The following is a 144,179-nucleotide window of genomic DNA, read 5'->3' on the forward strand; positions in this document are numbered from 1 at the left end:
ATCTGATGTCCGTCCATCGTCACGGTGGAATTTTAAAAAAGCTGACTGGCAATTCTATGCCACTCTTTGTGCTAACAAATTGAAACCAGAGCTGTTCTTGGGCACTCCTGATCCCATAAAATGTTTCTCGGTTGAAATGAATATAATTGCTGATAAATGTATCCCTAAGTCCTTTGCTGTTCCTCACATACGAAAACCATGGTTTGATGATCACTGCAAACAAGCAAGGAAGGCACGGAAAAATGCTGAGCACTATTTCCGTCGCCATCCTATGGTCCATAATCTCAATAAATTTAAGATTTTAAATGCAAAAGCTCGGCGTACTTTTAAGCAAAGTAAACGTCAATCTTGGAAAAAGTATGTATCAAACATCAATTCACGTACGCCCATGTCCAAGGTATGGAATATGGTCCAAAAAATCAAAGGTAAAGGCTCTCAACCTGGCATCCACCACCTTAAGAAGGAAAATGAAGTATTAACAGCTCCTTTAGATATTGCTAATAAATTAGGTGAAACTTTGGCTAAGCACTCTTCCTCCTCTAACTATGTACCTAAATTTAAAAAATATCAACAAGAGGAAGAAAGGAAACCTATTCATTTCAACGCGGATAATGGGGAAGACTATAATGAGTTATTTTCTATTCACGAGCTTCATGAAGCTCTTGACCAAGCTCACGATACTGCTACAGGAGCTGATAACATACATTATCAACTCCTCAAACACTTGCCAGAATTCTGTTTAGAGACACTTTTAAATACCTTCGATACTATTTGAACATCTGGTGAATTTCCTTCTTCATGGCGTGAGGCTAAAATTATTCCAATTCCTAAACCCGGACGTGATCATACCGATCCTTCAAATTATCGACCAATTTCACTCACTAGCTGTGTTTGCAAAACCATGGAACGCATGATCAATAACCGATTAGTTTGGTACTTGGAAACCAATAATCTTATAACTGATATACAATGTGGTTTCCGTAAAAACAGAAGTACCATTGATCATTTAGTACGTTTAGAATCTTTTGTTAAAAATGCCATCATTAATAAACAACATGCAGTGTCGATCTTTTTCGATCTGGAAAAAGCATACGATACTACGTGGAAATATGGCATTTTAAGAGACTTACATGATTTTGGATTAAGGGGCCGTTTGCCTCAATTTATATCAAACTTTTTAAACGATAGACAATTTCAAGTCCGAGTGGGTTCAACCTTGTCGGACCATTATAATCAGGATCAGGGTGTCCCACAAGGCAGTATTTTGTCTGTCACACTGTTTAGTATTAAGATCAACAGTTTATCCAAGGTTTTAAATGATTCAATAGATGGATCACTTTTCGTGGATGATTTTAATATTTCTTGTCGTGGTAAGAATATGCACACTATTGAACGACAGCTACAGTTATGTTTAAACAAAATAAACAAATGGTGTCTCGAAAATGGTTTTAAATTTTCTCAGTCAAAAACTAACTGTCTACACTTCTGTAGAAAATATAAGCCACATAAGGACCCAGAACTGTTTCTAAATGGCACTCCCATCAAAGTGGTCAAGGAGGCTAAGTTCTTGGGTATAATTTTCGATTCCCATTTAACTTTTCTTCCGCATATTAAATATCTAAAAAATAAATGCTTGAAGGCGCTGGATTTAATAAAAGTTGTTTCCAACTCAAAATGGGGAGGGGACCAAGCTACCCTCCTTCACCTCTACAGATCACCGGTCCGTTCAAAGCTTGATTATGGCTCCATTGTATATAGTGGAGCCTGTAAAAGCAACCTTAAACGTCTTGATTCTGTCCATCACCAAGGTTTAAGACTTTGTCTTGGGTCTTTTCGAACTTCACCTGTTGAAAGCCTTTACGTTGAGGCTGATGAACCATCTCTTGAGCAGCGCCGTATAAAATTAGCTTTACAATACACTACTAAATTATACTCTAATGAATCTAACCCTGTCTATAACTGTGTTTTCAATCCCCTTTATGAGGATTCATACAAGAAGAAATCTTCCCTTGTCCCGCCTCTAGGACATAGAATTAAACCATTTCTTTCTTTGGCCGGCATTAAGCTGGAGAACATAGCTCCCTCCCGTCTTCTTTCTTCTCCTCCTTGGCAGTTGGTCAGGCCTCAAGTGGACCTAACATTGACCACATTTAAAAAATCAGAAACTAATGAATTACAATACAAACAAGAATATAATCAACTGAAACACAAATACAGCAATTATAAATCCTTATTTACAGATGGGTCCAAGGACGGTGGCGCAGTGGCTTGTACCACTGTCATTGGATCCAGAACCATATCTTCTAGATTACCAGATAACAGTTTTATTTTTACAGCTGAAGCAAGCGCCATACTAACAGCTCTGAAATATATTCAAAGACACCCTAAACATAAACAGTATATAATCTTTTCAGACTCTCTATCTTGCCTTCAGGCTATTAAAAATATTTCGTGTAAACATCCACTTTTAATTGAAATTATTGAATTGTATAACACTCTTGCTACTGGCCAATACGACATCGTCTTCTGTTAGTTACCAAGCCACGTGGGCATTTCCGGTAACGCAATGGCCGCTCTTGCTGCCAAGGCAGCACTCAACAAATCTGTGACACCACTTCTTATTCCATGCAGTGATTATAAAGCTAACATTAGATCTTACATCCGTGACCTGATGCAAAAGAAGTGGGACACCCAGGTAGGCATCAATAAATTACATGAAATAAAACCCTATATTGGTTATTCCTACTTGGGTTGTCAGTCCAGATTTGAAGAGGTGATCATGCGGCGATGTCGTATTGGCCATGCCAGATATACTCATGAATACCTATTGAAAGCTGAGGATCCTCCGTTTTGTATCCCTTATGATGAGAGAACCACGGTCAAGCATATCCTGCTTGACTGTGTTGAATTCTCCATCATAAGGGATAAATATTTCAATGTAAAAACAATGAAGGACCTTTTTAACACCGTCAGTTCTCATTTAATACTTTGATTTTTAAAAGAAATTGATTTCATTATTGAATTGTGATTATTATGTTCTGTAGATAGCTGCATTTTAATTTATGGTAGTTAAGATTAGTAACTTGAATTGTTACTGGCTGTACCCTCAAAGGGGGTTGAAGTACCGTAAAATTATTGTCCTCCTGAGAGGGTACGTAAGTCCCAAAACATTTCATGTACGTTCAGACTTCCACTGTTTTTAATCATAGTATATGTGTATTTTTAATTTTTGGCTAGATGTGACTAAATTGCTAACAGCTGAGGGGATGATGTAAATCCAACTAGGGCCCATGCAGGTAGCAAAAGTACTGTAAGTCCCCATGGTCCCTAGTATGGTGATCCACCTTCAGTTGTTGGCAATCTATAGCCTGATTTTATGTTGTATTGTCCGAATAATGCTATTAGTTTTAACTTTACACACTAGTTTTAATTCACATTGTGATATTCTAGTTGTTTTACTGTCCTTCGCCGACAGATTTTATAATATACATAGAGTCCTTTTCTTTGTTACATGTTCTCGTCACGATATGGCTGAGATAATGCCGATGTGACGTTAAATATTAACTCACTCACTCACTCACTCACTCAATTGAACCAACGTTTACAAAAATGCCATTGTATTCAACTGGTGTTTTGCCAGTGCTCATGTGATTATAGACCATAAAAGACGACTGTGCTTGTCGTAAGAGGCGACTAACGAGATCGGGTGGTCAGGCTCGCTGACTTGGTTGACAAAGGTCATCGGTTCCCATTTGCGCAGATCGATGCCCAAGTTGTTAATCATTGGATTGTCTGGTCTAGAGTCGATTATTTACAGACCGATGCCATAGAACTGGAATATTGCTGAGTGCGGCGTAAAATTAAACTCTCCCACTCACATATATGTGCGAGCCAACTACCTGACCTCATTAACATCTCTGTTGTTGAAGTGACAGTATGCCAGTGTGAGTTATCTGGTTGACATGAAGGTTGTCCTGTGTCTGTGTCACCTTGAAAATGTCAGATCAAGTAGCGCGTTTAACGCGAGCCCTGGGGTTAACGTTATAGAGCAATTACTGTAGGTTCTCCATCAGCGTTCTACACTGTCAGTTCACACAGTCTGGACAGCTAGACTACTTACATTAGGACAGATCCATAGACTAGAGCGGGCGTGAGTGGGTTGGGGCTGGTTTTCTGTGCTGCGCTACCAAAGTTTATTAAAACACTCGTGAAAACGGGTGTAAATGAACTGCACACGCACACACGCACATACGCACGCACGCACATACGCACGCAATCACAGACACACACATACACAGCATTGAGTTTTACTAAAAATGCTATATCCGTCCCTGAGATCGTCGTACACGTATCTAAACCGTCCTAACATGCTGAAGGGCAAAGGAAAGTGCGCCGTATCTTTCAAGTATTAGTTTTGTTTGTTTTTGGATTCGTTCGAGTAATTAAGCTATCATTCATTCCTGCTTAAGTTTGTAAAATGTGGTGTGTAACTGGGTAGGTTTCTGCTATATTAGTTTATACATAAATTAAGAAATTAATTTGTAACCGCATGACTGCGACAATACCGAAAAGTACCGGTAATCATACAGTTGTGTCCAACGTTTTTTTCATATTGAAGGTTTTGAGTGAAGACAAGTTTTTAGAAATGTAGAAGAACCCACAGAAACACTCTTTAAGACCTTCAAAAAAACTCCTTCGAGGGATCGAACGTGAGTCTCATGGGTGGGTGTTTGGGTTGAACAGTCCCAGATTCTACTACCGGGGACCCGATGAATATGTTCAAAATACTGTTCAATGTACAGCGCCTCAGTTCATTACAGTTTCATAACACAATCTGAGTCTGCCCAGCGTTTGTACATTATGCTTGGTAGATGCCTAGTAATATTGTGGATTAAAGTGTTGGGGAACAGTAAAATGATTATGAAGTAGCGAAATCAACAACAAGATAACGGACTATTGAAAGCAAACACCAGCCTTAATGGTTAATATTAATAACAAACACGATTACGTATAAAACGGTTTGTGAACTGTCGTGGAACAATAATATTGTTATTGTTAAAGTTATTGATCACAATGATCAAATCACTCTTTAAGATACATTGGGTATAATTACCCACAACTGTGTTCACATGGAAACAACAGTGCGTATCATCTAGACAGGGGTTTGAAAAGATACAATAACATAAATAGGAAAACCGTAGGTATGTAATTTCCGTTCAGGTTAGAACTGTTGCAGCTAAAAATACCTTTACTGAACCATCACGGACAAACACTGGATTTTACGAGCGTTTCATTGATTTCTTTCAGGCCTGGATGGTTTGTTGGTTTGTTGTTTAACCCAGCTCAGCAATATTCCAGCTACAGGCGACAGTCTGTAAATAATCTATTCGTGACCAAACAGTCCAGTGATCAACACCACACTCAGCAATATTCCAGCTATATGGCGACAGTCTGTAAATAATCGATTTGTGACCAGACAATCCAGTGATCAACACCACACTCAGTAATATTCCAGCTATATGGTGACAGTTTTTTCAAAGGCATTTAGAAGTCGGTGAAATCAAACTAAAAATGCTTTATGGTTCAACTTCTTTATCATACAAGGTCACGACGTTTGGAGACAGTTCCTAGTCTCTTCTTCAGGTGAAGTGAGGGTAAAACTAAAGGGTTGTAGTATATATACACATAACAGTAGACAGATAATGGGTAACAAGATATACAGGTTTCTATTAACTGATGTACAGGCTTCGATTGATTGATGTACAGACTTCAACTTATGTACAGGCTTCAACTCATTGGCGTGCAGGCTTGTATTGATAAGGTTAACGAGTTACAGGTAAAGGTGTTTGGATAAAGGTTAGTCACTGAGGATAAGGTGGTTCCATGCATTGGGTAGATAAACACCACCGTCTCTGTTGATTGAGGGCTTGTTCCCCTCGATTGCACTGGCTACCAGGAGCTTCCGTTTTTTGAAGTCATTGGCGTTCCTAACTAATGTCCTGGTGTTGTCTGTAAATAATCGATTCGTGACCAGACAATCCAGTGATCAACACCACACTCAGCAATATTCCAGCTATATGGCGAAAGTCTGTAAATAATCGATTTGTGACCAGACAATCCAGTGATCAACACCGCACTCAGTAATATTCCAGCTATATGGTGACAGTCTGTAAATAATTGATTCGTGACCAGACAGTCCAGTGATCAACAGCATGAGCATCGATCTACGCAGTTGGGATGCGATGTCAGGTATCAACCAAGCGAGCGTGTTTGACGCCTTGATCACATTTACCAGTTTTTTAGTTTATATCTGATACTAAACCATGTCAGTGACAATACATACTTTGATGTTCGTTCTTTTTACTTCGCCATGAGTTTTAGTTTAGTTTAGTTTTCCGCCACACTCAGCAATAATTCCAGCTATATGGCGGCGGCCTGTGTATAATCGAGTGTGAACTAGACAATCCAGTGATTAACAGCATGAGTATCGATCTGCGCAATTGTGAACCGATGACATGTGCCAACCAAGTCAGCAAGCCTGACCACCCAGTTCGTAGTCGCCCCTTACGACAACCATAGGTTACTGAAGGCCAGTATTCTAACCCGGACCTTCACGGGTGATTAGTTTGTGAATGGGCGAGAGATTGAAAGTTGCCTAACGTCGCATCAGTATGTCTGCAGACATTCAACACCATCAACATGACACTACATGAACATCAACATGACACTACATGAACATCAACATGACACTACATGAACATCAACATGACACTACATACACCCACTTGAATATTTCTCTATCACACAAGTCTCAATATTTTAAACGCGGAATAGATAACTACTGATTAAAGTTCACAAATAGGGAAAGTCCCCCATTGTACTTTTACCAGTTGAATTCAGATAGTTTTATAAATTTTATATTATTTTAAATATTCATGGACACGTCGTAGAGATGTATATCGGACTTACGTACCCAATATTCCGATGTTAGAAGATTCGAAACACCACCAGCCGTCGCACATATTGGGACTATCGAACGAACAACACACACAACGTGCGAATTCTCTCTCGCCATTTTGAATGACTGAGGAGCCCATGGGAGTGATGAGGATGTGCCGAGGAGTCACTCCGTGGTACAGGAAGAAAACCTGTCTAGTATGGACACTGATAGTTGTAGGAGCTGTTGCGTACATCATCTACACCCAGAGACAAAACATGGCTTTGAGACAGACGATAATGGAACACATTTCGGTAAGCGTACCTCGGGTTAACGCGACCGTCAATGTCCATATGATTAATATTTGATATACGCTGTTCAATAAAATTAATATTATGGCTTAATTTTGTGATAGACATGAAGAAACAATGTTTTATTACAATTGTGTTACTCAGTTTGATATTGACGGGTTGTTTGAATCTATTCTGATAACCAGAAATTATACAAGTATATAATACATTACCGTAGATTTAAACCATGCCATCGTTAATAATATTACTATTTTAAGTCCATAACTCTTTCAAAATGTATATATGAGTGTGAATACAAACATAATATTAAATACATAACTACAGAAGTTAACACCAATTCATAATCATAGTCAAACATACAGAAAAATGATTGAAGGTCTTCCCGTTATTTCAAATAACACAAGGTTATATACATACAAATATACATGCAAGTTAAATTTTTGTTTCACGATGTCTGCTTTCATGAACGCTGATAGCTGAGAACACACACTTCCTTGATCATGAATTCTCTAACAGTAATCCATAATTTCGCCTTTCAACAATGGTGACATCTGCTGCCTAAAGCTCCACACAATGTCGATACTTAGGCACGCAGTGTTGAAGATACATCATTCCAAAAGCCGTGGTGGGTGACAGCAGGCTGATATCAAAACACCTGGAACAATGGTTCAATTCTTTCACCTGGGTTAGAGTCAGTATCAAAGATGTTTACAACTTTATTTAAAGCACAGTTATAGCGCAATCAGGGTTGCACAACAAAGACCTTGTAAAGGGACCATAGACTACCAGCTCGCTTATTTAAGACTGGGAACATTCCCTCTGTTGCTCAATCCTATTTTCGAACGAGTAAATGGTTTTGTACTAACAGTACAGACAGTCAGACAAATCTACCCTGTTATTGTATTGTTTTAAACGTACCTTTGTTTTTCAGGATTGCTAGTTGCACTGAACTGAACCAACTATATGGTTCATATTTTGTTTTACACTTAAGGGAATGATTTTAAACTGGAGGAACACCTGTCGCCAGTTGTCGAATCGGCGCAGTATGTTTTGAGGACCTGTAAAATAGACCTCAGCTCTGGCGACATATGTTAAAATGGTTTGAGACAAACATTTAAGTACTTTTGAATGTTATTATATGTTTGTTACAGTTTAGAAAATAACGTTTAACGCATTATGAAAATTAAGGCATGCTAGGCGTGTTACCCAAATTTGATTCATGTCAAACGACAAGATGAAAAAACCCCAACCAAAACAAACATTAAAAAAGTTATCTTTTGTTCTATATTAATTTTAAAACGAGCGTAGTTTCAAAATGAGGGCCAGTGAGGTACATCATTGGTTTAACCGTCTAATGCCAGGTCTATTCCAAATATTAGTAAACTGCGTGAACGGTTCGTGTGAACCCCGTTTCTGGTGTCCCCCTCCGTGGTATTGAGCGGATTATATCTTAAAGTATCATAATAATTGATAGAATACTTTTCAGGACCCCAAGAAATTATAAATGATGGTAAATATTGCATTTCATGGACCGTTTTGGATCGAACTTGGGTCATGTGTAACAACAGCAGCGGAAGACATTCATCGAGCAGCTCTCGGGGGTGACTCCTTCAAAATAGATGCAGAATACAAGCAGCTATTGCTTACATTTTTAAACAATATTTCACAAAAAAGATATTATGTCAAATCTCATAACTCAGACAAATCCCTCAGGGTGGATCTCCATTTCCATATAGGAATGGACTGACACCTACATTTTCACCAATACAGAATAATATTCACAGTGAATCGAGATTAGAACGGAGGATCGTCGGATCAACTCAAGGGTATTGCTGTGACTCGGATCTGGGAAGTCTGTACTCCAGTGGATTATACCTGCTCCATCTAACGCTAGTAATAACTACGTCATATTATATGATAGTGTGTGTATATTTACATGATAGGAATGTCTTTGGGAAATAAGCACTGATGCCAAGATCAATACAAAAAGACCCCAGGCGAATCTTCGCGTACTTGAGTTGTCTGAGTAAGACATGTTTAGTTTGGACCCCGTTAATCCATACTCCTAACATTGAGGACAGTTACTACACGGCTCCATCTACAAATACACATACCCACTGCCTAGTATGGGGAAGTGTGGTAACCTAGTGGTTAAAGCGTTCGCTGGAAGGCCCAGGTTCGATTCCCCACATGAGTACAATGTGTGAAGCCAGTGTGTGTAGACTCCACAGGGAAATATTGCTAAAAGCGGCGTAAAAGTCACGCGTGTGCTATCTCCAGTAATATGTGTCAGTGAGGAGTAGGACTGACCCACGTATATGCAGGAGACTTTCCATTATGTTCAACTGTCAGTTGGACGTTTATATGGATGCTTTGAAGGTGATCACGTTGCGGCCATTATTCATAAGCGCTTTTATAAGTGATTGGGGCGACATATAACTAAACGTTGAAACAACTGATCTTCTGCAACGCACCAGGCTTGTTGTATGAAGTCATTCTCTCCCAAATAATTGATAGATGCTTAGGACATCAGGCACTGAATAACCCTAATGAGTAAGTGAGAGAGGTTACTTTTATAATATGACCTTTTACGCCGCACACAGTAATATTCCAGCTACATGGCGGCGATCTGTAAACAATCGAATCTCGACCAGACAATCCTGTGATGAACGACACAATCGATCTATCTATATAAATGGGATATGGTAACGTGTCAACCAAGCCAGCGAGCTTGTCCACTCGATCCCGTGACTTCTTGCGGCAAGCATGGGTTACTAAGACAAATTCTAACCCGGATCTTCAAAGCCGAATCACCCTACAGACTTGTCCGGACCAAATTATAAACAGTCTGCCCCTATATATACATGGCATGTTCCTGCGTACGGTGTTAAACAAACAAATAAGAAGTATTCCTGTATGCGATGTTAAATAACACATACACGCAAACGCAAACGCAAACGCAAACGCAAACGCACGCACCTTTGCATAATTCTGCGCACGGTGTTAAACAAAATATACACTTGGATATGAACCTATTTTGAATGAGTAACAAAGACTAATGCTGGGAAGTCGTTTTCACATTGAGTTTGAGACAGAGAGACTGGTTTAACGCCGCTGAGAAAAGCATTTCTTCGCGATAAGAACCCGCATTACAAGCAAATCTCAGACGTTAACGTGTTTGCCAAATATGGATTGTGCTGATATTGAGTGGATATAGTTTTACGTCGTAAGTGATATTCAAGTAACATCGCAGCAGGGACTCACGTGAGTCAATTAATCCAGTCCCTCAGTGAGCCAAGCGAACGCTTTAACCCATATGCCCTGGCTTGTGTTGATCCTGGTACAAGCGCACATGGAGCTGAACAAAGTGGAGACGTCTTTTCTAAAGCGTGCACTTTCGTCGTGAGGAGTTGCGTCCCTTGTGCGTGCCGGAAATCCATGCTCGTGAGTTCGAATACCAGATTCCAGTATACCAGTGAATATATTTCTAGGTTTGTCCAAACGTACTGTCACCATTGCATCGGTTCAGATTTTTTTTGTTTTTATTGTTCCCAAGGGTACATCATTAAACATCAGTTCCCTTACCGCTGCCTTTCTGTAGCTGAAACTGTCGAGTTGCTGGTTTGTTGTTTGTGTTGTATAACAGTTGCAAATTACCAATAATCATCACTTGTGTCTAATTAACCGAAAAGGTGTGTCAACACAAAGCTGTATGAGTATATTCCAGTGTAGTCTTTCCTTTCTTACAGCAAATTGGCACCGGTGGAGTTAGTTCAGAGGTCATCAAGCAGGGTGGTGGATTCTGGGATACACACGGAGGAAATGAACTGTCTGTTGGCAATGGAAAGATCCGTGTAAGGCGACCATTTCGTGAGCCTGAAGACTTTGGAGAACTCAATCAGGACAGAGAGCCCCCTGTGAATAATGCGGAGGAGGTGAAGGTCGAAGCACATATTGATACAAATAAACATCTAGGGAATGTTGTCAAAGTGGATGACGTTATTGACATAGATCACCAGGAACAGGACATTCAAGATGTACCCAAACCAGTGCACCCTGGTAATATTCCCGAAATCATTGAGAACAAGGATGAAAACAAAGTTCCTGAGGTCAAAGTCGAAAACAAAGTTCCTGAGGTCAAGGACGAAGTTAAGGATGTGAAAAATAACTTTGAGTTTGAAAAGGAGAAGCAACCAGTGAAAGAAATTAATCGAGAGCCCGAGATGCATAAAAATGAAGTTGCAAGGATAATCAGTGATGACAAAGAAAAGATTGCCGCTCTGAAGAGAAAACAAGAATTTGCCCCGAAGGTTAACAACGTTGTTCCGCCTGGAGCTGCCGGGATAGTGGACGCAGCGCTCCCCGATAGAGCCACCCTCAACACGTGGAGTCACGCGCGAATAGAGTCCACGTTTCACAAGTAAGAATTAAAAAAATCGTTTATATTAAATTATTTTATCGGAATGAAAGTAACGACGAACGTATTACAAACTGCAACATAGGAATTGAATTATATCATTATGATAAATATATTTCTACATACGTACAGGAAGCGCTTGACAGGAGAAGCATGAGTACTCTGCCGGAAGCCTTTGTAGAAAGGCATTTTCACAAATAAAACAGGAACCAGAAATAACTTTATTAAGCCGTTGACTTTCCGAGTTATGTATTAGATAATCTTAGTTGAGAAAAATGGACACAGACATATTATAATGTGTTCACCTGTTTGTGGTAGTCGGGAGGACTGCCCGTCAAGGTAACATAACAAAAGAAAAAAATCAAATCAAAAGGTCGCACAAACAAACAAACAAACAAACAAACAAACAAACCCTGTAGAAAATTAGAGGTTTCTACAAAAAGAACTAAAATTATGACGTTGAATATCTTTCTTCGAAGCCGTCCATACGTGAATGAATAATTCTGTGTCGCCCAACTGCAGACGGGGCATCCACCCCGAAGAACGACTGGAAACCCCATTGGGGATATGAGATCAATTTAATTTGAATCTAAAAGAATGATCAAATCGTGGGGCTACGGTGCTTCAAGGTTATTTCCCCAATATATCATATGTAAAGAGATGTTGTTACAGAGCATGGCTGAGTTCATACTCTGTGTCTTCAATATGTATTTAGAGACTAGCTGCCTGTGAACTTAGAAAACAATTCTGAAGGGTTCTTTTACCGAATTACTTCAAGTCGTAAGCTGAGCTAGGCGTTAAACTAAAGCTAGACTGAAATGATTGGTTTGTCAGTTTATGCGAAGGCGATGAATAGATAAATACTTAAAAGTGTAATAGGTGTTCGGGCAACAGGACACTTTTAAACCTTGTCCGTCATAAAAGGTTTGGTTAGTTATTATAAACTTTTATAACGTAGTAAATTAAAGCTGCCACACGATTTAATTTAAACAAGAATGATAATATGAACGCCATTGCTTGTGATATTCCATGAGCAAAACAGCCCAGCCAGTGAGGTGTCAATATTGAGAGATGTACTGCTTGACAAGTATTAGACGAGCCAGCGTAGCGAACGCGTTTGTGACAAGCAGGCGGGGCTAGTTATCTGGACGAATACACTTGATTGTTATCCTGCAGTAAACAAACATTCTAAAATCCGTAGGCGTTGCCGCAGAGATGAAGTTGTTTTAACTCGCCTCAGGCTAGGACACTGTGGATTAAAGGCATATAAAAGCATTTTAGATAAAGACATCTCTCCTATGTGTGAAAGCTGTAGCTTACACTGCCCAGAAACAGTTCAGCACTACCTCATTGAATGTCCAGCTCATGAAAACCCACGCAAGGCTCTTAGAGACATTGTGCTTAATAAAACCAAAACTATTTTTACGCTGAACGCAATACTTGGCGATAATTTAATGTATGGTTGCATACAAAGAGCTGTATTAGACTTCCTCGTCAAAACGGATAAGTACGACGTAATTTAACTGGACAAGAATGTAACTGTTTGTTAAGTGTTGGGCGCATATAGGTCTTTTAAGGACCAAGGTCGCCCTAAAACCTTACCTACCTACCTACCTACCTACACTTGATTGATACAGGTAGATTGGCGATTAAGCACGTGCAATACATGCTGACCGTGGCGTGAAATCAATACCTCTACTGTTTAACACGTGTCTTGTAGAGAGATTTCAGCAAGACACCATCACGACACGATTCGCACGAGGAAATTGATTTTTTCAATATTTAGACGACAACCTGTTTTCCACTTGTTTCAAATAGAATGTTCTGGAGGGCGTTCCCATATATGCAAATTGGGGTCATTTGTCAGGTCGTGGCTCATCTGATAGAGATTCCACCATCGCCTGATTCACATAGTTTTGACAGTGCATAGAATAGTGAACCACCTAATCTAGCCGATTGCACACTGTGCAATTTGCAGAAACATCCTTATTAATAATATTTGAATATGTACCAAGGCCACAATACCCAAGACGAAGTCAGCTTTAAAGAATATCTCCTCTAAGGGTGCTTCTGTATAATTTGGGTTTAGGTACAAAAGGCATGATGTCACAGATATTCCGACCTTATTAGGATGAGGACCATCTCTTGCCATTTCGTTTTGAGCATGGATCTTACTTTCGGTGCATAATTCTGCAGGAGAGGGCAGTATTGTCCCATCCTGTACTGAAGTATGAAAACCTAATTATCAGCTTTTCCATTTCCAAATTGACCAAAATGAGTTGGTACCCATGAAAATTTAACATCTAAGAGATTTTTACTTAATTCATCCAAAATGTCGAGCATAATAGTGTTCAAGTCTTGCCTTGTTGAGAAGTCCGAATTTCTTTTAAAGCACTGACAGAATCACAGAAAATGGGCTCAAAATCGAATCCAAAGCAAAGCTGAAGACAAAATTACAAGTTTCTGTACAAGGGGCGTAACTCTGTAAATCATCATTGTAATCACCATCCGAGTAAAGCCCATGGTCAGCGTGTTTCGTCAGAACAGAGTCATTGACGTGATCGTAAAATCTAAAGTGGATGAACAGGCCTGGAAAACAAGATTTGTTACAGAATAATATATATATCCTCTGAAACATTAAAGGTCACATGCAACGTAAAACACAACTTTGCAGATTCTGGTACCTTTCGGTTTGCACTTACCGAAACAAATCATAAAAAATGCCAATTCAACCTATAAAGTTGAAAAAAACGCGATGAAAAAAAGCCCGCGAAATCGGAGTTCAACGTTTCACTAAATTCCCCCCAGCGCTGGGGGGAAAACTGGTTTCAACAGCTGTGCTGCGCTGCGTCCATAACGCATGCGCAGTGAATAGGTTCGCGGAGCTTGAAACAGTATGCATGCCCAGCGTCTGAGGTCGTGAGCAGTAGTCTAATGTTGGTTGTGTACACAAACAAGTAAATGATCTACTCGTTACGTAAAAAAAGCTGGTTGATTGTGGTAAGCAGTCTCTGTCACAGAGCTCAGTGTCTGGTTTATTCACACCTATATGTCTGTCTGCCTGTCTGCTAAAGACAACATGCAGTACACAGCTTCAATCATTGACCACGTGTAATTTGAACTTAACACCTGTCAGACTATACGACATAAAGAAAATAAGTTGATTTATGGCTCGTGCACCCGAGTACCGTCTCTGCCACATTATGTAATTAGGCACGTGTGATACACATGACATGTTTTTATGTCTAGGGGTTGCAAACAAACTACATTCACTTTTTTCGGATGACTGGATCTGACGGAAACTGGTGCAAACTCTTGTCACTTTCAAGTCCTGCCTTGTACTTGGACGAATGACAGATTCCAGCCACGCAGTAGTTTACCATCTCTACTGATCTCATTTTTGATTGGATCGAGCGCAAATTCGGAGAACATGTATTTTCAAAACCCAACATCTCTATATACATTCTTCATGGATAACGACTTGTTTTAGTGGGTATGATTTTGTTTGACAACAGTATATGAATCCATACTGAAACGACGCATCAAGTCAAAAAGAAGTTGTTATCCATAAAGAATCTTACTTTCTTGTGAATCGCTATACTTCTGAAATGCCCATCAAACAGATAATCTGTCTGTACACACAATGAACCCTCAGCAGATCAGCAAATGAAACAGCCAATCAGAATCCGTCGTTACACTTGAGTGCACATCCAGGTGCTAAGACTGGGTTCGGTCTCTCGAGGGCTTCGTTTCGGGGGAAGTAAGCCCAAATACAAAATATTGCACTTTTGAATCGCGATTGTACGCTTATAATTTTGTTTATTTGTTTTTTCAAAAGCAGCAATGTATATTATATGTCATGAATAAGTGATAAATGTATTTTAATTATGTTTGATTTTTTGGTTGCATGTGACCTTTAAACTTTAAGCTGGTTTATTGATGATTATTTATGCGATGCCAGGTGATTGTGAATTTCAGTCTCCCACGTGTTGTTTTCAGCTATGTCATCGTGCTACAGACGAAGTGTGCTATAATCGCCCACATGGGGAGGAGGGGGCATGGCGGGTGGGACGTGTGTCATGCAGACGGGTACCGCACAGAACGACCCTGTTTGATGTACTCGTTTGGGTAAGTGTACATACTCTCTATGCAAGAGTGTTAGGTATTTAATAACAGACATCATCAACAACTGGTACTTTGTCTACTACCTACGCCATCACCACTACAGATACGACTAGATACTGCTTGCTCCTCCTCATATTACTACTACTACCATCACCACTACAGATACGACTAGATACTGCTTGCTCCTCCTCATATTACTACTACTACCATCACCACTAGAGATACGACTAGATACTGCTTGCTCCTCCTCATATTACTACTACTACCATCACCACTACAGATACGACTAGATACTGCTTGCTCCTCCTCATATTACTACTACTACCATCACCACTACAGATACGACTAGATACTGCTTGCTCCTCCTCATATTACTTCTACTACCATCACCACTACAGATACGACTAGATACTGCTTGCTCCTCCTCATATTACTACTACTACCATCACCACTACAGATACGACTAGATACTGCTTGCTCCTCCTCATATTACTACTACTACCATCACCACTATAGATACGACTAGATACTGCTTGCTCCTCCTCATATTACTACTACTACCATCACCACTACAGATACGACTAGATACTGCTTGCTCCTCCTCATATTACTACTACTACCATCACCACTACAGATACGACTAGATACTGCTTCCTCATCCTCATATTACTACTACTACCATCACCACTAGACATACGACTAGATACTGCCTGCTCCTCCTCATATTACTACTACTACCATCACCACTACAGATTCGACTAGATACTGCTTGCTCCTCCTCATATTACTACTACTACCATCACCACTACAGATACCACTAGATACTGCTTGCTCCTCCTCATATTACTACTACTACCATCACCACTACAGATACGACTAGATACTGCTTCCTCATCCTCATACTACAACTACTACATCACCACTACAGATACGACTAGATACTGCTTGCTCCTCCTCATATTACTACTACTACCATCACCACTACAGATACGACTAGATACTGCTTGCTCCTCCTCATATTACTTCTACTACCATCACCACTACAGATACGACTAGATACTGCTTGCTCCTCCTCATATTACTACTACTACCATCACCACTACAGATACGACTAGATACTGCTTGCTCCTCCTCATATTACTACTACTACCATCACCACTATAGATACGACTAGATACTGCTTGCTCCTCCTCATATTACTACTACTACCATCACCACTACAGATACGACTAGATACTGCTTGCTCCTCCTCATATTACTACTACTACCATCACCACTACAGATACGACTAGATACTGCTTCCTCATCCTCATATTACTACTACTACCATCACCACTAGACATACGACTAGATACTGCCTGCTCCTCCTCATATTACTACTACTACCATCACCACTACAGATTCGACTAGATACTGCTTGCTCCTCCTCATATTACTACTACTACCATCACCACTACAGATACCACTAGATACTGCTTGCTCCTCCTCATATTACTACTACTACCATCACCACTACAGATACGACTAGATACTGCTTCCTCATCCTCATACTACAACTACTACATCACCACTACAGATACGACTAGATACTGCTTGCTCCTCCTCATATTACTACTACTACCATCACCACTACAGATACGACTAGATACTGCTTGCTCCTCCTCATATTACTACTACTACCATCACCACTACAGATACGACTAGATACTGCTTGCTCCTCCTCATATTACTACTACTACCATCACCACTATAGATACGACTAGATACTGCTTGCTCCTCCTCATATTACTACTACTACCATCACCACTACAGATACGACTAGATACTGCTTCCTCATCCTCATATTACTACTACTACCATCACCACTATAGATACGACTAGATACTGCTTGCTCCTCCTCATATCACTACTACTACCATCACCACTACAGATACGACTAGATACTGCTTGCTCCTCCTCATATTACAACTACTACCATCACCACTACAGATACGACTAGATACTGCTTCCTCATCCTCATATTACTACTACTACCATCACCACTACAGATACGACTAGATACTGCTTGCTCCTCCTCATATTACTACTACTACCATCACCACTACAGATACCACTAGATACTGCTTCCTCATCCTCATATTACTACTACTACCATCACCACTACAGATACCACTAGATACTGCTTCCTCATCCTCATATTACTACTACTACCATCACCACTACAGATACGACTAGATACTGCTTCCTCATCCTCATATTACTACTACTGCCATCACCACTACAGATACGACTAGATACTGCTTGCTCCTCCTCATATTACTACTACTACCATCACCACTACAGATACCACTAGATACTGCTTCCTCATCCTCATATTACTACTACTACCATCACCACTACAGATACGACTAGATACTGCTTGCTCCTCCTCATATTACTACTACTACCATCACCACTACAGATACGACTAGATACTGCTTGCTCCTCCTCATATTACTACTACTACCATCACCACTACAGATACGACTAGATACTGCTTGCTCCTCCTCATATTACTACTACTACCATCACCACTACAGATACGACTAGATACTGCTTCCTCATCCTCATATTACTACTACTACCATCACCACTACAGATACCACTAGATACTGCTTCCTCATCCTCATATTACTACTACTACCATCACCACTACAGATACCACTAGATACTGCTTCCTCATCCTCATATTACTACTACTACCATCACCACTACAGATACGACTAGATACTGCTTCCTCATCCTCATATTACTACTACTACCATCACCACTACAGATACAACTAGATACTGCTTGCTCCTCCTCATATTACAACTACTACCATCACCACTACAGATACGACTAGATACTGCTTGCTCCTCCTCATATTACTACTACTACCATCACCACTACAGATACGACTAGATACTGCTTCCTCATCCTCATACTACTACTACTACATCACCACTACAGATACGACTAGATACTGCTTGCTCCTCCTCATATTACTACTACTACCATCACCACTACAGATACGACTAGATACTGCTTGCTCCTCCTCATATTACTACTACTACCATCACCACTAGAGATACGACTAGATACTGCTTGCTCCTCCTCATACTACTACTACTACCATCACCACTACAGATACGACTAGATACTGCTTGCTCCTCCTCATATTACTACTACTACCATCACCACTATAGATACGACTAGATACTGCTTGCTCCTCCTCATATTACTACTACTACCATCACCACTAGAGATACGACTAGATACTGCTTGCTCCTCCTCATATTACTACTACTACCATCACCACTACAGATACGACTAGATACTGCTTGCTCCTCCTCATATTACTACTACTACCATCACCACTACAGATACGACTAGATACTGCTTGCTCCTCCTCATATTACTACTACTACCATCACCACTACAGATACGACTAGATACTGCTTGCTCCTCCTCATATTACTACTACTACCATCACCACTACAGATACGACTAGATACTGCTTCCTCATCCTCATATTACTACTACTACCATCACCACTACAGATACCACTAGATACTGCTTCCTCATCCTCATATTACTACTACTACCATCACCACTACAGATACCACTAGATACTGCTTCCTCATCCTCATATTACTACTACTACCATCACCACTACAGATACGACTAGATACTGCTTCCTCATCCTCATATTACTACTACTACCATCACCACTACAGATACAACTAGATACTGCTTGCTCCTCCTCATATTACAACTACTACCATCACCACTACAGATACGACTAGATACTGCTTGCTCCTCCTCATATTACTACTACTACCATCACCACTACAGATACGACTAGATACTGCTTCCTCATCCTCATACTACTACTACTACATCACCACTACAGATACGACTAGATACTGCTTGCTCCTCCTCATATTACTACTACTACCATCACCACTACAGATACGACTAGATACTGCTTGCTCCTCCTCATATTACTACTACTACCATCACCACTAGAGATACGACTAGATACTGCTTGCTCCTCCTCATATTACTACTACTACCATCACCACTACAGATACGACTAGATACTGCTTGCTCCTCCTCATATTACTACTACTACCATCACCACTATAGATACGACTAGATACTGCTTGCTCCTCCTCATATTACTACTACTACCATCACCACTAGAGATACGACTAGATACTGCTTGCTCCTCCTCATATTACTACTACTACCATCACCACTACAGATACGACTAGATACTGCTTGCTCCTCCTCATATTACTACTACTACCATCACCACTACAGATACCACTAGATACTGCTTCCTCATCCTCATATTACTACTACTACCATCACCACTACAGATACGACTAGATACTGCTTCCTCATCCTCATATTACTACTACTACCATCACCACTACAGATACGACTAGATACTGCTTGCTCCTCCTCATATTACTACTACTACCATCACCACTACAGATACGACTAGATACTGCTTGCTCCTCCTCATATTACTACTACTACCATCACCACTATAGATACGACTAGATACTGCTTGCTCCTCCTCATATTACTACTACTACCATCACCACTACAGATACGACTAGATACTGCTTCCTCATCCTCATATTACTACTACTACCATCACCACTATAGATACGACTAGATACTGCTTGCTCCTCCTCATATCACTACTACTACCATCACCACTACAGATACGACTAGATACTGCTTGCTCCTCCTCATATTACAACTACTACCATCACCACTACAGATACGACTAGATACTGCTTCCTCATCCTCATATTACTACTACTACCATCACCACTACAGATACCACTAGATACTGCTTCCTCATCCTCATATTACTACTACTACCATCACCACTACAGATACGACTAGATACTGCTTCCTCATCCTCATATTACTACTACTACCATCACCACTACAGATACGACTAGATACTGCTTGCTCCTCCTCATATTACTACTACTACCATCACCACTACAGATACCACTAGATACTGCTTCCTCATCCTCATATTACTACTACTACCATCACCACTACAGATACGACTAGATACTGCTTGCTCCTCCTCATATTACTACTACTACCATCACCACTACAGATACGACTAGATACTGCTTGCTCCTCCTCATATTACTACTACTACCATCACCACTACAGATACGACTAGATACTGCTTGCTCCTCCTCATATTACTACTACTACCATCACCACTACAGATACGACTAGATACTGCTTCCTCATCCTCATATTACTACTACTACCATCACCACTACAGATACCACTAGATACTGCTTCCTCATCCTCATATTACTACTACTACCATCACCACTACAGATACGACTAGATACTGCTTCCTCATCCTCATATTACTACTACTACCATCACCACTACAGATACGACTAGATACTGCTTCCTCATCCTCATATTACTACTACTACCATCACCACTACAGATACAACTAGATACTGCTTGCTCCTCCTCATATTACAACTACTACCATCACCACTACAGATACGACTAGATACTGCTTGCTCCTCCTCATATTACTACTACTACCATCACCACTACAGATACGACTAGATACTGCTTCCTCATCCTCATACTACTACTACTACATCACCACTACAGATACGACTAGATACTGCTTGCTCCTCCTCATATTACTACTACTACCATCACCACTACAGATACGACTAGATACTGCTTGCTCCTCCTCATATTACTACTACTACCATCACCACTAGAGATACGACTAGATACTGCTTGCTCCTCCTCATATTACTACTACTACCATCACCACTACAGATACGACTAGATACTGCTTGCTCCTCCTCATATTACTACTACTACCATCACCACTATAGATACGACTAGATACTGCTTCCTCCTCCTCATATTACTACTACTACCATCACCACTACAGATACCACTAGATACTGCTTCCTCATCCTCATATTACTACTACTACCATCACCACTACAGATACGACTAGATACTGCTTCCTCATCCTCATATTACTACTACTACCATCACCACTACAGATACGACTAGATACTGCTTGCTCCTCCTCATATTACTACTACTACCATCACCACAACAGATGCCACTAGATACTGCTTCCTCCTCCTCATATTACTACTACTACCATCACCACTACAGATACGACTAGATACTGCTTCCTCCTCCTCATATTACTACTACTACCATCACCACTACAGATACGACTAGATACTGCTTGCTCCTCCTCATATTACTACTACTACCATCACCACTACAGATACGACTAGATACTGCTTCCTCATCCTCATATTACTACTACTACCATCACCACTACAGATACGACTAGATGCTGCTTGCTCCTCCTCATATTACTACTACTACCATCACCACTACAGATACCACTAGATACTGCTTCCTCATCCTCATATTACTACTACCATCACCACTACAGATACCACTAGATACTGCTTCCTCATCCTCATATTACTACTACTACCATCACCACTACAGATACGACTAGATACTGCTTCCTCATCCTCATATTACTACTACTACCATCACCACTACAGATACCACTAGATACTGCCTGCTCCTCCTCATATTACTACTACTACCATCACCACTACAGATACGACTAGATACTGCTTCCTCCTCCTCATACTACTACTACTACATCACCACTACAGATACGACTAGATACTGCTTGCTCCTCCTCATATTACTACTACTACCATCACCACTACAGATACGACTAGATACTGCTTGCTCCTCCTCATATTACTACTACTACCATCACCACTACAGATACGACTAGATACTGCTTGCTCCTCCTCATATTACTACTACTACCATCACCACTACAGATACGACTAGATACTGCTTGCTCCTCCTCATATTACTACTACTACCATCACCACTACAGATACGACTAGATACTGCTTCCTCATCCTCATATTACTACTACTACCATCACCACTACAGATACCACTAGATACTGCTTGCTCCTCCTCATATTACTACTACTACCATCACCACTACATATACCACTAGATACTGCTTCCTCATCCTCATATTACTACTACTACCATCACCACTACAGATACGACTAGATACTGCTTGCTCCTCCTCATATTACTACTACTACCATCACCACTACAGATACGACTAGATACTGCTTGCTCCTACTCATATTACTACTACTACCATCACCACTACAGATACGACTAGATACTGCTTCCTCATCCTCATATTACTACTACTACCATCACCACTACAGATACGACTAGATACTGCTTGCTCCTCCTCATATTACTACTACTACCATCACCACTACAGATACCACTAGATACTGCTTCCTCATCCTCATATTACTACTACTACCATCACCACTACAGATACCACTAGATACTGCTTCCTCATCCTCATATTACTACTACTACCATCACCACTACAGATACGACTAGATACTGCTTCCTCATCCTCATATTACTACTACTACCATCACCACTACAGATACGACTAGACACTGCTTGCTCCTCCTCATATTACTACTACTACCATCACCACTACAGATACCACTAGATACTGCTTGCTCCTCCTCATATTACTACTACTACCATCACCACTACAGATACGACTAGATACTGCTTCCTCATCCTCATACTACTACTACTACATCACCACTACAGATACGACTAGATACTGCTTGCTCCTCCTCATATTACTACTACTACCATCACCACTACAGATACGACTAGATACTGCTTGCTCCTCCTCATATTACTACTACTACCATCACCACTACAGATACGACTAGATACTGCTTGCTCCTCCTCATATTACTACTACTACCATCACCACTACAGATACGACTAGATACTGCTTGCTCCTCCTCATATTACTACTACTACCATCACCACTATAGATACGACTAGATACTGCTTGCTCCTCCTCATATTACTACTACTACATCACCACTACAGATACGACTAGATACTGCTTGCTCCTCCTCATATTACTACTACTACCATCACCACTACAGATACGACTAGATACTGCTTCCTCATCCTCATATTACTACTACTACCATCACCACTATAGATTCGACTAGATACTGCTTGCTCCTCCTCATATTACTACTACTACCATCACCACTACAGATACGACTAGATACTGCTTGCTCCTCCTCATATTACTACTACTACCATCACCACTACAGATACCACTAGATACTGCTTCCTCATCCTCATATTACTACTACTACCATCACCACTACAGATACGACTAGATACTGCTTCCTCATCCTCATATTACTACTACTACCATCACCTTTACAGATACGACTAGATACTGCTTGCTCCTCCTCATATTACTACTACTACCATCACCACTACAGATACCACTAGATACTGCTTCCTCATCCTCATATTACTACTACTACCATCACCACTACAGATACGACTAGATACTGCTTGCTCCTCCTCATATTTCTACTACTACCATCACCACTACAGATACGACTAGATACTGCTTCCTCATCCTCATATTACTACTACTACCATCACCACTACAGATACGACTAGATACTGCTTCCTCATCCTCATATTACTACTACTACCATCACCACTACAGATACGACTAGATACTGCTTGCTCCTCCTGATATTACTACTACTACCATCACCACTACAGATACCACTAGATACTGCTTCCTCATCCTCATATTACTACTACTACCATCACCACTACAGATACCACTAGATACTGCTTCCTCATCCTCATATTACTACTACTACCATCACCACTACAGATACGACTAGATACTGCTTCCTCCTCCTCATATTACTACTACTACCATCACCACTACAGATACGACTAGATACTGCTTGCTCCTCCTCATATTACTACTACTACCATCACCACTACAGATACCACTAGATACTGCTTCCTCATCCTCATATTACTACTACTACCATCACCACTACAGATACGACTAGATACTGCTTGCTCCTCCTCATATTACTACTACTACCATCACCACTATAGATACGACTAGATACTGCTTCCTCATCCTCATATTACTACTACTACCATCACCACTATAGATACGAGTAGATACTGCTTCCTCATCCTCATATTACTACTACTACCATCACCACTACAGATACGACTAGATACTGCTTGCTCCTCCTCATATTACTACTACTACCATCACCACTATAGATACGACTAGATACTGCTTGCTCCTCCTCATATTACTACTACTACCATCACCACTATAGATACGACCAGATACTGCTTGCTCCTCCTCATATTACCACCACCACTACTACTACATACGTATTTCGTAGTCTGAAAGAAACACTGTGATTGAATAAGTACTTTTGAGTCAGTAACTTCGGTATAACCAGTTTGAACAGTATTACCAGCTGGATAATGGGAACTGCCACTGGGAAACCAGGAAATGCTTTTCCATATGATCCACTTGACATACAGAAGCCTCGAAGCTGCCGGGCTGACAACAGAGTTCATACAAACCAGTTTGAGACGAAAAAGTCTCTGTTCATAGTTGGTTCACAAGATAAAGATAAAAGTGAATTTTGTTGCTTTTTCCAGATTCGACTCAGACTTTTCATTTGAGGACGACGTTGCTAAGAGATATGGATGTGAAACTCACTATTTTGACCCGAAGTGAGTATTACTACATGCGTTACAAGATATGCTGTCAAGATGATGATTGGCCTCATACAATCAGTTGGAAAATATGTTTGTTAGCGGCGACTAACGGAATTGGGATCACAAATGTCACAAATCCTCAATGGTCATTTGCCCCTCAAAGAACATGAGTTGCCGTAACTGGTTTTTAATCAAATGCTGTTAAGAGTTTCTTTGACGAAACTAAATCTGTCACAGCAATCAGTGACCAGATCTCTAGGAAACCGATCATAAACCATTATATGAAATTAATATAGGATGGCTATGAACCTTTGCTTGCTATCACCTGGTGATTTTAAAGAGGTTGGACATCGCATGTGACGGGATGTGACAGTAGGACAATATATATTATTGCCTTTTATCTTGCTTCTAACCATACTAACCATACATACTACCATTACCATTACATACTACCATTATATTTTAGATAATGTTTATACCCTCTTGTAACATATTTGAATTTTAATTAACTATTTATAATAGTGGGAAATTACTTTACAAAAACTTCATTTTAGAATAAAATCTTGATATTATAAAAAAATATTCTTTTCATTGATGAATCAATATTTTTCTAACTTCTTAGGTTTTTTAAGTTAGTTAATGTGCCAAATCCAACAATAGTAAAATAGCTTAAGTTTATTAAAAACACACATTGAATAATAGAAGTAAACACTTTGGTTTTAAGAAAACGTTTATTGGTATATTACGTTTTACACATGCTGTCAAACAAACGCCCTGGTGACTTGCTGTCTTTTAAAATGACTTTTGTGACTTTTAAAATTAGAGTCGAGGCACGTTCCTCAACAAAATTTGATGCAAAATAGTTTCTTAATGTTTTGATATTTTGTATCCAACCTCCTTAATGGTAAAATTGTTTAGCGGGGATGTTTCATAATGAACGTAATGTAGCATGCATGCAACAAGGATGAATGAAGACATTTTAGATGATTCAGGAATTTGAAAGATGGTAACTTGACCAAAGTGGATTAGGGGTCATGGGTATAATCTTTCGATTATATCCTTATTAGTTTCTGGGATTTATTTCAAAATAGTAGGTAGTAATAATCAGCGTGTTTAGATCTTCGAATATACACGTTTCCTTATTGCTTTTCTCTTCGTGGGAAACATGTTGCGTCTGAAATGATAAACAAACGTGTTTATGTTCCGAATGATAACATTACTTCACAAATCATTGAAACATCCCATAATGTATTATGCATTATCATCTATTTGGTCTAAGGTCAAAAGCATCAATGGCACTCTTTTCATTTGCCCTAAGCCTGCCACTGAAATACTGTGGCCAATTTTCGAAAGACTACTGCACTTTTAAGGCAACATGTTCAAATGGAGTTGGTAGTTTAACTGTTCAAATTTACATTGGTCAAGACTTTTCTTCTAGGCGTTGGTTCAAACTGATATGACATATTAGATCTATATATATCTCGTGTGTTCAGGCTAAGTGACTATTTCTCAGTATTTGTTACTGAACTTTAGGCTAAAACTCATGTTCATGAATATGATTACGAGACAGTCACATTTACTGCTAGGATCTGTTATCATCTTTCTGTGCACACAATGAGCCCTCAGCATATCAGCAAATGAACCATCCAACCGGAAGTCGTCGTTACACTTGAGTGCACATCTAGGACTGGGTTCGGTCTCCCGAGGGCTTCATTTCGAGGGAAGTAAGCCCAAGTTCAAAATATTGCACTTTTGAATCAAGAGTGGACGCTTATAATTTTGATATTTTTTTTTTGTCAAGCAGCAATGTATATTATATGTCATGAATAAGTGATAGTTGTGTTTTAATTACGTTTGATTTTTTGGTTGTATGTGACCTTTAAGAAAGTAACATTGTTTATGCTGGATACAAATATAAACCCAAGTAACCAGTGAAGGTCAGGATTAGGATTGGTCTTTATCGACCCATGCCCATCGAACAATGCAACTAACGCCTAACGGGATTGGGTGGTCAGGCTCACTGACTTGGTTGACCATGTCATCGTGTCCCAGTTACGTAGATCGATGTTCATATTTTTAAGACCTGTGAAGGTCCCGGGATAGAATAGGCCTTCAGCATCCCATGCTTACCATAAAAGGCGACTATGCTTGTCGTAAGAGGCGACTAACGGGATCGGGTGGTCAGCGTCGCTGACTTGGTTGACACTTGTCATCGGTTCCCAAGTGCGCAGATCGATGCCCATGTTGTTGGTCACTGGATTGTCTGGTCCAGACTCGATTATTTACAGACCGCCGCCATATAGCTTGAATATTGCTGAGTGCGGCGTAAAACTAAACTCACTCGCTCACTCACTCACACTCATATTTTTTATCACTGGATTGTCTGGTCCAGTCTCAATTATTTATGGACCGCCGACATATAGCTGGAATATAGCGTAAAACGCACTCACCCACGAAACACAAAGTATGTAGAGTGGCTTCCTGCTCATGTCGGACTGTAAGGAAATGAGAGCTACAGACTACAGATCCCAGCTAAAGGGTTTGGTCTCAATTCCAGTTGAATATGTCACCTCAAACTGACCACAGTTGTGAATGCTGGGACAGCTGGCAGACACATTAGCACAGTCTGCTCTTCTGTAAAAATCAGTTGGAATGTTCGTCGTCGTAAAAAACGCGAGGAAGTCATAATTACTAGACGTCATCAAGAACACTCAGTCACCGTGGATTAAACGCTTATCGCAGTATGATACAAATGCCTCCTAGTATGTATTATCTCTCAAGACAATTGTCTAATTGAGTGCCCAGTCAAACCAGCGTAAATATGTGAAGACCAGTAATAGAGAAACATAAAATAGCTATTTTTCTTAATTATATTCTCGAGACTAAACTTATTTTATGGATCAGCTCAGCAATATTAGACTTCGTGACTGCATGAAGAAATTCCATTTGTAACGACGCAGAAGCCTTTTTAACGGTTTAACATTTTGTTTGATCAGCTTTTTATGGGCTGTGTTCTTATTTCTTATTATTTATTTATTAGAATCATTTCATTGCCATTCCTCACCGTGCTCTTGTTTAGGTCAGTTGACGTGTGTGAGTATCTTTTCACATCGCCTTTAGAACTAATCCAACACTGTCACGGCAGGGGACAACAGAAATGGGCATCACACATTGAACACAAGTGTGGAGAATGAGATCCGGGTCTTCGCCCTGACGACTGATCTTTTAGATTACCGTACCGCATGGGGGCGGGTACAGCGTTTTGAGATGGGGCTTGGGGGGAGGGTATGTGGGGTCTGCGTGCACACTCTTGAGAATATACAGTATCTTACCATGCATAGATGCTGTAAGCAAGGCAAAGCGGTGGGGTACCCTAGTAGTAGAACCGTTCGGTCGTGACGCCGAAGACCCGGGTTCGATTCCCAACATGGGTACAGTGTTTGATGTCCATTTCTTGTGTGCCTCGCCGTGATTTTGCAGAAATGGATATTGCTAAGGGCAACGTGACACTAAACTCACTTACACACTGACAAGGGTCCTGACCCGCGTCTCTTGACTGAATGACGGCGGCAGATCCGCCTAAGAGTTTTCGTGTCTGATATTTATTCAGCTACACTGTCTCAGAGTCCTTGGACCATATATTATTTTCCCTTTTTAACAGCCCTTTCTGAATTGCGAAAGCCTCCAATGAAGCACACTTAGATTTTCCTTAGGTTCTTAATGCTCCTATTGTAAACAAAACAGTAATTGGATTCCTTCAGTATTACATATTATCAGAGACCAAGTGTTGGCCTGATGTTTATATCGGAATGAAGATTAGCCTAGATATAGAGTGATGGTATCGATTAATGAATTTATAGCAATATTTCGTTTCATACGTTTGGGTGAGTGCGCAATAACATGTGAGTGAGTGAGTAAACAGTATACCATCTTCAAGATGGGGTAGCTTAAAGTGGGAGTAAAACCCGAGGTTTACCTCTGTGTTGAACCTACAGGCATAGACACGCTGCTGACCTACGCTCCTTAATCATAAGTTAGTCAGCCTTGTCACTCCAAGGACGCTTCTCTGTCTGAGACTACCATGCCAACCACATCTTCGTTTACAGTGAACGCATTTATATGTGAAGCGTTTTATTCTTAAGCCTTGATAAAGTCAAGCTAAACATGTTGCTCAATGACCACAGAAGAAGTAAGTTCCTTGAGAGAAAACTGAGAGGACTTCAGAGAAGACAATGTCTCTAGGCGACCGGCGGTATAACCGGATGTAGTAACCAAAAGGTTTCTTTACAAAGGAAACACCCGGATATCAAAACTAAATCCACATCAAGTGTTGAAGGGGTATGTGTCAAAATGTAGCACAGAACACAAGCTACCTTACAATCAGTACCTCAAAAGAATTACATTCTGCCATGATTAATAACTGAGACAACGAAAATTACCATTATAAATGATAGTTATAAGCGCTTACATAATTCAGCTTTCCTATTCCCAGGATGAAGGTAATGGATGGGCTGAAGCGCCAGTCGGGCGTGACCATCCATGCTCTCACGCTGTCGTCGGACAATGGCCGAACACCGAGTGGCTGGAAGGTTCGAACTCTGGCCACTGTCAAGAACGAATTGTTCCATACTGAGGTGGGTGATCGATATATGAATAGGCCATTCGTGTAATTAGGTATACGATGTAGCTAAAGTGTGAATTCGGAGACTTTTGGTAACTTACTTTCTGCCTTTCTTTCAAAACTAAACCCTCGTACATCATGGAATCACTTCCTCTTCCCCCTACCAGCCAGTACAGGACCCGGTCCATCTGCTCATCTTTCAAAAGACCACCCCGTCAATCAGACCATCCGCAAACACAGTATTTCATTCTTACTCCAGCACGGCAACCCTTTCTCTGCAAATCCTCATACTATCTCATCCATCTCCATCTCCATCTCCAGAATCCATCAAGACAGCGCGCCATACGAAACATTAACCTGTTAAGACAATGACCTATTGTTAAGCCGCTCCAAATTTCCGCGTGTGAAAATGAAAACAGACACCACAAACAACTCTGGTTACACTGAATTCCAATTTCTTGTTTCATAAGACAATGGTATTTACAAATGAATTTTAGGCTTATGCTTTAATAATACCGTATTCCTATGTTTTGTGTAGGCAGCAAGACTTTAACTAGGACGTCACACGCTGTCCCTGTTTGATGATGCCGTAAAATGATTCACAATTCATCTGGCTCACTGGTTACACCTGTTATATGTTTTTTACGCATATTCAGTTAAGTTCTGTAACGCACAATGAGATTGATATAATAGCATTTCCGTACCAGACCGCCAAACGTTTCTAGCGGCAGAGCCTCGATTTGAGATTTCCACGATTTCCAGGTCTCCATGTCATACAGCTCGCTGTACGACAGAGCACACTGTGTTTGAGCACGTGTTTGCAATGTTTTGACTACACACCAACCATCATCCTACACACCAACCCATCCATCTGCCATTCTCCAACACACCATCCTTCCATCTACCCATTCTGCAACACACCACCCCGTACATCGATAACAAATGATACCAAAATAAGGAACATCTGTACACTTTATGTAGCCCTGTGATAAGTGTTAATTGGTACAGCGTCCATGGCTTAGAGCTATCGTTACACACTACCAGTGGGGTACACAAAGTCCGCAGTCTAGACTACGTTTTGCACGACTTTCATTTTTGTGCAACTCGAGGTGGCTTAGCGAGTTAGGCGGCTGATTTGTGTGTTAGCGATTAGGTGCCTGACTCTGAGGGTGTGGGTTCCAATCTAGGATGGGACGCAACCCTAAAAAGTACTAGTATCTATACTTTACAAGGAAAGTGTAACCCCAAATATGACGTGTTACATTGGACTACTTTCTAGATGGCATTATGCAATCACTTCATAGTTATCCTTTCTGAGATTCAGATCCCGTTTCTCCTTTTCCAGATAAAACACTAATTAATCAGTTCTTCTTCATGTCTCAGGTTATCAATATACTGAAAGTGGATATTGAGGACAACGAATGGCGGGCGATACCGGAAATGTTCCAGAGCGGAGTTATGGACAAAGTGAATCAGTTTCTTCTCGAGATTCACGTCTTGTCACAAAGCAGGACAGAACCGACCAAGGACGAATACATAAACTATCTGATGTTGATGCGAGATATATACATAGGCGGCTTCAGAATTGCACGTTCGAATGCTGATAACATCAAAATCAAATCCAAATTTGGAGAACAAAGACCTCAGACTTATGAAATACTGTTTTTGAGGGTTTGAGAGATGGGGGAAGTCTTGGATGGATGGATCTTCGGAAAGAGTACGAAGAGGCATCGCGATTCACGGTCTGCATTTAGAATATGAACTTTTAAGCCTGTGGTATATAGTTGAAGTCATAGGATTCAATACAAAGTGTCCTGTGTTAGACTTTGAGTGGGCGTAGACTGTCGATCGCAGAGGAATCCATTGATATTTAGCTGAAGCACTTAACTCTAGCGTGGATAGAATCGGAATCATCGCAAATGTCCGGAGAAGAGAGTCTTGAATGATGAATTTGAAATACAACATAATACAACATAGCGGTTTGTATGTCGCAGATGTGTCGCAAACAGGTCTATGGTCAGGGCACGGAATATGAGGAATGTAACTATTACATGCTAGCGGGGTACACTGAAAGCGCTAGAATGGGTCCTAGTCAAACAGAATCAGACATTCATGTGTTAGTTGATACAATCTGGATTAATCGTTCGTACCTGACTCAGGAGATAGGATTCAATTTTCGTGATGTATACAATCCATGTAAATTATTTATTGCTAAGATACTGGTACTTAATTATAAGGCGGCATATTTATTTGGGGTATAGTTATATACCACTGTCCCTCTAAAGTGCAGGGCAAAAGACTGTATAAACTTGAAATTTTGAATTAACCTTCATTTCATTTTTCGAGATGTAGCTCTATGCTACACGACAGCTGAGCACATCGGTGCTGGAGGATGAGGAGATGGAGATAGTATGTGTTGTGTGTGGTGGTGTGTTGTAGAATGGACATTATATGGTGTGTTGGAGGATGGGCTGAAGGAGAGCAGGGTGGTGTGTTGGAGAATGGGCTGATGGTCAGGCAGTGTGGTGTGTTGTAGAATCTGCAGATGGTCAGGAAGGGTGGTGTTTTGGAGGATGGACAAATGGACAGGCAGGATGGTGTGTTGGGGGATGGGCAGATGGACAAGCAGGGTGGTGTGTTGGAGGATGGGCAGAAGGAAACAGGGTGGTGTGTAGGAAAATGTACAGATGGACATGGTGGTGTGTTGTAGAATGAGCAGACGGACAGTCAGGGTGGCGTGTTGGAGGATGGGCAGATGGTCAGGCAGGGTGGCGTGTTTGAGAATGGGCAGGTGGAGTGGGTGATGTATTGGCGGTGCGTGTATGTTTGTACGGGAGGGCGTGGGGGCGACAGTGGACACGAGATTGCTGGCTGTTGGTGTGGGATGGTGTGAGACACACCTGCCTCACATACATCTGTCGTCTACAACTGCATAAATCAATAATAAGGAAACATGAACCTGTCACGACGTAAACTGTAATAAAACAACGCAACAGCCAAACTGGCTGGGAATCCGAGTTGGATGAAAGTCATAAAGCAACAGATGACTGTGGTAGTAAGATCGGAATATTACGGGGATTGCATCTGACCATATCCCAATACATTATCTACATACATGATAACGATCGTTGCATTGTTTGGCTAGACATGATGATCTACAGATGTCACAGCGGGTGAGTGCACCATTAAACACACACGTACGCACGCTTCATCGCAAGTCCGCACTGCAACAGACATGACGTCTCAGTAATGTATTGCCCTGAGGATTATCCTCGAAATACGCTCTGTGGCGCAGAATTCCACCATTCGTAACACAACAGGGGAAATTCCATCTCTGTGCATTATTAATTAAAATTATATTATAATCAAATCGGTGCTTCATTAAAATCTATTACTCAATTAATCATAATTACATTTAGCCCAACAATCAACATAGGAAAGGTATCGTGGTAGTGTCGTAGTAAGCTTCGAGCTTTAAAAGATACTATTGATCACTTGATAACTTACGGATACTCTAGCACTCTTCAACCTGTCTTTCCTTTTTATTTTGCATTATTATATCATCCTGCCGGGAAAAGGCCACTGGAATAAACAAACTAAAAATTCCAGTAGCCAAATTTGTAACAATGGTAAGAGAATTATAAGACTTAATGAGAATGATGAGACTTGCAACTTACATGTTTTTCCACGTGTTGTATGGATGTGATCTGAATACTGGAGTATTTTTGTGGGTGACAGTGTCAACACAGTGTAATGTTTGTGTTCTGATGTTGACATTTCTGTTTATATATTTGCTAAGTGCCACGCGGGTTATAAAATTTGGGTCCCCTGTTTACTCTCCAGCCCTCGATTATATAATAAGCATATAGTTGGGTGGCTGGAGAGTAAACCACGGCATGATGTACGTGGATAGTAAGGAGAGGATCTCTCGTACATTTTTCTGTCCATTGTGTAGTTGTGTCATATGACATGGAACAAAAGTGTTATTAGACAGAGCTGTTTATTGGTACTGCTTTCACACAGGGTTTGATTCAGATTAGCTGGGGACAACATATAGGTGAGTCTTTCATGACAGAGGGTTAAACCCATGCCGATCTATGCTGGAACTGGTCTTCGGCGACCAGTGCTCGTGAAGAAGAGAGTCCGACTGCTTCCTAGAGAGGCCGTTAAAAGCAGAAGTCAACGGAAGTCAGGTGTGATAAGTCGAAGACGACGGTAGCCATGTTTATTATGACCGTGGAATAATGGTCGAAATCGTACAAGCTGATTGTAAACACGTGACAGAACACATACCAGGACCGAGTAGCTAATGTTCCCAATCACTCTGTCACTTACACACAGGCAGAAGTCGGACAGCGATTCTTCATCGTCAACGTTGTCGTTTGGTGAGACGACCAGCCACGTAATCTGTCCGCTTCTGTTCATTGATCTGGGCCCGTCTTCTAGACTGGATACCGTCTTCATGACTGATGACGTCAGTCATGTATTATGCATAGGGATCATTACGTCACATCGTGCAAAGTCACTGACTGTGATCTGAACTAATTCTACGCACATGTCCACGCCTAATTGCCTTAGGTCTGTAAATACTCGAATCTACTGATATCAGTCTACACAATTTGCAAGCGGTGACATGTATCAACCAAAACATCGAGCTAGACTATGCGGCGATCCTGTTGGGTTGCTGAAGATCCTTTTCACTCTCTCAGAGTTTATTATTCAAAATGGAACCACGCCTGGTGGTACATGAGTGCATAAAATGGAATGTACAATATACAAAGTATGCAAAAAGGTGCATGGCATCATACACAAACCCGATCAACACGGCATTTCATACTCTCGTGTGGTTTCAACGAGTAGTGCTGGGAGTATGGTTGGGATTGAGGTTGTGATGTACACAGGTTATGTGGGTTTTGTTAAACCATAAAATTTAATACTGCACACATAAATCAAAACGATACACAATGTAGAAACTCGCCATAGTATGGAATCACAGAAGGGGCATTGTCGTGCTCTCAAAACACAAGCAAAATGAGGCAAAATTAACCAAAACGGGACACTCGACAATGCGACATTTCGAACATATTTGTCGCATTATCGCTGAGGCGCATTGTCGCGTTTTGACAAAAAAAAATTCTGTTCGTCCAAAGGTCAAGGTCAACCCGACAACCCGAATATGCAATATAATGACTATGCTGTATTGTCGCCCATTTCGATTACCGGTGCGCATGTGTAGAACGTCAAACAGTCTACGCATGCGCAGAAAATGTTATACTCAATTTCAGACTGCACTGGTCTTTTGTTAACAATGGTTTCAAAAGTGAAGTGGCACTCGTAATAGCAATGGGGGCTGTTTTACCTAAGGTAAATGCAATTATTCTATATATTGTCAATGTATTTGGCCAATCAATCGTGCTTTAGCAATAAACAAATTATTACCGCTACTATTCATTGTAATGACGGCAAACAGTCATTCTAGGCGTTTCAAGCAATTCTCTGTGTAGTGTTTCGTCTCTTAGTCGCACCAGAAAACTATTCTCATAGGTTCGAATCCGAGCACCATACACATTCATCACTTTACCAATATCAAGCTGACAGGTTGTGAAAAACTGAAATGTTGTTACATTTCGGGTCACAAAGGCATAAACATCCGTCGAAGTCCTCGAATGAGTGACTCTGTTCGACAGTCTGGCTCGTGGCAGAGTTTCTTTGCAGTCTTGTCCCAGACGTACCTCCGTTCAGCCAGCAGTGGGTGGATATCAGGAAGAATGAAATGGTAATATGATTTAATCCGCCCGCACACCAAAGACAGTTTAAGTCGACTTGAGCCTTGATATTTGTCTGTGAAAAACGCCATAAGAGAAACGATGAAATCGCTTGGCAGAGTTGCATACACTAGGAGAGCCGGAAACCTATACTCACTAACTCACTCGCTCGCGGCTTAGGTTTGGTAAAGTAGCAAGGTATTTCATCACAACGACCCTTAATCCACAGTCTTCATGCTTGCCATAGTGGTTAAATTATGTCGGGTTTGATAACATGTTTAGTAAAGTATGCATTATAACCTATTGGCTACAAACGCGTTAATGCGACACTGCGACAACGTGAAAATGTCCCATCCAGGGTCCTTACGAACCTGCTCCACGTACAAGTCGAGTGTGTGACACAATATACGCGTACAGATCATCGCAAGATCCCCATAGCGCTGTGATGGCTTTCTTGACAGTGTAGGGATTAATATTTATGACAATATTATATATAACAACCTTCAAGCGACTTTGTAATGTTAATTCAGGTTCATTAATGCGAACGCAAATGGCTAATATAAATGCAGTGCAGCGTAAAAGACGTCATTCAATGACTTGATGGTATTTTTCTTCACTACAGTCACTGTGCAGGGCAACAAATTCAGCTGCAGCACATAGGCCATTGTCATGCAGCTGAGATCGAGAAGTGACAAGCTTATTGTACCGAAGTGTCTTGAAGCACTGGCTAGATCCACTGGTGAGATTTATGAACATACTGTCTGTGTCAGATCTAGTCGAATTAAAAAAGATGCGGGTTCGACTGGGGCACGATAACCCATACCTCAAGGTTATACGCCATATATTGTACTTTTTTAAAAAATACATCTTCACTCCGTCACCAGCAGTGTCACTGTAACCCATCTGACGCAGTAATATAATCTCCCTGGCGTTCTCGACCTTTTCGATGTGCTCAAAATGAGCAATGTAAATATAAACAGTGAAGCGTGTCTCTTCAAACCAGATCTTTGTATTGGTATACTTTTCGTGTAGCAAACTACCGTTCAGTTCATTTAAGAAAATATCTTCACTTGAATTCGTCTTGTGCGTACACAGGATTTGACTGAGAGGAAATAAACACAAACCACAGCACTTCTGTCAACTAAGGGTCCGTTACAACTTATGGCATGTGTGAGTGTTTGTTTGTCTGTCTGTCTGTCTGTCTGTCTGTCTCTCTGTCTCTCTCTCTCTGTATTCTGACTGATTTGTATAAGGAGAAGCATGTACAAATGTACAATGTGAATGCCCCTCCCTAAAGTGTATGTACAAATTACAATTTCTACGCATAATTTTTAGTTTTTATGATGTACAAAAATGCTAAGCTCCCTTAAAATCAGGTTGCAGCTGATTGTCAGTGTATCTCTGTCTTACTGTTGGAGGTGGTGAGGTAGTCTAATGGTTCAAGCGTCCGCTCGTCACGCTTAAGACCCGGGTTCGATTCCCCACATGGGTGCAATGTGTCCACTCACTCAGTCATTGTCTTTATATCCACCTATGCAAATCTGCATCCCTATCCCCAACAAACACCACCCAACACTCGTTCATAACTGTATTTTTCAAAACGCAAAAATCTGATCCTGCTCAAATACCAATATCGTATTCAAACAAAACATGTTTCAAGTTCCGGATACTTTTATTAAATGATTTACATTTTGTTTTTACAACATCCTTCAAAATCTCTCATTCTAAATCTCACTTCCTGTGGTGTCAGCGTAAAGCTCAAGGAAATGAAAAAAGGCTATATGATCTGAATGGTCATTACACATGACACAGTGACAGAATCGTGTTAACGCAAACACATGGAACTGACACTAAATCATCAAATTCATTTGCAACATATTCAGTTTAATTAGACAAATGTCATCTACAAATTCTACAAATGTATTCCATGACTGACCTCATGTAAATGACTTTCATTATGGCTTCAAGTATTACAAACATGATCCCATATGTTGGTCTTCAAAATAACAAACTTGCATGGATCATCTGTCCACAAAGGTTACTCGACTCATTATCTTTCCACAGAGGTTACTCGACTCATTATCTTTTAAAAGGGTTACTCGACTCATTATCTTTCCATAGAGGTCACTCAAGTCATAGCTTCCTACAGAGGTTACTCGAGTCATTATCTTTCCACAAAGGTAACTCAAGTCATATCTTCCTACAGAGGTTACTCGAGTCATTATCTTTCCACAGAGGTAACTCAAGTCATATCTTCCTAAAGAGGGTGCTCGAGTCGCTATCTTTCCATTGAGGTTACTCAAGTCATATCTTCCTACGTTTGTGGGAAGAGACTGTGATTAGGTAAAATAAACCTACCTTACCGGTGTAAGTGAAATATATTTTAGGGTCTATTATTTTTATCATAACAGTGGATTTCATTTGCAACTGTTGGTTCCGTCAATATTGTTTTGATTACGGGGAAGAACCATTAAGTGTTCCATGCCAGAATAGGTCCCTTTAAATATTACAAGAGGCCATGCTTTATAACTTTGATGATTGTGTGCTAAGGTACCTTTATGCTGGGTATTGCTGTTCACAATATTATTCACTAGTTATAGCATTTATTTCAACACAAAGGTGATTCCTAGAAAAGTTGGGTTATACGCCTCTTTTAGCAATTGTATAGCAGTACCATTACGAGACACGAAATACACCTCACACATTGCACCCATCTGGGAATCAAATCAGATTTAGCAGGAATGAATGTTTTAACCACTTAGCTACACCAATGTTCACGAAATAAGATCTGGGATTATGGAAATGATAAGTCATTGCACAAATCACATTAATACAGTCACTGTAGTCCAATAACAGTGTCAAGCAAGGTGTCTCTCTCCAATATCCCTTATTTATTTTGTGAATCCACAATATGGCAAAGTTCCTTTTCAGAAGAGATTTAATATTAGGACCCATTCGAAATAATTTACTTTACTTTTTTTCTAATTTAACATAACAATTTCAAATGAATTTCAGAAAATACAAATTTGTACCAATTGTTTTAAAATGTACATCTTCTTAACGTAACTTCAAGGAATGCACCTTCTCCTAAACTCATATGATTCCAGGCATCTATTTGTCTGATGGAAATTTTAAAAAAAAGTTGCACAAACAGAAGTACACACATTTCGGGAGATATTGCGATTATATAATATCACTATTTGAGCTCGTAGTTGTTCCTGGTTAATTTTAAACTGGACGAATCTTTGATCCCAAACAAGTCCAAATCACACAGATTGCACCGAATAGTAAAATTCAAATTACCAGTCGATATCACGAGCGACTGATTTATGTCTTCCATGATTTCTGCAACCAACACCAAAATGGGCCACACATTTTTACTAACTGACCTCCATTTCGTTTTAGATGGTACAACGTAACTAGGGCCTACTCCAACCCTCATACAAGTGCTCATACTGGAAGTTGTTTTACAGATTACGATCACAGATACCACTGATCGCTTTGTACAACGGCAGTCTGGCTTTATACTTCATTGTTTGTCTCACTGAGCCAGGTCGTAGCGTCCCTGTTGTCCCTGGTGTATGTGTGGCCGATTTTCGTCGTTCACATTCCGATTGTAATTCAAGATGGCGTCCAAAATGACACGCCAAAAATCAAGGATTTCTTGTGGTGTGCCCGATTTGTTTCTCCATTTGCTGAAAAATCCAAGACGGCCACGCCAAATCAAAGATTGCTGAATTCCACCCAGAAAGTCACCAAATGTAAAATTTGTTGCAATATGTGAGATATATTCGGCGTTGCAAGGGCTATTTCTAACACTTTCAAGAAATCAAGATTTATATTTAGTAGTAAAAGATATAATTCTTTATCCATTATTTTTAAAAAAAAAGTTACTGTTTGGATTAGTCACATGGCATCATTTTGTCAAACATCGATCTCTGTGATTCTGAAGTCTCCTTTAACAGTTCCAATGGCAGTAACAGAGCGATGTGCATAGAAGTTTTACGAATAGATATTATGACTTGCATCCACATTTCATAATTCCTGGCAGTGTCAACGACACTAATCGCCATGTATGTTCGTCCCTTGTCTAACCTAAAACATCTAGCTCTTGTGGTTTCTGTCTGGGAAGTAAACAAGTAAGCCACATACTGGCCTGATATATGTCTCTGTTTATGTGCTGTAGCAGATCATCCTGAGTGGGAACGTGATCAACTTGATCGTGCAGAACATGTCTGGTCGTTGACTATGTTTACTGATGAAGTGCTCAAGTGATGAAAACACTTCTGAGCCCCAAAATTAAAAAAAATCTTTTAACAAACTATCGCTAACAAATTGACAGAGTTCACTATTCGTTACAAGGGGGGAGCGGAAAGAAAGGGACAGCCAGGTATGCGAGAAAAGATAACTGATATCAATACCACGTGCACGTGCTTCTCTAACATCCAGCTGTCCCTTTCTCTGCACTCCTCCCTCCTCACAAATAGTGAACGGTGGCAACAATTTAATGATAGTTGTTAATCATTTTTTATAATTTTGGGATATAGATTCTTCCAATACCTTACAGAGTTGGTCTGTTGTTTCGATTATGGTTAACATTTAGCATTTTATCGGTCTGCTTTTGAGTCAAACGGAGTGTACTTAAGGCAACAATCTCCAACTGCACCACCTGATTGTTTCACAACTTTGCTGTTTTGTTCATGAGCTTGATCAGAAAAGGATATGGCAGAAAATGTGTTTGGAGTTTTGGGGGAACTCAATATCTCTAAAGGGACACTTTTCTGGCAACATGAAGGGCTTGAATATCTCCGATGTGAACTGACAGTCAGCGTGCAAGGCTGACGTGATAACAAGCAAAGAACCAAGGACAAGTTGTTCCATTATTTGAATGTACTGAGACATGTTTTTTTCGGGATGGAACCTCACAAAGATTAGAATCAGTCCCAATAATTGAATGTGGACTCTTTTCTGACATCCATTATTTGCCATCCAGTCTTCAAATGATTGTTGGACATGTGGTTTCAGTGAGGACATTGTCCATAAGACTATTTCAGTGTGAAGACTTCACTGAACACATTAGGCCATCTCCGTTGAACATATTTTCTAGTGCAATAAGTGGCTTTTCTACAGTTGTCCTTGATTGCAATGTTCTGTGACCGTCTTTATGAAAGACCTACCGTGCCTAACCATGGTAAGACTTTCTGCTTTGTTCTACAAGAGAGAGAACCTATTCTTACTGCAACCTTGTCCTGGGATTAACGAGAAGCATTAAATGCACCAGGCTATTATCTTATCTTTTTCCAACTGTTCTTTAGATAGGCCAAAGCAGTGTTTGATTTAGAAATTAGGCGAAACAAATCGGGCACAGCCCAATAATATATTATACCATGATGTTTCCCAGCATTATGCAAGGTTTTCTGCTTTAATCCGGCTGGGAAAGGTCACGCAGTGTTTTCACGAATGGAAATCTTGCATTCTCGGCGGCATTCCTGCGCGCCATCTTGGATTATTCGGAAAATGAACCACAGAAAATCGGGCACACTCCCAAAACATGTTTTAATAATATCATGTTCCCTAGCACTGTGCAAGGTTTTCTTCTTTAATCCAGCGGGGGAAAGTAAGACAGTGTTAGAATTGGAAACCTTTGATTTTTGAAAAAAAAACAACAAAAAAAACCCAAAACAAATCTGATATCCCCCAGTACTTTGCAAAGCGTCATGCTTTAGTTCGGTATGTAAAAATCAAACTCATAATCCCACCTAAGCCATTGCTCTTCCAAGAGCCAAATAGGGTTTGCGTCCAGTGATGATATTTTGTTCTGCATTACAGAATCACTTCATGTAGTTTCTTCGAGTCAGCCAATCCTTTCTTTACAGTACATTCGGACAGCTGTTTTGCTATGGGAACCATGTAGGTTTTTGGCAAATGTTTTCTGCTTGGGTTCAACCTTGTACCAATGTTTTTGTTTTATATACAATATCTACTTTGAAAGTGATAACCTTCTTTTGCCCGGTAGTTTAGTAGTTGCTAAGTAGCAGGTGATGTAGATATATGTAAGAGGTATATATGTCAGTCTGATATTTTGTAAGAAGTTAAACTGTTGGGCAAGGCAAAATGCACAATTGAAAATGTGAAATTTTTACCCAAAATTACGAACGTCATACAAACTATAAAAGCCGAAAACATTCGCTGAAACACCGCAAACTTCAGATCCGAAACACAAATCATTTAAGATATTTTGCATTAACTAAGCACTTCCTGATTGTTTTGACCCAAGTGAATATCAGATCATGAGCGTATACCTTCTTTCGACTGACAGTGTATTTTCCTGCGTGATATGCCATGCTGCAATGCCATTCCCAAGCCCCAGGGACTTTGCAGAAGTTGTGCCAGTTTTACACAACTGATTTATTGATGAGTTCGTGTTATATTTCAATGGCAATAAAGCCACTTTCTGCCGATTTGCTACGGTGCCATTTGCTCTATCGATTATTTGATGAAATATTAACGCAAACGTAATTATACTTATCTGTTTCTTTACCTGTTTGCTGATTTTGAAACTGCTACAAAACCGGATCATATAAACAGAGACAAATGTACACAAATGCACTCACGAAAGGATAGAATATGTATGGCAAGTACAGTGTACCATCGTTTCAGGAAATGAGGAAAGTCGTTGCACCGGATAATGTATATTTTGAATACCCCATACATCTTTAGTAGTTCAAATGAATACACTGAAATTATAGACGAGGTGCAGCTGTATAATATGTATTTCGGTTAAGGTTGAGGAGAAGAAGCTAAGGCATATAACTAGATACAATATAATATTTTACATGAGTATCTCATACCTGCTAAATCTTTTGCTTTAGACTCATATATTTACTACTAATGTCACGGTCTCACGATAAAACTGATGAATCTAAATTAAAACGGACTTTATATGAAATATGGTAATATATATCAGACTAGCATCTAATCTCTGAAATGATCATATTTTACTGAAAAAATGTTTTTGAATTATGTTAGGAAGAATCCTAAAAGATAATAAAATGAACGCACTGACTTTCCTCATTTCCTGAAACGATGGTACACTGTACTTGCCATACATATTCCATCCTTTCATAAGTGCATTTGTGTACGTTTGTCTCTGTTTATATGAGAGATAAGTGGAATTGCACTGCAAATACAATCATGACCTCTGCCTCCCACATATTAGCCATAATGTTTAACCAGTAACTGGGCAACTCGGACCTAAGGCAGTAAATATTTAAATAAGCGATATGGTAGACAAACTAAGGCGAGGTCAGGTTACACAAACATATATTTCGAATAAGTAATGAAAGGGAGAATTATAAACTGACTAGCAAAAGAAAGCATAGGTGTAATTGTTGCTGCGATCCCAAGTATGCGCTCTGAATAGTAAAATTAATGGAGAACATTGATTGTGTAGAACGTAACAATCATGTTTCATTTGCTAAAATGCAACCAAAAACATTTGTACGTGTTTTGCTCGAAGTTTCGCATAATTGTGATTATTGTCCCATGCAAGGGTACTTTTCATACAAAGGGTATGTATTAATAAAACCTGTTTGTCGTGAAGACTGAACAATCACTTGACAAAAATCTCACGAGAAAATTCCAATACTGACATGGGCGCGACGAGAACGGGCCACAGGAATGTCAGAAACGTTTACTCCCAGCAGCCACATTAGGACATTGGGTTGCACATGACAAACCATAATTCAGCTGTTCATCCGTTTCAGTATGACAGGCCAGACAAGTGATCAACCCACACCTGGACGTCTCAGAGCCACAAAACCCAAAGAGGGTCGGGTTATTCGCTCACGCAACCGGACGTTGATGGTGACGTCATCAGCAGCCACACCATTGGGTCATCGCGTGAGCCGATTCACAGTGACCAGATATGCTGTTGGCATATGCAGGTCTACCATACAAACGGTGAACAAATCATCAAAACTGAACTCATATACACCACAACAATACAAAAATCACTGAAACTGCAATCCTCTAAAACCGAAACAAAACCCGCGTATCAGCCACAACAGCCCGAGAACGGTGGCCGAATTTACAAAACGGCAGTCATAACATCCCGAAACGGCATACATATCATCAAAGATGGCGGCTAGGGAGGACCAACAGGCGTTGGTCAATAATGTTTTCGTCACCATGAATCTAATCTTGAAAGTTTGATGCAGTGCATCACTCCTGTGGTATTAAGCTTCAAACCTATGTTCATACTTCCCATTGTCATCCGTGTGATTCTGGACGTGGTCCCTTGTTCGTCCGAATAGGGTTTGTACTTTGTTGTCGACAAAGGAATGCAAACTCAATCCACTGATTAGGGCAGGTATTTCTTCTGTTTCAAGTTCACAGGAGGCTTGATAGTTTGAATGAACCTCGCTTCAATTACAATTGCGGAGTTTAGCTGACACAGTGAAAAAAACAGGCTCTTACATCCAACAGCCTGAAGTAAGCATAAGGTAGTTAGCTAAATGTTTCTGTGAAAGATAATTCAAACTGATGAGAATAAGTGTATAAGTGTGCATGACAACAGATATTGTGACCTTGATATTTTCTTTCGTTATCAAATGCCAAAATATTATACGAAGTTCTAAAGAAAATATTTTAGCTACTACTGAAAATTTGAAACTGTTTTCCTTCCAAACTGTTAACCAGAAGCACACGAATCACCATTAGTCTGGTATCGTCGTTAGGGGATTACAGTGACAACCGATTTAATGTAGTTTAACAGTGGTCACAGTGGAACTTCGTGAGGTTTAGAGTTAGAATATATCTGTGTGTCGTACAAGTGGAGAATCTCAAAACAAAAGGTTCAGGTCAAGAAAAACTGAAGTCATAGGTAGTCACTTGGATGATAGTGTGTAAATGTACCAGAGTGAGTGAGTTTAGTTTTTACAGTGATTTCAACAATATTCCAGTAATATCACAATGGGGACACCAGAAATGGGCCTTAAACATTGTACACATGTGGGGAATCAAACCTGGGTCTTCACCATGACGACTGAACGCTTTAACCACGAGGCTACCCCTGTGTCCTCAGTGTGCCCTGAAAACAGAGCATTATTTATTATGTCGGTCAATGTTTGTGAAGACCATACTGGTTATGAGCTGCTGTCATAACCTTATAGCAGGACCATTGCATGTGACACACAAGGAGCGCTAAGAGTGAATCTCCTTTGGAAATGTTTCGCTGTAATGTCAGTATTTTGCCACTGATATGTCTCCTTGTATCAAAATGTCTTCCATTCATTCATCTGTATTTCAAGTACAGGATATTTGCCAAGAAGACATTAAGTAGCAGTGGTCATAACAGACAAATTTTGAAGAAATGCCATTTAACCAGGACTTAATGTCATGTTAACACTGCATGCATTGTCAATAGTTATGCATGTTTATATCATCATTTGCCCTCACACTGAGAATTGGTTTTCAATTTCTATTCACATATATTTAAGACTAGACAATATTTTTACGGCCTTGAGACTAACAAGACCTAAGACGGACGAATGTTTGTACGACAATTTAAGCGTTATTTTATTTTATTTTTTTTGGTTAAATTTGTTAATATCTGGATGCATGGAATATTTTGAAGAACATGGAAATGACAAAATTGCAGAATGATAAAATCTTCATGATACACAATTCACAGTTGTAATTATAAGCAATTTCATGTTTCCTTCTCTGATCAGATGTAATTCTTTTTACACCGAATGATCGTTACCAACCGATCGCTCAATGGTATGGCCTTGACCTGCCAGCTTCGTACGTACCGCCTGCAGTTGTCATCGCTATGTCGTTGTTTATTGTTACGGTGTCCTTTTGCTGATAAAACACGTGTATTGAAGTGTGTTTCAACATGTATTTTGTCATTTCATGAAAAGGTTTTGTAATTTGTATCGTATTGGAAGAAACACAACCTGTGTACTTTCTTTTACTCTTCAGTTTAGGTTCGAATGCTTCCCGTCCGTGGTTATACGATACTAGATTTTATGAAATAAAGCGTGTGCAGTTCATCGTAATCCCCTACACTTTCTGGAAAATGAGGGCAGAATCGTTCACTGAAGGTTTATTTGCATAACGACTTATCTCAACGCGTAGCAAGGGGACACATGGAAATTAGGTCACAGCCGGGTCTGGCACGATATATATATTCTCTTTCTACAGCAGATGGAACAGGCGAAGGAGTCTTAGAGACCGTTTAAAGTTTATGGACAGTGTGGGATGATGATCTTTTCGGAGAAACATGTATAGAATGTACTTTCAAAGTAAGTGAACACCCTGCATGGCATGTACAAAATCAATGACCCTACCCACTTTCCATAATTTTTAAGCATAACTTATTTTTTTTAATGTATAATACTGCTGACTCCGTGCCTAGTACATGTGTACACAATGGGTGACACCCCTCATCCCCTAAAATCATCATCACCCCCTAGCCATAGATTAAGAAGTGTCTGCTTAGTTTGTTTCCACTGCGGCCACGTTTACTGATGCATTGCGGCTAGTCATATTTGTCTACCAACACACTTCCGCCATGTCACTGGACGAGTGCCGAGTGTGGTGTTACACAACAAACCAGCCAAATAACCAGTTTACCACGATGACTGAAACATGAAAAATCAACAGCTACAGTGTGTGCCAAGTACTGGCACGATAAACTAATTATGTGTAGAGAACAAGGATGTCATAATATTCAGCATCACTGTCGTGAATATGTGTATGCGTGTGATTGCGCTTCTACATATGATTCAACACGGGCAGCATAAATTAGAAGTTCTACCTCGGGTGGTGTGACGTCACAGATCACGTGACCCATGTCAAACAATGTAGTTATCATCTTGTCAAGACGTGTTTCCTGCGACCTGCGTGTTTGGATTATTAATGAACTGGAACTATATATACTAAGAGGCACAAACTGAACACAACTGGTATGTATATATCTATATGTGCTTCAATGTGGTGAAAAGATTAGTCATAAGTTATTTATTACACGACAATATTACCTTCAATTGCTGCTGGGCTGATCTGAATATGTGAAAAAACGTTCAAAGGTGGTTGGTAATTTGTCCCATATCAGGTGTAGATTGCACAATGTTTATCGGTTTAAGCAGACTTGCACAAGTCACCAAGGTAATAAGTAAATGATAGTATCTACACAAACATACTGGTGTCAGATTACCTAAAACTACCTCTTTAAAGTATAGTGTTGCTATACATCGATGCTCTTAATATAACTTTGGAGCAGGAGTACTGTTTAAGTAACCGTGTTACTTGTTTATCTGTGTTCTGTCATTGACGACTGTTCATGTTTATGGCAACCTTGGGACCCGGTACTGTCATAACTACTACCTTTCTGTAATCCTTGGCTTCTGGTATAAGGGACCGTTCATACTTTATGGCAAGTGGGGTGGTGATGATGTTTAAAATCAAGAAGTAAGAAGTAACCCCCTCGGACCATAGAGTATTTCCAATACAATTCTTTTAATTGGGGAAACACGTAAATTTATAATGCTTACACATCACAGAAATGCATACATCATGGCGAATATCAAAGGAATTTGTATGAACGTTTATACATGTGCTCAAACAAGGTAATCACATGTTTCCATCACGTGTAATACTTGTTTGGAGTTCAGTGATCAACAGCATGAACATCGATCTGCAAAACTGGGAACCGATGACATGCGTCAGCCAAGCCTGCTAGCCTGACCACCCGATCCCGTTAGTCGAATTTTATGACAAGCATGCGTTGCTGAGGACCTATTCTACCCCGGATCTTCGCGGGTCGACTATTAACAGACTGAGATTGTTATGAGCATGCTTAGACATGTATACATGCATGGCACAAATATGCCATTAGTATTATAAGCAAACCCGTCTTCTCAAGTTGCATTCGCCCCTGCTACAGGTATCAGTAACGCCTTTTTGGACAAATATTATAGCGATGCGTGTTCCGAGGTGTTGAAAAGTTGTGCAGTCGCTTAGTCGTCGCGAGTGTTGTTACATAGTGACTCTTAGAAAGTAGCTCTATATCTTCCTTGGAGCAAACGAACATCATCGAAAAACCGTTCAGATTTTAAGGTCTATTAATTTCGAGCAACACTGCTGTGTAAAATGTCTTATATGTATGCAAATGTAATATATTAGCTGTAGTGGTAAGCTTGCATGTATCTTCACCCTTTATAATTGAATCGGCATTATATGCGGGATAGAGGCCAGTGGTATATCTGTCTCGATACCTATTTGCCTACGCATGACCCAGTTGTGAGGACGTTTTGAACTCGTGGAAGTTTTTGAAAAGTGAGTGAGTTTAGTTTAACGCCACACTCAGCAATATTCCAACTATATTGAGAGGGTTTGTCAATAATCGAGTCTGGGCCAGACAATAGATCAACAGTATGAGGATATACCCAACTGGGATACTATGACCTGTATCAACCAAGTCAGCGAGTCTGACCTTGTCATTGGGACAAGCATGGGTACTGAAATTCAGTTCTAACCCGGATCTTCACGGGTGACTGCTTTTAAATGATGTGGAAGGGGGCACTTGTTCACAACACAAATGAAGAGACCAAATGAAATCCTTTAATTCACGTTCCAAAGGAGGTAAACGCGAATCCAACAGGTCAAAGGAACAGAGCCTTACTATATATAATGTCAAAAGGGGTATACATCGAGACGGCCAGACATACCAACAACACACAGTACAAAAGACCTGGGTGACAGCAACACCGAAACCTATTTCGCTTTATATAATACACCTTTATTCATGCGTAGTAAAATATTACATAATTACATGCATGTCCCACAAACACACTTTGGAGCGGTTCTCAATTCAGAGGCTAGATTTTCACCCAAAAGGAGTACAAAAATATTACTTCAGATCTCGCCTAGCAGGTTTCCTTTACTGCGTGACTGTTGCATGCTTTGACGTAAGGAACGTGGTATGTGGGGTTGCTTTATCACTATCACAAGAATACATCGTTTGTGGTTGAGTTTAAATACAGTCTGGGAAATGTACTGTGTGTGGTTGAGTTTGTATACAGCCTGGGAAATGTACTGTGTGTGGTTGAGTTTGTATACAGCCTGGGGAATGTACTGTGTGTGGTTGAGTTTGTATACAGCCTGGGGAATGTACTGTGTGTGGTTGAGTTTGTATACAGCCTGGGGAATGTACTGTGTGTGGTTGAGTTTGTATACAGCCTGGGAAATGTACTGTGTGTGGTTGAGTTTGTATACAGCCTGGGGAATGCACTGTGTGTGGTTGAGTTTGTATACATCCTGGGGAATGTACTGTGTGTGGTTGAGTTTGTATACAGCCTGGGGAATGTACTGTGTGTGGTTGAGTTTGTATACAGCCTGGGAAATGTACTGTGTGTGGTTGAGTTTGTATACAGCCTGGGGAATGTACTGTGTGTGGTTGAGTTTGTATACAGCCTGGGGAATGTACTGTGTGTGGTTGAGTTTGTATACAGCCTGGGAAATGTACTGTGTGTGGTTGAGTTTGTATACAGCCTGGGGAATGCACTGTGTGTGGTTGAGTTTGTATACATCCTGGGGAATGTACTGTGTGTGGTTGAGTTTGTATACAGCCTGGGGAATGTACTGTGTGTGGTTGAGTTTGTATACAGCCTGGGAAATGTACTGTGTGTGGTTGAGTTTGTATACAGCCTGGGAAATGTACTGTGTGTGGTTGAGTTTGTATACAGCCTGGGGAATGTACTGTGTGTGGTTGAGTTTGTATACAGCCTGGGGAATGTACTGTGTGTGGTTGAGTTTGTATACAGCCTGGGAAATGTACTGTGTGTGGTTGAGTTTGTATACAGCCTGGGAAATGTACTGTGTGTGGTTGAGTTTGTATACATCCTGGGGAATGCACTGTGTGTGGTTGAGTTTGTATACAGCCTGGGGAATGTACTGTGTGTGGTTGAGTTTGTATACAGCCTTGGGACTGTACTGTGTGTGGTTGAGTTTGTATACATCCTGGGAAGTGTACTGTGTGTGGTTGAGTTTGTATACATCCTGGGGAATGTACTGTGTGTGGTTGAGTTTGTATACAGCCTGGGGAATGTACTGTGTGTGGTTGAGTTTGTATACATCCTGGGAAATGTACTGTGTGTGGTTGAGTTTGTATACAGCCTGGGGAATGTACTGTGTGTGGTTGAGTTTGTATACAGCCTGGGAAATGTACTGTGTGTGGTTGAGTTTGTATACAGCCTGGGGAATGTACTGTGTGTGGTTGAGTTTGTATACAGCCTGGGGAATGTACTGTGTGTGGTTGAGTTTGTATACAGCCTGGGAAATGTACTGTGTGTGGTTGAGTTTGTATACAGCCTGGGGAATGTACTGTGTGTGGTTGAGTTTGTATACAGCCTGGGGAATGTACTGTGTGTGGTTGAGTTTGTATACAGCCTGGGAAATGTACTGTGTGTGGTTGAGTTTGTATACAGCCTGGGAAATGTACTGTGTGTGGTTGAGTTTGTATACAGCCTGGGGAATGTACTGTGTGTGGTTGAGTTTGTATACAGCCTGGGGAATGTACTGTGTGGTTGAGTTTGTATACATCCTGGGGAATGTGGGATGTGTAGCTTAATTTGGATACCCAATGGAGCATGTGGAACGTATGGTTGAGTTTGGATTCTACCAAAGGAATGTATAGTCTGCGGTTGAGTTTGTGTACAGCCTGGGAAATGTGGGATGTGTGGCTTAATTTGGATACCCCATGTCGAATGCGAAGTGTATGGTTGAGTTTGGATTCTACCATAGGAATGTATTCAGTCCCTCCTGGATTCCGCGATTCCGCGGTTGCAAAATTTACCTTACCATGCAGAAAAATGTCTGGTCCGCGGAAAACGCGTTTTCTTGCAGAATCCGTGCAGATTTTGCCACTTTTCTGCCGCGGAATTTGCTTATTTTAAAAACTAAGTGAAAACGGACTGACAGCCGAAATGAAAAGTAAAGATAATATCAAAAGTAGGATCGGTTGCACATAAAACGAACTGACATATTTACAGTGACAACATTCTCAAAATAATCATGATTAAAGATACTTTATTAATAAAGCAAGTTTTGGGCATCTTTCAAATAATATTAGATGAACTTGACACTGCAATCCTCAAAATCGATCATTGTGAAAATTGAAATTATTTCAGTTTCAAATTAAATATAAAAGTGTTATGTGTATGAAACAGGAAGTTGTTGGTCTGCATCTAAGTTACGAATGAGAGGAGAGAAATAACTTTCAGCGATTGTTTAATTCTCAAACACAGAGAAAGGTGTGGGTGTTTACTCAAGATGTGATGTGTACTGTCGACGTATATTTGTGTTTGAGAATTAAACTATGAAGGTCTGTATAATGTTTTTGTTGTTTTTCCTAAATGTTGTAACCGCAGAATGTTTTGCAGATTATTGAAAAATAAGGTGAAGAATTTGCTTTAAATTTGCCGCGGAATCCTTAAAAATGTGCCGCGGAATCCAGGAGGGACTGATGTGTAGTGTGCGGTTCAGTTTGGATACAGCCTCGGAAATGTGGGATGTGTAAGTTAATTTAGATACCTTATGGATAATGTGAAATGTGTGGTTGAGTTTTGATATTACCATAGGAATGTACCGTGAGTTTGTATACGGCCTGGGGAATGTGGGATGTGTGGGTTAATTTGGATATCGCATCAGGAATGTGGGATGTAGGGTTGAGTTTGGTTAGTATGATAGGAATGTATGGTGTGCGGTTGAGTTTTGATGCTGCATCAGGAATATTGGAGATGTATCTTAACCTTTACCTTGACCATAACACAATCACGTATAAAGGTTGTTTTTATTGGTCCGGAAATGTCGGGTTTTAGACATAGTTGTCTGTACATCTGTCATGGACAAAACTGACATTTTCAGCGTAAATGGAGTATATAATAATGCATTTCCTGGACAAAGGTATTCTTTAATAATTTAAAAGGGTTGATAAAAAATGCACACACAGACACACACACACACAGAGACACAGACACACACACAGACACCCCCCACCCCCACATTCCCTTCCCCCCACACCCTGCCCCCCACAGACACACACACACACACACACACCGTAAGGGAGGCATGTGGAGGGCGTTCCCAATGACGTTATTTGCCAAAGGTGCGTAATGTCTGTAAATGGCATGTATCATACACCTTGGTCACATTTACGGGGAAACCAGATTATCAATGACATTTACTTAACTTTGAATAGTGATTCATAAATGCATGCTTCTGAGTCCGAATTGTGCAATGACCCTTGCGTTTAGCTTCATTATGATTGTGGCGAGGATTTTGTCGCTTTCATTTGACAAGCTATGAAGATGGGGTACACCATTGCAGTCTGTGTTCTGTTCATTTTCATAACGGATCATTGTCTACTACCGTTGTTGTCGAATTTGAAAGGACCTACTTAAATTATTAGTGTCATTCAAAGTTCGACCGTAAAATGACGTCTTGATAAGGACAACTGAAGGACCAATCTTTTATCTCGAGTTACCTTGTAACTGATATGGCTCGTAACATAACACAAATATGTTATCTGGATATTGCCTACTATGAAATAGGAAGCCCTGGAACCTATCACATAAATCTACACGTCACACGACCGTTTACCTTTGTGATCAGTGCTAGGAAATAGCAAGCAAGGGAAGTAATTAAACTGTGAAAGGACCCATACTACCAACCCTTCGTGTAAACGGTCAGCTGACAGTCTGATTCTAATTAATATTCTGTGACAGCCCAGGGGATATTCTGATTTGTACTGATTAAGGGACGTCACAGTCACTTTGATGAAATTAAACAGACAACTATCTTATGTACGTCGTTGTTCAGTACAGTAATATTGTAAGCATACACACACAATTCATTCTTATATTAATTATTAAGAGACATAGCGTTTAGATATTTTCATAGTCACACCATGAATGGTCTGCATGAGTACAGGCAAACGCGATACGACACAAAAGTATTTTCCTAATGTATGAGAAACTGGAGTGAGTTTTACGCCTCTTTTAGCAATATTAATATTCCAGCAATACCACGGTCAGGGACACCGGAAAGGGGCTCCACACTCTGTACCCATGTGGGGATTCGAACTCGGGTCCTCAGGCTTTATTGGCTACCCCACCGCCCCCTCCAAATATATAAATGAACGTAGCATTGAGGCCAGCACTTGAAATGCAGGTTTCATTTGGCCTCCAAATGTACTACGAAGGTTAAGAGCATTTAAGTTACTGGGGCTTGAAATATAAATATCGCCATTGTTTTCGCGTTTCTTTCTTTCTTCGACACGTCATTGTATCCCATTTGCGTAGACTGATGTTCATGGTGTCGATCACTGGACTGTATGGTTCAGACTCGACTATTTACAGACCGCTGCCGCATACCGTAGGATCGGTGAACGGCAGGAAATATTTCATAGCAGGCAGGCTATGATTTTTCACTCTAAATCGTTCATCATGGTGTTTTTAGATCGTTCACAATTTATGACTATCATGAGTTTGTATTACATGTGTTATCTATGTCTAGAAGGGGCGGGCGATGGTGATTTTAAGGAGAAGCATGTACAATGTGAAGGACAACCGGTCTGCTTGTCATGTACAAAAACAATGTCCAGTCCCTGTTAATGTGTACATCGACCTCCCCAGAACAAAACAGGTTCCCCGACCCCCATCCCGCAACTGACGTAATATCATCATCTCACCCCACCGCCACACTCCCACCCCCAGCCACATAGATCATGAAGGTCCCTTATGAATTTCTACTGAATTCTATTTTGGAGGCAATGTAATATACAAGAACAATATTGATTAACATTTAATTGAACAACCATGTAATAATTCATAAAGGACTGTCACTCAATAACCCCAGCGGGGCTCGCACACTACACATGGCTGGAATATTGATGTGTCAAACAACCAGCCTACCAGCCAAACCAATCATAGACTACATGCAATCCACAACGCATGTCTCATTATAGCAAAACTGCGTCACGTGATATTTTCCTTCATGCGCAGTTCAAGCACCTGTCATCGATAAGGGTTGATATTCGCTCAAAGGTAGCCAAAGTACTTTCACAGCACGCATTGGATACCCCTTCACTCCTTTCAACAAACTGAATCAGTTGCAGGTGACGCCCAACTAGGTACGTACCGATTATTTCGACGGTTTAACCTTAGCCTGATGATGGCAGGAGCGCTATCATTTCACACGTTGGGCCATTGATGAGTATCATAGATATCATTTTGCTTTTTCTTATTTGGCTACAAAACACTTTCGTCGATCGCTGTAATATGTTCAAAATAGTTACAGAGTATGTTTGTGGTGAACATGGCGTCATGTCCCATACACAAACCCACACCTACACTAACGCGACTTTTTTATTCACGACGAGCATTTCCACTATACCGCTGCATTACTGCATGTGTTGTAATTCTAATGTGTTCATTGCAGGGTGCAGTTATGATTTACAAGGAAAAATATTTATGGTTAACACCTACTAGGCTGTTGTGTTATTCCTAAGCAAGTGTCATGCGATAAACTCGTTCGCCAGGTATTCGCCTGTACATAGGACTGGAACCTCCTAGATAGATCCTGTTCAACATGTACACGCTTGACGGCGGGTATTGTCCCGTCCAGCGGCAGACTGATCATTGTCTAGGTGAATAGGGCTGCCTTAAGCAATATTCCGGTCCTCACAATTTGAAGGCAAAACCTATCAAAGAATGTAATGGCTGTGTCGAGTTGTCGTGGATACTCTGTTCAAACACTTCTAGTCATGCACATTGAGGCCGAAACTCAGCGCTAACGTCAGCGGGAGCTACGACGCCTAGCTGTAATTCTGCTGCCTTCGCTTAGGTAATGGAAAAGGTATGATGAAAAGATATCTTCGTATCACTGTCGCGGAGTAGCGGTGGTAGTGTCTTCATTTAGACTATATATTAACATATTTTCTTTTCTTAGTTTAGTTAAAGAAAACCTTAAGAAAAGAAATGACATTTATATTATACAAGTACATCGATATATTTGCCTTACACATTCACGTGCATTCTACGTTTTCGTTAAAGGTCTTAGGACAACAAATTAAGACAACTGGGCCATACTGGAACTATTTTCTCTCAGCCAGTGAGTCTCTCTTCAAATATTCAAGACCATGGTATAGTGTGTCGCCAGGTTTCATTTAAAGCTTCAACGGTATTCTGAAATCTAGACAAATATTCTATATAAGTAAACGTAGGCCACATTTATAGTAGCACTGTATGCCCGGAGGACCCTCTTTTGCCGTCCTTTAATTCAGCCCATTGAAACCGGTCCTTTTGTATGCAGGAAAGCCGAGATTGGTCAGAAGTCGGTCAAATCTGAGGTCAGGGACAGGTACACCTATTAATGGATGGATTGGTCGGGGAACAGTGAAGGGTGGGGCATTCGCCGTACACATCGTGGTGTAGTCAATGTTTGACTGTGAATGAATGAATTCTTCAGCACTCTAGTCTACCTCAGGTTCCCTTCGGCAAAGGGAATTTAGCAATATTCCATCAATATCACGGGGTGGGGGTGGTGATGGGGGAGGGGAGGGGAGGGAGACCAGAAATGGGCTCCACACATTGTACTAATGTGGGGAATCGAACCCGGGTCTTCGGCGTGATGAGCGAACGCTTCATACATTAGGCTACCTCTGTGAGAAGTATGCGTTAGCGCTGTGAATGCAATGTGTATCAGGAGGTGGTAAAAGGTAACATGTGCCATACAGTGATTAAACTTTCTCACATATTCAAGTACAGATTCTGGAATGCTATCACCAGAAGACGGGGCAAGAAGGAGCCCAGACACGTCATGTTATACAATATAGAAGGAATTGTCATCCATATACTCGTCTTAAATAATCACCGATTTCCAAATGCCTCTCAAGAGTCTCAGTTATGTACAGACGTATCCACATCGCAATGAACCTATAATTGCATGTTAACTACTTTGATAGATAAAATGTTTAGTTACAACTTTACGACATGAAAACAAGCAGTTTGATGGCAGTGACCCCGGAAGGGGAACAGTTCTCAACAGTTTCCTCAGAAAAGCACATGCCTCCCGGTCACTATGAATGAAACAAATGTCTTGTAACACATTCTATTTCTGACACGTAGTTACACAATGACACAGTGGAATGCTATTTTATCAACGTCAGCTGTTGTCAGTTTATCACGATTGATAAACAGTGCTATTGCATGAGTAACTGAAGAGGTATTTAACGCGTGCTATCAATGAAATTCAGCTCCGCTCCCCCATCAGTCGAAATTAACGAATACAGTGATGAGGTACTGAGTGATTTCCTTTGATCTATGCGATCACAATGCGACAGCAAATGAGCAAGAACAAATTATTCAATTTGACAACCACATGTCAAAAAACAAACGGAATATGAACATCAAGTTTATCGTTTTAATTTCGGACAAACACAAAGTTTTATTTAATAGAAAAAATAACTTCATACAGATCTGAAAACAGAACATAAATGTAATATAATTTCAACATAGACTTCTCCCCAATATAAATAATTTGCATTTTAGTTTTACTTCTACTTTTACAAAGAATATCCTTATAAACATTAACAATTATCACCGCCTGGAAGGTCCCTAATCAACTCACACATAAACACGAACTCTAACCAAATCTTGGGAAGATGAACAAATTGCAATGGGAAACATTCAAGGCATCGGCTACAGCTGTGTTGGCAGTTGTCATGGTGATTGCACTTATTCGAACATGTTCGTGCACTGTAAATGAGCTTGTCAATATTGACGTTCGACTTTCTGATTTCAACAAACAAAATCCGTAAAAAAAGACTTAACACTTTAAATCCATTATCGATTAAGCATACAGATGTTAACGACTGTGACTGTGAACATGCACAGTGTTATTGATTATATTTGTTATGTTACATATATTTACATATCTCTCAGTGTATGAGTTTTGACCACGCTCATTGTGGATGAATACAGCGCTTTATAAATACTCCTGAATATCATATATTATTTCTATTTGTGAACACGCATCACGTATCCTTTTACGATTATATTTGCACTAGCCATGCCGCTTTTCAGTGTGTTATAACTTAGCATATTGTTATATCACTACATCACTGGCGTGTTTCGGTTGTATAAAGTCTTATGGATGTCAACGTTTTCGTGTTTGGCCAAGGTGTGATCGTCTTGGTATGAAATGGCGTCATTCGTTCGTCAGTGTTCCCATGCTTCGATATCAACGTCGAACTGGGTGTAACCATCCGTGACGTCGATCCTGTGTCAACTTTATGATAATTATAAAATATAAATACACACCCATTATTTCGTAGTGTAATCGAAATATCTCGGTGTAGATATGCACATACATGTATAGATTAGAGGTGTTTGATTAACTTTGAGTCTCATGTGAGGTCTTTGATTCTTGTTATGATGGGAACAGGTAACATCTCGATGGGTTTTCATGACAATGTCTTACTGTGAACTGACATCCATAGGTTCTTATTATTCTGACCTATACGTCTGTTTGTGAAACAATAATGTCGTTATTTGCGTCCATTACTCTTCATGTCGGCGCCATACTGTGGATGGACACATAACTTTAGGGTGTTGTTTCACTCTTCATGACAGCGCCATCTTGTGGATGAATACATGACCATAGGAGTGTTATTTCACTCTTGATGACGGCGCCATCTTGTAGATGGGTACATAACTTTAGGTATGCTGTATCACTGTTGATGTCAACGGCATATTGTGGATGGGTACATAACTTTAGAGGTGTTATATTATTCCTGGGATAAAAAGTCATTGCGGAAAAAGGAGCACAAAAAGTTCGTGATAGATGTAATGGCTTGGTGCAGGTGTACTTAAACAGAATACCTTGGCTCCAAGCCATGGATACAGCTTCACTGAACCGATTTAATAAAACCACATGGTAAAGACCACATAGACCATTAATTATATGGTCTCTGCTTTTACGAACATGTTTAAGGTTAAGTAATTCGTTTTATGCGAATCTGTCCAGCCACCAGAGATACACTGATTAGTTTTCTTTCTTTAAGTTAGAGAAGTATAAAAAATTGAGATGGTTCATATTTTGGCTTTAGATTGCGCATAAACAATGTGTTAAACAATATGTTATCTTTTGAAGGTCCGGGGTAGAATAGATCTTCAGCAACCCATGGTTGTCATAAAAGGCGACAATGCTAGTCGTAAGACGCTACTAATGGGATCGGGTGGTCATCCTCGCTGAATTGGTTGACACACGTCATCAGTTCCCAGTTGCGCAGATCGATGCCCATGCTGTTGATCATTGGATTGTCTGGTCCAGACTCGAATATTTACAGACCCCCGCCATAGCGCTGGAATATTGCTGAGTGCGACGTAAAACTAAAATATCATAAATCTAACCTTCTTCATGTATAACCTTTCCTTCCTCAACATCCTCCTTCCTCTCCTATCTACTTCCCCAACATATGATTTCATATCCCTGTTATAGTTAATTAATTTTGGGACATTTAATCATAATCTACCCGTAGGATCCTGTACATGGCCTGGTCTAGCCTTGAGACGAGTTCCATCCTATGTTTAAATTTATCGCCCTAGGTCAGTATATTCAAATGAGTAACACGTAACAATAAGCAGTTTGCAGCAATCACGGAAATTAGAGGTATTGATGTAGTTCTCTAACATGTATAAAATTGAATTTGAAGTGAATTTTACATAAAAAATTACACTGTTCTGAATATCAATGATCATACCACTTTGTGTGATATGTGTTAACCAACTGATATGTAAAATATGCTCTTTTCCTGTGAGAAAAAGAAAATCTGATTGTAAACAAGGTGAATACAAACAGGTGCGCTACGTTAAAGCAACATTAACTGGTTGGTTTGATGTTCGTTCTGATTCTCATTCGATATATACATGTTCGGGGGCAGGAGGGTAGCCTTGTCATCATGCTGGTTCGATTCCCCACATGGGTACATTGTGTTTAGTCTATTTCTCGTGTCCCCTGCCGTGATCTTGTTGGAATATTGCCTAAAGCGGCGTAAAACCTACTCATTCACTATACTTCTCAGCTTTGTGGTATGATATTCTTCAGTACGACCTTCGCGGCTCAGTGGTTAAAGCGTTCTATTGTTACGCCTAAGACCCAGGTTCGATTCCCCACATGGGTACAATATGTCGTGTCCTCCGCCGGGACATACTTTGCTGGAGTATTGCTAAAAGCGCCGTAAAACCGATTCACTCATTCATTGCCTTGATCGCCCTGAATAGCTGCAAAATTACTGGTGCGGCATTAAGCTATATTCAGTCATCTATTGTCTTGTGGATAGAACTAAAATCGCGTGTTCCTACACGAACCCGGGTTAATGGGTGGAACGCCGGCCTGGGGAGTAATGTTTGCTATTCTAAACAGCGTTTCTGCTGGACTGAACAGGATAGATAATTCAAAGACTGTAATCGGAGTGGGTTATGCTTCTTGACCCGATATGTCGACCCGGGAACCGTTTCCCCTGCCCCGACTCGTCTTAAGTAAACAATCTAGCAAAACTATTGACCCCTACTCATGTTTCAGCGTCACGTGATTTACAGATATGAGACGTGTTGCCAGGGGAACGACCTTTATGGTAGGAATGTTGAGGTCTCGAGACAGATTACTTGGTACCCACGGTTTGCTTGGTTTACAGTGTTAGGTTACATACGAACATACGCTGTAGGCTGTACAGCATATTGTGTGTATTGGTACATGTTGTGTGTGGTGTATTGGTACATGGAGTTGTGTGTGGTGTATTGGTACATGGAGTTGTGTGTGGTGTATTGGTACATGGAGTTGTGTGTGGTGTATTGGTACATGGAGTTGTGTGTGGTGTATTGGTACATGGAGTTGTGTGTGGTGTTGTGTTCAGTGATAAGTAGTATGGTGTGTGGTGTGTGGTACCGGTGTTGTATGTTGTAATGTTTTGCGTTGCGTTGCTTTGCGTTGCGTTGCGTTGCGTTGCGGTGCGGTGCGGTGCGGTGCGGTGCGGTGCGGTGCGGTGCGGTAATTTCATAATTTGAGTCATATTAGGAATCTGCATAAATTGTTACATTTGTTCTAACCTATTAATAAGTGTCTCCGATTACTACTCAATGCCATTTAGAAAATTGTGAAATGCAACATGTATTTTATCTGTGGTTACACGTTTTTAGCAGGGGGGTTCGAATCCCAGATGGGACTAAGCTCAGCAAAAGGATTAGAATCTGTACTTTACTAAGAAAGCGGAATTTCAAGTATAACATACATCTGATTTCTAATATTTAACGTAGTATACATTCGTATACCTTTATCGGCAGAGATGAGCTCGATAGCAAATTTAAACAATTTATCAGAAACAATGTACGGAAATGTTCGTCCCCCTAAATTCGCATGTTCGATACCATCACGTCTTTTTCAAAACTAACCCTTGAGGTCTATGAAATCGTGTAATATCACGATAGTCTTAGCATATACATGAAATAGATAATTTATGAAAATTTGTGTTGTGAGTCATTATTTTTACATTGAACCACACAAATCCCGTATCATATCCCATAACACGTATGGAAAACAAACTTGGCGCTTCTCGCTCAACAACATATTGCTATTTTCCAATTAGCTATTTTCACCAGTATAAAGTTTTGAGAAAGTTTTGAGAAAGGCGATTCTGCTTGTCGTAAGAGGCAACTAACGGGATCGGGTGGGCAGGTTCACTGATTTGGTTGGCACATGTCATGGGTTCCCAATTGCTCAGATCGATGTTCATGCTGTGGATCACTAGATTGTCTGGACCTGACTCGATTATTTACAGACCGCCGCCATAGATCTGGAATATTGCGGCGTAAAGCTATGCTCATCCACTCACAATCATTGGATCACTGACCTTGCAGCCACCAGAGTCACTGCTGTGAACCACAAGCTGGGTCCACATCTTTCTGGTTCCAACATGAAGTCTGTGTTCTTTGAACAGCAAAATACTTACATACACAAGGTGCCAGTTGATATATTTACATTGAAAACAGTTTAGGCTGCACAAGTGCAAGTTAAACGGAGCCCTGCACTGGATCATTTGACCTGTGATGTTATACAGATTGCACTCTGATTGAGACATGGTAAACGATATGAAAAGAAATGAATTCCTACAGACGAGGTTCACACAGATGAGATTTTCTTGATCCCATCGGCCCAAGAATTCCATTTACGATATTTACTTTGATCCCGTTTTCAGTGTACGGTAGGCCTTCCATTATGAAAAAATGTTTTAATGTCGTTTTCGTAACGACAGTCAGTGATACTGTTAATCGGGTGGATGGGAGCCGAGAAATATACATTTTACTTTTCTAACTTGCAAAATTCTCTGTTTTGAGGCACATTAACTACTTAAAATTCATCTATTAAAGAAGTGGAACCTGAATGCATATCACACATAATTCAAAGGGTCAATACAATAAAAATAGTTACTAAAACGTTATATTTGAGGATGTCATTATGCTGTCCTACTGCCGAGATTGAGTTCGACACTAACACCGAAAAGAGCTGATGTATAACTTGTATTTGTATCTGCATGGCGCTGTCTCTGTGTCCATTGTCCAGCAGTGTGACGGCGGAGACACAAGAAATGGGCTTCATACATTGTACTAATGTGAGGAATCGAACCCAGGCCTTCGGCGTGACGAGCGAGCGCTTTATCCACTAGGCTTCCCAACCATCCCTCATTCTGTACGCGGCAAACTCACACTGGACGCTGTTAAGTAGTATATTAGTTACACTTTTCATTTTCAAAATGATCATACTGGTAGATCAATCAATGTACAAACCGGAACAGGGCGTTTTGCTAAATTTTAATTGATTTTAATGACACATGATCAGACGGTAGTTTCTTTTCACTGAATCATGTATACGTCGCGTGACTATTCTAGCACATTCATCTTTCACTGAAATCCGCTTAGTCGGTTTGATACTGACAACAATACTATGTGATTTACGGGCCATGGATCGGAGCTTGCTATCAGACTCAGCATTACTAGACATAGAGCATACAAGACATATACTGAAATATCACAATGGCTCGAAAACCAGACGTCTTTACTTGAAAATTATGTTGACTGGATATACAGCTTTGTACAAATAGTACTCGACGTCATTTACATAGACTTTTAATAAAAACACGTTATTTCAGTGTGGAACGCACAGGTAAATATTCATGAAGTGAGTTTAGGATGGATCTTTGTCAAATATGACAGGCAAATTCGAAATCATATCTGCACTGCGCACATAATTTCAGTTCAGTTGACTGTGTAGCTAATGACATCACATTTATCAACTTACGTACGGTTCCTCAATGTACAATCCAATAGGCCGCCATCTTAAAGGAAGTTCACGGCATTGTGCATGTGTTGATTAAATTGTGCCATTCGATAAATAAACAACTGAAAATTAACCAGAAATTATATTTTGTAGGTACTGTGATTCCTCACAAATGTGGGATCTTGGATTTTACAAAAATTACATTCAGAAAAATTATTTATGCCACACTAAATTAACATGAAGATTCTTAGTACTCTATGTGTCCGAGTACTTTGTGCACGACCAGCATTTGACATGAGAGTAGCGTCCCCTGAATATGGCCTTGACCCTTTGAAAGCATCGACGCTTTCGTACCCCCAGCGAGAGGAAAGAAAAACCAGGTTGTATGTACAACATAGTTTGCCCAGAAACCTTGATAAACTTGTGTTTCTCTTTTATTTGATTAATCCACAGATATATACAGTGCGCGTGCTCTAATGTAAGTGTGCACCTTGGCAGGACTAGAACAATGGCGGCAAATGTGTACATTTGAGGCATTGCTCTTTTTCCCTGAAGAAGAAACCTAATCGAACTTGGCAGTAAACTTCTACTTACTTTGGACTTATGTTGGTGTAAATCTGTTGACGTCAAGTTTTGAACGGAACTTTTTAGTTCAAGTGATGAATATTTCTAATCGACCGGGTGTCATGGCAACCTGGAGATGAAACGACAGGGTGTTTTTACATTCAGTTTATGATACTGATTGACTTAAAGTATTCAGCTATAGGATGACAGCTACGAATTTCAGTTAGTGGTGCAAGTTTACATTTATGGGTAGGACATTCATGATCAACATTGAATGACCACGTACGAAGAATTCAACTGATCACATTCGCATAATGAACATAGATCTACCGGTGGCCCGATTCCCTACAGGACAAATGTATGGTGCTTTTTGTATTTGAAATGACTGAGAATCAAGTGTGATTGATCAAACCGCGATGAAGCCCATCCTGGCAAACAGCATCGCCCAACGACTGTAAGGAATTGGGCCTCGGTAGGACGCGTGAAGATCAGGGTTAGAAGTGATCTTCAGTAACCAGTTTCCGTAAGAAGCGACTGAAGGGATATGTTTGACACATGTCATCTCGTCCCTTTTGCTTAGATACAGCTTTATGTTTTTGATCACCAGATTGACTGGTCCAGATTCGATTTATTTATGGATGGAATAATGCTGAGTGTGTCTTAAAACTAAATTCACTACCCACGGTCTCCAGCATACCCATCAACACCTATCCCCCTCACCACACACACTGTCCTCAAACAACCACTGTTTGTCACAACATCTAATGGCTCATACCATTTTAACACAGTCCACCTGGAAAGACTCTAAGGGTTTATGTTCATGTCTAAAGTTTTGTTTCTGTTTGTTTCAGAGTCCGGGTCGGGACTTACCAACCTGCCATGATGCCCATTCAGTTTTCGAAAGGGAGGCTTTTGGTGGCTTTTACACTAATGTCTTTTATGGTGTTTGCAATGTTCAAATGGACTAATCTCAAGAACATCCAGATTGTCTACATGAACAGTGGTGGTTCACAAGACCATGCACAAACACCTGCACAGACTGCAGCGCCTGTTGTGATATCAGTAAGTGGATTTTCTCATTTGATAAGTTTGTGTTGATCATGATATCAACCACTGAATGTTTGGATTTCCTTGCCAGGAATCGAGGATTCTCAAGTCATACACATGTCCCTAGCATGTTCCTGTTACATATTACATGGGGTCCTTTTAATAAAGGGGCGGTGGGGTAGCCTAGTGGTTCGATTCCCCACATGGGTGCAATGGGTGAAGCCCATTTTCTGGTGTCCCCCACTGTGATATTGCTGGAATATTGCTAAAAGTTGGCGTAAACCTAAACTCACTCACTCACCTTTTAATCAATTCTGGTTGCACTTTGCTGAATAGGTTTGTCTTTCAGGAGTCTTGATTGCATTATTTTCATGTCTTCTGGTTTATTAACAGCCCTGTGCCTTCTTTCAGAAAGCACTCTGACAGTGTTTGCCTTTAACTCAGAAAAGACCCAGAAAAGTTGTCGGTCCTAATCAGAATGTGAAGGCCCTATATTTTAATATGGCTGCACTAAGGTTGCCATAAGTCATTAAGGTAGCCTTATTGTGGGAGATAAGTTAAACCTTAGCAAAGGTTGCCTCCTGAAAGGATGTGTCCTTGAAATTAGTGGCCTACCTCAATTTAGTCCTTAGGTCCATATTAAACCGTCTGTAGCTGAAATACTGGTCAGATCCGTGAAATACTCACCTCAGTTCACTTCAGGGAATGTTTCTACTGTCCTCTGTTTATTTCAGAATCCTGTGTCAGTAGGCCAGCCCATGCCTACGCTCCAGGTGCTGAAGACCTTGGACAGACGACAGCTGTCACAGATATACCACAAGTAAGGTTAGATGAAAAATGTCAATGAAAAGACGAATAATGTCCACGAATGATTTTATTTAAAAGAAATTCCAAAAAGAGTGTATTAGTAATATATATCTGAAACAGAGCATGTGGGTGTAGGCATGTGCTTGTCTGTGTCAGTTGTAACCCAAGTTCGAATGGGTTACAGGAATTGTATACTGTTTTTACAGTAATATGGCAGTCTCCAGTTTGACAGCAGGTATTGTTTAAAGGTTCCAGGTCACTGGACCGTGCTAATCCCTTAAGACAACAGGTGATGCACTTTTTAGTTACCCTTGAGCCGGTGAACACAGCTAACCTAACACCTGAGCTGGTGAACGTACATGAGTTAGTGATTAAATTAAATGTTTAAATCACTGCATTATGGCAAAGGCACTACTTCAGCACACATTCATCACGAATCTCGAGGTGGCCAGAGTATGATGGAAAGATGGACACAAGTTTAGAATGAAAACCAGAAGAGGAGAGACGTGCACTGAAAGTGTAAAGCTGGATTTCCTGCAACAGTCATTACTGCCAACAACCTTATCAGCACCCAGAGGAACATCATCCACAACCATGCCCCAGATCATACAAAGCTGAAATCATATGCCATCCTTGCCAACTTGAGAGAAATAGTCAAAACTGATCACAGACCAGTACACACAATCTAACAAAAAGAAGCTGATATTGCAAAATTGCATTTTTTAACAAAGTTAATGATGACATATCAGTTTATTAGTCAACATGAAACATCTGTTCAGTTGTCTAATGTATGCCTCTTAAAAACTCCAACCCAATAATGATGTATGCTTGTGATATTGTGTACAATGTGATATTTTGTAATGTATTTTGGTAACATGGTGATAGTGCTAATGTTGCATAGTTGTTGTATTTCATAATACTGTTGATGAGATTAATGATGATGATGATGATGATGATGATATGCCATTCACGAAGTAGGAGATATTGGATTCACCCAATGTTGATCATGTTGTCATGTTGCTGACAATTTATTCCATTCCTTTGGAAATGTTTCATCTGTACAGATATATTTCACTTTTTTCCCATTTGCATTGGCATTAGCTAGTGGTATGCTCACAAAATGGAATATCACCTACTGTTGGATGAGTGTTGTTTTTTCCCATTTGCATTGGCATTAGCTAGTGGTATGCTCACAAAATGGAATATCACCTACTGTTGGATGAGTGTTTTTTTTCCCCCATTTGCATTGGCATTAGCTAGTGGTATGCTCACAAAATGGAATATCACCTACTGTTGGATGAGTGTTGTTTTTTCCCATTTGCATTGGCATTAGCTAGTGGTATGCTCATAAAATGGAATATCATTTACTTTTTTGAATTGTATATGTATGTTGTAATAATTGAATGAATGAGGTCACAGTGCCAGTTGTATTGAGGGTACTGTAATTACCTAGAGCCATATTACTCAGAGAACAACTTGCCCTGCAAGCTCATTCATGTGTGTCCTCAAATCCTACGTAATCTCCCTGGGGTACACCCGTCTGAGTGCGGTCAAGCGTGATGGTTGGCACAACCATAGAAAGCACCAGGGGTCATCTCAATATTATATTCAAATATCCACAACATCAAACTGAATCACATAATATTAATTTACTTGCCTTCAGTATCATCAAATGTTCAATGCATAAACACAGCTATATCATCATTGTGTAACATGTTATGGGCAGGTCTTCTGTAGGGTTAGGCTCATGACTGCCATGTTATTGACTGTTGTTATGGAGTCTTTGGCAGTGTTGAGTGAGTGATTGAGTTTAGTTTTACGCCGCACTCAGCAATATTCTAGCTGCATGGTGGTGGTCTGTAAATAATCGTGTCTGGACCAGACAATCCAGTGATCAACAACATGAGCATTGATCGGCGCAATTGGGAACCGATGAAATGTGTCAACCAGGTCAGCGGACCACTCATCCCGTTAGTCGTTACCACATAGCGGTGTTGAGCGTGACTAGACAGTAGCTACACAGCGTATGCTGGTGCCTCAAGTTCTCTTCACTGAGTACTTGAAACCACAATGCGCCACCGCGACTGTTTAGTATGAACTCTATGTCAACCTGTCGATTTGCCATTTTGCAATGAAGCATTTTGTCTTTCAGCTTTGCATAGTGTCATATGATAACTAAGCACAGAGTGAACATTTGAATAGTACTAACTTTTGCACTTAATGATCTTCATGTCCAACAATTTAGTTAACATATCTTTGGTGTTGACACTAATTGCTGCTTGAAATATGTTCTGCAGTTTTTGACATATTTTGCTTGTATAAATATTGATAATCCATGTTAATCATTTGTGGCCTGGTGACAAAGTGAGGATATACCACGGTATTCAAACGATAGAGACGAATTTCACTGCTTACTTCAGATGTGAATTAGAATTTCCAAATTTGTCCATCTTTAAGAAACACTTGTTTACTACCAGCCTAAGCGATCTTAAAGGCCTTTCTAAAAGCCTTACTGAATCATATTTTAAGTTCATTTAAAAATGAAATATTCTTGTTATTTATTAGCAGTGTGTATATTTTGTAAATGTATACACGTTTACCTCATGTACCCACGGTTGAGTTTGAGGAACATACCCAGAATACCATTGGAAAGTCCGTAATTACATGATACCATTTGAAATGTTACAACTCCATACTGGGCTCATTAATTATTTGTTCGTTGCCATGGAAACGCTTCTCCTATGGCATTATGAATGTTTTACAACTGTATCAATTAAGGCAATTTGTTCATTGCAAGGGACACGCATCTCCTTTTGAGTTAGACATGAATATTTTACAATTTTTATGAATTCCTGAAGTTTATTAAATGAAATTGAAACTCTCCCCTTTTCTCAATATGTGCACACATCCTTCCTGTGCCAGTCCGTACAATTTATATGTCATGACATGTAGACCGGGTTAGAATTGATCTTCGGGGACTGACTGATCCGGTGAACAGGCTCGTTGACACATGTATGGATGCTCATGATGTAAATCACTTGATCTTCAGGTCAGGACTTGATTATTTACCGACCATTGTCATCTAGCTAGAATATTTCCTAGTGCAGCTGTAAGTTTAAATATAAACAAACAAAACGTAATAGTTAATTATTTTTTTCAGCTATGTGAACAGCGTTCAGTTCTCGTGTAAGAAGAGGGTCAGGCGAGGCAACGTCGGCGATGGTGGCTGGGATGTATGTGAAGACCCTCCCTACAACATCAAGACACCCTGCAATATATACTCCTTTGGGTAGGTCTGGTCGATGCCTCGTTGCCATAGCAACGGTATCCTCACAGTGATTGTTCATCGATTGGCTACATACACGTGAAACCCGTTTACCTTGATCGATCAATATCTTGTCTGGATGCTGATCGTTCCAAGTCAGTGTCGATGCCGTTGCTGCGTACCTGAGAAACTACATTCACACTCTCCACCCCAAAGACCAATGAATAGCATGTCACAGAGACTTTAACCACCCAACCATGACTTTAACAGGTGTTTCGTGTAGTTTGATGGAGGTAGTCAATTCTGATTACTGCACAGTACTACAGACCCGTGCCAGTTATATTCGGACATTTGACGTATATTTCCATAGACTTACATGTAAAATTTGTGTAGCATACGTAATTTTCATGAACGTAATTACGGTAAGATCCAAGTCAAATTTTACATATTTGTGAGGATTTATCTTATCTACAATCACATAATTTCTGTTTGATTTTCTGTTGCTTATTTATCGAATGATCCACAAGTTGACCAACATATGCACAGTTCCGAGAACTCCTTTAACGTGGCGGCCTATGTGACTGTGCATTGTAGATCGATACGTAAGTTGATAAATGTGATGTCATTAATTAAATAGTGGTCAGAAAACTGAAATCATGTGTGCAGAACAGATGTGATTTTACATTTGTCTGTCCAAATTTACAAAGACCCATTGTGAACTCCAATTTATTAATGCTACACTGAAATAACCTGCACGTCAATGGAAATTACGTCAAGTGTCCGAATGAAACTGCAGGGGTCTTTACAAACAGGTGGTCTCGACAAGTTACTATTTGCACCAAAGAAACCGTGCATTGTCCCATCTCTTCCTCCACACAAAACACACTGTTAATAGGTTGTTTCAGGCCGCAATGGTAAGGTCACTGTGACTTTCGTGCTCAAGTAAGTAGAGAGAACTGAGTGAACCTGTTGGACGGGAGTGTCAGCTGAAGCTTGTACTGTCAACCATGAATCATATGTAAAGTGTATGATAGAAAATAAAAAAAGAAAATTGTCGCTGCCAGACAAATTCATGAAAAAACGACCAGTGAGTGAGTGAGTGAGTATGGTTTTACACCACTTTTAGCAATATTCCAGCACTGTCCCTGCCGGGGAACGCCAGAAATGGACTACACACATTGCACCCATATGGGGAATCGAACCGGAACCATTAGTCTATCCAGCCGCCCTGGGTCACATTGTAAGATTGTTTTTCATACTGTGATATCTATTCATTGCTTATTTGTTTTCATAGTTTTTACATTCCTTTCAGGATCAACAACGACTGGAGCTTCGATGACGCAGTAGCGACAGCATATGGCTGCCAGATCCACTCCTATGATCCAAGGTACATTTGTCAATTACTTCAGTGCTCCTCGTATAGTGAGTATGTCAATTTTGTTGAATTTGATCAACTGTGGAGCAATATCAGAAATAGAGCTCACATATGGTACCCATGTGGAGAATCGAGCCATTGGCGTGACGAGAGAACGCGTTAACAACAGAGCTACCCCCTCCCCTCGCCCTCCTTGTTTTGTGTGGCAGTCAACGATCATTACATCGTTACGCAAAGTGATAGACGTGCTAAGCCTGTCGTAACACTATGTTAAAGGGTGGGACTCACGGTCGTCAGAAATTAAATTACCGATATATAGTGAAAAACATGGATTTGTTATTATCTTTAAATCTCATTGTGATATGATTACTTATATTTAAGACAACAACAATTCTTTTCAAGATATCCTTTATCACATCACCATGGCACATTGTATCAGATATTTATAATATATTTAGTTGAAATATCTATAATTAAATCCGAATATCCACAAATACCTCTGTTTTAGAGATCCTTAATGCATTCAAGATATCTTTAATTCCATTAAAATTTCTCATATAATGTAAGAGATTTAAAAAACAAAACAAAACCAAAACAAAAACAAAAACAAAAAACCCCCCAAAACAACTGAAGATATCAGCAGTCTCGAAATAAATGTGAAACACCTCGCTCTAAGCATATATACAGACGTTACCCGATTTTAAAGCAAATACGCCTATGGGCGTTAGGACTTGACCTCCTTTGGGGTCCATTTTAGGTGAATAGGCTCATAGTTTGCTAACATTGGTTACTCTGGCAACCATAAGAGTTGATCTTATATAATAAGAGCAGGTGCCGGTTTACAAAAGAACCTTAGCGCTTCGACTGTCTATGCTAAGGTATGGGAGAAACGATCACCTTAGTCCAGCGGTAGCAGTCCAGTACCTTAATACATACATACATACGATTATTGCAGCACAAGGGATATTTTGTACAACGATGTCCTGACCAGCCTAACCCCCAGCTGGAACCACCTAATCCCTATCAAATGTGTACATTGTGTATATGCAAATATTGTACCCAAGGGTCTTTCTTATACGATGTTGGCATAGTATTGTATTGCCTAGACTAAAGTTAGTCTCTGAAAATATTATTTTGATCATAAGAAATAAGTCCATTTAAATTGAAAAAGAGCCCCAAGTGGACCTGAGCCTTTAGCATTGCGGGGAGCCTGAACTGTGGGGAAAATAATATGGTTCATCGACTGCGAGGCTGTGACTGTCAATTATGTTAGTTTGCATAAAACAATTTAATGTTTATCATTTTTTTCACACATTTTTATTTTTTTCCTCTCAGAAATACAGCTTGGGAAGTATAGCTTGTGTTTATGAGTTGTAAATTCAGTGACACTCGTTCATACAAACCCACATTCTTGTAGTGGACAAATAGATGATCGGGACGCGGCCAAGTCAAAATTATTTTTTTCAAAAGCCAATGAAAAAATGTCACGCGCACAAACAAAAGTGACGCGCCGATGCCCGAGAAACAGTTCACCATTTTTTCAACCTTATGCTTCTCTAACTCACAACAGTATCACATGTATGCTTAAACAATTTACCAGAAATATCAATGTTATCTCACTTAAAGAAAAATGTTATCCCAGTGTTGCAAATATTAATATACCTTAGGATTACATTACTATCAGCCTACTGACTCCCAAGAACTCAATAACGTTATGCTTCCCCAGCTTTGTCCATAGCAATATTACCTGTAATGGTCGTACCAGTTAACCGTAACATTAATATTGTTCAGGAATGATCAATTCATGTATTATCATTGTAGACTGCCACGGCGCCGTTGTACAAAACAACCTTAGCGCTACGACAGTCGTAAGTCTAATGTTGACGTATGGGAGTTACGATGTATACATCGGCACCTTGATCAATAAAGGTTCTCTGCACACAATGCATAATTATACTAGTGGTAGACTGACCTGAATGAACACGAAATATGTTAGACAAATAAAATACCGCGGCGGGTCTGATCTCCAAGGAGACATCTTTGCTTACGTCCGTAGCGGCATAGGTCGACCTGCCCGACAGGTCAGTTGCAAATTGAATATTTGGGCCTAGCTTTTAAGAAGAAGCGAAGCGTGGACAGTATTATCATTGATGGGTCATTCTCGAAATCTGCCCAACGTTTGGTCAGTAGCACATTGCTATGACATTGTTATGTCTTTTGACTTCCTCCTCATGGAATAGGTTTTGTGGAGGGCAAATTTGATTTCGATGTTGTAGTTTGATGCACTTTGTGAGTCTACTTTTTATCATAACATTTTATCAGTCAGTTGTCCAACGCTGATTAATTATTCATATGTACTTTTTCATAACATTGTATTTTTAAAGTAAGTCAAAGTTGATGAAATATCAACATTTATGCCATCAGGTCAGTAGTTAGGGAGCATTAATTGTTGTAAAGTTAATAAAAGTGGGAGTTTTTTTGACAGTTTTTGTTACACCACTGAAAAAATGTTCTTTTAAGCAATTTATTCACAAAACTCGACTGTTTTGCATTGAACTTATGCAGTATGTTGTTTTTCTTTAAAAAATTATAACAAATGTTGTTAAAGAAAAACACCATGAAAGTATTATGTTGCAACATTTTTTGTGTTATGTTTGATCAGTTTTTTAGCCATTGACAAATTTGTAACAAGGCTGACATTTTTGGCGACGTTTCGACATAGATCGATTCTTGCTTGACAACGACATTAGAAACTTCGCTAATACAAAACAAAGAAGTTGTATATTCATAAAATAGTCCTCTTTCTTGATACTTTAAAGAGTTCATTAAACATATTTAATTACTTCCCTATGTGCAAATTATCGTGACTGCATTTTGTAATGTGTGGACCATTCAAAAGAAAAAGAGATAATCCAGTATAACGCTTTCAATTTTCATATTTTTTGTACCGTGAATACGGCCTTTTTTTGAGAATGACCCTGATACACTAACCATTGGTCATCTCTTTTGTTGAGCTGACCAGAATTGTTCCTATTATCAACCGCTTACTGATAAAAAGACTGTTAGGGATCTTTTCAACAATGTCCCATGAAAGGCAAATGTGTTGTTTGAGAACCAGAACGTTCATTTGCGTTCTCAATACTTTTCCCAGGAGGACAGAGAAATATTATTGTTCAACGGGTGGTCTCAAATTACAAATACCCCTCAACCTCTTTGTACATTGCCTGGCAACGCTGTAAAGGGAACGTTCATTTAATTTGCTTTGGTGGGAAGGTGGGTGTACATTTCTTTCTGGACCAGCGTTTAGTCTCATAATATATATAATTTTGATAGTAACAAACAAACCCACTTATATTGAAAATAGCAACGCTTAGTCTCAGAATATATATGTAGGAACTAACAAAATTGAAAAGGAGTCCCAGGAAGACCAGTGATTCGGGAGCCGAGTACATCTAGAGGGCAATGAGGGCAGTGGGGGAAATAATGAGCCGCAGGGACTGTGGGACAGTCTAGTGTCTTCAATCAACAATTTGTTTTGACAGAGCGCCATCAATCAATCTACATGTACTTAGTATTCATATAGTGAATACGAACGACAAACGAAACTATCCATATTTCTGAACACAATCTTAATTAGGAATGGCTTCCCCGTCCTCGCCATGTGAGATACAACCAATACTGTCGCTGTTTCGGCGAATGAATACACTGTGCTTCTTGATTCAGAGCCCGCCTGTGTGCGTCTCCCAGTCCCTTGGCGACAGGTATGGTCGCAATGCTGTATCGATTCAAATGTCTTCATGACAGGCTATTGATTGCTACAACCGTCCAAAACAGCCTCGAGCTCTCAACACAATGCGACCTTGCTTACTCCACCCGTCAACCCAGCGGGCGTTCATGCATTCTATAACAGTCACAAACAGCGTATAATTAATCAGTATTAAACTAAAAACACCTTAAACAGTGTTAGTCAAGTTAGGTTTATTCTTTATTTTGGGCCACATTGCCCATAGTATTGTATTGTATAGTATACAGTCGAAGTCACATGGCCAAAATTTTATTAAGAAGTAATTGAGCTATAGTAAATATTCTTAGCAACTATATATATGTTAAACGTAGTTTTGTATATTTACATCAGGTGTGTTTTATTTTTGTTGAAATCTAGTTTTGCAACAATTTTAGATCGACAAGAAGTATTAATTACGGAAAAGAAAATATATATTACATATAAATAAAACATAGTATTCTATAACATTGCTATCACAATGCAAATAAGTATATTCTGTTAATTATCAATAGCTTGTTACAAAGTCAATGAGAAACAATAATACAGAATACATGAAAACTATATTGACATCTTAATACATCATAAATCTGAAAGTAGTGCAAAGGGTCCTGACATGTAGTTAAGATAGGGTATATTAAACATAAGACATTATAGCATAAAGATTTAATAGGTGGAAGAATGTGAAGTTTCTTACGTGGATAAATAAACGTGGAGTTTATTACATGGCCATGGGATAATTTGTTACCGTGTGTCGTCCGTGTTTTATACCTACTCCAGCTGCCATAGATAAACGCATTTAGTGATAAAACTTATGATAAGGTTGTTATTGTGAACTTGGGATTTTGTCCGATATTTGTCCGCGGTGATAAATGTGCATAATGGATGACCAGTCGCGCGTATGCCACGAAGGTATATGTGTAACGCACGTGATTTGACCTTAAGATATAGACATACAATACAGATGACAGTTCTGCACCTTGGTTCTATTAGCCTTATGGATACTGCTCCCGGATTATGTCCGATGCTCGTTATCAATGTGACTCTTGGCAGTTTAAAACGAGTGGTTACTAGTGGTCAATAACGTATACAGACGTAAAATATTTGTTTATCTTTGTCCGTTTCCTCAATGTTAATACTTCACACTGCTGATTTTATAACTGGTTTGTTATTTATCCATTTTGTAATCTTACGCATGGATGACCCAAGCTACACCCTTTTCACGTGCACTTTCACAAGAAATCTCTGGGAAAAGCGGATTCGATTGTACTGTCATGACTTTATAAATAGCACATATTTGTTTCAGCAGCACTACAGCTGTAAAATGTTTGTAAAGAAATCGCGACTGGGACAGTCAATCCATTGATTGTCACCATGAGGTACGATAGCAAAGCATGCGTTTAATATGAATCACCATGAAAAATGTGTTCTCGAAAAGATGAGCGTATCCTGCCCCACGCTCATAAACATATGCTAAGTCTAGTCCATCATTCACCTGAAGTCACTGATGCATCAAATTTCCAAATGTCCTCCATATGTTTACCATTGAAAATACTGAAATCGTTACTGAGGCCTTGAATGTTGTAACATTGATTAAACAACTTCTGTGCAAGAGCAGCATGGCCCTCTTTGGAATCTTGACACAAAGAGCACGTTCACCTAAAAAAATGTGAAAGTACACATCAAAGGCTGAAGCTGTGGGCATATCGCTCGACTTGACAGGGAAGATGACTATTGAAAAGGTGAAGGTAGAAATTGCAATGGCAGAATCTTAATAATGTATAATGTACATTAAGTGATTTACATGCGTGAGTTGGTAACTAGAGTTTGTACTGAGAGGGCTGACAACGTGCCAGTAATAGGAGTAAAGGGCCACGCCCAGAATTCATCTCATGACCTGTGTGGTGACGTTCTTTGTGAAAGTAATCATTGTATGACTAGCGTCGGGTATGAGTACAGAACCTTATATGAAGCCTCGAGCTTCTGCTGCTGGTTCATCAATAATCCAGGTTTTTCCCCCCATAAATCGGAACCCTGGAGATTTATCAGGATTGCTGCTTTCCAAGCCCATACAAGTCTAGAAAATGTGGAAAGTTTAGATTTCCACAGCTTCTGAAAATGAAGAATGTCGGGCTCATTTTCATTATATATATATATTTGGTTTTATTTTTTTAGTTTATTTTTCTGTTAAATATGAGACTAGTCGCTGGTCTACAGTATTTGTTACAATATAAGGTAGTGAAAAAAACTTGGAAAAACCCCTTGAAATTGGTGGTTAAAAAAATGGATGTATTTAGATAATTATCGATAATCGTTCCCCATATGTCCTCCAATAATGGTTTCCCAACACTTCATTCAGTACTCCCTTGTCAAATCGCGGTACCAACTATTTCTCCGGATTCATGTACCACAATGTGTGAGGAACAGGAGTAGTGAATGAGTACATTTTACGCCTTTGTTAGCAATATCCCAGCAATCTCTTGGCGGGGACACCAGAAATGGGCTTCACACAGTGTGCCCATGTGGGGAATCGAACCCGGGACTCCAGCGTAATGAGCCAACGGTTTAACCACTAGGCTACCTAATGAGGGGGATAAGTAAGATGTTCGTACAAAGTATAACGATGACGTATTGGATGTGTCCACGATTTCACACGGGATCGATATACATGTCTCTGTTTACTCTCATGTTAATGCAGCTTGTAATGAATTGGTTCGGTTCTTCTGTTCCGAAAAAAAACGGGTGTGCTTTACGACAAAAAAAAAGATATAAACCATTCTACAAATCTTAATGTTGTAATGAATCGAAGTCTCATTTTGATAAAGCCTGTTTTGAAGAAAAACCCCTAGTTAAGGTGTAATTCCCAAAGCAGGAGGAAGTGAAGGTTTGGTTTTGGTTTGCCGTTGTGTAAGGATGCACTCAGCAATGTTTCAGCTTTTGTAAATAGTTGAGTCTGTACCAGACAAACCAGTCACCAACAGCTTGAGCATCAATCTACAGTTAGGCTGACATATGTCACCCAGATGCCTGACCGCCGATCCCGTTAGTCGCCTCTTACGACAAGTATTGGTTGCTGAAGACCAATTCTAACCCAGAACTTCACGGGTAACACCCTTTAAAAATTCAAAGAGCATGCCATAATATTTTCATGTGTTCCTCGAGGCACACATAAATACAGAGTAATTGCATTGACGTTCCACGAGAGGTAAATATTCAATGCAGGGTGGTGTTCAATTACTGCTGTTTTGACACTGATGTATGACTACTACCGTATTAGTGTGACAAGTTCACAAGACAATATTCATACTGGGTTCAAAATTTGGCCAGTGAAAATCACACAAATAGGTGTGAAGACATTGTTTTCAGTAACGTTTTTGAGAAAGCAATTCGCGATTATGCGATGGCACCACCAGGTTCCCCCATGGATCCGTCGGGGTCTGCGGGCCTTGGACCAAGGTATCTCAAGCTTTGTTGTCTCTTGGGGGGTCGAATCTCTGCTTGGTCCTGGCCTGGAGTTGTCGTTGTGTAGGCTGCATAAAAAATTAAATGTTTCTCTGGCACATTTTTTTCAATTGACGAGGGCGGTAGGACTTTAAAAAAAATGTTTGATAGAAAAAAGAGTGAGTTGTAGTTAATGAGTTGTAGATTCAGTGACACTCGTTCATACAGACACTCATTCTTGTAGTGGACAAATGGAGGTTCGGTAACGCGGCCAAGTCAAAATTATTTTTTAAAGATGGAAATAAAAAATTGTCACGTGCACAGATAAAAGTGCCCCAAAACATATCCCTTTTTCAATTGTCTTGTCACACTCATATACTGTTACCGGGAAAGGGGAGGTTCGATTAACGACCCCGTCTTACCGCAGCGCGTTATAAAGTGAAACTTGACATTAACCTGCTTGGCGGTGGGCGCAAAGGTAAGGAAACAATCACCTAACATATCAGGGTCAGTGTTTGGGCATTCATTCTATGTGTCTCAGAGGAGTAGCCCTATACAATCGATATTAGCAAACCCCCAGCTCACTTACTCATGTTATGTTGCAGCATGACAAAAGTGCAGGACCACGACAGGAGACCCAACCTTCATTTCCACCGGACAGGCCTCAACTCATCTGATGAAACGAATAAAATGGGCTGGCGCATGCGCACATTTAGTTCTATCCTGAAGGAAAATGGCCACTCGCAGGTAGAAACACCACAATTCAGTTTGCCCGGAATAGTTAAACCCCATCGGTATGCCTGGGCCTATGGTCTCAAATACAGAGAAATTAGAGATTGATTGATGGTATGGACGGTAGTCGCCCCTTACTGAATTTTGAAATGAGATGAAATGAGAAGTATTCATTTTTAAGCATAGTCCAAACAGCACGTTTTCCGGTGCAGTGGAATTTGGTCAATATTTGGTCAATTCTTATCATATGATTCATCATACGTTTCAAAAAGAGTCATATGTAACTTTGACTTATGACTCTTTTTGAAACGGTGACAATTGATAGATTAATACAAATATTAATAAAACAAAGGAGTTAATATAACATCACAAATTACCTATGACTCTTTTTGAAACTGTGACATCATCATATGATAAGAATGTAAACAATTGTTAGTATACATACTGCAAATAAAGTGTGTATGTGTGCTGTGAGGTGTTTTCTCACATGAAATGGATGAAATTGTTTGGAACTTATTTTGTTAACTATTTTGAGTAATCTGTTATCTTTCAGGCAGTGATCGACCTACTTAAGATTGACATTGACTATTCCGAATGGTGGGCATTTCCAGAGATGCTGAAAAGCGGGGCTTTGAAGAACGTAAAACAGTTTTGTTTTGAGATTCACGTCAAGCTGAGATCTCACCCAGAGCCGGATATAGACAAGTACCTGAGAGGTCTGGAGCTGCTGAGAGACTTCTATAATGCCGGATTTAGGATATTCCATACTAATAAAAATATGGATGCCAAATACAAGTCAATGTTTGGCATGGAGCGAACAGGTTGCCATGAGATTTACATGGTGCACAATGACACACGGACTTTTGGGTAAAGATCTGGTGACAGAGGTAAAGGGCAACATCTCATGCATTTAGGTGAAACAGCTCTCATCTCAGGTCTCTTGAAAGATTAACAAATTATATCTGGCATTGTCCATAATTGCTATTTTTTCTTATTAATATTCTGTTGATAAATGAGGATCATCCTACTGTATCTTTCCCTCCATCCTCCATTACTGTTTTGGCAAAGTATTGATTCTAGATGAAAAACGGAATTATTTGGCAAATTCGATGCATGTCATTAAGAAACGTTCTTAGCCTCCAGTCACACATAACATTCCTTTACAGGATATCACGGAAAAAATGTTTTATGTTGATGCGTTAACAAGTACAAATTCACCATATTACTAAGTACATATTCATCATGTTACTAAGTACATATTGGTCATCTTCGCATTTGATGACTCACACATTCCCTCATTGTAGGAACCATAGGTAGTATTCATTTGAAAGATCAGTACAGACATCATATTCTGCGTCATATGGGTTGATGATCACACATTAGATTTAAAGACATTGACTACATAAAGTAACGAAAGAACAATTCAACCATCATCAACAAATGTGCTCAAATATCTCATATTGTGATATTTTGGTATCTGAGTGGATTTTTAGTCTTCACTGAGTTACAAGAATATGAATTCATAGCGATGTTACCATACTGAAGAGAGTTTAGGAAATCTCATTTTCTACTCAAAATATGCTGATTTGTTTATATTCCGAATATTTACTTTTCCTGGGTTCATTTCATTATTCACTGAAGCATGTGATTATTCTACGGTATACATCGTTGTAGGATAATTTGAATATAATGTGAATCTCGAAAGTGGCTTTGAGCTTCATAGTTCTATGCGTTTACCATCTTCCTTCTGCCCTGAATTTGTTCCGACGTGAAATAAAGCTTTCCTGTCTCAATTTTCCATGTGGCCTGGAAACGTATGTAATTGATGGGATACTAAATACTCATACCCTTGCAGACTTATGAATTGACTGATCACATTCATCTTTTAACATATGCTTATATTTGTTATACTTATTTAACAAATCGTATGGTGGTTCATTGAAAGTCCAATGCCTAGCGATCTAAGTTTTGCTATTTATTAAACATGTTGTACAATTACTGAAATAACAATTTTACTGTTTATGTTTTTATTTAATCGTTTTGGCATTTCTGATGTGTTAAATGCTCAGAAAAAAGTGAAAATGTCATATTCAGTATATTGTGACATATTGTAGCACCACATCACACATGTTCACGTTGAAGATCCTGTTTGTGATAGGGATTGTCCTAAGGGGCGATTGACGGGATTGGGTGATCAGGCGCTCAAAAAGCTTGTCCATGTCACAGTGCCGACATCTATATCGATGATCATGTTGTCCATCAGGTTCGATTATTTGCAGATAGACGTAATATAATTGGAATATTGCCGAGTGCGTTGTTAGAAAACAAACATTCCAAGATGCATTATACGTAAATGCCCATGTTGCATTTCTGTGCTCATGTTTTAACTGCATGTGTTTTTACCGTTTTATCTGACGTTTTTGGTTTTGATTTAGCATTGATTTGTCCTCTGGATCTTACAATGAAATGACATGTTATCATTCATGTGGTTACGAGATAAAGGTGCTAAAATTTGTGTTAGATTTGTTTGTAATATGATGACATTTCTATAATATTGTAAAATTCAGTGATTGTTAGCTTCTCCAAATTACATATTACTAGTATTATTTGTTATCGTTTGATGCAATTCATCTTAAACCTCTTTAACCTCAACTGTGGTAAGGCTGTTGGACTTCTAGTCCCGGCTTCATACATCCTGTTGTGATATGTACTGCTGAATATTGAACACTGGCAAACAAGGCAAAAACAGTACCCTCCAAAACCTACATGTGTCTTACTGCAGTGTGTGATGTCGTGGTGTGAGTGTGACTTAGAGTGTGAAATTGACTAAATTTCATACTCGATGTTTCGGGTTTTAGATCAGCAGATGTTCGCTGGTCCATCGGGGTCCATGGGCAGAGGTACCCTCGATGTTTGTTTAAGTTTCCCTTGAAACATAATTTTCCTTTTCCGTTATTTGCTCACGATGAATACGTGTTGAATGAGATCATGATGAGAGGACTACTCAGCATATAAGTGTTGGATGTTCTTGGTATGTGAAGACTACTCGGTGTATAATGTTGAATTATGTTATATTGTGAAGACTGTTCTGAATGTATACATAATGAGTGATGTTATAATGTGAAGACGGTACTCAATGTACAAGCGTTGGATGACGTTATGTTGAAACCATGCTAAGTGTATAAATGTTGAATGATGTTATAATGTGACGACGGTACACAATGAACAAGTGTTGGATGATTTCATGTGAAAACTGTACTGAATGTAGAAATGTTGAATGACGGTCTAATGTGAAGACTGTAGTGATTGTATAGGCGATGGATGATGTTACAAGACTGCACTGAATGGACGGATAGACCATACATCACGAAACAGCAAAAGAAAAAAAAGAAAAAGAATAAGAGGGTAACTTTCAAAAATAAATCAGGCAGACAAAGCAAAAACTGTAGTACAGTATTACTACTTGTGTTTTGACGAATTTTCATGTGAATTCAACCATCGTTCCCTTTGGTGCCTTTCTGTAACGAATGAATTATGTCATGGCAGGACAGAGTATGTTTTATGTTTAGATATTTATAACTAATTATGTTGTATATATGAATTTGGGGGTATATCGATTGGCATGTTCAGATCTGATGTTTCGGTTAGTGGTGGAATAAAACATACTTTTTCTTACTTTTTCAAGCGTCGTGTTGACATTATTTCAGTACAGCATTGACATCGGTTTCACGCCAAAGTGTCAAAGTTTCGTATGGAGGTGTTTTCCTTCTAAACCATGACCATCCAGATCTCCAGATTCTGTCCTAACTTTTCCCAGACGATTCATTAAAGACGTGAGTCTAACGTTACGTTTTTGTTCAACGTTTCTTTTTTCAAATGTTCTGTCGTTGGCAACCATTCCCCCTCATGTTGGGATTCAGTTTAGACTGGTTTGTGTCAAACATTTCCCTGAAATTCAAATTCTTCCTACGTTTCTTTTTGCAAACGTTCTGTCGTTGGCAACCATTCCCCCACATGTTGGGATTCAGCTTAGACTGGTTTGTGTCAAACATTTCCCTAAAATTCAAATTGTTCCAACGTTTCTTTTTGCAAACGTTCTGTCGTTGGCAACCATTCCCCCACATGTTGGGATTCAGTTTAGACTGGTTTGTGTCAAACATTTCCCTAAAATTCAAATTGTTCCAACGTTTCATCGTCATGTACCGCGCCTATATCTGCACTACATTTCACAAAACAAATGGGTCCAACTTATCCTTGTTTGCCAGAAGCTGTTTTAAGTTCGAGGTCCCTGAGATACCATGTCCCAGTTAAGCATGAATACCCAACTGAAACACAATCGTAAGTATACTAACTCCGAGCTGACCAGGTCTTCTTGTACCCATTAATTCCAAGCGCCAAACAGGTACAATATTTTGACGTCTTATTGGTAAGACGCGACCTTCCGCTCTCTTGACGAACATACTATCCACTACACCACAGAGGCAGAGCCGTACATCGCAGCCTTACCACTGACTATTTGCCTGGCTGAATATCTATTAACAAATTTTCAGAATTTGATTAAGATATATCATTTACACGATATTGCATGACCGCGTTTGAAAGCATGTGACAGCTGCCCGTGCAATTACGTAATATAATCGTTATTCAGTTTTGATATCAAGGTTATGCAGCTTGGCAAACCGGATCTCACTTCGTGTTTGCATATCATATTTTATACGCAGATGCTAGTTGACGCAAATTGACGAACGATTTCACTTGAGCTAGTCGATACCGAGGTGTCCTTGATGCCCTGGTGGTCCGGTCTATAACAAATAAACTCGGTAGAGTTATTTCCCTTGCCTGTCCCAAACGCCGCCGGCACCTCCTTCCACAACACATCCGAAAATTACTAGTTTGTATGAGATGTACGGAAGCGTAGTAGGGCCACGATGGGTTTTTTTTAGTCTCATTATCTCCTACATAGGACTTTGTATTTCCTACGTAGGTCTCAGTATCTCCTGTAGGAGATGATCGATATATGTTAATATGCATTATTCAGAAATGGTCGACTTAAATCCTCAGACACGCAAGCAGTCTCCTGTTTCACTGTTTCAATCACTGTTAGAGTCTACAGTCATGTATTCCATTAGAGTCTACCATCTTGTGATCCATATACTTTAAGAGTTTCCTTCATTATTAGACTTGCGTGTTCAACCGATTGCTGCACATTACTGTCATGTGTTGTACAGAGTGTTGTACTTTACTACATGTATTTTGCGTTGCATGTAGTTCATTGTTATATGTTGCACTTCGCTGCACTTTACTGTTATGTGTTGGATATTTCAGACGTCGTTGCGTATGAGTCATTATCTGCGTGCACAGGCGTGTCTTAGACCAGCGGTGGCAGTCTATGCCTACATATTTTCTTACACTTGTACAAGCAACTATTATGACAGTCTATTGCCATTTGAATTTCGTATTGCTTTCAATTGCAATCAATTCGTTTTCACCCCAGACAAGTCAACCTGAAAACAATCACGAGAAAACAAACAGCAAACGAGCGTTGTATCCAAATCCAACCTAGCCCCATCTGAAGACAAGCAAAAACCTAAAGAGGACGTGAATTTCATCTCCGTGTCTTTCCCTTTACCAACAGCCCCTCTCCCGTTCTCTCTCTGCGAAAGAGTGAGTGTGTGTGTTTGTATATATGTCTCTCTGTCTCTGTTTCTCTGTTTGTCTGTCTCCCCCCCTCTCTCTCTCTCGTTCTGTGCGCGCGCTCGCGTGTGTGTGTGTGACTAACACAAAACTCGATAACTGCAATTAGATCTAGGTCGACGTCACCCAAATGTAACACACACAATAACACTGTATAGTAACACTGTGTTAATGTCGTGAATATTCACTGACTTGCATTTCTATTACCTAACGTCCTGCATGACCAAACATTTCTCAGCTTAATGTATCTCTTCATCCGTGATGCAAGGCGATGGGGTAGTCTAGTGGTGAAAACATTCGTGACCCAGGTTCGATTCCCGACATGGGTATCATGTCTGAAGCTTGTTCCTAATATCTCTGGGATATTGCTGGAATATTGCTTACAGCGACATAAGATTACACTGACTGACTTACTGACCACCTCACCACTATCCCAACCATCACCTCACCACTATCTCCACTGTTACCTCAAAACTGTTCCCACCATTCCCACAACACTCTTCCCACGATCACCTCATAACTGTCCTCATTATCAACCTCACCACTGTCCCTGCTATCACCTCACCACTGTTCCACTGTCATGATTACACGATGCCATTTAGAAAGTGGTCAAATGCAACATCTGTCATATTTAGGATTTCACTTTCTTAGTAAAGTACAAATTCTAGTACTTTTTTGGTTGAGTCCCATCCGGGATTCGAACCCGCACCCTCAGAGTCAAGCACCTGATCACCAGCACACAAAGTCAGCCGCCCAGCCCGCTAAGCCACCGCAACTTCCACAAAATGAAAGTCGTACAACTGGTAGTCTAGACTGCGTACTTTGTGTACACCTCTGATGAGTGTAAATTGGCACGGCTCCCAAGCAGTCTAGACTACAAAATGACTTTGTGTTTTGGCGATTAGGTGCCTGACTCTGAGGGCGCGGGTTCGAATACCGGATGGGACTAAATCGAAAAAGTACTAGAATTTGTACTTTACTAAGAAAGTGAAATCCCAAATAGGACATACAGTGTTCCCAGAAATTATTGAGAAAATCTTTGTTTTTTTCTAATGATGCTAAGATTGGAAAAAGGGCTTTCACTATGCACTAAGCATACTAAATAAGGGAGACAACTCTTGAAGGCTTAGCAGGCAGCTCATTACGTCGGCTTCCTGTGTTGACATGTCAGAATTTACAGCAAGAGAGAAAAGAAAGCTCATTCTAGATGATTTTGAAAGGGGTGAGGCTGATGCTAAAGTGTTAGCTTGTAGACATGGTATTCCTCTGTCTACAGTATACAGAACTTTGAAGAATATTCAAACAGGAACCGGGATAGAGCACAAAGCAGGGGCAGGTCGGCCTAGGAAATTCAGCGTTGTGGATTGCCGAAGACTTGGGCAGATTGTGAGTAGGGGCAAATTGAAAAGTGTTGAGAACATCAGAAATGAAATGATTAGCAGAGGAAGTCCTCAGGTATGCAATGAAACAGTTAGGTAGGAATTACAGAGACATAATTGGGTGAAAAAACGTGGAATTCCCTCGCCGTTGATGAAAGATGCGCAAAAGGAAAAACGTTTAAACTGGTGTCGGGCTCATGAAAATCAAGATTGGGATAATGTTTTCTTTTCGGATGAAAGTTCTGTTTGGCTTTTCCCTAATTGTGTGAAAATTTGGACCAAAGATACTGTCAAACCTATCTACCAGCGACCAAAACATAGCCCGAAGTTTCAAATGTGGGGTGGCATATCGGCTCGTGGAGTGACGCCATTGTGTGTTTTCACGGGAAACTTGACAAAAAAAAGATACGTTGACATTCTAAACGGTCACCTTCTTCCGACAGCACAAACATTGTATGAAGATGATTGGATTTTCCAGCATGATAATGACCCAAAACACACTGCGCGCTACACAAAACAGTGGTTGTCGGGCGAAAATGTTCAAGTTTTAGACTGGCCCAGTTACAGCCCAGACCTAAACCCAATTGAGAATGTGTGGGGAGTCATGAAGGACAGAATAAACCAAAAGGGACTGAGAAATATTGAAGATATGAAGGCCGAGGTGGTCCAATATTGGGATACCCTGTCACACGATTACCTACAAACTTTGATGGGTAGTGTGCCTAGGCGTATTCAGGCATGCATTGCTGAGCGAGGAGGTCTAACAAAGTACTAAAACAAGACTGAGACTGTAAAAGGATGATGTTTTAACATGTTTATGTAAGTAAAACGCCAGAAGTTAGTAAACGTAATGAGTTACATGATGCAATATGATTCTCAATAATTTCTGGGAATACTATATGTTGCATTTGTTTCACTGCCACCTCTTCACTTTCCTCACTATCACCTCACCACTATCACCACTATCACATGGCCACTGTTATTACCATCACCTGACCACTGTCACCACTAACACCTCACCAATGTTACTACCATCACCTGACCACTGTCACCACTATCACCTGACCACTGTTATTACCATCACCTGACCACTCTCCCCACTATCACCTCTCCACTGTTCCTACTATAACCTCACCAAGGTTCCCACTATTACCACACACCCCCACTCCCCCGTCACCACTATCACCTCACCACTGTTACTACTATCACCTCACCACTGTCAACACTGTCACCATTATCACCTCACCAATGTTACTACCATCACCTGACCACTTTCCCCACTATCACCTCACCACTGTTACTACCATCACCTGACCACTGTCACCACTATCACCTCACCACTGTTATTACCATCACCTGACCACTGTTCCTACTATCACCTGACCACTGTTCCTACTATCACCTGACCACTGTTCCTACTATCACCTGACCACTGTTACTACCATCACCTGACCACTGTTCCTACTATCACCTGACCACTGTTACTACCATCACCTGACCACTGTTCCTACTATCACCTGGCCACTGTTACTACCATCACCTGACCACTGTTCCTACTATCACCTGACCACTGTTCCTACTATCACCTGACCACTGTTCCTACTATCACCTCACTACTGTTACTACCATCACCTGACCACTGTCACCACTATCACCTCACCACTGTTACTACCATCACCTGACCACTGTCACCACTATCACCTCACCAATGTTACTACCATCACCTCACCACTGTCACCACTATCACCACTATCACCTGACCACTGTTACTACCATCACCTGACCACTGTTCCTACTATCACCTCACTACTGTTACTACCATCACCTGACCACTGTTCCTACTATCACCTGACCACTGCTACTACCATCACCTGACCACTGTTCCTACTATCACCTCACCACTGTTACTACCATCACCTGACCACTGTTCCTACTATCACCTGACCACTGTTCCTACTATCACCTGACCACTGTTCCTACTATCACCTGACCACTGTTACTACCATCACCTGACCACTGTTCCTACTATCACCTGACCACTGTTACTACCATCACCTGACCACTGTTCCTACTATCACCTGGCCACTGTTACTACCATCACCTGACCACTGTTCCTACTATCACCTGACCACTGTTACTACCATCACCTGACCACTGTTCCTACTATCACCTGAGCACTGTTCCTACTATCACCTCACTACTGTTACTACCATCACCTGACCACTGTCACCACTATCACCTGACCACTGTTACTACCATCACCTGACCACTGTCACCACTGTCACCACTATCACCTCACCAATGTTACTACCATCACCTGACCACTTTCCCCACTATCACCTCACCACTGTTACTACCATCTCCTGACCACTGTTCCTACTATCACCTGACCACTGTTACTACCATCACCTGACCACTGTTCCTACTATCACCTCACTACTCACAGTCTATTACCCCACCACCGTCCCTACTATTACCCCACAGTGTCTCTACAAACACCACTACTGACCCCACTTTCATCCCACCACTGTCCCACTAACAGCACACCACATCCCCACTATTCCCCCCTCCGACTGCCCTCACTATTTCTCCCTCCCACTACCCCCAACTATTACCCTCCCACTCCCCCCCACTATTACCCCCTCAGACTGCCCCCCCCCCACTATTACCCCCTCCCACTACCCCCCACTATTACCCCTTCCATTGCCTCCCACTATTTACCCCTCCTACTACCACCGTCATTACTTTCCCCACTATCACCTCCACCATATATTTGCATTTACATCTTTGATTCGCCTTATCAAATAACCTACTAGTGGCACTGAGTTTCTTTTCAGAAGAATACTGAAGCTTACACAAATCTTTCCCGTCACGAGATATACACTGGGGGTACACCCGTCTCGGTGACCATACTTAAACTTACTGACATTACGACTTTAATTTCGCGTTGGCGATACAAAGGGTGTGATGTTTTACTATACAAATAACTTACAATAGGTGTTACATAAAAACTGACAGTGACTTATAATCGTTCTGTGAAGTAAATCGACAATTACCGCGAATGACACCTGCTCGTAATGGCATGCCTTGTTAAAAGCAATCCCCCTGTAAATCCCGAACAAATCGGAGGCAGCTTAAACAAGTGTTAAATAGGTTCCGTAAACAGGAACAACAAAAGGATTACCCAAGATTTGTCAAACAAATGTGATTACTGTTCGTTATCCGCCCCTTAGCTTCAGAATATCTTTCTTAATTCTGTTTTGATTGGAGCAGGTTGTCTGGGCTGTCTCACAACCCTTATATCGATGCAGAGGCCTTTGACATTTTATCTGTGATCTGCACACTGCGGACATTATTTTAGTGAATTGGAAGGATTGTAGAAGAAAGTCGTCATGTCACAACTTGAGGTAATGTTATCGGAAAATCTGACTTAGATTTTATGAGTGACATTCATTGTGTTTCAGTCAAATGCAGACTGAATTATAATCTGCTTGCAGTGAAAACGTATCGATGAATTTCACTTTAAAGATAAAAGGAAATCACGTAAAGTGAAATTAGGATTGCGATACCTCATAAGCTTGTTTCCAATCGGTATTATTGGTTTGTATTAAAACGGGTAAGTGCACGAGATGGGACACATGCGAGGTACGTGATGAGCGTTGAATGTTCAAACAAGGTAAAATTATGAGGACTCATCTTAATTTCACTTTATTTTATGTACTTTTTTGTTTAAATTGAAATTCGTCAGTACGTTTCGACTGCAAACAGATTATAATTCTTGAGCTCTTTGCTTTCTCAAAGTAAGCTTGTCTGACAGTGTTTATGCGTGCGTGTAATATTATATACAGTAAAAGTGTTTCATATCAACCTGAATTACAAGTGCACGTCTCTTCCCTCTATGACTTTTGTAACGAAAATGAATTACCCACCTAAAACCTAGTATAAGATAAACTGGAACTTGTACTTCAACTGTTATGAGCACGTCCATGGGTTTGCGAAGATTGGATTTTCATGTCATTGAGTACAATGAAAAGAATAGGTTGTTCGTAGCCTTCACAGCTCTTCATATTTTCTAGTCTCATTCCATCTTTTTCCGTTAAATATATTTTGTTTTAACACATGTATGTTATACTTCATTAAGGCATCTGAGGCATGCATCTGTTACGAAATACGTCAACACATGACTACATTTCTGACAAAAAGTATATATTTGCACTGATCACAACTGTATACACACTGAATATATTTGGGAGAATCATCTCGGGTGAAATGAATCTAGGCCTTCTGCTCTTCAAGTTCTACTGTCAAGAATCATTGGTGAGACAAAAAATATTTCTGCTACAAATGCTATATAGAGGTGTAAACTGTTTTATATTTAAAGTAAGATTGGTAGGTTTGTTGGTTTGTTATTTAAGGACGCACTCTGTAAATGATCGAGTCTGGACCAGACAATCCAGTGATCAACATGATGACCTTCGGTCGAGGCAGTTGGGATACGATGATAAGTACCATCCTTGTCAGCGAGTCCGACAGCGATCTCATTAATCGCCTCTTGCGACAATAGTTCTAACCCGGATTTTCACGGGTTTTGGTGAAAGAATGTTCATGAACCTGACAAAAGGTATAAAGTGAGTGAGTGAGCTTAGTTATACGTTTCAATTAGAAATCATGCCTGCAATATGATACGGGGGACGCCAGAAATGGACTTCACATCATTTTCGCATGCTGGGAATCGAACCCTGGCCTTTTGCGTGAAGAGCGAACGCTTTAGCCACTTGGCTACCCCACCAGCCTCAAAACGTATAAAACAAGAAACCAATGCAGAGCAGTATTTTAACACCAAACACAAACATGCTCCTGCAGAACAAAACGGAGCTTTGGGTACCCCAGTAGTTAAAGCGTTCGCTCGTCACGCAGAAGATACGGATTGGATTCCACATCACGGGTACGATATGTGAAGCCCATTTCTGATGTCCTCCGCCGTGACTTTGTGGGAATTCTGCTAATAGCGGCGTGATTCCAAAATTATTATCTCTCACAGAGCATAACAGACACATTTTCAGTACTGATTAAAATTATACTGATCAGCTGAGATACTCAATCATGCAGTTATGATGGTTTTCTTTCAGCAGAATGATACGAACACAACCGATGCGGATGGTTCGGCTTCAGTGACTGGGATTTCAGTGGGCGTGCTTGCTTTCATCATCCCTGGTCTTGGTGTGGAGAGCGTGGCGGTAGCTACTGTCGCCCTCGACTGGCGGAAGAACAAATCGGTGGCAAAAGATCTTGTTCTAGCTCTAATCGTCACAGACTTCTTCGGAATTCTCAACATCATCGTTCATATTATAGTCAAAATCAACTTTTCCACAACCGACTTCTTTTGTTACATCTTTGATGTCATACAGGTCTTGACCTTGCAAGTTTCGGGTTTCATAGTCTCAACCATGGCTATAGACAGAACCATGGCACTAAAGGCGCCACTTTGGTACAATCGTAATATGACAGGCAACGTTGTCTGGATTATTCTCTTCGTGCAAATCCTTTGTTCACTTTTCATCTCCATATTTCCATTCATTGGATTAGGATCTGTCTGGACAGTCACAGTCGTAAACGGAGTGAAAGTGGAAGTGTGTGGTCTCTTCAATTTTGCGCGACTCAGTGACAGCAGGGAAGGAGTGTTTACTCTGACTTATAGTACAGTTGGTGCAGTGTTCCTGGTGGTAGTCCTCTCTTGCAATGGGTTGGTGATCAGGGAGATGAAGAGGATGCAAAGAGTCATCCCTTGGCCCAGAGATATTCCGCGCCAGGGGCCAGAGTTTCGCATGACTAAGGTGTTGTTGGCACTGTCACTGACGTTCGTCATGTGCTGGAGTCCGTTGATTGTAAGACCAAACATTTATTTATATTCGGTGAATGGGTGTACTGGAATTTCCTCAGTACACAATATTGTTAAGATATGAAAGGGCTGAGTGATTCCTAGGAAGAACCTCTAAGCGAGCTAGGGTTGATTCAGGCTCTTTCATGCGACCGCAAATAATTCATATATACACATCGTCATAAATATTGTCCCACCCACATTTTTTCACTAAGTAAAACCGGATCTTCCACCTCATAAAATGGTGCTTGGAAAAAACCCACATTGAACTGTTTCAATGGCCTCATGGGAGCGTTTAGTCAGAATGTTGACAAAACAAGACCGAATTTGAGCAGTTGGGGTTTAAAGACAGTAAACTAAAGATAATTAAATCACCGTAAAATAAGGTGAAATACAGTATGGCTGCCGGGATCGTTACCGCAGACACAAAACACAGTTCAGATTTCATTAATGTCGATCCCACTCATAAGGTCCACAATGATTGGCTACCTCACTATCTGATGTAACCGTCTCGCACATGGATAACAGTTTCTACAAGCCGTCTCATCCTGGTCACTAGATGTGTGATCCTCTGTTGGGGAATCGGCACCACTCATCTTGTAATGCATGGGTCATTTCCTGAAGGCTCTGAAATGCAGGATCTCTTGATCTCACAATACGTTTCAAAATGTTCCTCAAATGCTCAACATGATTCGTGTCTGGACTTATGGCTGGCCATGGTAGTGTCAATCAATCAAAATGTATTTCAGTACTTAAAAGGCCGCAGGTCTGTAGTACATTTAGAGCTTACATGAGGCGATAGAAGTCATTTATAATTTCTTCTCTGTAACAATACTTTTTCTTAGTCTCACAGCGAAGTAGATGTACATTGCCAGATTCTGCTAATAATGTGGTTGCATCTCTTAATAGTGAAATTTATGTTCTTACTCTTGGGTGCTGATAAAAGTGTGGGCTTAGGGAGTTTGTTCGTAGAGTCGTATAAACAGGGGAGATTAGAAGAATTGTAGTTCATTCTCGACAATATTCATATAATTACAGAACTGTCATTTTCTGTTTTCTCTTTGTATACCTGTATACCTGCCAGTTTCAATAATCAATTCATGGGAAGAGCTACGGAAACGATAGAGAGCTATACGAAATTGTTTTACGTCGAATTTTGCTTAATAGGCTTCAAAATTTCCATTGATTAAACGATAAGAATTTTGTGGATAGAAGTAGTGAAGACTGAAAATACATATCTTTCATTCTCTGTGTAAATGATATGAGAAAGTAGTGTCTCAATGGCATTGTGTTGGAGGTGCTCAACAACATCTCGAGCACCCGTAAAGGTCCGGGGTAGAATAGGGCTTCAGCAACCCATGTTTGCCATAAAAGGCGACTATGCTTGTAGTAAAAGGTGTCTAACAGCATCAGGCTCGCTGACTTGGTTGACACATGTCATCGGTTCCCAATTGCGCAGATCGATGCTCATGTTGTTGATCACTGGATTGTCTGGTCCAGACTCGATTATCTACAGACCGCTGCCATATAGCTAGAATATTGCTGAGTGCGGCGTAAAACTGAACTCACTCACCCGTGGTGTGGCATTATCGTCAATGAAGTCTGGACGAGTGGCGAGGGCATCGTTTCGAAATGAGGCACAACGGCATCGTCCAGAATCATGTTCTGGTACCTCGGTCCATTCAGTGTCCCGGGAATGAGGTCAATTTTGCAGTCATAGGAACATCATATCCACACCATGGCGGATCCACTCCCAAATGGAATATCAGCCTCTCTGGCCCTCCGGTCTGTATGGTGCAGCAAAAATCAGCTTTCATGGGGCCAGTGGGTCCTTCTAGATGTCCCTGGTTCCATCGAGCACGTACTTGGAATATGCGTAAACGGGCGTGGTGGTGCTGGTTTGTGAGAAGTGGACGTGTGATTGGTCGTCTTGAGAGGGCGAGCGAGAATTTCAGCGTGGCAGAGACACGCAATATGGCACTGCACGTCCAAGACAAATGTGCTTCCCATGTGTGCTGCGTGTAAGAGAAACTTGCTGATGTCAGTAGGATATTTCTAACAAATTTGGAAAAGTCATAAAAAAACTAATATAATCTGTTAATAATGGCATACTGTTTAAATATTGTTAATGTGATGAACGTTCTATTATGTAACACTTCATGGATGTAAAACTGTTTTTCTTTCAGGTCTTACTATTCCTAGCACAGGCGGGGGTAAACACCGACAAACGGGTCAGGATCATCGTGTTCGGCATCGCATCCCTCAACTTCTTTTTCGACTCGGGCGTGTATCTCTTAATGAATAAGAAGTACAGACAGAATATTACCAGGATATGTTGTCGTTCACAGTCTAGAAATACGTCTGCAGGACCCAGTGTACAGAATGATGGTTGAAGTGGTGATATCGTTCCAGTGGACGGGTTACATGTTGATGGGATTGTAGCCATGGTGATAGTGGGGACGTCGTCATCGTTGGTATTCCGTGTTGTGGAATTGGTAGCCATGGTGATAGGTGTTGACGTGGGAACGCCGTCATTGTTGGTGTTACTTGTTGTGGGAATAGTAGCCATGATGATAGTGGGGCCTCGTCATAGTTGGTGTTACTTGTTGTGGGGACAGTAGCCATGGTGATAGTTTGGGCGTCGTCATTGTTGGTGTTACTTGTTTCTGAATAGTAGCCATGGTGATAGTGGGGGCGTCGTCATTGTTGGTGTTATTTCTGTTGAGAGTAGCATTCACAGTGCTTGTGTGGGATGGTTGTAAAGGGGATAGTGGTTGATGTGTTAGTATTATTTGTTGTGGGGATAGTAGCCATGGTGATAGTTGGGGCGTCGTCATTGTTGGTGTTACTTGTTGTGGGAATAGTAGCCATGATGATAGTGGGGCCTCGTCATAGTTGGTGTTACTTGTTGTGGGGACAGTAGCCATGGTGATAGTGGTGACGTCGTCATTGTTGGTGTTACTTGTTTCTGAATAGTAGCCATGGTGATAGTGGGGGCGTCGTCATTGTTGGTGTTATTTCTGTTGAGAGTAGCATTCACAGTGCTTGTGTGGGATGGTTGTAAAGGGGATAGTGGTTGATGTGTTAGTATTATTTGTTGTGGGGATAGTAGCCATGGTGATAGTTGGGGCGTCGTCATTGTTGGTGTTACTTGTTGTGGCGATGGTAGCCATGGTGATAGTGGTGACGTCGTCATTGTTAGTGTTACTTGTTTCTGCATAGTAGCCATGGTGATAGTGGTGACGTCGTCATTGTTGGTGTTACTTGTTTCTGAATAGTAGCCATGGTGATAGTGGTGACGTCGTCATTGTTGGTGTTACTTGTTTCTGAATAGTAGCCATGATGATAGTGGGGCCTCGTCATTGTTGGTGTTACTTGTTGTGGGGACAGTAGCCATGGTGATAGTGGTGACGTCGTCATTGTTGGTGTTACTTGTTTCTGCATAGTAGCCATGGTGATAGTGGGGGCGTCGTTATTGTTGGTGTTATTTCTGTTGAGAGTAGCATTCACAGTGCTGGTGTGGGGTGGTTGTAAAGGGGATAGTGGTTGATGTGTTAGTATTATTTGTTGTGGTGATAGTAGCCATGATGATAGTTGGGGCGTCGTTGTTGTTGGTGTTACTTGGTGGGGGGATAGTAGCCATGGTGATAGTGGGGTCCTCGTCATAGTTGGTGTTACTTGTTGTGGGGATAGTAGCCATGGCGAAAGCAGCTGAGGTGGGAACGTTGTCAGTGTTGCTGCTACATGCTGTCGATATGGCATCCATTACAATAGTTTCTCCATTAGGGAAGTGGCCAGAATAGGTGTTACCTGTTGTTTGTGTGGCAGCCATGATGACAGTGGTTGCAATGGAGTCGGTCGTCTAAATGTTAGTGTTACATGTAGTGAAAACTATTCAGTCTTTCGTGTTGTGTCAAAGGTCTCTGACCTCTCTGACATACACGGTTTAAATAACAACTAGTTATATACGTCACTGAAGTCAACTGTCACAATGGGTAACTTGTCTGCAATTCATATCCTGAAACAAATAGATCAAACATAGCCTATGTAACTCAATAATATATGTAACAAGTCCATTTGGACTGCCTTTTCTGAGAAACGAAGAAAGTCTTGCTTGACTGTATTTTATACAGAAGAAGCTTTTTTATGTTTAAACATTCCATTACAGAGGCAGGTTGTTAATCGAAGTGGCTATCAAACACCATACCTAACAGAGGCTATCAATTTGTATTAAAACACTTGTCTGACTACACATGTGTTTTTTATCTGTGTTTCAATGGCATTATACGAGTTTGTTTAGTAGTTTTGTTATATTGACCATGTTTGTGAACATTAACATCAGTCCACCTATTACCATGACTAACTGTACATGACTATAACACGTAAGTGATGATCCGTGAACATCCGCGTTTGAATCGATCTTAAGGCACCGTGAAGACACAAAACATTGTTGACTTCGTTTCTCAGGCTGCTGAGGAGACAGTTTAAACTAGCGCTACGTCACCCAAATGTCCGTGTGTCACTGCGCACCATGTAAATCTCATGGCAACCTGTTCGCTCCATGCCAAACATTGACTTGTATTTCGGAATCATATTTTTATTTGTATGGAATATCCTAAATCCCGCATTATAGAAGTCTCTCAGCAGCTCCAGACCTCTCAGGTACTTGTCAATATCCGGCTCTGGGTCATGTCCCAGCTTGATATGAAGTTCAAAACAAAACTGTTTTACATTTTTCAAACTTCCACTTTGTAACATTTCAGGAAAAGCAAACCACTCCGAAGCTTCAATGTCAATCTTCAGTAGATCGATCGTAGCCTAGAATAGAAAAGACATGAACGGAATTAATGCAGTCGAGGAGATATATAATGCACATTGTACGGTGAATGTACCCCTTCCCATTACAATGTTCATTACACGTCCATTACCACGAAACACCTGTTACGGTAATAGTTACGCTAACATTTTGCTTTCATTGTATATATGGTGTTTAACACTGAGCACAGCAGTATTCAGTCTATGTAACTCTACATCTGTTATTGATAAATTAGATCTGAACATAACCGGAATTGTCCACAGTGAATCGATTGGTATCTTTAGGTATCGGCATTACTAAATGACGTGAAATTCCATGATATTAAGGTTAAAACTAGAAATTTTCTGGAGGGGGTGGAGAGGTGGAGAACTGAGTTGCTGTTTGCAACAGATGTCGTAATACCTTTATTCGGAATGATGAAAGACGTCGCAATATTTATGCGTTCAGTAAATATTGTAGAAGAATGTTGTGCACGTCTACATTCAGGAAAATCTTCAGTAACCCATGTTTGTCGTAGAAAGCAACTAACAGGATCGAGTGGCCAGACTCGCTGACTTGGTTGACGCATGTCATCGTATCCCAGTTGCGTTGATCGATGCTCATGTCGTTGGTCACTGGATTGTCTGGTTCAGACTCATATTTTTCGGCATAAGTTAAGTTAGTAATTGAGTCTGTTATCAGGACGTGTCTTTTGCTCTTAGCCCCGTGAAGGTCCGGGTTAGAGTATTGATCTTCAGTTACCCATGCTTGTCGACTAACAAGATCGGATGGTCAGGCTCGCTGACTTGGTTGACACTTGGTTGACACAAGTCATCGGTTCCCAGTTGCGCAGATCGATGCCCATGCTGTTGGGTGCTCACTGGATTGTCTGGTCCAGACTCGATTATTTAGAGACCTCCACCATATAGCTGGAATATTGCTGAGTGTGGCGTAACACTAAAGTCACACGCTTAGTCACTTTCGGGTCTTACACCATTACCATGTTGATGAGGCGGTGCTGACAAACCTAGACACATGATAACTGGGGATTCGAACCTACATGATAGCCTCAAGGTACTTTCTTACAGTGAATTCCTACAGCATAGGTGTCTGAGCAATTGCAATAAAACTTTAAACTATTTCGACGTTTTGTGGTTAATACATCAGTTCTATAGAAACACCTTTACTTTGGTCTTTCTCTTAGACTTATTCTCATGTCGCGTGTTGCCATGGTCACTGGTCATAGCACTGACCATATGTTGCAGTTATTGTGTCCAAATGTTCCTTTTTAATTCATTTTACGTGATTTCTTTCACTCAAAATGCGTTTACCGTTTTAGCACATCTTTGACAGCGTCAGATACATCCGTCTTACCTGTGTGTGATTATTTTCCTTCAATATGGACGATAAGGTTCGTATTCGCCAACCCTTAATGTTTGAATTGTCGCTAGAATTAAGGCCGGTCTTATGAAAATGAATGTTACTCCTCCTGTCATGGTCTGATACTCTTGTCATGCTGAAACAAAATATTTGCAATGAATATACAAAATGAATGATATGAAGTAATAGATTGACTCGTGTTGGTGACTAGAAACATCCCAACATTGAGTTTTATGGGAACAATTATGAGTGAGTGAGTTTAGTTTACGACTGACTCAGCAATATTCCGGCTATACGGCGGAGGTCCGTAAATAATCGAGTTTGGACCAAACAATCTAGTGAGTGAAACCATCAGCACACTAACACATGCCAAGTAGAAGTTGATATATATGTGAAAATGTGAAAATGAAACAATGTTAACACAACGTTTCACATCGAGGAAATAGCTGCAATTATCTTGTTTCAGTATCTGTCATCTGAACATATAAAGCTGTTGTCATGCCTGTCCTTGATACGGAACGATACACAATATTCCAAGGCATGAAACATTTGGAAAAGTCCAAATACATTCAGCACAATTAAAAGGGATGTGTTGGGAATACGTGAAATACATTCCAAAGCATGAAAACGTTTTGAAAAATGACAACTATCTACATTTCAAACCTAGTTATTTTGGATGGATCTACAACTTTCAATACCTGTTGCAATTAACACTAATACTATAACACGTCACAATTTAATTCTGGACTCACAATAGTCCAGAAACTCTCCGCACTGTGGCCACTCTCTCACAAGAGATTTGGCAAACATAAACATGCAGCTATTATGAATATGTACTAAGGATGAAAAAATGAAAAAATATTTTTTCGAAAACTCAAAATTTAAACTCGCTCGCCCATGGGCGTGCCCATGGGCGAACAGCGGACCATGGACAGGCCCATGGGCGAGAGTGTTGTATGATCAAATATACTCAACAAACAAAGTTAAGGATCACCCCATTTTCAATATTAGAGTATTTACTAGTTCATATTGTGATCCATATAATACTTAAATATTGAATACTGGGGTGATCCTTATATTGGGTTGAGCATATTTACCGTGTTATAAGCATTTCAATGTATGACTGAAAACAATCTGCAAATCCCATCGCAGTCCACACGACATTGTGGACACAGCAAAATGTGATGAGCATATCTTTCGGAGGTATAACTCAGTGAGAAGTTATAAGTGCGCTCAAGGTTTCTCAAATGTCGGAAACACGGCAAATATTTATGAAAGCACAAACCTTGGGTCATACGAGTGGACATGGCAGCCATATGCTGTAGCTACTGCGTCGTCAAAGCTCCAGTCGTAATTGATCCTGAAAGAGGTATGGTTTAACTGACAAGGAGAATACAGTACACGCGCACACATGCACGCAAGCATGCATACACACGGACTCACAAACACAATATGGCACATACAAAAATGGATTACAAAAATGATGCTCTGAGCGAGTTGCCAAAACTACAGCAATAAAGCTCCCGACAATACTTACGTCACAGTTTTATTACAGTGTAGAACTGCTGGTGGTTTTTCAATATTAAATGTTCGTTGCCCATTACACTATCAATGATGGTGCATTATGGATGTAACTAATCATCAAAGCTTGCAACAAGACATTAGCAGTTTCAACGCATGAATAATGTGATCAATGTTTTCCAAATGTTCCACAATTATCTGGAATGAATATAACAGACCTACCCAAAGGAGTAAATATTGCAGGGTGTTTTCATTCTGTATGGAGGGTCTTCACAAACATTCCATCCGCCGTCAAACTTATTGCCACGTCTGACCACCTTTTTACATGAAATCTGTACGTTGTTCACATAGCTGAATGAAAAATCCCAAAGATTATTTATTGTGTCTTTGTCGTGTCTGGCTGATCATTAATCCAGGTATGCTTCTTGGTTGGACGTTTATTCCTCCTGACACTGACGTTGTTCTGCAGATTTATTTGGACTGGATGTGTTCTGGCTGCCTTTGTTACAAATCTTTATCTGATTCATTATTTTTTGAAAACGGGACATATTCATGGAACGTTGTACCATAACGGCGCTATTAATTGCAGATCATGAGCTTATTACATGAGTGAGTGAGTCATTTTAGGTTTACGCCACACTCAGCAATATTCCAGCTATATGGCAGTGGTCTGTAAATGATCAAGTCTGGACTAGATAATCCAGTGATCAATAGCATGGACTTTGAGCTAGGTCAGTGGGAACCGATGTTAATCGCAATCAAGTGAGCGAAACTGATCACCCTATCTTGTTAGTCGTCTCTTACGACAAGCATAGTCGCCTTTTGTGGCAAGCATGGGTTGCTGAAGAACTCAACCCCAGATCTTCTCAGGTCTTGCTAGGTCGTAGTTACGAAACTCTATGCTTCTTACACTAAGAGCCTGTAGGGACACTATGACGACAGTGTATACTTCAGTTAGTGGGCCATATCTGCTAAACTCACTCACTCACTCACTCAAACACAGCTCGTTATGTCATGTTAAAACCTAAACATTTATATCAGGATCCCCTTGTTATAACGCTATGCTTTTATCAATGACTTACGAATGTTGTAGCGCTACGAACGTTTTGTGGACCAGGGTTGAATAATCGGGCCGAACAAGAATATGAACCTGTGATCAATTGTTATAGACATGCTTAAGGGATGAAGCTGTTCCCAATGAACTATACCAAACTGATGCGATGTGACACATTGATTCGTTTAACACTTGCATTTAACACTAGCTCTACGGTCGGTGATAACAAAGCAAGGCAAATATGAAGGTGAACCTTGGAGTCAAGCTCACTTTTAGCGGATCATTGCCCGACGTAGGGACGCTCCTAAGGTAGAAACTTTCCCCCTTTTGACCAACAATTCTCTCCTTATCGATGTTTATCGAACTCTATTCCTATTACTTTTCCGATCGCAATGGAAAAATAACCATACACGATGGTATTTACAAGAGTTCCACAAAATCAAAGTTTTTTATTTATTTGTACTTACTTGTGGTATATCTGTGACAGCTGTTCTCTGTTCAATGTCTGCAGTACCTGTAGCACAGGCATGGGCTGTCCTACTGGCATGGGATTCTGAAATATCAAAGAATGATGGTGACAAAATCGGACAACATGTTTGATCATACCCGTGGCGTTCAGTATCATGTAAGAGATCAAAATCAGAGACATTCAATTCCAAGGGTGTGCCACCTTGATTTTGGAAGGTGATGTTTCTTACTTCTGTGAAACCTATAAGCACTGGTGGGGAAAAACAGACGTAGTCTAGGAGAATCGGAATCCTTGATCCAAAATGCGTAACTCCGTGCACCGAATTTGACGATTAGGTCTCCTGTGAATAAAAATGACTAGATCTCCTGTGAACTGGAGGACCAGGTCTCCTGCGTCCCGAGATATTGACAGGTTATTGGTCAACTATCATCTAATCCTATCTGCACTGACGCATTGCTGACATTAAATAATAAAGAAAGTTGTATATCATTAGAGCTTCGCCCGTTGTTCATCACACCAACTTCTAACGGCTACTCTTAGAAGTTCAAGTATGGCCGCCACATAACGAGAACCGGTGAAGGTAAGCAACACCCCAGTTCCATTTATCTCTGTTTCAGCTGAGGCAGGACGTTACGTTTACCAACTGGTCAGCAATTTAAATAACATATGCATGCATCAGCACAATACAAGCAGTTCTGTATGTGAATGTGTGCGCTTACGGAGAAAAGACAAGTTGTAATTAACCACAGTGTGAAAGAAAGTGATATGATCTTTATGTTTGAATGACACTACCATGACAGAAATACTTACACCGATATTTGCTGTGTTCCTTGATGAATCGTACAAATTTATTCTCACAGTTTTCCGATATGTCCATATGAATATTAAGAACGTCATAATAATCGTCAGTGATGCGAGAAAAAGGACGAAGAACCGAAAACCAATCCTTGACATCCTGCCTTTACAAATGAACTCCGCTCTTTCAAACTGAAGTCCAATTACTTTAAAAATAGCAAATACCAGATCCCAGATCGACACCTCTCGAGCGGATGTCACACAAAACCTGTCAGGTACAAATGCAGCCATTGAACAGCAGGAATTTATGCGCCATACTTGCAAGGAACTCGCAAAGGAACTGCAACATACACTGGCCCATTAAGAGCACAAAATATTGCGCAGCAATACAACCAACCTTTGTGGGGTTATTGATTTATGCTCACGGGATGTTATAGCAGTTTATGACTGTTTTCATTCACAAGAGGGTTTGGTTCTCCTTGCACAGTCAGGCTCGTTATGTTCATCGTCAACTTGCTCTCTCTCTCTCGCTCTCTTTCTTTTTCTCTCTCTCCTTAAAGGAACAAACTTCGTTATATAGCTGCTCGAAAGGCACCAGGGACTTCAAAGGCATTAGACAGGTGGAACTTGACTCGAACCTTTCCTGAATCTTCCCTATCACACTGTATCAAACGTGACCATGACAACCTGATTAATGTCATCAGCTGTAGCTTTTTCAAAATGGGACAAGATCGGGTTTGTTGGCAGGAAATGTTCTTTGATTGTATAGGAACTTATTCCAAAATAGCTTCACATGCTGAGGGTCGTTTACAACGATTCGCGTAAGATGTTGTTTTTGACAAGTAAGAATATCTTCTGACAAAATGTTTAACAGTCGCAAAGAATTCACTCCATCGCCGGCACTTCATCAGTCTTGTCTCTAAGAATCCAATTTTGGCGATTGTGACTGGTTCTGAGCAGCAAATAAAATGGTGGATTGGTTTTCCAGATAACTTCTACTTAGATGATCAACTCTTGACTGACTTGGTGTACCGTCCATCTGTATATCGCTATGAACAAAATCACTTGAACTTTGATACTTGTATCTTGTACAACAACCTGACTGTAATGAGCTGGAATTCCTTTGGCAAGCTTTGGTAATTTACCCTGAAATTCTTCACCAGAAGAACAGTAAAAAGTTAAGCGCAAAGGAACACAATGAAATGCTATCACGACGGGCATAATCAAACCACAAACTCTCGTTAACTTTATGTTAAGGACAATGAGAAGACCTAACAAGGTGAGCTGTGCTGTCAAACATGATCGTTCTATAGAGGAATGATGACTTTGGATGTCTTGCTTTATCCACTTAACTACTCTTCAGGCCTGGCATAGCAACCGTATTTGTGGTTTTAATCGTGAATTTAGCTTAGAATTTGTTAGAATTTAGCTGTTAGTTCCAAATTTTCTCTTCCGGGAAATTTATCTTCAATCAATATTTTGTCATGAATTTGGACACATCTAGAGCTTGTCTCGAACTTAAATTCCAAAGATCTGATGTTAGAATTGATGATATCCACTTGTAACTTGACCGATCATTATAAAAAGAGTTCTTACGTGATGGTCACTTTTTATGCATGCAATCCACCGAAAACGGATAACTCCTTTAGGAAAACGAGCAGTAAGCAAAGTAAATTGATCCTGCAATATATATCCAGAAGAAACAGAAGAAGAAGAAATATATATATCGCAGTGACGTTGATGTTCTTTCTATATTCTTTTGGACAGTATTTTGTCACACTGAATATCCATAAATAGATCTAAATATCAAAAACACGAAGAAAGGCCCAAACCACGGATCAGTACTATTTGCTCCATCAAAGTCCTGTAGATACATCTGTTCTTCTTTCTTGTTGGATACCAAAGATCTGCAAACGTCCTGGCAAGGAAAGATGGACTGATGGTTCCTGTTTCTTCTTGATATGTGGTGGGTTAGTGGGTGAGTGAATGAAATTTGACGTTGCTTTGATAGTTGTCAAGTCATGTTACGGCGTGTCACCTTAATGTGAGAAGCGGTGTAGGTGTTAGACCTCGATGAAATCCACTTCGAACGCGTAAAGTAATGACACTTACAACAACATAATCGCGACATTAGAGATTTCTTGCGTCCTAACGGGGTAGCAATTCTGTACAGACATTTGTCACGCCGTAGACAGATGTGCTCCCCGTGTATGTCAGTACAGTAGTAAATTTGAAAAAGTTGTCAAAGACTAATATACCCCCTTACCAATAACATATTGAATGTGTAAATGGTGCCAATGTGATGAGCGTAACACTTAACAGCCGTGTCACATGTTGTGGGTGTGGTTGTCAAGCTGATAGTGGTTGTAGTGGAATCAAGCATCACAGTGCTGGTGTTAGATGTTTTGGAGTTCGTTGTAAAGGTGATAGTGGTTGTAATTTGGTCACTCGTCACGGTGTTGCTACATTCAAAACCCTAAAGTACAAACACTTGTGGCCTCGTCACAATTCATCTCAAAGTTTATGTTATGTTTATGCTGGCACCACACAAACACGGTTGCAATCTCTGCATATATTTCCCATACTGCTGAGAACACGTTTACAAGACGATTTAAACAGTAAAATTACGAAGTCACCCAAATGTCCTTGAGTCACTGCGCACCATGTAAATCTCATGGCAACCCGTTCGCTCCATACCAAACATTGACTTGTATTTGGCATCCATATTTTTATGTGTATGGAATATCCTAAATCCGGCATTATAGAAGTCTCTTAGCAGCTCCAGACCTCTCAGGTACTTGTCAATATCCGGCTCTGGGTTATTTCCCAGCTTGATATGAAGTTCAAAACAAAACTGTTTTACATTTTTCAAACTTCCACTTTGTAACATTTCAGGAAAAGCAAACCACTCCGAAGCTTCAATGTCAATCTTCAGTAGATCGATCGTAGCCTAGAATAGAAAAGACATGAACGGAATTAATGCAGTGAAGGAGATATATAATGCATTTTGTACGGTGAATGTACCCCTTCCCATTACAATGTTAAAGAAACATCTGGTACAGTAATAGCATTTCTACCATTTTGCCTTCATCGTGTTTGTTGTATGTTTTTGTTTTTAACACTTCACCCGGCACTACTCCAGCAATCTAACTCATGTGGCATTATTTATGAATTAGATCTGAACATAACCAAAACAGCACACCGTGAACCCACTAATATCGTTTTAGAATGACGTAGAGATTGAGTGAGTGAGTGCGTTTACTCAGCAATATTCCAGCTATATGGCGGCGGTCTGGTGTCTGGTCTCGAGTCTGGACCAGACAATCCAGTGATCAACAACATGAGCATCGATCTGCGCAAGTGGGAACCGATGACACGTGTCTACCAAGTCAGCGAGCCTGACCACCGCATTGTCGCCAAGATATTGAGGATTAAACCATAGATACATTACATTTGAAGTGAATAGAAGGAACTTATTATAAAGATGCAAAAGTAGAGGCGATTGTTAGGTCAAGACTCGATCGTTACCGTTGGGGGGAATGATAGGATTCGGGCTTCAACCACAAACACGTTTAGAAAACAAGTGATTTATCACTATCACAATATTACATTGCATTCTCCAGTGAGAGTGATGAGAACTATTTGTCAAATATGATACTGTTTGTAAAAAAACCAAAGGACAAGTGTGTTTTAGTTATAGGGATGTTCTGTTTCAGTGTTTGAAAATATTTTTGAAACAGAGTGTGTTCTCAAATGCCAGGCGAGCTCGGGCGTACATGAGAAATAGACACAACTAAAATAGTTACAGACTGTTGCACCTGGATTGACTTACTATACCCAAAAGGTTATTTGTCTGTTGGTTGTTTGGGGTCACACTCGGCAATATTTCAGCTATGAATGATCGGGTCTAGACCAGACATTCTTTGACAAGAGATCAACAGTTTGAGATACGATCTCCGCAACCCTGATCCTCTCATAGCTTCAGTTCTCTATGACTACATGGCGGCACACACATCCAAGTGAGTGAGTGAGTGAGTGAGTGAGTGAGTGAGTGAGTGAGTGAGTGAGTGAGTGAGTGAGTGAGTGAGTGAGTGAGTGAGTGAGTGAGTGAGTGAGTGAGTGAGTGAGTGAGTGAGTGAGTGAGTGAGTGAGTGTGTGAGTGTGTGTGTGTGTGTGTGTGTGTGTGTGTGTGTGTGTGTGTGTGTGTGTGTGTGTGTGTGTGTGTGTGTGTGTGTGTGTGTGTGTGTGTGTGTGTGTGTGTGTGTGTGTGTGTGTGTGTGTGTGTGTGTGTGGCCTTGTGGTTAAAGCGTTCCCTCGTCACACTGAAGACCCGGGTTCCATTCCCATGTCCAACCACACTCACTCACGCATCCAAGTGATGTAGTTAGATGTCGGGCTCAAAATGTGCTGCATGCAGATTGACAGTTATGCAGTATTTGGGTAATAATGTGGCCACTCTCTGAATCTTTACACAGAGGTCTAAATATATAAAACGGCCAAGGCGTCTTCTTTATTTCAAGTTCAGATGGGTAAATCTGTGGAAGGGAACTGGGGTTTGTTGTTTATAATTATCTAACCGTATTCCACAATATACATCACTGAAGGACAAGTTGAATCATTAGCATTTGACAATCGGTGAAAACCCGAGTTTGATTCATTTACACAGAGAAAGTCATCCGCCTAGAGGGGAGCACAATTGGCGCTTATTGGGATGCCTTTGTGTTCTGTTTTTAAATGTTTACTCCCAAACTTTACCAAGATCTCACCGACGAGAATGTCCAGCATGTGACATATTGTTTTCCTAGTACACGAGAGCGGATTTGAATCCTAGATGGGTCTCAACACAACAAAAGTATTTAGACATTTTGTGGTTATTATGCCAGCTTATTAGAAACACTTCGTCTTTCCCTTATATTTATTCTCATATCGGGTGTGCCTATGGTCACGGGACATATCACTGATCACATTCATTTCACATGGTTTGTTTCCCCAGATGTCAGCGAATACCTGTTATGTTCTAGCATGTCTTAGATAGCGTAACACACATCCGTCTTACCTGTGTGTGATTGTTTTCCTTTAAAATAGACGAGAAGGTTCGCATTCGCCAGCCCATGTTGTTTGATGTGTCGGTAGAATTAAGGCCGGTCCTATGAAAATGAATGTTGCTTCTCCTGTCATGGTCTGATACTCTTGTCATGCTGAAATGTTTACAATGAATATGCATAATATCATATGAAACATAGTGATATACACTTGAAATTAGCAGGCGATCGTGAACTACTGAGTGGGATCAACTAGCGATAGTCTATTGCTATTGCAATAGCGATAGTCTATTGCTACATACTATTGCAATAGCGATAGTCTATTGCCACATACTATTACAATAGCGATAGTCTATTGCCACATACTATTACAATAGCGATAGTCTATTGCCACATACTATTACAATAGCGATAGTCTATTGCCACATACTATTACAATAGCGATAGTCTATTGCTACATACTATTACAATAGCGATAGTCTACTGCGACTTTGAAGTCTCTTTTGATAACTGACATGAAACCTGAAACCCAAATAAAATTAAAAATTAACACGTAACAGGAGTGGATAACGAATGTGGATTACAAATCTGCGTCCCGTGTCACAAACCTCTCGTATTGTAAGCCTATTGTAAGATCTCCTAAGTTTTTCTCGTGGCATTCGTACCTTCGTACGCGTAGCCAGACCTTAAGCAGTATAAGCATCAAAAGGTCATTTGGACGTTGATGACAAGGATATCAGCATGAGTGAAGATGAAACCATCCAAAATTTCACATGGAGGAACGCCTGTAATCACACTCTTTCAGTCAGTATCGGTCATCTGCACATTGAAATACGTGTCCTGGCGATCATTGAATGCTACATTCCAAGGCATGAAAACATTGACCCTGTCCAAATGTAAACTCAAGTAAAGTTGGGACGGACTGAATGCATTCGGCAAAATTAAAAGGGATGTATTGTGAATACGACATGGTCACTTATTTACTGAGTTATGAACATTTGAGTTCTCACGGCAACATACGACGAGCTCAATTAACAAGGATATGGCTTTGTATGAAAACAGCGCTGAAAATCTAGGACATGTTGTATTTATTGAAGCACACACCTTGGGTCATACGAGTGGACATGGCAGCCATATGCTGTAGCTACTGCGTCGTCAAAGCTCCAGTCGTAGTTGATCCTGCAAGAAGCATGGTGGACCTGATAAGGAAAATACAGTACACACATGCATTGTCATTCATGATTTCATGCGAAGAATAATCTAAATGGTGACCATTCCTGTGGCGGGGCGGTGGGGTAGGCTAGTGGTTACTGCGTTCGCTCGTCACGCCGAAGGTCCGGGGTTCGATTCCCCACATGGGTACAATGTGTGAAGCCCATTTGCTGGTGTCTCCCGCCGTGATATTGCTGGAATATTGCTAAAAGGCAGCGTAAAACTAAACTCACTCACACTCCATTCCTGTGGCATTTGGAGTGAGTTTAGTTTAACTCTGATTTTTGCAATATTCCAGCAATATCGCAGGAGAGACACCAGAAATGGGCTTCACACATTGTGTCCATATGTGGAATCGAACCCGGGTCTTTGGCGTGACGAGCGAACACTTTAACCTTTAGGCTACTCCAGCGGCCCTTTTGGCATTTAGAAGCATATACACTGGGACGATATACTACAATTAGAATTAATGGCAGTCCATCACAAAATATGGGTGATAATGAAGTATCGATGTAACAAGTCACTGAAGCTTGTCACCAGATAAGGGCAATTCCAACATATGAATAATTTGGTCAGTCTTTCTCATATGTTATTGGGGACCTACCCAAAGGAATAAATATTACAGGGCGTCTTCATTCCGTATGGAGGGTCTTCACAAACGTTCCAGCCACCGTCGCCGACGTTGCCACGCCTGACCATGTTTTTACACGACATCTGAACGCTGTTCACATAGCTGAACAGAAATCCAATTATATACTTAAATTCGTTTAGCTCATTGGGAACATCAGTTAAAACACCATATTAATCCCATTCATGTTATCCCATTGTTCGTTAATCCAGAAATGTGTCCAGACAATTTCATTTGAAACTGGTTCTTTCAGACGTTGACGTTGCTTTAAAGCTTCTGGGCGATAAAGTGTTTTCTGGTTGCCTTTCAAATACATCTTTAGCATGAACATTTGAATACAAGAAATAATACTTGTTGATGAACATTGAACAAAATCGTTGACCAGTATCGATTAGTATAGCATGTCCTTTGTCCAGTGCCAAAGTGTTGGTCACCACACGTGGGTGTCCCATATACATTCGTGGCATACCCGTGACTGATCAGTCCATTAGACACATAGACATTGTGACCCTTAGCAGGCTTAGTGAGTGAGTGAGGTGTGAGAGAATGAGTGAGTGACTAGTTTTACGCCGAGCTATATGGTGGCGGTCTGTAAGGAATCGAACATGGACAGGACAATCCAGTAAACAACAGCATGAGCATCCATCTACCTAACTGGCATCCTATGGCATATGTGAACCAAGTCAACGAACCTGACCATCTAAGTTTGTTAGGAGTCTCTCACTACAGGCATGGCTTACTGAAGATCGATTCTAACCCGGAACGTGATCAGTATCACTATCTTTTCCGATCAAAATGGGAAACGACATACATGCTGATATTTGTATGAGTAATGAGGTAATCAAAGTTTATCATTTATTTGTATATACCTGTGGTATATCTGTGACAGTTGTTCTCTGTTCAACGTCTTCAGCACCTGGAGCGTAGGCATGGGCTGGCCTACTGGCGCGAGATTCTGAAATATCAAAGGTAGCTGCTGACCAAACAGGACAACATGTTTGATGTTATCCTTATCCATATGACAGGGATCGATGACCTTCCAGGGTTGTCGATCAAAATCAGAAGGAGAGAAGCAGCGGTGGGTAACATACATTCCCATTTACCATTCGTCATCAAATTATTCATCTGACCTTCAGCATAGCGAGTGTCAGTCACATTGGTCACTACTGCCCGGAAGTGACAGTATCCAGTTCATATCCTGATTAGTCCATTTGAGCTTTCATCAATATTTGAGTTATGCCGTTGAGAGTAATCGGAAGTGATTCAGGCAGAAGATGTTTCCTCGTTTGGTGAATCAGGAAATAGCATACAGTCTAGTTTTCCCAGAAACTTTTGAGAAGATCTTTGTTTCCTAATACTATTAATATAATTTTAAAACAGGTGTTCAGTTATGGAGTAATTTGTAGTGAGGTACTCAATAAGCGAGGCAGCTCTTGAAAGCTCAAGACTGAACCTTACTACATCAAGTGTTATCTCCCCTGGTGTAGCAGACAGTTTCCATTGTTGACATAGCAGATATCACAGCAGATGATAAAAGAGACGTGTTTCTCGATGAATTTGAAAGGTGCGTGACTAATGCCAAAGAGTAGACACGACTTTCTCCTGTGTACAGTATAAAGAACTTTGAAAATGTTCAGCCAGGAGATGAGTCTGAGCACCAGACAGGGGCGAGGAGACTAAGTAAGTTTAGTCCTACGGATCGCCGGCGACTTAGTCAGTTAGTGAGAACGGGAAGATTGAAAGCCTTGAGAATATCAGAAACAAAATAATTAACAGAGGTAGTCCTCAGGTATGAAAACCCTAAGACAAGAATTACAAAGACGAAGACCTAACTGGGTGAAAAACGCGGAATTCCCTTACAATTGATGGAAGATGCAGAAAAAAGACGTTTATTGTAGGGCTCAAGATTAGGGTGTTTTCTTTTCTGACGAACGGTCTGTCTTTACCGAACTGTGTGATAATTTGAAACTTATCTACCAATGCTCAAAACAAACATAGCCCGCCCGAAATTTTAAGTGTGGGGTGAGATATCATCACGTTGTGTGTGTATTTTCACTGACGAAGGAACGATAATCTGACATCTGAAATGATCATCTTTTCTCATGTTATCATTATGAAGATAATTGGATTTTCCAGCATGATAACCACCCAAAACGCACTACAAAAATATTCAAGGTGTAGACTGGTGCGACTACAGCCCAGATCGTAACCCTATTGAAAATATGAGCACTGATGACGTACAGAATAAACCAAAAAGGACTCGGGAATATAGAGGACATGAAGAAAGAAGTGGTCGAATATTGGGATACGCTGTAACACGACTTTCTGAAAAAATTGTTCGGTAGTGTTGCAAGGCGTATTCAGTTGTGTAACACATGGGAAGAAAGTCTCACAAGGTACTGAAAGGGCACTTTGAAAGCATTTAAGTGAAACCTCTATAGTTCATATGCATGTATTAGATATTTGTCGAGACAATTTTCTCAATAATGTCTGGGAATAATATACTTGACAAAGTGCTTCTGCAAGTCTTTCAAAGCTTCATAGAAAATATAAATCCTAAATTATACTTTTTCTTACCGTGTTTGTCTTCGTTTCAGTTGTGTGAACTTCGGCTTTTGATCCAGTGTTTAAAACAATATTTGGCACTGGATTCTGAAATACCAAAAGAAGATGGTGACTAAACCGGACAACATATTTAATCGCATATATATCTATATGATAAAGACCAGCGGTTTTCAACAGTTCCACTGTACTAAGTGGCTGCACAGGTAATTGAAAACCCGTGTACATTTGTTCTGAAGTACAGTGTATTGCTATTGTACAGTTTATACAATTCAACTAACTAACCACGTGTGACAGCACATTACCTGACTACACATCTGGGCCTTCTTTCACAAAGTGGTAAGGTGATCGTAAATAACTAAGGTAACCTTAGTGCGGTGATAAAGAGTCCCTGGTATTCAGTACAGGAAGTGTCAATCACATACTGTGTGTATATAGAATGTACTACCTTCCGACACGGGTGTCGTGGTATGAGACCATCCAGTTATGAGAGGCTATCATGGTTAATTTAAGGAACACCCCCATGCCATTCATCTCTCATTAAACTGGTCTGTAATTCAACTGGTCTGCAATTCAATTAATACATCCATGTATCGGTATAATATATGCATCTGTGTTTCATAAATGGGCGCAAGAGCAAATCAACAATGCGCAATTAACTGTAGTGCCATAGGGATTGACATAAGTTAATGACTCTATCATGACAGAAAATACTTACAGCGAGTAATGCTGCGTTCCTTCTTGAATTGCCTAAATCCATTTTCCGATATGTCCATATGAACGTCAAAGAAGTCACTAACACCGTGACAACGAGGATGAAGCACCGAAAAGTAATCTTCGACATCCTGGAATGTTTAGCATCCAAGTGAAGTCCTCTACTTCCAAATCCACTCTTTACTAATGAACTCCGTTGTTCCAAAGTGAAGTCCAATTACTGTAAAAGTACCAAATACCAACTCTCAGAACGACACCCATTTTCGCAGGAAGAGGAAGAGTTGCGCTTCACTGTACAATTTAATATGACCGTTTGATATTTAATCTCAAAAACTCGGATGGTTTGCCTGCAACGTTCTTTACGTTACAAATACCATATTTGCTTTCTCCAATTGCTTTCAAATTCAAGTAGGCTCCTCCAGGTGTGTGTGGAGAATGAGACGTTTGTTGACTGAGATGTAGTCAGTGAATGAGATTTAAGCAGAAGGGATGTTAGCAAAATGACACGTCGGGAGAAGAAGATGTACGCAGAATGGGAAGCGGGCTGATCAAAAGTTTGACTGAGTAAGATGAGGACGAATTTGGAGTTGACTGAACGAGATGCAGGCAGTGAATAAGATTTAAGCAGAAAACTAGATGTAGACCGAATGAGACGTTGGGAGATGAAGGTGCAGGGAGAATGGGAAGAAGGTTCATTAAAATATTGACAGGGGAAGACGAAGGACGAAAGGGAAGTTTATTGAACGAGTTGAAGTCACAGAATCAAATATAAGCAGGGGGAGATGTAGGCAGAATGCTCAGAGTGTAAGCTGAATTAGATGGATATAATAAAACTGTCCTCGAGAGATGAAGACACAAACGGAAAGCAGCAGAATGAGATAGAAGCAGGGGATCTTCGTCACACGTTGGACACCTTACTTCATCACTAACTATTATGATACAAATGTTTTAAAATAATATTAGGAATGTTTTAACTATTAGCCCCAACCCACATATACGCATTGTAAGTTTTAAAAATATCTGCTACTTTGACAGATATATGCAGCACATTGCAGTAGAAACGAATTGTTTCATTTCAGTCTACAATACCGGAATTTTCACATATTAAAGACATCATAGGTTGGTAACATTGCGAAAACCGATGCTAATTATTTAAATACAGGCCTCAAACAGAAAACATAAAGTATTGATGCATATTTTTACATAAATATCTTATCATATTTGTAAGTGGCAAATGAAAGGATAGTACATTTCAAATAGCTGAAACGCAAAACATACATTCACCTACTTTTGTCACACAATTTAATGCTCCGACAAAGTTGATAACACCTAAGACATCACCCTACACCTTTATCAGCAATAAATGTATTTAAGATGACTTTCAAAGTCTACTTGAACGACGCATGTATTTAGACCTCCGTTTTAACTGCGTAATATAATGTAATGTGATGTTGTACCTTCTAAATAGGGTTCTGTTTCTGAAGTCCTGGACAATGATATGACATACTGTACGGGCATAGGCCTTCACAAAATGATATTGTGAGTATTGCGATACCCTTAGTGCATGTAAACATTTGACGCGGTTATGCATTGTACAGACTGGGTGGATCCGGTTTAGATTTGATCATCAGTGACCCATACTTGTCGTAAATGGCGACTGACGGGATCCGGTGTTCAGCTAAATGTCTGACCACCGAGCATGTGTTCTGAATAATATTGTACACTGAACTACATGTGGCACGTACATGTATAATGGCCTGACATTAACTACGGTTGTAAGCTGTTCTGACAAGGTGCATAGAGGGGCAGTTAAATAGACTGCGGCCTATAAACACTCTAAAGAGTGAATAATCTCGATTGCGTTACCTGAGCACGAAATAATCGCGATGGCCTATCTCTAAAACAGCCCTCTTGGACAATGAAACAGACGAAAAACGAAGAAATAAGATTTAACTGAACTAGTCTTAAAGAGAAAAATCTCTCCTTTGACTTTGCAAATTATGCTTCCTTACACACATGAACAATCCCGTGTTAGAAGCACTAGGGACAGTTTCGGATGTCAACTGCAGATACTTCGCTGATATTAAAACGGTTATTAAGAAATTATGATCATTAAGAAAACGAGAGGAAGTGACTAACAGCAAGAAAAACTAACCTTGATCAGGGTAGGTATTCACAGGCGTCGCCTCATGCGCTTATGAAGAGCATTCTTTAACTCTATGAAATGTATCGAGCCATGTACGAGCGACGCTACCTTTAGCGAGCTTCACAATGACATCTCGCCGTTTTTGGAGGTGTATATCAATGAACAAGGTTTCTCTTTACAAAGAAGCACAGAAGAGGTCGACATGCCCTGACAGTCAAGAACAAATCCCGAATAGAGCGACATTGCAAGTTCAGATACGTTCCCGGATCGTAAACCGGTCTGGCCACTGCCTAGTCAGTCACGAAACGCCCGTATTCGACCTTTGTACACAATGCAATTCGTTTTTCTGTAACTGCATAACCGCATACTGGTATTATAAGCATTTGATGTATGCCATGTCATTTAGGCCTTCCGGTTTGTCTGTGTATTCATTAAAAGGGGTGGTGGGGTAGCCTAACTGTTCGCTCGTTACCCTGAAGACCCGCGTTCGATTGTGTGTGGAGCAAATTTCTGGTGTCCCCCGACGTGATATTGATGAAATATTGCTAAAAGCGGCGTAAAACCATACTCACTCATGATCCTCTTTATGCATATGAATCTGCTCTGACTTGATTGGAATAGTGAGTGAGTTTAGTTTTACGCCGCACTCATCAATATTCCAGTTATATGGCGGTGGTCTGTAAATAATCGGGTCTGGACCAGACAATCCAGTGATCAACAGCATGAGCATGAAGACATAACTGTTATTCCTGACTATGATGACAATGTTGAAGGGAAAAATAACAGAAAATTGAGTGTCGTTTGCAATTAACAAACTGAACCATGTGTACAATAAAACACCGGGGATATACTCAAAACAAAGGAGATATCGCATCATTGAATCATTTTATTAATCTATTTTTTATAATTGTCCCATTTTCAGCCCACGGTTGTGTGGGCATATCGTTTACCTGTTTATTAAACGAGCAGATAACACCGTTTTGTGATCAATCTGATACAATTTATCACAGACGATCTGGATTTCTAAAATTATTTTGAACCTAGCTAATGACTGCTATACAAAGTCTTTTTGGATATCCCGCTAGAAAACACATTCAAAACTATTGTATTCAGCCTCAGTCGATATTTCTACAGCTTTCGACAAGGTGACGAGAGGCGGATTATGGATTAAGCCATGAAGTGTATATATGATTCATCGTTTTCAGAATACATTTAGATATTTAAATATTGCCTGATGGTAAATAAAATCAAATGTGACTTTTCCTGTTTATTCGGTGTCTGACAAGGAGGATACCTTCCTCCTGCAACAATAAGGAGACCGCCACCTGCATTGTTCTCTATGTATGTCAGTGATTAGAAACAGAATATGAACCTGACAACATCTTAAGCTTTCTTAATTTTTCTCGTTTTTATGTGATACTGATTATATCACTTGTTTGCCTGAAAGTAGCTATGGGTTACAACGGGTAGTGGATAGTGGATTGGTATTCGTGTGATAAATGGAAGCTTGAGGTAGATCCCGATCCAGTATTTACATTGGGATCTTGTTCAGCTAAAAGAAAAAAAATTACAAGTCTATTTTGTAAACATCGCCAACTTGAAATTATTGATTACTATAAGCATTTCGGAATCATATTTCACTTAAATTGTAGAATGATGACCACCGTTATATAGGAGGCAGATATTTGGTCAATTGACTTGATTGTTGCTTGCACGACCTGTGGTGAATTTCATTATTTATTTAAATGTGAAGCCTCCTCTAATGAACGTGATTTTTTAAAATTAGAGAGTATTATATGGAATGGATGAATGAATTGTATGGATGTGTCGAAATATAGGAAGTTAAATGGAAAATAACAAACCTAGGAACATTCTTGAAAATTATGTACATTGTATGTCATCTTGTGAGCGTATAAGGTGTGAAGTTGTATATATGTAATGTAAATTGTGCATGAACTGATGTGCCAACGTTGGTGTCCTCTTAAGTAAATAAAGAGTATATTGACCTGTTACAAAACAATTCTGTAAGAACGCTGTGACATGTAATTTCATGTTGATAAAGCATATGATATCTATAAACTAAGTCATATTTGTCAATAAAAACTGTCAGGAAATACAAGTTTACTATTGAAGTACATGTTGTATCGCCATGAGCTTGGACAAAAGCTGAGAATTCCAATTTGAAGACATTTCCGGGTTCCCTTGTGAGACAGCGAACGAAGTAATGACAATTGTTTGTGCTTCCTTTCGCATCATTCAAGCATTACCATACCTTACCGATACCAGGATCTGTTTCTTTGCCAGTTAAAATGATGCTTGTGGCATTTGGCTAAATAGTACAAATAGTTTTTCGATCCTTACCATATTTATAAAATCTTTCACCTGCACCAAGAAATGTATGCATATAAGGTATGCATCATTTAGTTTCACGATTTAATATGCATGCATTATGTATGGTATGTGATCGCGTAGGCTTAGAATTAATACCGCGATAAAATCATCACGAGTACCATCCTCATCAAGGAAAGACGCGGATCTGTTTCAAGGTAGGTGTACATATGTTTAAAATCATATTTTTATTGAAATAAGACCAAAGGAAAAAAACCCAACTCCTAACAATGTTTGTAATAAGATACTTAACAGTAGTATTAATCTCTTTAAGAATATGTACAGATATTTAAGTATTGAATGATGATAAACAAAATGTGACTATTCCTGTTTATTCGGTGTCAGACAAGGAGAGCACCTCCCGCCTACCTTGTTTTCTATGTATGCCGGTGAATTGAAATTGAATACAACCCTGACAATATCTTTAGCTTTCTCAAGTTATTCTATGTTTAAAATTATTTCAGATTAATTAAATACAAAGTACATAATTCTATGGTAATAACACAAAGGAAACAACTGATAACAATGTTTGTGGTAAGACGTTTAACAGTAGGATGTGCTATCAGAACAGTTACTTGTACTTAACAGTGAGGTTATCTACATGATAATAGTAAATGATAATCAGTGAACAGGGTATGTACCAGCTTCAAAACGATGAAAGGCTGAACCTCAGTGAACGGTGGTATGCCACGTCCAGTAACATTACAACAGTTTCACGGCGGCTTCACACCACGTGGGGTACCGGGTCTTCGAGCGGACACTTTAACCATTAAGCTACCCCACCGCCCCAACACAAGATTGAAGTATGTGAATCAGATCTAATCCCACAATGTCCATCCTTTCCATTGTCAACATTACAGCAACCGATCTACTGTAATTTGAAACTGCCGAAACTTTCGATAGAAATATAATACCTCAAATATTCTATCAGCAGATAGCAAATGAAAGAGAAAACAGAGAAACCATTACACACGCACCGAACTAGACTTTAAATGCAGAGGTGATGAGATGCCCATGGGAAACAACAATACACTTCTCTGTTGTAGCTAGAAACATATGCTTGATTCGTCACATTTCTAAGCATTTCAATCACGGTGACACTATCACAATCCCGGTTTAGCTGTTCCAGATATATTAGAAATCATGACAATGACTGGTCTATATGACAATATGATATCATTAGCGATGGTATCTCATAGTACGACCATTATTTAGTTATTGTCACTTGCGTTTTAACGAAACATGTGGCTGACTAAACAGAGCATGTTTTTCACTGATGCTTAGATAATCATTGATATTATTCTCATCATCATTTTCGACGGTTTGGGACTTTGCAATCACAAAATGTAGGATGGGAAAATATGTAAATTCAGTTGTACCCATATTTCATGTTGAATAATTATTTCTAATTTCTCTCCAATTAGCCTCTCTTCAGTTCCATGATAAAAGAGATTTTTACAATGCTAGTATCTTTACAAAAATGTACATCAGAAACACAAATATGGCACAACGGCGATAAAACGCTTTCATAATTGTGATAGCAATCGTCAGTGAAGGACACATTTGCACTTTTTTCATCTGATTTTCACACATGTTTTCCTTATACGCCCTAAGGAATTCGTTTTGAAGGATGAACGAAATTAGTATCCAGCGCTTTGCATTTTCAACCCGCAACTTGTGTTACATGAGGGACTCATTGCTCTTTGGCTAGCGGAATTATTTCGAAGACTAAGGAGTCTAAATCTGATAAAGGTAGACCTGCATTTGTGTGCTGAATCGTCAGTAATCATTTACTAAGGGCGTTAGTGTGTATGTGACAAAATAACTGTGACATTATGTGTTTGGGTGAGGGCCTATGGTTAAGTTAGTGAGATGAATGGATAAGGTTTGAATGAATTGGCGGATGAATGGAGGAGGTGCCTAATTTTATAATTTTAATTTTTATGAATAGGTGATGCGTGAGAGACTTGGGGATTGCATGTGAGGGGAGACTAGAGGAGAGGAGAGCTGCGGTGAGGTGTGGTGAGGTGTGATGTGAGGCGAGGCGAGGCGAGGCGAGGCGAGGCGAGATAAATGATAGATTGAGTGAATTAGTGAATGGATTAGTAAACTTATAAACGATCAAAATGTGGATGAATGTGACACGATGTATTAAGTGCCATTTTGAAGAATGGATGATTTAGGTGGAGGATGAATATTCGAGGGACGAATAGGTTAGGTGATGAAATGCAGAATCTCATTAATGCACAACCAGACGGAAGAACTAAACCTAAGCTGTTTACAACTACATACAGTAATGCTTATGTACGGGTTTAGTGTATCGGTTAAAGTGATGACAGAACTATGTCCAAAAAGGACATTAACATTACCATTCGCTCCATAACTAAACAAAATGAGGAAAAGAGATAATGTTTAATTCAGATAGATATCGCCATATCTGTATCTATGTAAGTAGTATAGGGAATGATAGTTCTGGACCACTTTCAAGAAATGTCTCTACAAAGCCTTATTTAGTAAATAAGGCTTTGGTTGGGCCATTAGCTCTTGCTACTATTACCCCTACTACAAAAAAGTTGGCGGTAATTACTGTGCCTTGGTAGGAGGTAACACTGTGCCGTACGGTACGATCAATAATTCTTCTCTTACAAAACCCCTACCCGGCCCATCCCTCAAGTAGTACAAGTTAGGTTCGTCGGCTTTCATATCCACTTTATCTATGTTGTAAGTTTTGACTGACCATATAGGATCGGTGGCTCGCTTACGACTATCGCCCTCGTGTTCCCCCGGCTGGTATATATACCTCACTTTGGCGGCCTATGTCATGTTTATATCGATGAAACAGTTTAACGTGAACCGCCTACGATCTCTTTGGTGTTCATAATAAAGGCTTGCTGGGCTTTTTGTATCCCCTGTTCTATGTACTTTTTTTTCTCGTCCTCGCTGATAGCAGACTTACGAGATTTGGACCGAATATCTTGTTTCATTCCGTTATATTTTTTGAGTTCAGAGAGGATTGAACGAAACTCCTCTTCTGAGATCTTACTGTCAGAGAGTGCCGTGGAAATTCGCTCACTCACTGTGTTCAGCTTTGCTTCGGCCAGAACCCTGATCTCGTCGTGTTTCAATGCCTTACGATTAAGTCTGCGTGATACTAACTTAAGCGCCAACCCTACCAACCCTGTCACCCCAGCCGTTATTTCAATACCTAGCACTATAGGTGCAGCCACGATGGTAGCTAACAATCCAACACCTGCCGCCCCTAGTCCCATGCTGGTTGCCATAAGGGTAGTGTCAACCCCGTCCACGATATTGAAAGCTCTATTGTACTTTTTACATAGTGCTTTCCGCGTGTCACGGTCTTGTTCTAGTTGACGTTTCACATCACATAACTGCCTCAAGCGGAACCCATCTACGGTTTCCAGTGTCTTCGCTACTTCCTCTACGACTGGGTACAGACCCATCCTATAATATATATTTTGAAAGATATTTTAATTGGGTTTCAGTTAATTGTCTATTAATGTATTTGAAGCCTACAAGATCTAGACCATCAGTCAGGGTAATAGGTGAGAGTCTAATAGACTTTTCTGTTGTAATAAAAACCCCACTGAGGCTTATTAAGCGGTTTATAGGGGCCCCGTGGGTATCCTGTTGTATAACAATACGACAATATTGGCTTTTGTGTTCGTCAAACCAGTGTATTGACACCCCGGGTAAAATTTGGTGTACTTTTGAGGTGTTTTCATTACCTAAATAGAAAAAGAAGACTTCTATGATGAGTGTGAAAGGGGAGGATATATCAATATATACGTTATAAGGATTATTGCGAAATGGTAATTTATTTTTTACTACAGTCCTTAACCTATTTTTTCCGGGACCAGTAGTTATCATGATTAATGTCCTCTCCGGAATGAAATCCCCGACCCAACTACCGTTGTTCTTAATCTTAGAGATCACCCCATTTTCACCTATTGTGATATAAGGTGAGGCTGGTGTTAAGTTGATCAACCATTTGGGCTCTTTAAAATCTGATAACGACACCCGTTTGTACACGTTGTCTTTGAAGTGCAGGATGTATAATTCATCTTCCTCACCAGGCTGATCGAATCCCTCCGTATCTCCCAGGTCGTTAAGCGTAGTGTTGGGACGATGACTGGTCATTATTATACTATTACGATATAATTTCCAACTGGTTTTCTGATAATAATTCAGGGGTTAACTTCATACCCATGAAGTGTATGTTGTCAGGCAGGAAGATATTGATTAGTGATATCTTGTTTTCCACGATCACGTTGACCCCCTGCAGACTGGTCTTGGAGTCGACACCCACCCGCACGTAAACGTTGCAAACTTGATACTGGTGTCGTTTCACCCACCCGAGTTTGATCCCCTTCACGATCTCGACCTCATTCACCGATGGTTCCCCTAGGTAGACTTTGATGATCAGTGTTGAGTTTGCCGGTAGATCCTCTAGTATCTTGACCACGCCTTCGAATTCAGACACCAACTGCAATTTCACGTTTTGCATGGCCGGTTTACTCGATAGCATGTGGGCTGCTATAGTGTTGACTGGGCTGACGACTATGCTACGTCTCTGAGTTGGGACGTAAGCCACGAGCAGGGTTCCATTGTTCACGACTTTGTTTAGGTGGTTGTCTTTGTTATCAGTGAACACGTAGGGGGAGACGAGTCTAATATTGATAAACCAGTTGTTATCGGGTAACAACACCCACTTGTCATCTTCGGTGAAGACGAGCATATATGGTTTGTTTCGGGCGACGGTAGTGCTCTCAACATCGTCTAAGTCGAACAGTTTACCTCCGAACGATGGGTATATTACCCAATTATTATCACCGGTGTTGACAAGGGTGTACTTAGTGTTGACTGTTGCTCTTGTGGTATCTACTATATCACTTAGGGTTCCACCGGAGGGGATTTCAACGCGTTTGTAAATGTTGTTTTTCAGTTGCAAGGCATACGATTTACCATCTACTCCGGGAGCGTCGAAACCGCGTGTGTCTCCGAGGTCGGAGATCCCGATATTGACGCATTTTTTCACTCCGGGCCCTTGTGCGCTGGTCATGTTACATGAAGCGTTAAGCTGAGGTATCCTATATTTACAGGATTATGATTTATATCTAACACCGATATTGTCAGCTCAGTTATGTTGCCCTGGGTTAATCTCTTATACTGCCGTGGTGAAAACGACTCGGTTCTACCGTCGTTGAATTTCTCAGTTTTCACCGGCACTGCTCTCAGTATAGTGGAAGGGTGACCTCCTTGAATGTTGTACGTTGTGCTCACCTGATCGAGATGAATGTACAGCTCTCGGTACGGTACTAGGTCGGGTAACTTCGTGCCTGTGACGGTTGTTGTTGGTTTTATCTCGTCAGGAGACATACCTAGTATCCTCGCTAATGGTCGGCCGAGCCTCAAGGAGGTTCTTCCGTTGTTGATTAACACCACTGTGCCGTTTGAGTCGTTCATCTTGAGTTCGGCTCCCAGGGGTTTGAAGACCTCGTCGTTTAGAGAGCACACGCTGTAGTAGCCGTCAGTTATCTGGCTGCGAGCCCCACTGACGAACAGCTTATTGTTGCTGATATTGATGTTAGTCCATTGCGGTAGGTAGGTGATATCGCAGAGTGCGACTTCGAGTTGACCTGACGTGTTATCGATCGCGTGCGTCAGCTGAACGGCCTCACCACTCGTTATTCCTGGAAGTGTTATGTACATATTACATATATATTTATTATATAATAGTTTTAAAATGTATTCCCCTGGTGTGTTTTACCCTAAACTGGACGTAGATTTCTCCCCCATGAAGATCGTGGTTGCTCCTGAGTTGTATTTCAATGCCCAGCTTTTAGATGTGTTCGATAAGTATAAGCTTTCGGTGACTAACATCAAGGCAGTCCACGCTTGGTTCAACAACCCTATGCAGTTCTGGCAGAATCAATTAAACTTTGCTGTGTGGTGCGCTACAACGGGGTGTGGTGTGACATTGACCGACACTCGGCGTGGACCGCTGAGTCAGTCTGTGTTCAAGTTCCACGTGTACTACCAGGTCAGACGTATCCTTAAAGAGATCAGCGCCCCCCTCCCACAGGACAAAGCGTAGGACGCAACAAACAACCCGTACGATAGACGGGTCTACGAACGTATTTGCAATGAATTCGAAATAAATCCGAAGACGGATTGGCGTTTGCCGGGGACGAACCACGGGTTGGGTATTCCTTACAGCGATGGGCTCTCAGTAAAAGCATTTAAGAAAGATTTACTAACAAACTTTATGAAACGAAAAATGTTTAGTCCTGAGAATTTTTTCCGTGAATTAGATGAAATTGTTCCTAAACCTACCAAATATGGGCCAAAACCAGTGAAAGATGCAAGTGATGATTTAATGAAACGAGGTATACTTAGGCAGGACTTTGCTTTGTCGAGTAATGAATGGAGGGATGATCGTATGGACTTTAAAGGTGGTGTTGCTTTCACAATCCAGAAAGTGGAGCAGTCAACCGCAGACGGGTGGAAAATGTTCATGCTGGACACGTCGAAAGGATTCACTCGTGCCGGGGTAGTCAGGTTGAACGACTCGATTCGAACGTACGTGTGGGCGCTGTTGGGTGCTCAGTCGATGACGCATTCCAACATCATCGGTAAGGGAACTGCTTTCGACGCTCAGAAACAGTTCGTTGCCAACGTTGAGGATGCTATCAATTCTCCAGTTGATCTCCCGCGGGCCATCAACCGTTACCAAAACGTGTTAGAATACGCCAGATCGAAAGTCAACTACGTGTTCGGCGTGGGGTTGTACATGGCTCCGAGTGATATGTATAGGAGAAAAAACGCCTCCGAAGTTTTGGTAGAGAATGTAAACCTGAGGGGTAGGGAAATCCCGAGGGGCGTAGCCCCGAGGGATTTCCCGACCCCCGAAGGTTTACATTCTCTACCAAAACTGAGGAGAAGTTTTTTCTCTTGCTTATAAACCGTCATTTTAAATATTGCGTTATAAGGAATTAGGACCTCACTATACCGCGAACATTCGGAATGACAGCAATGTCGCAACTCTAATGCACAAGTTAGAAAACGCACGGGATTTTCACGCAGTGCACGTGTTTTTTGTGAGTGAGTCAGTTATATACCACGTGGTTACTTGAATCCGCTCATTGCTAACCATGGCAAACCAGAGCGAAGACGAAATGTTTTTAACACAGTCGCAGTTTAAGAAAGATGATGACAATGCTGCTGCTGCTGCTGCTGCTGCTGATGATGATGATGATGATTTTCTGTTCCGTTTCGCGGCACCTTTGACTGAGGAAGATATTGAAAGGAAATTATCTCGATGTGTTCCAAGAACGACAAGGTACAAAAATGATTGGGCGAAAGGAGTATTCAGGCGATGGCAAGAAGAGCGTCGGACGAGGTCAATGGATGCAAACATCGCGCTGTCGTCGTCCGTCTTGACTGAAGACTTGCTGGATATGACTGCTAAAGATATAAATACAGCCCTAAAGTATTTCCTATTCGAGGCGAGGAAAGTGGACGGGACTTGCTACCCAGCTGTTACTGTGTATGGGCTATTCACGGCAATAGCGTCACACTTGAAAGCTAACAAATCTCCTTACAATCTGATGGAAGGCGAAGAGTTCCAGGACAGCAGACAGGCACTGGACGCATGCATGCGTGAGAGGTCCACAGCTGGTCTTGGAGCAGACGTGAGAAAACCTACAGAGGTGATAACTCGAGACGAGGAGAACACTCTGTGGGAGAAGGGGGCTCTTGGAGAAGGCACGCCGCAAAAACTCCTGGACACAGTCCTCTACTTAACTGGTGAGTTGCATTTTGCATTTGATTTCCCTGTCGAAAAGTCGGATATTAGCAATTTTGGCATTTACAATCAAACCTTCACATCGAAAATAAATGTGATTAACTGGAACAAAATGCCCGACTTCACTTTGAGGCAAACCAAACCAAACAAAGTTTGGATGGATATTTTGAATCCCGTGTTAAGACCAAAATAGATAAACATTATATAATTGTGTACGGAATTTTATTTTCCAGGACTTAACTTCGCCTTGAGAGGTGGAAAGGAACATCGGAGTTTAAGACTACACCAACAACCTCAGATTACAGGCCCACATACAGACCAGAACGGCCGCAGGTACCTGCAGTATGTGGAAGACGTCTCTAAGACAAATGCCGGGGGAGTGAAAGACAGGAAACTGCAGAAGAAAAAGGTGCGAGCGTATGAAAATACCAAGAACCCGGAACGATGTTATGTGCGCCTTTTCATGAAGTACAAGTCACTTTGGTATGTATTAGATGTTTTCTGATACATTTCTGATACATGTTATACATTCTTTAGATATACCACTCATTTAATCACATCATGCGGGTGACTTGACCCATACTGCATGTAAATTGTCTTATAATTTTACTCCCTGATGATGATTGCACGCATTGGTTTAGGGGCATATAAATGACAAATGCAAACATTTCATACTTAATTGATTCTATGTCAACACAATTTAACTTTCCAGCCTACCATCTTCAACTCGAGCAAATGCGTTTTACTTCACCCCGATGAAGAAACCTAAGGATGGAAAATGGTACCTAGAGTCGCCCATGGGCCACAACACAATCCAGACAACGGTGAAGAGAATATGTGCTGAAGCCGGAATTGAAGGAAGGAAAACGAACCACTCGCTCAGATGCACTGCTGCTACCCGTCTCTACGAGGCAAACATAAGCGAGCAACAGATTTGTGAACAAACTGGTATGTAACTCAATGAATATCTGCAAAACACGAATGAAACTTGAAGTGACTGGGCCAAATTGCAATTTGGCGATTTTAAATGCTAGAACTTGTGATGTCAACATGTGTTATGGTTAACATGCCAAGATCCGGGTTCGAATCCCAATGATGGCCCCAAGCAAAGCGATTACAATATCATATAAATTGCTTTTCAAACGGTTATGTACAATTTGAAATGACTTATCAAGATGAATTCTTTTATTGTAGGTCACAAAAGCGAGGCAGTGAGGGTTTACAAGAGAACCAGTGATCAACAACAAGCAATGGCGTCAGATGTTCTCTCATGTTCAGCTCCAAAGAAAACTCAGACGTCTGCGACAGTGTCGGTTCCTACTTCAGAGGGAGATTCCGGTACAACACAAACTGTCGCTCACGGAAGTGTTACAATGACGTTCAATTTCAATTAAAACACTGTTGTCAGAGTTTTTGTTTTTCCTTTCCTGTGAATGCAGATTTCGGTGGCTGATCGCTCCAAACCGGTACTTTCGGGACGAGGGTTTACTCCTAGTAAAACCTGGGAATAGGTTTTACTTAAATCTAGTTAAACCTATTCCCAGGTTTTACATTGGGAGTAAAACCTCTTACCGGGTATTGGTGCAAGTAGAAAGGATAATGACCATTAAAGGCAGTGATCAGAATTAGGTTTATAAGCAACTGAGAGTAAAAAAAGTGGTGGGTTATAACAACAAAATAGTCATAGCCACGAAGGATCAAAAATTGGGTATCAACCCCGATATTAACACCACCTATATCCCACACATCCCACCACGTGAAAAGGGTATAGTGGCGCCACCCCCGGAGCCTAAAGTTCATGTGTCCCCCACACACCCTCATGTGCATGTGGGGGTACCCCCCTATCAGCAGCATATTGATAATAAAACAGCCCTGGTGGTTGGTGGGGTAACTTTAGGACTTATTTGGTTAAAGATTTCTTAGCCGCTACGTACACCAGACCCGCCACGGCGACGATGGCTGCCCACATGTTTTGACTGAGCCACATGGCAGTTTTAGACAGAGCGCTCAACAACCACGAGACGATGCTACCCAGGATGCCGGGAAGGGCTTCGGCGGCTTTACCAGCCAGTTTAGCTAGGCCTTCCCCGAGTTTTTTTATCCAGTCTTTAACACCACCACCTGTGGGAGTTCCCCCGCCGCCGGCAGGCCCCACAGGGGTTCCCCCTGTCAGTGACACCACCAGGGTTGATATGATGAAACCCAATGCAGTTAGAATGCTGGCGATGGTGATCCCTTGCTCCCGGAACAATATCCGAATCCTGTTGGCTAAAGTTGTATCCTCATTCAGTATTCTATCGATTGTTTCCCGAATACGACTGATCTGGGATCGAAGCTGTTCACGATTCGAGGAAGCGGATTCCAATCGTGTACGTCTCTCGTCTTCTAAATCGCGTAGTCGTTCATTGATACGGCGCTTCATATCATCGTTTTCAGTTTCGTTGAGTTTGGTTTTTTCCCTAGCGATGTGATCGTCGATTTCGTTCAGTTTCCCCATGTTGTTCACGAGTTCTCCACGCACGCGTTTCACGGCTTCGTCTAAGCCGCGCAGTTCCCTTACCGGAAAGTCAAACCCCGGTAACGGTTTGTCCCAGTAGGTGCTCAACAGTTTTTCTATGCTGTCTGAGGCTTCTGTAGCACGCTGTGGTGTCATTTCATCTCTAGTGGTGAGGTGGGATCTGGTAGCTTGTAGATCTTCTTTAACGGCCTTAGGTATTGCACCACCGTAATCATTCATGTTTAGATTTTTACGAATAAATTCGACACCATGGCGGCTGGCTAGAGTTGACAAGGCCAGTGGTTTTTTATTGCTCTTGTTAAAGAGGTCAACCCCTGGGTCAGACTTAAGGCGTAGAACACCCTTTGTATCAATAAAAAAATTCTTATGGTATCGACCCTGTGGTTCAACGTAGTTTTTATCTCTTCTTAAACTTTCGTAATAATCATTTACCGTTGTTTCCAAGAGTTCTTGGTTCAATGGTGAACTAGTAAATGAGGTCTCCTGCTCATCGAATGCCTGGGCACTAGCGCCCGGCATCTCATCCATAGGTATGTCTTCATCCATTAGTATTAAAAATATATTTCTTTTATATAACAATGTACGGCAGAAAATTAGATCCTTTCAGAAAATTGAGAGAGCCATTAGGTGCCAGAGCCGTGCGCCAGTCGGTGACCATCACCAACAATCCCAGCAAGATAGACCAGAATCAAACTCTGCTGGTTAGATTTCCAAACCTTGGTGAGAATGACCTCATTGTACCAGGCACTGTTCGACTGGCGTTCAATATCACGTTGACCTCCGACAACGACAAACGCGAGCTAGTGCGGAACGTGGGTCGAGCTATCATCAAGAAAACGACCGTCAAGATAAGCGGTAACGAGGTGCTGAGCATCGACGACAGCGACGTGTTTCACTGCTACAAGGATCTCTGGAAAAGCGAGAGAGAACGAGTCAATGATGTGTACCAGGGCATCAGCAAATCAACCCGGGCGCGCATAGGATACGTCTTCACGACAGACCAGCAAGACAAGCTATCGGACGGTGAAAAGGCCATCGCTCTAGCATACGGGAATCGATTCTGCGTGCCGCTCGACTTCGAGTTGCTCACGGGACACGCGCCGTTTTACCAGGCCGCGCTGGGTGATAGGCTCGAATACGAGCTCACGTTTAACGACTATAGCAAAGTAGTGCGTACACCGAACGGTGATGAGGCCAGTTATGCCATAGACAACATCTCTCTGGAGTTCGACATGGTCACTAGCCCGGAGCTGGCCAGGCAGGTTCGAAGCCAGTACTCTGGGAAGATGGCTATCCTGTACGATCGCGTACTGAGGCATAGATCAGTCGTGCGAGATAAGAGCGACACTGTGTGGAATATCAACCTGAACGTGCCGGCGCGATCGATGAAAGGTATCCTGGTCGTCCCCGTGGAGGATTACGATCCATTCCGGAGGGACAGCGAGAAGTTTTTCAACCCCGAGATTGAAAAGGTGGAAGTTACCATCGAGGGCGTGCCCAACCAGCTGTTCAGTCATGGTATGAGACCACACCAGCAGTGGGATGAGATAAAAAAGCTACCAGGGACAGTGGGAGGGACCCCACATTATATAACAAAGGACCTGGACCTAGGCTCCGTGCAGATCGGTGAATACCTGACCACCAAGTACGCCCTATGGTTGGACATGCGATCCACGGATGATGATAAACTGCACGGTAGCGGGCGCCGTATAGATAACGGCAGCGAAGGGATAACCATCCAGATTACTAAGAAGGCTCAAACCGCTGGTAAGTTGAAATTATATCTGTACGTTATTATGGACGCGCAACTTAATATAGACAATGGGAGATTCGTGCAAGCCATCTACTGATGGGGGGTACCCCCCCACACCCCCCAACAATAAACAGTCCCCCCACACCCCCCAGGGGTACCCACAACTACCCACTGACCCACACTGCGCCATAGTGTGCGGGCAGACTGGCTGTGGGAAGACCGTTTTCGTGTTGGATATGTTGGAGGGTTACTACAAGGATGTGTTCGATAACATCGTTATCATGTGCCCTACTCTGAGCATGAATAAAACGTACGCGCGACCTTGGGTGATGACGGACCCGGACGTACACAAAATCGACCCTGGAACACGCCTGCAGGACTGGTTGAAAGCTCTTCACGAGAAATTTAAAGGGGAACCGACGCTGTTTATACTGGACGACTGCAGCGCTAATCGCGAGATAACAAAAAAGAGAGACATGCTATCGTACCTGGCCTTCTCCGGCCGGCATGCAAATCACAGCGTCTGGGTGCTAACGCAGAAGTTCAACTCGGTGTTGAAAGACCTCAGGGAGCAGACGCGATGGGTGGCCTTATTTCACTGCAAGGACAGGGATTCGTTCGAGGAGTGTTTGAGAGAGAACGATGTGATGAGTAAATTAGAACGGGAACGGGTGAAGAAACAGCTCGCTGAAACTAAACACGCTAAGCTCGTTCTAAAAACCGACCAACCAGTAGCATATATAGTATGCTAAAGCTAAGCTAAAGCTAAGCAAAGCTAAGCAAAGCTAAGCAAAAGCTAAGCAAAAGCTAAGCAAAGCTATGATATTTGAAGTATTTGTCGTGTGCAACTTAACCTTCATTTCTCTGTGTTTTGCCTGTATCGGGTATTATATAGTTAAAACTAAATCTTACTTGTTATATTATAAGATGGAGTGTGAGGAATTGCTCGAACAATTGTCGTTGGAGGGTTCCCCCACGCCGCCCGCAGGCCCCACTGATGACAAGCGAGAGAAACTGGTGGCGTTGGCTGTTGGCGGCAAAGCCAAACATTACTTTGGAGACTACACTCCGGATAAAATTAACAAAATGTCAGCCGAAGAAATCGATAAGCTGTACGCTAGATACGAGTCCCGGCTCGGAGCAGAAATGACAAAAACAATAGGATCGGCTATGACCCAGATATACACAGGTATTGTGTCATACTTCTTTCCCATTCCACCAGAGCGCCGACTTTACCTGTGGGAGGACCTCGAGAAAGACCCTTTTATTGAACACGCCGTGAGCTCTATCAGCTGCGGGCTGTACCACAAATATGGTATGTTGTTGGCTCCAGTGACGGCGGCGATTATCACGGCAAAACATTGTCAATTTGAGAGAAAGAATAATAATAATAGTATAGATGGATGCTGCACAGGAAACCCCAGTGGAGGAGACCCCACCCCCAACAGTGAGTCCCGAGGTGACGGTGGAGACCCCTTCACAGGAACCAGTGGGGGTACCCCCAACAGTAACCAGACAGAAGAATCCTAAGAGAGTAGCTGCCGGTAAAAAACGGTGGTGTAACCAACATAAAGTGACCAACCCCCGACTGTTGTTGGCTGTAGGTGTAACTGCTGCCTTGGCTATCTCGTGGTTATACGTGGGGGTACCCTCCCACAGTGAGCCACCACCCAACAGTGAGCCCCCCACCCCCACGGTAGACCCGCATATCATGTTATAATTTTAATATTTTATATCATATACATAATGTCTGAGGGGAAAACGTTCGTCAACGACGCATACCACGCCACAGTGGTCGCCAGTCTAGCCGTAGGGTACGCTCGGTTGACTAAAATGGTGCTTAAACAACCAACTATCAAGCTAGATTTCAACCTGCAGGATATGGGTATGCTCATAATGAACCTTGGTATGGCGATGGCCACAAAAGACATCCTAGTAAAACAAGGAATAATACCTGAAAATATAATGAAATAAATATAGGGATGGCCACGATAGCTATGATGGCCGGTGGGGCGTTAGTGAATGCCCTGGCATTTTCCGGGAGTAATTTCCTCTTCTCGAAACTACGAGATGGGGCTGAAATACAGGAAGAAAGGAAGCGACACGATCTCGCTATTGAGAACTTACAAAAGGCACAGGCCGAGTACGCTAAAAAACGCCTCCAGAGGATCGATTTCATTAACGAACAACTCAAGCGTGAAAACCATGCCGTTCAAACATTCAACGATGTTGATGAAGCAATGAAAGAATACTACCTACTAACTGGTAAACAATTGGAACCGCTCAATAAACCCACACTCGCTCAGTACTACACACCATCCAAGGGACAAATGAATCGTGAACTGGGCTTCATAGTGTTGGGTATAGCAGCTACTGCGTTGGTTGCGAAGCAATTAAACTAAAATACCCATATAAGTAAAAATGAGACCCGCTCCATACCGATGCGAATATATACTTATGGGGAAGACTGAGGCCTGTGGTAGGAAATGCAGGAATCAGGGGTTCTGTTGTTTCCATATGGGAAGTCCTAACTACACGTGTTCTGTGTGTGGTATCGGGGTTAAAGGACATTACTGTCTATGTAAAGCTCACGGAGCGAACGTAGTCAGACATCAACTCATCTACGAGAATAAAAAAGGCTATATAAAAGAACGTAGGCGACTGCTCAAGATAAAATCCAATTAGATATTATACACACCTACGTATAGCTATGTCTGCGGAAAGTGTGATTAAAAACATATTCAAATATGAACTGGCTTTATGGGGAAGCTTCAGATTTAAGATAATATTGGACGTGGTATGGATTAAAGAGGGTTTTAAGTATACTCGCCCCTTCGAATGGGAGCGGGATATCGCGACTCAATACCATATAGAACGTTTTTCAAGTCTAAGTGAATACTATAACCAAGGCGAGTGCTGGATTGAAACAGCCACACTATATATTTTACCAGGTACGTGGGACGATTTGACAGAATTACTAGAATTGGACCCGGCTGCCCGAGTTTGGCCTCTTCTGGATTGAAATATTTTTTATTAAGAGTTACCTCCCCTTACTGTGAACCAATTAGACATTAGTTCTCTTTGGTGTAAACACGATGTCTACTGTAAGCGAGCTCAAGCGGGTCGCAAAACAGAGAGGTGTTATCGGGTATTCTCGAATGCGGAAGTCAGCATTGTTGAGATTACTAGGTTTAGAAGCCCCTCCTACGGTAAAACAATTAAAAGCTCAAGCAAAACAGCTTGGACACACGGGTTATTCAAACCTGGGGAGAGCCGGGTTAACCGCATTGTTATCACATGCCCCCGTAGCACGTCCCACTGTAAAACAACTGAAAGCCGAGGCACACGATTTGGGTTTAGGCGGGTATTCCCGTATGAGAAAACCACAGCTTGTAGAATTATTACGACAGAATAGAGCTATTAACCTACAGTTCGTGCGCACTAAGCACGCCGTAGGCAACTATTTGGGAGGTTGGCGCATGCACGTTGATAGAAACATAGACATTACAGATATCAAGCCTCTGATAGCTGATAAGGTCAACCAGGAACTAAATAATCTAGGAAGTATCAAGTTTCAGATCACAGTGAAAATGTCGCTCGATAAGCAGGTTGGGAGTACCACTGAGTATGTTCAGCCTTACTTCCGAGGTCAACAAGAGGTCGTCACACATGCAGAGACCATTGACGCATCAATCGATACAAGTTTTCAGCAGATACGAGAATACCTAGAACGCTATACACACTTGGGGTCCGGGTGGGCTGTAGATAAAATCGATAATGTCTATCTAGACATAGCTAACTACGTGCCGTTCAGAGGCGGGTCATACCTAGCCTTGCCTCCCTACTATAGGAACAAACATGCCATAGTAAACGTTAAGAATAGAGGAAACGATTGCCTGAGGTTAGCTATCAGGTCAGCCTTATTTCCAGCTGGCACTCATTCAGATAGGCTTTCTAGCTATCCCCAAGACGATGGGCTCAACTGGGATGGTATAGATGAACCCACCCCCATATCCCAGATCACTAAAGTAGAAAAACAGAATAATCTGGCTATAAATGTCTTTGGGCACGAAGGTAACACAACAATAGTACACAGGGTCAGCCCGGTGAAGGTCAGCCGGGGGGTACCCCCCGCTCGCGTTATCAATATATTCATGATCCAGCGAGGTGAAAAGTATCACTACACATGGATAAAACATCTCAGCCGGTTGTTGCACGACCAGTCGAAACACGTTGGGGAAAAACACTTTTGTGTACGATGCCTACACGGTTTCAGTCGAGCTGATTTATTAGAATCCCACCGGGATGATTGCCAAGGTGTGGGGCAGACGGCCATACGAGTCGACATGCCTAAGGAAGGTGAAAATATCCTAAAATTCAGTAACCACAAGAACCAAATGTCTGTACCTTATATTATATACGCCGACTTCGAAGCCTTAGTTGTGGGTGGGGATTCCCCCAGTGGTGGTGCCTTTACCCACAAGACACAAGAGCATAAAGCCTGTTCGTTTGGATACATTGTCGTCCGTTGTGACGGGAAAACGAAAGCTCCGGTAGTGTATAGGGGCCCTGACGCGGCTGAAAGGTTTCTAAAGTGTTTGCAGGAGGAAGAAAGAATTATTAGGAATGCATTGTATAGAATCGCTCCCATGCGTATGACCCGAGCCGACAGGCTAGCCCACGCTAGTAGCACTAACTGTCACGTGTGCGACTCACCACTTAACGGTGATTCGGTGAGAGATCACTGTCACATAACTGGTAAGTATAGAGGCGCCGCTCACAACGCGTGCAACCTCAAGCTTAAAATCAACCCTAAGACAATAAACATCCCCGTTGTCTTTCACAACTTGAGAGGGTACGACTCACACTTGATCATGCAGGCCATCGCGAAAATCGATGGTAATATAACATGCATCCCCAACAACATGGAGAGATACATCTCCTTCAGCTTAAACGGACTTAGGTTCATTGACTCGTTTCAGTTCCTCCTGTCGTCACTCAACAGTCTGGTCAAGGCCAACAATACCTTCCCTATCACCGATCGATACACAGACGCCGAGACTAGACCCCTGCTTATGAGGAAGGGTGTGTACCCCTATGAGTACATGGATAGTTGGGCCAAGTTCACCGAGACCAGACTACCCCCTATTGACTGCTTTTATAGCAAGCTGAATGAGGCGTCCGTCTCACGAGATGATTACTCGCACGCGACTAACGTATGGAATAAACTGGGTTGTAAGAACCTGGGTGATTATCACGACCTGTACTTGAGGACAGATGTACTGCTGTTAGCCGACGTGTTTGAAACGTTCAGGCGGACTTGTTTAAAGCAGTATAAACTCGACCCCGCATGGTATTACACCAGCCCAGGTCTGTCGTGGGACGCCTTGCTTAAAAAGACCGGAGTTAATTTGGAATTGCTCACAGATTACGACATGCACCTATTCATTGAGAAAGGCTTGCGAGGTGGGATTTCCATGGCATCCAAACGATACGCGAAAGCAAATAATCAATACGTGAAAGGTTACGATCCTAACAAACCAACCAATCACATTCTCTACCTCGACGCAAACAACCTGTACGGCTGGGCCATGAGCCAGTATCTACCTACAGGGGGATTCGAATGGGTACCCCACGTTGATGTTATGGAGGTTGCACCAGATTCGAACAAAGGTTATATCCTCGAGGTTGACTTAGAGTATCCCAAGGAATTACACACATCACACAACAGCTACCCCCTGGCCCCCGAACGTATGAGGGTTAACCCAGACTGGATGTCTGAGTACCAACATAACTTGTCAGGTGGGCGTGTGACAGACGTTGAAAAACTCGTGCCTAACTTAATGAATAAGACCAAGTACATCGTTCACTATCGCAACCTACAGCTGTACCTGTCGTTGGGTATGAGGCTGACCAAAATACACAGGGTGCTCATGTTCAACCAGAGTCCATGGATGGAGCCCTACATCAGAATGAACACAGACCTACGAAAAAAAGCCACCAGTGATTTTGAGAAAAATCTCTACAAGCTCATGAACAACTCGGTGTTTGGTAAGACTATGGAGAACCTGAGGAAACGCGTGACCGTGAAGCTGGTTCGGTCGAGTGAGGAAGACAAGCTCAGGAGATTGATAGCCAGTCCGGCATTCAACCGTAGTAAGATATTCACAGACAACCTGGTTGCCCTACACATGAAGAAAAGTCACATAAAATTCAACCGGCCTGTTTACGTGGGGATGAGCATCCTCGATTTATCCAAACACCTGATGTACGACTTTTACTACAACGAGCTCAAGAAACAGTACGGCGACAGGTGTGAAGTGCTGTACACTGACACGGATTCCCTGCTGATGGAGATTCGAACCGAGGACGTGTACGAGGACATGAAAAAACACCTCGATTTATACGACACCAGCGACTACCCTAAGACCCATACCCTACACAGTACGGTAAATAAAAAGGTCCTAGGTAAGATGAAGGACGAGTGTGCTGGCACGCCCATAGCCGAGTACATAGGTTTGAGACCTAAGATGTACTCCATACTGAAAGCCGACAATAGTGAGATCCGGAAGGCTAAGGGGGTTAAGAAGTATGTGGTGAAACAACACATCAAACACGCCAGATTCAAGGAAGCCCTGTTCAAGACCCGTACCTTTAGACATAAAATGAACACACTTAGAAGTGATGGACATAAGATATACGGACTGACTATAAACAAGACGTCCCTGTCGCCTATGGACACGAAACGTTGGATAGCTATTGATGGAATAAACACATACGCGTATGGACATGAAAAAATTTGAGGCTATTTACTACAGCCCGCGTGGGTACTGGAAAGGAGCTAGCGCAGTAGATAAGCTAGCTAAAATAGCGCGAGTACCCCCGGAGGAAGCCAAAGCGTGGCTTGAAAAACAAGCCCTGTGGCAGATCTATTTACCGGCACCACGCTACGTGCCTAGAAGGAGGTTCGGTATTAATATACCTAATAGCGTTCACCAGGCAGACCTACTGTTCCTACCCCACGACAAGAGGTACAAGTATGCCTTAACCGTAATGTAGCCAGTCGTTACAAGGAAGCCGAACCCTTGACCACGAAAGATTCGGCCCAGGTAGCCAGAGGATTCGAACGCATATACAAACGCAGCCCGCTGACGTGGCCAACAGAGCTGCAAGTTGACCCCGGACGGGAGTTCATGGGTGCCGTGTCACAACTGCTAGCCAAACACGATACAAAGGTCAGGCGTGGCACGGCCGGAGCCCATCGCAGTCAAGCCATAGTTGAGAGATTTAATAGGACTTTGGCTGAGCGCTTGTTCGGCTATCAGTATGCTAGGGAGATGGCCACCCCTGGAAAACGATCGACTGAATGGGTCACGAGGTTACCCAAGGTGGTGTCGGCAATCAACCATGAAGTCACCCGTCTCACCGGTAAGAAACCGGCAGACGCTATCAAACTAAAATCAATAGTTGCAGAGTCGGCCGCTCCATTGCGTGGGAAGGAGAAACACATACCAGATAGGGCCCTAGTGAGGTATCTATACCAGCCGGGGGAACACGAGGGCGATAGTCGTAAGCGAGCCACCGATCCTATATGGTCAGTCAAAACTTACAACATAGATAAAGTGGATATGAAAGCCGACGAACCTAACTTGTACTACTTGAGGGATGGGCCGGGTAGGGGTTTTGTAAGAGAAGAATTATTGATCGTACCGTACGGCACAGTGTTACCTCCTACCAAGGCACAGTAATTACCGCCAACTTTTTTGTAGTAGGGGTAATAGTAGCAAGAGCTAATGGCCCAACCAAAGCCTTATTTACTAAATAAGGCTTTGTAGAGACATTTCTTGAAAGTGGTCCAGAACTATCATTCCCTATACTACTATGTAGCTACCTTTTTAAGGTAACCATTACATATGTATAAACACGACCTTCAACTCACAGAATAAACGGGCCTGTATTAAATACTAAAATACTACACAAAGAAAGATATACCCTGAATAGAATAAATTCCTCTCTATATCCTGTGATCAGATTTACTATCAAGGGTCATATTACAGCCCTGATATTCTTTGTGCGTGAGTTTACCTGCTTTGCTATTATCATCCATATTAGTTTCCGCAAAGATTGTAGAGGTCAGTGATCACTTGATACTCTTCGGCACGAATTAGATGGCTGCTCCTTTATTGTCACTCTCCTGCTCGGAGTACCTCACTTCCGCCTTGCGGAGTAGGTCACATCTCAATTGTAACTCCCCCCTACGGAGTGCGTCACTTCTTCTTAATTGTCACTCTCACTTACTGAGTACGTCACTTGTTATTAACTGTCTCTCTCATGTACTGAGTAAGTCACTTGTTCTTAATTGTCACTGTCCCATACGAATTAGGTCACTTCACCTGTATTGTCACTCTCACTTTTATTGATACAAAGATGAGACATTAGTGCATTGTTAAACAAACGAACTTATAGTGAAAACTAGTTAACATTTATCATGGAAAATGGAATTTCATTTCTATGACATTAAAGGAGTGTTCAGCATAAATTGGCAATTTTATCTATACACCAACAGCAAAAAGCACACCCTGACTCGCGTCATACTCGAAAGCGTACGTAAAATCTCCAAATCATCATTATCATGCCATTTTTTACCGGACACACTGACAGCATTACTAAAGAAGACATACTAAGGTTTATCATTATTGAGCGGTTTGACGTCGCTTTTAGCAACTGCATCATCCCAATGGCTCTTTCTGTCTCCAGCTGTTGCTGACATATTTCTCGTACTTGCGCATCATATCATGCATTATAGTCTCTCTTTATGCCCTGTAGAATCATTCCACACGTGTAATGGATGCAAATATTGCTATGTTTTGGCGACTGATGTGTGTAAACAAAAACTGGAAAAAAAACCCTGTTACTTTTCAAGCAAACATATTGACAACGATAATGTTACATGTTCTTAAACACTAAAAGACTCGTTTTACTTGTTTTCACTTATGCAAATAAACAGAAAATGTTTTAAAGAACACCTTAACAATGGAGCATTTTCTTTGTCCCTACACTGCAATCAATAGACAAAACGATTGATCAGTTTGCCATCACAGTCCATTACAGTTGTAAATAACTGAAGTATGCATAGCTCTAGTGCACATGCACATGCATAAATAAACAAATATCCCCGTCAGATGACAGAGGTAATGTTAAGTGAATACATGTTCAAGCTTGTCCTTTACAGTTAAGATATAAATATATTTTGCTGGTTGCTTAATGAAATAAGTTTCCACTACATGTTACAATATCGACCTTGCTCTTGGTTTGGAGCTACCGACAGTTTATCGGTAAAATACAATTCTAATTACGTGTAGTTATGACGTGCTGACAAACTTGTCACTCATCTTTATGCGGTTTGATGTCCAAAGTCTGTAGACTGTTTCTTCAAATGGTATATTTTCTCCATTTTCTAGCTGGGGCCGATGGGTAGCCTAATGGTTAAAGTCGCATTGAAGTCCCATTTTCGATTCCCCACATGGGTACAATGTGTGAAGTCCATTTCTGGTGTCCCTCGCTGTGATATTGCTGCAGCAGCTGCATTGTTGCTAAAATCGACGGAAGACTAAACTCACCCACTCATTTTCACATAACGATCTGAAAACTGTATCTGAACACCACATAGTCTGAAACTAACATCACATCATCTGTAAACAAATAGATATAATTATACTTGTATAATATCTGGAAGGAAATGTATGTCTAGTTCCTCTATATTATGAGTTGGTTCATTGGTATACAAGGAAGACAAGATAGGGGTTAATGAACAGCCCTGTTGTAGACCATCCGGGCATGAAAATTGTTTTTAGTAAATATTACTATTCTTGACACAAGTAGTGACCATATTATACGTGCTTTGCATTGCTGTACATAGATTCCTAATACCAATAGAATTGAATATTTCATGCAGTCTGTATTGTTTCGAATCAGTTTCGGAAATCTTGAAGGTTGCATACAGTTTACCTTTTTCTGTTTCAGTGCATTTAGAGATAATTGTATGGAGCAAGAACGTGAACGCAGCCCTGTGATTCATAATTTTTAATATACAGTTCAGTCAACCCATATGGTTCTTTCAAAGTGTGTGTAAAATATTTTTGAAAGACACGTAGTAATGTGGTTCCTTTCTTATACCAATTTGTTAGTGTGATAATAAACTTAGACCCATTTTATGAAAATTTCACCGATTCAAATAAACTGAAGAGAACTAAAAGAAGCGGTAGTAAAATATTATCATTTGTGTGTAAGAATTCTGGTGAAAGTTCACCTGCTCCTCATGCTTTGTATCTCTTCAGAGAAAATGACATCCAACTATCATTTCTTCTCTTATTAATCTACAGTTCGGAATTTCATAGGTTAAATCATCATAGTTATCGTAAGGTCATTACTAAACTTATCTCATATGAATATACTCGCATACAAAGAGCATTTAGTAACCCTTTAAGACACTAAACTAGAGACAGAAAATCCATATCCGTAGCCACCACTCGAATATAATTAAAGCAATGGGCGTCACCATTAGACGTTTAGAAAGTAGAAGAGTTGTCGGGAACGATGTCCTCTACACGTGACAAGTGATTTGGTTGTTCATCAGTATCTTGGTTTTCTCCAAGATTTCCAATCTGCAGATGGGTTGACGAAATTTATACCATTTCCTCAACAATCAACAATTGAGTTATTTGACTGTATTGTCTTGATCTTGAGTTTTTCTTATATATAACCTGCCTGTTTTCGGTATCAAGAGAATAAAACAGGCCTTGTTGTCAACACATAATATCCCATGGTAGCAGCACCGTTTTTCTACTTGTGCCATCACCAGTGCAACGACGGTCGCACGAACGCACACACACATGTGACTGAAAAGCTGATATCGATTCATTATTCATTTGATTATACAAAACTATTTTCCACTAGGATCGTTGTAAAATCTTGGTATAAACTCCATACGAACGTTATGCGAAAAGCAACGAATCGGAGACAATGATGTTCGAAGCTGTTGTACAATTGCACATTCTTTCAAATGTAATTGAACATCGATTGAAGTTTTGAAGAAGAAAAACATGTTAATCTTACCTTGGGACGTATTTCGAATTAACATTTTATGACGTTTGCTGAGGTATCTGGTATCTGGCTTTGTTAATAACTGAAACCAGCATATAACTGATCGGCTGACTGAGTTTAACTTTACGCCGCAATCAGCAGTATGACGCACTTATGTAAATAATCTGTAAATAATCTAGTCAGAACCAGACAATCCAGTGATCAACATCAATCTACGCAACTGGGAACCGATGACATGAGTCAAATAAGTCAACGAGCCTGACCATCCGATCTGTTAGTTGACTCCTGCCACAAGGATGGGTTGCTGAAGATCGATTCTAATCCGGATCTTCATGGATCTGCATATAACTAAGTATACGTTATGTGTGCACAGGTGTGTAGTTCATTTTGCTCAATAATATAAAAATATGAGATCACGATATTTAAAATGAATGTAGGAAATCTATGGCAGTATATCTTCAAGAAGAATATCACAGCACCTATGAATTACAGATAGGATTACAACATGAAAAACGTCATATTTTGTGACTGAAGCGTCAGTAAAAGTATACTGTTTCTCATTTATGCTCAAATATATCACTCACAATCAAATGCAACTGTTCAGAATGTTCCTATGTTAAATGATGTGAACAAGAAACGTGTAAACCTACAGTTTGTCAGAAATGACAGAATGAACTAAATTTCATGGAACATCGTGATTAAAAATATAGAAGTGCACAAAGGATTAAAGTGTTTAGATTTTCAGCATAGATTTATAATAAACAGGGTAATTGTTGCCGGAAAAGAGTTGCTGCAAATGAAAATAATTTAAACAAATGTTTGCCAGAAGGCCTCCATCATGTATTCATAAAATATAATATTGTAAAAAAAATTCGAGATATGTTAAAATTGTATTATTCCTACACATTTTGATGTTCCCATTTCTGATGAAGACACCCTCTGGATCCACCTATGTGTACTAACTGTGCAATACTTTCTCTCATCAAACAAAGATGTTCAACAAAAAGCACTAACAACTTGATGTGTTAATATTAAAATTAATGAGTGACTTTAAGTCAGCTTTAATGGTATTCTAGCCACAATACGGTGTGTCAAGGTGATGTAGGAAGGTAGCACGTCTCAAACGTTAACCACTTTGGAGTGAGTGAGTATGATCAGAGATTTACTTTTGTCCACTGCCACGCGTACGAAATGTGAATGGCTTCAGGCATGCTACCCCACCCATGAAAATGATGAAAGGTTGCGCGAAAAAAGCAGTCGGAAGAAAAGTACAGAAAAATAAAGATCAGTATATCTTTATCACAACCCATATGTGTGAGTTATCAATGTTTTTCTAAAACAAGTAGGTTTTTTTATTACAATAGGACATTTCTTCCTTAGTACTTTTTCATGGTACTTTTTTACTGGGGACTTATTTCCGGGGACATTTTCCCTTCAATCAATAAAAGATCTAAGATAGTGATAACTCCTTTGTTGTAGAAAACGCGATGGCATGGCCGTCACCTGGCATATAAAGGAGACGTTCTTTACCGAGCAGGCCCTTGAGGTGACAATGGTGTGGTTTGAGGAGCTGTTGGTTAAACAATTGGCACGTGATATTTGTTGGAATATGGCTAAATGCCTCGTAAAACCAGACTCAGTTATTTAGCTGAGTGTGTATATGCCTAATTTATCGATCTATTACCAAAACATCCACAAAGAAGCCTGTTAAAACAAATAATTGCATCCCAGCTAAGTAAATCGATATGTTCCACTTTCCAGGCTGAGAAACGATGGAATAATTTACTTTTACAGATATGTATTTTTCCCTGCACGGAATCATCCCGGAATTGTGGTTTTCGGAGTATAGAGATCATGAAACGTTCAAAGCCGTTTAATGACTAGCATTAACGTAATTTTGAAACTAAATCATCTCTGCCACACTCTGCTATATTTTATTCCATAGACATGTAAGCTTTCAAATAATTTTATCATTGTGTACAAAAGATCACACTGTGATGTTTTGTTTGGAAGAATGTTCGAGTTGCAATACAAAACACATTGCTACAATGTGAAATTAACTTTCATAACCCAAGAATATGTCCACCGCCGTGATATTGCTGGAATATTGCTCACAGCGACGTACAGTCAAACTCTGCCACTTATTTACTTTTGAGTTTTGACAGATCTTCGAGCGATATATATACCAAGAATAAAAAGGTAAGCGCCAGCCAATTTCAAAACTATGATGTGATGCTTTGGAAATGTTAGGCTAAAATATTTGGGAAGACCAATCCATATTTAGAGAAGTTTCATCTAGTAATTGATTTCGGGATGTCATAACCACTTGTATTTAAAATTAAAGGAAATGTTGTTAAAGATATAAAAGTACTGTTTTTTAAAGCTAAACTTGAGTTTCCATTAAACTTGAGTACCATTGGACTTGGGTTTCATTTGTCAGAAAATGACAATAATGTGACCATATAACAGTCATTTCTGACTTGTACTTTCAAAAGAATGTAACTTGTTTGAGGAAAACACAATGTCTGTTTCCCAAAAGCGCATACATCCCGTTTAAAGTAAAATATAATGTCAATAATGGATTCGTTCTTAAACTGAAAAGTACTAGACCTATTCGGATAATTGTTATTTTTCTGAAAGATTTCCCATCAGACAACATATAGTGGCAAAAAATGCCACGTGGTGCTTAACTTTTTATTCTAGGAATATATAGACTTATCACTTTGCTTAAAAGCATACACACAATAGGTGTTAATACAATGGTGTTAAAGCTTTTACATTGGTGTGATATGGTATTATTAGCATTATATATTCGCCAAGAGAGCGAAAATGAAATTCCTTATTAGCATTTGTGTACAACTAAAGCAATAAACATATCCTTCAAATGCTCTGTGGCCTTGCTTTGTATTTGTTTGATAAGAAGTTGAAATATGAATGCACATGAAATTTAGATAAACGGTTCTTGTCTTGAGCCTCATACACAGTCACAGAGTCAGGTTATGTGAACGTATCTGACAATAAGTACGAAAAAAACAACAGTGTATTTTTGAGATTAGAATATAATTGTGGTAAAAGACAATTCTTAAAATTAAGAACAAATCACTACCAAAAGGATTGCCCGATTCCGACTCTGTAAATACCCATATGGTTAGGAATCACTGTCAAATGAGATGAGCTCCTAGTGGCAGAGTTGTATAATCCCTAGGGAATTGAGATTGAAAAATACAATGTGACGTAGAGATTGGCATCCAACTATCGAGGGAAACAAATACCAGCGCCTTGAGCAAGCACTAGTTGCAGGGATATGTGCGTTATGTATATATCCTACAATAACATTAATATTAGGTGTTCGCATACTGTGCTCCATCAACGGCCTTTGACTCAAACACATGCAGTGGCAAGCCAGTTATGGGAATTTCAAGAAACATCATTTTCGTCACTGATGCTTCATGCGTAGAAATGTGTTGCACGTCTATAACAAATAATTTGTATATAATTCACTGGGGTGTTGAATGCCGTAACCCTAATGAAACGTCTTTTAAGGACTAGTCGTAGGACTCACTTGAAATCCTTCTGGAGAGATCTCCACCAAAGGCTGGAACCCCCCCCCCCCCCCCCCCCAAAAAAAAAAAAAAAAAAAAAAAAATACAAAATAGCGTTATAGCTTACAGTTGTTTGATTACCATAGTCCATTGGCTTTGGATCCATTTAATGGTTTAGACGAACTGAACTTGACATGCGTGTATGTTACGGTTAATAATTTGCCGTGACAAAAGGTATAAGAATCTCATCTGTACCAGTAAAATATAACACTGACAACTCTAAAATATTCAATATTTTATATTGAGCAGACAAGGGCAAGACACAATAATTCACAATAGAGGTTTCTAGTGCAATGCATCTGAGTCAAAGCTAAAGTAGTGGGTTACAAATATAATATCAACTCACCAAAGTCTTAGTTTTCAGTGATAAACAGTTATACTAAATGTTACTCAACGTCAGGCTTGACAAAGAGGCACACAGATGTAGGTAGGCCGAATGAAGACAGAACTCCAGTGTAACTCCCAGTGTAAGTCCGCGTGTTTGTGACCCGTAAACACAACAACCAGCCCAAACATGCATTGACACAGTCGAGAATATCCTGGAGGCAACTCTAAAGCGTTACCTTAAAAGGCGTGCCGCTAAAACACCATTAACGGGATACGACATGTGACCCATAACTAACACTCAAAAACTCGAAACATCGTGAACCAGTGATAACTATCAAAATATTAATCCATGATGATACAAATTACAGAAAATACACTCTCGTAACAGTATATGTAGATTGAAACATAGCGTGATGGTCCTCGTGGCCACTCTGTGCTTGACCACCTCGTTCAAGCCTTGCATTACTTATCGATGTAATACATCTGTAGAAGAACACTGTAAAACTGGACGATAACATTCAAACTGAGCCATACGTACAAACCGATCTCAGTGTTTCTATTGCAATCCGGGTTCTTTGGATATCATATTTAGTGATGTCCTTGGAATAAAGTCATTTTACAAAACCTTTCCTGCGGTAATCTCAGAACATTGCCCTGGGATCAGTAGAGGTCATTGTTTTAGTTTTATCTGACGCCTATATAGCCAGAGTCTCTCGGGGAAATATTACGTTCCGTAAACCCATTCTACTCCATATGCTTCAGGGATAACATTTAACATTATGTTCGGTCGTGATCCTTCGGGTCCTTTTTTGTTATAGGTGGTTTTGAAAACGTTGTGATCTGCGGTTTTACTGCGGTGGTGGTCATTGGCATCTGAGATAATTCTCCCCGGGTTTTCAATGGATAGTGTTATGTGAGACTACTCTGAATTTTCTTGAGGTCATGAAGAGTGATCTCCGTTATACCCTGCTTCTCAGGTTGCCCTGCAGTATCTACTGACACAAACACTGCCATTTCAAACCATGTCTTTCACCCGGTAACACCGGCTGTGAACATGATGGGTGGACAACGTTGCAACTTGGTGATTTTGCAACATGAACACAATATTTGTGATTTTTAAGTCATTATAGTTGTCACACCAAAAGAACCGTGGAGTACAATAGTTTAGTGGTAAGGTAGTGGTAAGGCGTTTGTCTATCACGCTGACGGTCCGGGTTCGATCCCCCGTGGAGGCACCTAGGTTTGGGTCCCGAAGTTCATTTGCGTAGTATCCTTGGACAAGATACTTAGATCCACATTGTCTCAGTTCACCGACCTGTAAATGGGTACCCATGGGGATGTGCAGGCAATGTGAGTTTTTAAGTTGACTGCAGGCTCCCGTGGAGTTGAGAACTATCGGGACGTACGAGAGTGTCCTATGGCCGGGGATAGTAATGTACGTAGCACAGTGAGCTGGTGATGTGTCTGGATATGAGAGCCATATAAGCAGACTATTGCCATTACTATTAACCTTTCTGAATATTTACACATGTTTCTTTATATGACTCTTAAGCAAAAAGTATATACTTAGTGCTTTAGCGTTCTCTGAGACTATTGTGGCACGGATTCTTCCGTGGTAGTCAGTGTTTCCTGAGACCATTATACCACGGTTTGTACTGTGGCCATAAGTGTTCACGGGGTCCATTATACCACGGTGCCTACTATGGTCAGAAGTGTTCCCTGAAATAAGTATACCAAGTATAATGTTTGACATTATCTAATAACAGTGTACGATGGAATCCCCGTGGTCCCATGTTGTGTTATCTAGTGTTATTTGTACACTGGATTCTTTACATGCCATATGTATTGTTATCTTATGTCATGAGTACGTTGGAATATCTTCTAATAATGTTTATTGTTATCCGATGTCATTTGCACATTTGATTCTCAACTGGTCGTGTTGTTGTTTTCTAATGCCATGTGTAAACTGGGTTCTCTATAGGTTATGTGTATTGCTATCCGCTGAGTCCAGAATGACCACCCCATGTCCATCAGGACTTGGAGTAAAAGAGGGTGAC

General features: G+C 40.7%; 4 protein-coding genes across 7 annotated transcripts; 2 read left to right on the plus strand and 2 right to left on the minus strand.

Annotated features, from left to right (window-relative positions):
* Nucleotides 1-7,038: 7,038 nt before the first annotated feature.
* Nucleotides 7,039-32,482, plus strand: LOC137291093 (uncharacterized). The gene is made up of 6 exons (XM_067822375.1): nucleotides 7,039-7,251; nucleotides 10,998-11,668; nucleotides 15,665-15,793; nucleotides 25,480-25,554; nucleotides 30,032-30,173; nucleotides 31,544-32,482. The coding sequence occupies exons 1-6, from the start codon at nucleotides 7,081-7,083 to the stop codon at nucleotides 31,835-31,837; spliced, it is 1,482 nt and encodes a 493-aa protein (XP_067678476.1). The 5' UTR covers nucleotides 7,039-7,080; the 3' UTR covers nucleotides 31,838-32,482.
* Nucleotides 32,483-46,077: 13,595 nt separating this feature from the next.
* On the plus strand, nucleotides 46,078-81,016 carry LOC137290393 (probable methyltransferase-like protein 24). Of its 3 annotated transcripts, XM_067821297.1 has the most exons (8): nucleotides 46,816-46,898; nucleotides 53,997-54,124; nucleotides 63,741-63,951; nucleotides 64,671-64,756; nucleotides 67,904-68,032; nucleotides 69,321-69,395; nucleotides 77,211-77,352; nucleotides 77,891-81,016. In XM_067821297.1, exons 3-8 carry the CDS (start codon nucleotides 63,769-63,771, stop codon nucleotides 78,206-78,208), a joined length of 933 nt encoding a protein of 310 aa, XP_067677398.1. In that variant the 5' UTR covers nucleotides 46,816-46,898; nucleotides 53,997-54,124; nucleotides 63,741-63,768; the 3' UTR covers nucleotides 78,209-81,016. The 3 variants fall into 3 exon arrangements, with proteins under 3 accessions (XP_067677400.1, XP_067677399.1, XP_067677398.1); XM_067821299.1 differs by lacking the exons at nucleotides 46,816-46,898; nucleotides 53,997-54,124 and adding an exon at nucleotides 46,078-46,235; XM_067821298.1 differs by lacking the exon at nucleotides 53,997-54,124 and having other exon boundaries at nucleotides 46,484-46,898.
* A 13,392-nt stretch (nucleotides 81,017-94,408) lies between these two features.
* Nucleotides 94,409-102,685, minus strand: LOC137291579 (probable methyltransferase-like protein 24). 2 transcript variants are annotated; one of them, XM_067822960.1, is made up of 6 exons: nucleotides 102,569-102,685; nucleotides 99,506-99,591; nucleotides 98,207-98,335; nucleotides 97,749-97,823; nucleotides 96,458-96,599; nucleotides 94,409-95,106 (listed from the first exon to the last, which is right to left on the minus strand). In XM_067822960.1, the coding sequence occupies exons 1-6, from the start codon at nucleotides 102,683-102,685 to the stop codon at nucleotides 94,789-94,791; spliced, it is 867 nt and encodes a 288-aa protein (XP_067679061.1). In that variant the 3' UTR covers nucleotides 94,409-94,788. The 2 variants fall into 2 exon arrangements, with proteins under 2 accessions (XP_067679061.1, XP_067679060.1); XM_067822959.1 differs by lacking the exon at nucleotides 102,569-102,685 and adding an exon at nucleotides 100,318-100,521.
* A 74-nt stretch (nucleotides 102,686-102,759) lies between these two features.
* On the minus strand, nucleotides 102,760-112,872 carry LOC137291580 (probable methyltransferase-like protein 24). The gene is made up of 8 exons (XM_067822961.1): nucleotides 112,616-112,872; nucleotides 110,465-110,680; nucleotides 109,762-109,836; nucleotides 108,054-108,139; nucleotides 107,161-107,289; nucleotides 106,449-106,523; nucleotides 105,359-105,500; nucleotides 102,760-103,252 (listed from the first exon to the last, which is right to left on the minus strand). Exons 2-8 carry the CDS (start codon nucleotides 110,588-110,590, stop codon nucleotides 102,935-102,937), a joined length of 951 nt encoding a protein of 316 aa, XP_067679062.1. The 5' UTR covers nucleotides 110,591-110,680; nucleotides 112,616-112,872; the 3' UTR covers nucleotides 102,760-102,934.
* Nucleotides 112,873-144,179: the final 31,307 nt, after the last annotated feature.

Source organism: Haliotis asinina, chromosome 7 (genome assembly GCF_037392515.1).
Source record: "Haliotis asinina isolate JCU_RB_2024 chromosome 7, JCU_Hal_asi_v2, whole genome shotgun sequence".
Taxonomy (NCBI): Eukaryota; Metazoa; Mollusca; class Gastropoda; order Lepetellida; family Haliotidae; genus Haliotis; species Haliotis asinina.

Bases quoted from the DNA above. Each gene is read 5' to 3' on its own strand.
- LOC137291093 (XM_067822375.1), top strand. From the start codon at position 7,081: ATGACTGAGGAGCCCATGGGAGTGATGAGGATGTGCCGAGGAGTCACT. The intron at 7,252-10,997 runs GTAAGCGTACCT...CCTTTCTTACAG, and splicing joins CGATAATGGAACACATTTCG to CAAATTGGCACCGGTGGAGT. The intron at 30,174-31,543 runs GTGGGTGATCGA...TTCATGTCTCAG, and splicing joins ACGAATTGTTCCATACTGAG to GTTATCAATATACTGAAAGT.
- LOC137290393 (XM_067821299.1), top strand. From the start codon at position 63,769: ATGATGCCCATTCAGTTTTCGAAAGGGAGGCTTTTGGTGGCTTTTACA. The intron at 68,033-69,320 runs GTAGGTCTGGTC...CATTCCTTTCAG, and splicing joins TGCAATATATACTCCTTTGG to GATCAACAACGACTGGAGCT. The intron at 69,396-77,210 runs GTACATTTGTCA...GTTATGTTGCAG, and splicing joins ATCCACTCCTATGATCCAAG to CATGACAAAAGTGCAGGACC.
- LOC137291579 (XM_067822959.1), bottom strand. From the start codon at position 100,461: ATGTCAAGGATTGGTTTTCGGTTCTTCGTCCTTTTTCTCGCATCACTG. The intron at 97,824-98,206 runs GTAGGTCTGTTA...TACCTCTTTCAG, and splicing joins TGCAATATTTACTCCTTTGG to GATCAATTACGACTGGAGCT. The intron at 95,107-96,457 runs GTAAGACGGATG...TTTCTATTCTAG, and splicing joins AGGAAAATAATCACACACAG to GCTACGATCGATCTACTGAA.
- LOC137291580 (XM_067822961.1), bottom strand. From the start codon at position 110,590: ATGTCGAAGATTACTTTTCGGTGCTTCATCCTCGTTGTCACGGTGTTA. The intron at 109,837-110,464 runs GTAAGTATTTTC...TTGGTATTTCAG, and splicing joins GGAACGCAGCATTACTCGCT to AATCCAGTGCCAAATATTGT. The intron at 106,524-107,160 runs GTAGGTCCCCAA...TGCTTCTTGCAG, and splicing joins TGTAATATTTATTCCTTTGG to GATCAACTACGACTGGAGCT.